The sequence below is a fragment of the Acartia tonsa genome, chromosome 9 (genome assembly GCF_053477335.1).
Source record: "Acartia tonsa isolate MP-2025a chromosome 9, ASM5347733v1, whole genome shotgun sequence".
Classification (NCBI taxonomy): domain Eukaryota; kingdom Metazoa; phylum Arthropoda; class Copepoda; order Calanoida; family Acartiidae; genus Acartia; species Acartia tonsa.
This window is the reverse complement of record NC_137268.1, coordinates 20,888,657-21,017,237: the sequence shown is the minus strand read 5'-3', so window position 1 is coordinate 21,017,237 and position 128,581 is coordinate 20,888,657. Positions and strand designations below refer to the sequence as shown.

General features: G+C 32.9%; 4 protein-coding genes across 6 annotated transcripts; 3 read left to right on the top strand and 1 right to left on the bottom strand.

The window, feature by feature from the left end:
- The first annotated feature begins 5,365 nt into the window (after positions 1–5,365).
- LOC145328479 (parkin coregulated gene protein homolog) lies at positions 5,366–15,895 on the top strand. The gene is made up of 10 exons (XM_080172181.1): positions 5,366–5,445; positions 7,057–7,120; positions 7,678–7,743; positions 8,128–8,236; positions 8,884–8,980; positions 10,817–10,894; positions 12,050–12,158; positions 13,513–13,553; positions 13,836–13,900; positions 14,877–15,895. The coding sequence occupies exons 1-10, from the start codon at positions 5,409–5,411 to the stop codon at positions 14,973–14,975; spliced, it is 765 nt and encodes a 254-aa protein (XP_080028307.1). The 5' UTR covers positions 5,366–5,408; the 3' UTR covers positions 14,976–15,895.
- A 10,498-nt stretch (positions 15,896–26,393) lies between these two features.
- LOC145328473 (uncharacterized) lies at positions 26,394–37,252 on the top strand. Of its 2 annotated transcripts, none has more exons than XM_080172173.1 (4): positions 26,394–26,975; positions 27,295–27,388; positions 35,533–35,637; positions 37,055–37,252. In XM_080172173.1, exons 1-4 carry the CDS (start codon positions 26,931–26,933, stop codon positions 37,198–37,200), a joined length of 390 nt encoding a protein of 129 aa, XP_080028299.1. In that variant the 5' UTR covers positions 26,394–26,930; the 3' UTR covers positions 37,201–37,252. The 2 variants fall into 2 exon arrangements, with proteins under 2 accessions (XP_080028299.1, XP_080028301.1); XM_080172175.1 differs by having other exon boundaries at positions 26,753–26,975; positions 35,554–35,637.
- A 1,265-nt stretch (positions 37,253–38,517) lies between these two features.
- LOC145328478 (uncharacterized) lies at positions 38,518–44,856 on the bottom strand. 2 transcript variants are annotated; one of them, XM_080172180.1, is made up of 7 exons: positions 44,621–44,856; positions 43,153–43,271; positions 42,720–42,876; positions 40,014–40,085; positions 39,251–39,366; positions 38,977–39,081; positions 38,518–38,722 (listed from the first exon to the last, which is right to left on the bottom strand). In XM_080172180.1, the coding sequence occupies exons 1-7, from the start codon at positions 44,640–44,642 to the stop codon at positions 38,621–38,623; spliced, it is 693 nt and encodes a 230-aa protein (XP_080028306.1). In that variant the 5' UTR covers positions 44,643–44,856; the 3' UTR covers positions 38,518–38,620. The 2 variants fall into 2 exon arrangements, with proteins under 2 accessions (XP_080028306.1, XP_080028305.1); XM_080172179.1 differs by having other exon boundaries at positions 40,014–40,091; positions 44,621–44,756.
- A 26,473-nt stretch (positions 44,857–71,329) lies between these two features.
- On the top strand, positions 71,330–124,272 carry LOC145328477 (limbic system-associated membrane protein-like). The gene is made up of 20 exons (XM_080172178.1): positions 71,330–71,435; positions 71,858–71,908; positions 75,423–75,488; positions 76,119–76,166; positions 90,675–90,748; positions 91,068–91,158; positions 91,521–91,557; positions 92,904–92,982; positions 104,619–104,723; positions 105,388–105,442; positions 106,102–106,169; positions 108,368–108,425; positions 112,502–112,577; positions 113,239–113,301; positions 113,887–113,948; positions 115,384–115,463; positions 116,036–116,101; positions 120,993–121,061; positions 122,341–122,401; positions 124,118–124,272. Exons 1-20 carry the CDS (start codon positions 71,357–71,359, stop codon positions 124,225–124,227), a joined length of 1,398 nt encoding a protein of 465 aa, XP_080028304.1. The 5' UTR covers positions 71,330–71,356; the 3' UTR covers positions 124,228–124,272.
- The last annotated feature ends 4,309 nt before the right edge of the window (positions 124,273–128,581 follow it).

Below are 128,581 nucleotides of genomic sequence, written 5' to 3'. Positions count from 1 at the left end.
AATTACTCAACAGAACTTAAAAAGTAAGGTTTCAAATTAAAGATCTTACTATTTTTGTTCATACTGGCAATTTTCTTCTTTTATTTTGTTGCGTTTCAGTACCTTAAAACCAACTTAATTATTTTTAAAAAAAAACTTAAATTACTTCAAAAATAAGAGGTCTACAAAAAAAAAAACGATTGCAAATCTGAATTCTATGGAAAATTTTACATCAACTACGTACTGAAAGCACCGGCTAGCTATTCTAAATAAAAAGAAAAAAAGTTAAGACGCCTTCTTTTTAACTATTGTTTATTTTAATTCTATCACAATTTGCATGCTAATAGAAATTACTGATTTATTTAATATCCATTTTAATTTTACTGTTTTATAGAATGACTCTGTTTTAAATTCCAAAAGGAAAATCTTTGTGAATATCTGTTGCTTAAAAGTTAGGCGTGGCTGGAATTTCATAATGCTTTAAAAACCTATCTTTTTATTAAAAGAGCAGCTTTTCTATAATTAGGGTCGGTCCGTACGTCCGTCTGGAACGGATAGCTTTTTCGTTAAAGGGCGAATATAGGTTTGATATGATATGGGCTTATTTCAAGCGTGCAATTATATAGATTACAAGTAACTTAAAGACATTGACATATTTAACTGTATAAGTCCGTTTCTAGCCTAAAACCGAACTGATTCGTTGATATAATTACGCCATTTGCGTAACTTGTGTGGTTCCCTAAGAAATCCAAACATCCCTGCATCACACAAGGCTGCGTCGGAAGGTTGTATTATAAAGCTTTTGTTCAATCATAGTCATAATGAAGACGAAAGGAATGGGGAAAAAAAGGATGCTGCAACTTTTACTTTTGATCAAATAAATTTTTCATAACATAATTTTGTAAAAGTACATTGAAAAAGGGAGGGCTGAAAACTGATTTTAAAAAAATATTTCAAAATTAAAATATTATGTTTGTTTGCTAAAAGTTGCATCATGTTTGTGTCTTTACCCAGGCTACAAAGGGTAAATATATTTTACATATTATATATTTTTATATAAATAAATTGTATTCATCATGAATAAATCTAAAATCTTAGTAGAGAAAATAAATTTAAAAACTTAATATTTATCTTTATAATGCACTATAAAGCAAAATTTTTGATGCTATTTAAAATTTGAATAAAATACTATATAATTAAATCAAATAAACATTTTAATTATCATTTAAGATGCATGCCAATCAAATAATCAATTAAACTTAAGAAAACTAGTCAAAAAAAGTCTTGTAAAGGGCTAAAATAAACGATTTTGTAGGCCATCTCATTTATTATATGTTGAAGAAAACACGAAAATTGTAAAATCTACTTAAGGATTTTTTTGAATTTTTAAATTTAACATAGATATTCTAAAACTATGCAATGGCACCTTTGATATAAGCTCATATCATATCAAACCTATATTCGCCCTTTAAGTTATGTATGTTAGAATTATTCTATCAAATTTCAAACTTTTCATGGTGATTCCTGAAGTAGTTAGGTACGATTTAGAAAACGTAGCAATTCTATAATCGTTACCAGAATATCCGTAAGTCCATTTTAATCATGTTAATTTTTAACTTTTTTAACAACAAAAATTTGTATGTGATAAAATTATCCGATTGATCTGATTTTTGAAATACTGATTCCTAGGACAACAAAATACAATGTTATAAGTAAAGCATCTCTATAATCAAGTCCTAAAAACTTTAGTATGTCCCTAAACATTAGTCTGTATTTAAACATTTTTTCAACAAATTTACTTACAATTTTGATTAAACATTTATACATTTATGTTCTGATTTTTCCGTTCTGACACTCTAAAAATGTTCGTTTGTCCTACCGTTTCAGAGCTTCACTTTTATGGATTTTGTCATCCTTGTCTTAAGATACAAATACAAACCCAAACTACCTTTCAACTACAAGTTTTGTACTTAGTTCCTAACATCTGCCTTTACGAATTTAGCATTCCTTGTTTGTATAAATATGAAGAATGATCAAGTCATGATATAAAATGATTAAGTTATGATAATTATTTAGTTGTATATATGTTGTATTTACATGTACGTAGTTTTTGAATTAATTCTTAAATATCGAACTTCATAGACCTTTATATACCAGGTTCTTGTTTAAGGAAACGTTATTTTTTAGGTAAATTCTATAAAAAAAAACCTTTTAAGCACATAAATTTTAGTGATGGGAGCGGTTGCACAAAGCAACTGCTCACCATAGCTGCAGCAGCTGACAGTTATAGGCATGAAAACTGCGACAGATCTTTAAAAATTTATGTTATGTATGTATACATATTACATAAGGTAGCTTAAGTTTAAAAGTTAAAGTCTCTGAGAATTCAAAAATTGCAGTTGGAGAAGCAGTTCAATGTTTGCTGCTGGAGACCTGCAGGAACAGGAGTTGGAGACCTGCAGGAATAGGACCTGGAGACCTGCAGGAACACAACCTGGAAAGCATGAAGGAACATGACCTTCAGGAACAAGACCTGGAGACCTGAAGGAACATGACCTTCAGAAACAATACCTGGAGATCTGCAGAAACAGGACAAGCAAGAATAGGACCTGCAGGAATAGGACCATCACGAATAGGACAACAAGGAAAAAGACCTGGAGGAACAGGATTTTTAAATAAAAGTCAGAATCTAAATGATAACAATGAAACGAAAGATCGATTTTTTAACAAAACTGGACTAAAACGTAATATTTCTGTAAAGATTATCATTTATTTAGATATAGTTTATTGTTCTTTTTCCTTTTCATAAGTGGGAAAAAATTATAGAGTACCTTCGTAAGAAATAAGAAATTATTTGGCAATATTCAACAATTTAGCAATACCCCCTATTCTGAAACACAAACGTTGATGTCCATTAATTTTTGAAACGATAAATAAACCATAAGTAGCATACATTGACAGAAAGAAGGAAAAATATTAAGGAAAAAGAAACAATGATTTGTGGAAACAGATATTTTATCTTTATTGAAGACGAAAAGTGAATTTATCGAGTAGCTTTTCTGTTAAAAATATATAGAAAAATAAGGGTAGTTTGTCAAATCGGTTAATTAAAAAGTTAAATTCTGGCTTTAGTTAAATCTAATTTTTATTTTTTGTTGGGAGGGGGTGAAAGGAATGTTCGACCCACCATTAAAGGGATCGAACCAATGCTTTCTTTTTCTTCAAAAAAGATCCCTTTTGTTCTAAAGCAACCATTTTTATTTGTTGGTGATACAATATAACATAAAAGAAAATAAATGAGCTTTTTCTATGAATGTAAGGACATAAACATGGCAATAGAATATATATTAATTATAGCATTTAAAAATTGATTGTAAGTCATAATCTCTTTTTTATGCTAAATAGTGAAAACAATGTCAATATCAACAGTGGATATAGAATATACGAGGATATATTGATATGGGAATATTTGTCGTCAATTTGGGTTGCTAACATCGTTTATCCAGGAGGAGGGAGGAGGGGAGAGGAGGGGGTAAAGCCAGCAGCGAGAAGCACATTATTATAGTAAATGCAAATCTTGTGCAACATCCAAGTAATAATATTTTTATACTTGTTAGTTCGTATCAATCCCTCTGGTAAATGTAAAATCGCTGGTTACTCAGTACTTACAGAGACTAACACAGATTTATTGATTTAACAGCCATAAGACGTTTCCATATTTCAACAAATAATTTTCAAATTAAGATTTGTTCGCTTAAACTGTTATTTATCAACGTAGAAATAAAATAATCATATATCATTAGAAATGCTTCGAGTGTTAATAGGGTTGCTTCAATTTGAACATAATGTCGACAGCAAATTCAGATAAAGTATGTCGTTCATCTGTCAGATACAGCAATAATTATGAATGTTAATTGTTAACATAAACGATGTGCTTCTACCCTTTTTCAGAAGTAGCCTATAGTGCCTAATAATAATAACATCATAAGATACAAATGACCAATAATAAGCCAGTATAACTTGTAATTTACCAATTGTAACTGAATGACTATGACGTCATTTTTTTATTAGTCACTATAAGCTACTTCCTTTCACGAAATGAATTAAAATGGTAGGTGGTATTAGTTTTGTATCATATACCTGAACCAAGCTGGACCTATACCATATAACCTGACCTAACTTGACTTAAAGAAACCATTCTGACTTGTTTTAAAAATAGTGAGGGATGGGGGGGGGGGGGTGGCAGTGCTCAACAAGGCACTTTGAGGGAATGCTTGAAATATACAATATAAAATCTTGTTCAGAAAACATAAACACTCAAAGTAAAACTCGTGTAATAAAGACTTCTATAATCATTAAATTTCCTAACATCACAATATTTATATAGCCTCAAGAGCATTTTTAGTAAACTGTTATCATTATGCTATTTAAAATCATAGAAACGGCAAAGTTGTATGATTGTTGTTATTAGTCTGTAATGTCCTTGCTAAATATTTAACAGTAAACTTTTATAAGCTCTACAAGTTAATTCACTGAAAATAATAATAGGATAGGAGTGAATCGTGAAAATTCTATTTTTTTTATAATATATCAATGTTATATTATTACTTGGATATTACAATAGATTATCAAACTGAATCTCTTGGCTGACTAAATTAGAGATACCCACAATCCATCCCCTTTATCCCATTAACAAACCATTCTACTGGACGAACGAACTAACCAACAATAATGCCCATATTAGCAACCTAAATTGACGACATGTTTCCCCCTGTACAAATATCCACGTATATTCTATATCTATTAATATATACCATTTGTTCTTAGATAAAAACTCTGAAAGAGTAGTTCTGTAATTAATCATTATTATAACTTTTTTAACTTTTGTTTGAAAAAAGTAAATATAATTAAATCTTTTAGCAAAATAAAAAACATCCTGTTACTTCATTGGATATAGAATAATACGCTGATATTATGACAGGAGAAAATTGTTGTCAATTTAGGTTGCTAACATGGACATCATGCATTGGTCATTTCGTTCATCAATTAGGAGGGGAGGGTATGAGAATTCGTTATTTTAGCCAGCTACAAGTTTCACTTTATTAAAATAAATGACAATCTGGTGTAAGATCCAAATAATAATAAATTCATTATTACCTCAGTATGTATTTAGAATAAGTAAAATAGAAGAAAAACTAATCTATTTATCGTTTACAGAGATCTTAAGCTTCAGACGGACATCGTAATATAAATTATTGTATTGATTCATTAAATAAATGAAATTCTTTAAATATTTTTGTCTGTCTGTCTGTTTATAAATATAAAATGTATGTGTGTTTAAAACATCTTATTAACAATTGTACAAACCATTCAAACAAGTTTAGTATTGCTCTGGGACAGGTTTTTAGCTATTTTATTCCAGATAAGTGATGCCCACAGCAGGTACTTGGAAGGTTCCATTTAAAGGTAAATAACTTCTAATCAGGGATAAAGGGATGGGGCAATGTATCTAAAATTCATTCTTTTGGTGGTCTTAGACTATTGGTACTGGAACTAAAGCAACATTAACATGTTTACAAGTAAAAGAAAGATTTAGCGATTAACAAGAAGATTAGTTTTTTTCAATGTTTTGAGATTTCGATGTTTAACTTTACATTCAGTTTCCAATGTTTTCAAAAACATTGAAAAAAATCTTCGAACTTAAAAAACATTGAGAGTAAAAATATTCCGATGAAAAGATTTAATATTGTTTACGATAATCTTTAGAGTGCTCCGTGTAAAAATGAATATGTTTGCTAACTTTGGGTACTAACGCAGTTTGGTAAGATTTGTTATGCTCTAAGCAGAACAAGCTCACTGAAATTAATAACATAAACTGTAACACTATCACAAGAAAGTTCATAATTATTTCAAAATCATTTTGATTGGCTAAAAAAATATCGATATTAAAAAGAAACCTTTTAATTTAGCCTTTTCTTTTAATTTGTAGAAGCTACAAAAAAAATTTATGTTTGTTGAAAAATGAAAAAAAAATTAAAAAGGGAATTTTCTAAATACAAATAAACTACGTTAAAATATCTAAAGACATGTATTTAGAATTTAGATAAACAAAGAAAATTAACATTGCCATTTTAAATAAGATTTACTTTATTGATTTAAACAATGCGATTGTTTAATATGATGCATAAGTAGAAACCAGTCATTTTGTCACAATAATTATTATAATTGACTGGAAGCTAAATTGGATCGGAGGCAAAATATTTATTCTTCAGTTGTCATATTCCTATTTCTGCAATATAAAATCAATACTTTATATATCGGAATTAAAATATTTCTTTATATAAAGCAATACACACGCAACCAAATATTTAAAAAGAAAATATAAATAAATATAAAGCATCGATAGGTACCTATCGAAGCAAAAAAAACGTGGTTGACAACAGAAAAAGTGAAATATAAAGCAAATGTTCATTGGTCTTACCAAAAATTGGAAGAAAAGTAAAATAATAAACATTAAAAAGAACTAAAGAAAATCACGAAACTAAAAATTACAATAGTAGCGCAGCAATATAAAGATTACATTGGCTAGGATACTTTTACACACAGACTGACATATAATTAATATATATAGACATATTATATAAAGTAGTAAGGTTTTTACTGAACTGACTGAGCTATCTATTTCAAATAAGTTTCATATAGGTCCTGTGATGGTTTTAGGCTATTTAAGTTCGTTTTTGGATGGTTTGTATAGCCTCCTTGTATAAAAAGCCTATAGATGCTAGGGGTGTAACCGCTAGAATATATATATTTTGAGTAGCTGTACATATCAAAAGGATAAAGATTAAGGAATAAAACAATGGACGATAAATTGATGCACATCCAAAATGATAAAAATCAAACCCACAATTTTTTTGTAGAATAAAATCAAAGGTTGAAAAGTTTTGACACTGCTAGTTTGAGCAAACCAATCACACCAATGAATGGGAGAACCTGATTATATAACTTTGATTGCTATCAAATTTTTCGCTCTAATGACACATTTTACGTAAATCTAATAAAAAAATGTTAATTTAGGAAACTTTGGACCTTATGATTCCAACTGTCAGCGGATAGTTCCAGCTTTTTCCATTCAGTCCAGGTAAACAACTTTGATATTGTGGATGCATTTTTTCCCCAACCCCCTCCATCTAACAATATACATACATGTGTTTTGTTCAAAGTAGTTAAGACACTATCAAAAGTTTTATGAGTAGCGAAGCTACCATGTTATTCACTTTGTCTGTCTGTAATGCTAAGAGGGGACTTTCTCGGCTGTCAATGAAGATAGACATATAAAATGTTTAGTGAAGATTCCTACAACATATACGTATCTAGTCTATACATAGTTTGTCTGGCTCGGTCATACTACAAGTCATAAACTTTGTTTATTTAAATTACCAAAAAACATATACTTACCTTATTTTTCTAGATAATTTTCTTCTCATATCTCTAAACGCTTTGTTTTAATCTAAAGAAAACTGATATCAAAAGTAATATTTGTGCTATCTAGACTTTAGGAAAGCATGTGACTGACGCTCTACTTTAAAATTTAAAAAAACAAGAAATGTATTGTATTTATAATTCAATTAATTAAATAAGACTTTAAAACTGGAACCTATTACTTTATTACTTTTGCATTATCTTTAATATTTATAGGCAACAAAATACTGTGGTAGAGCCGCCAAAGCCGTGTAAAGCCTTCAAACCCAGACCTCCGGCCAGGTAGAACATAATTTAGGAGTTTCCATGCTTCTATTATTATCCGAACAACTATCACTACAATCCAGAGCTCGGCAGCCGTGCATCAGGGAAATCAACCTTTTATAATGAAAATAATCAGCTGGAAACTTGACCAAAATATGTAAAAAAAAATCTTAAAATGTAATATTGGCTGGGAAAGGATTATAAAATTTTTTTGGATCATTTCTATGTTTTTTCTTGTCTTTTCAATGCAGTACTGGTTTTCATCCAGAGGAAATCATTCGGATTCAAAGCCGCGATGAAAAAAAAAACATTATTTCTAAAATAAAGCCTTTAATAAAACTTTTATTCAGTTTAGCTATTCTAGAGATCTAAGCAGACATACTTTATTTGAAATGATTTCAGAACATCAACAAGTTCAGATTTCCGAACAACCTTCCGCCAGTCATATGACCGTGGAGATTTTCCCTTTTCATTGAAACACGATGGAAGGGGTAACAGAATATCGTGGAAGGTAACTTGCAATTTATATTGAAGATTTTTAGAAAAATGTGCAGAATAATTTTAAAATTAGTTTTTCGTTTTTTTTTCATCAGCTCTCTAGGTCACGTTAGGTTAGGTCAATTTAGATATTGGTTAGCCCCTCAGGGTTATGGCAACTCAAAAAGAAGCCCCACTGGGGTTATGCATAAAAAACTATTCCTTCTTTTTTTTCATTTTATCAAAACAGTACTAGTGTGTTCAGTGCTTTATGTTTGCTTTAAGGTAAAGCACTAATTAATTAATTCCCTCTGTTTCTTTAAGAATGAGTAATAGGTAACCGAAATAATTCAGTATTTTCTGTATAAAAGAAAAAGCAAGAGGAATATTTTAATGCAGACATATTAAGAAGCTGTATTAGTAATTGCAGTGAGGGAGTGAATATTATTGGGCTGTTTATTATACAAGTCCTCAAAGTTTTATAATAACGTTTTCTTTTCAAAGGCTTAACAACATTGGGGATTTTTTAAATTCTTTTTCATCAAGTTGAGTATCCAAACGTTTCAACAACTAATTGTAATCTACACAAAAGTTATATTTGTGTATCATCATTGGGGGTGTACATAAATTTATCGATCATTGTCTTATCCTTTTATATCCCTGATTAATTGTTAAATTTAGGTTCCTCTGGAAACCCTAGACTACCACTACTACCTACCATTATTCTTTGATGGTCTGCGGGAAACCCAACATCCATATGTTTTCTTTTCTGTTCAGGGTAATAATAAAATTAATACCAGTTTTGTTAGCCCAGGCCTTCGGCCCCTAAGGGTTGACAAACCTGGTTTAAATCTTATACTTTTTCCTTTTAATATTCGCTAAAAGTTATTTATAATACGATGCAATAAATAGCAATTCCAGTATGGCTTCGAAACTTATTGATATCCGTTTGTACAACAACATGTCTAGATTTGTTAAAATATGTTGAATAAATAATGACTTATTAACTAATCAATGAATAACTATTTCTTAATTGAAATCAAAGTTTATTTTACATATTTTAATAATTTAGACATTTTGTTGTACAAATATGCAATACGAATAGGATTATTTTTATGCTTAAAATGGAATCTAAATGTTTCATATTTGAAAAAAAATATATTAATTTGAAACTATCTTAATTTATTTCATGTCATTTAAACTGAAGAGGGTGCCATGTTCACCGAAATATATTTCTATAAATAACTGAGAAGTATCAAAGGCAGCTTATTCCAACAATGAAATTAATTCGGAAGAAAATCACGATACCTATACGTGTTTTTCAGCTGTCGTTGGGGGGCAACACATCGTAAAATTGACGACCTCTCCATTTGCCCCCCAAATATTATTTTATATTTATTTCCCTTGTTGGTTATACCTTTTACCTGATCAAATGCTTTTTCACTCAGTGAATTTATCAATTAGCTTGATTTACTATATTATTTCAAACGTTCACATTTAAGTTTGATACTTAGTCAATTATGTTACTAATGGATATAATCATTTTTGTTTCATAAAACAGCTAAAAGTACAAACAAAAAGTAAAAAAGGCAAAAAGGTTAAAACACAAAGTAACTTTTTGCAAAATATTCCCTCCAAACTTTTTATTTGTGTATTACAAAGGTATTGGGCAAGTAATAAAAATTTTTTTTAATGTAAAAGAAAAAAATGTTTATATGCCTAAACATAGATTTGACTATCAATCCTATTCAAATTATTGCTAATATAACCTTCTTTTTAAAATTATTTTTAACCAATTCTAATATAAACAAACCTTGACAAAAGACTATTGGTAATAGATATTTTTTTGAAAGACAAGGAAAAACATAGTTTTTCAAATCTAACCTTGGCAAATAAAATATTAAAGCAGTAACGGATTTAGTATTGGAATAATATTAAAGTAAACAAGGAAGAAAAATCCAAACAACAAGAAGCTGAGATTTAAACTAAAATTTTTTAATCTAGCTCTTGAATTATTGGTGTACTGAATGAGGATGTCAAATTTCAATCCCCCCCACCCTTTACAAGCTTTCCATTTTTTATCCCCTGAAGGTTTGAATGCCCCTGGCAAAACACTGTGCACGCCAATTACAATATAAAGCTATGAAGTGGTAATTCAAAAAATGATATATTTTTTTCTCAAAAATTTACTTTCAACTTGAAAGAATTAGGATAGGTTTACTAACTTTAGATTTAAAAATTAAATTATTTATTTCAGATTTAAATAAAAAAAATAAAAATGGCTTAAAACCTAAATTGAAAAAAAAAACTACATTGAATTCGGTTGCTTTTGATTTTAAGGGCTTTTATAACCTAATACCTATCTTATATCTATTACATAAATATATCTGTATGACACTCTACTGTTTTCATTGCTCTTCTTTCTGCATTGCGAATTTACTCTAAAACTCGAAATGTAAGTGTGTCCGTTTGTATGCAATGTAAGAAGCAGAATATGAGGAGTTTCTCGGCTGTCGTTAGATAGATTTTTGTGTACATTCTCTGTACCAATGTCCAACAATACTTTTTTGTGCTTCGCTAGTGATAATAATGTATGTCGTCTTCCTTGTTTTAGGTATAGATGATCTACTTTCACGCGGGGGAAGTAAGAAAATTCTACCAGTTCTACCACAACTCATTATACCTATCAAATGTAAGTTTTATATTGAAAACAGACAGACAGTTAAATAGTTAATAAAAAAAAAACATTAAATATTTAGCAAGAAAGACACAACTACAATAAGGTGAATGCATAGAAGATAAACATTTAGTGCAGTTCACGGTAAATGTTTCTGTGGTATCGATTAGCTCAAAAAAATCTATGAACTTTAAAGGATATGTTTGCCCAAAATTATAACCAATAAAAGAAGGTCGGCAAATATTTAGAAAAAGCTATTACTCACTAATGCACAATTATCTCGCAGCGGACATAAATGCGCGAAAAAAATTCATATTTTGTGCATGTTTTCTTCAGTCAAGCATTCCCTGTGTATCATTTTATCATGTCTATTCCAGATCATTGATATGCCGCATATATTGCGATGCAAAGGCATAAAATATATGTTAAGCCGTTATGCAGCCAACAGATCTATACAGACAACTACCTCTCTTCATTTTTTAAAGACCTCTTTCGTCTGCTTCTAAATATTTTTCTGCTACTTAGCTGTGTAATATAAGCAATAACATTGGTTGATTTTCAGTGACCCAATAGAAAGGTTGCACAAGACGGTTGCGATGGGGAGATACAGTTATTTGACCCTTTCTCCCTCTAGTGTTTTACTCTAATATGCAGCCTTAAGCCTTTTTCCGTGAACTGCACTAGGCCCGAAGATAATTAGACATTATCTATAATACAAAGTAGAACGATGTCTGTCCGTCTGTCCGTCTGTCTGTCCGTCTGAAGCTTAAGATCTCAGTAACCGCTGAACCGATTGGGCTCTACTTTTCAGGGATTATACCTACTGGTCCTGTGATGGTTTTAAGCTATTTTCTTGGGGGGTGGGACACCCCCAACCCCCCCAAAAACAAACAAAAAATCCCCCCCCCTTTTTTTCTCTCTTTTTTTTCTTTTTTTTTATTGCAGAAGATTTCCTTGGTCCTTTTTTTTTGCAGCAGATTTCCTTCGTCCTTCTACGAATTTCACCTTAATTTTTTTTTTATCACCTCTTGGGGCAAAGCCCCTAGAGGCTAGGAGCGAAGCCGCTAGTATATATATATAGAATTACATGGGTAACTAGGCAGCTAGACAAGAGTCATTTAGATAATAATCAGTCATTAAAAACTTGAACCCTATTTCTCTTGTTTTCAGTGGCTTTAAACACCAGAAAAGAGGCAGTAATGTGCAGAACACTGAAATCCATACAAAAGCTGGTCAAAAGTGCGGACTATGTTGGCCAAGCCCTGGTTCCCTATTACAGGTTTATATACACATACAGGGATCTAAAGGGATAAGACAATGGACCTATAATTGATGTACATCTCCAATGATGCATGATACACAAAATTACCCCTTCTGTAGATAAAATTAGTGATCGAAAAGTTTGAACACTCAACTTAATAAACCAAGTAATCAAAATTAATTTAAGTACCCAACGAATAAGAAAATGTTATTATAAAACTTTGGGAACTAGTGTAATAAATAGCCCATTATCCACTCTCTCTCCGGGTTATATACGTGTTCATATTGATAAGGGTTTAAGTAGCTTTTTCTCCCAGGGTTAGCCCTACCAAATGCAGTATAATATAGAACATTGGAAACAAACAGGAAGGAAGGGAACAATGAGCTGCTTATCACACTAATCCTCAAAGTATCTTCGTTTAACAACTGTGGGGGCTTTTATTGACTGGTTGGTTCATTTAGTTAAGTGTCCAAACGTGCCAACAACTAATTGTAATCTACAGAAGAGGTAATTTTGTGTATCATCATTTAGGATAAATATCAATTTATCAGCCATTATCTTATCCCTTTAGATCCTTGGGAAACAATTCAAAAGACTGCCATTTAAAATAAAGGATTGAGATAAATCTAAGATTTAAAATATCAACAATTATATTGTGGTATGCGGCAACTCTGGGCCATGCAGAAACCAAGACATTATAGTGATGCTACGCACCCAGCTAAATCCTGTTATTCTACAATTGTAAAGCCACCTGAAAATATGTCAGATAACGGTATTGATTTCATCTCTCAGTTGTCCTGCAAATGGAGGGAGGGGTGTTACCCCTCCCTCTCCCTTCTTAAGCACCGGAACCTTCCCCTTCAACCACCAAGTTATCAGCACCACCTCAGCCCTGAGGACAAAGGATCTAAGCCTTCCCTCACCTGATAGAATCACCCCCACACAGACTGTTGTTGTCACAGTAATCATCAAACCTTCCCTTTTTAGTACCCAGACCTACCACTCAACCCCTCTATGCTTATCTACCTATTGTGCTGTTCCATGGGCTATCCTGCCTCCCCCGGACAGGGATAGCCATCTACCTAACCATTGCAACTATCTATGTTTTACTTGTATGATTTACCTTTAACTATCTTTATTCCTAATCCATATGTATTTATATTATGTTGTACAACTTTAGTAATCCTTAGACCTTCAATAAAGGAACAACTGAAAAGCTTCTGTTTATTATTTAGTGATTGTTAGAGAAGCGTAGCTTCTCTATAGTATAGGTGTCCACGTCTGTTCACACTGCCGTAGTCATTTGAACTCTGGTGTCTGCCATTTATCCTAGGCGGATACCACAATATCACTGATTTTTAATTATTTTCAGACAACTTCTTCCAGTTTTCAATCTTTTCAAGCAAAAGAATTGTAAGTATTTAAATTTCTAGCGCAGCTACTCTAAACATAGTCAAAAGCTTTAGTCAACATTAAATTTGCAAGAGCTGAAAATACTTTAGGAGCTCAGCTTCTAGTACTCTAAAAAGAATTAAGGTTACATTAGTTTTATATATATTGAGGAGTTACTGTCGGTAGAAATGTCAGATGTACGGACATGCAATAATTGTAGAATCACTGCGCTGCAATTTTGCCTGATAGAAATGTATCAAACTGCTTAAAATCTTAACAATAATCATTCATGTTTTGTTTTAGTAAACACTGGAGATGGGATAGACTATCACCAAAGATTTTCAGAAAACATTGGTGATCTCATACAGGTGAGAAAATAGTTATTTATCGCACGGCATTATAAACAGCTTTCCGCGGATAACAAAATGAAAAAAATCAAGATTACAACCAGTTTTGTCAGACCCGAGGGGCCGAAGTAACGGTCTAACAAAACTGGAAATCATTGTATAATTTTTATTCAATATTCGTGGAAAATTGTCCATAATATGATGCTATACATGATTTTTAGTATGGCTGAAGGTGGGTTTTAGTCAAGAGGATATGAATCGGTTTCAAAGTCATAATGTACATTTAATTAACTGCAGCAAAACTATGAGACATGAAAATGGTTTAGGTTTTAGGATTTTAATGTACTCCTGTAACCGCCAGGATATATGAATCCAATTTCCCTTAACAAGTTGCATATTTGTGCCATTTTAAAAAGCCAGAAAATTTTTAACAATGCATTTCAATTGGAAGGCAAAAAAAAACTAGGGGGAGGGGGAGTCTATATATCCCCCCAACCTAACAAGCTAACATGTATGATTTGTACGATAACTTTTGTAATTTTTTTTTTTTATTAGTACATGTATTAGGTTGGTATTAAGGTCGTCTTAATTCGGAAATAAATTGAATAAAACATTGTACTTAGAAATGATAAGGCTTTTACTTTTAAATCTAATGTTAATTAGGTCAATATGAAAGCTGTTAAAGACATTAAAAGTGATATTATGATCATTACCGACACGGGTGACTCATACAGTTTCGTTGCAATCAAATGTTTTTGTTTAGGAAAAGATTTATTATTACATGGATCTTACACCATGTTATCTTGTACCATAATAAAGTAAAACTTGTATCTGGCTAAAATAACGATATTACCTATCCACCCCTTCATCCCATCCCCTTTTGTCCTTCTGGATGAACGAACTGCCCAATAAATGAGTTTCATATTAGCAAGCTATAATCACCCTGTCAATATATCCACGTACATCCTATATCCATTATCAAAAGTTTATGTTTTAGGAAACCTTGGAGCTGATGGAACGACGGGGTGGACCTGACGCCTTCATCAATATAAAATATATGATTCCTACTTATGAATCCTGCCTTCTTAGAAAATAAACAAAATGTTAAATCCCCAAAAATGTGCAAGGGATGGGCGGGATACAATTTTCATGAAGGGATAATTACCCACCTTCCCAATGTAAATTTTAAAAATTGAATTACACTTCGTACTTAGTTAGATCCCCCCCTCACAAAAAAAGCTTGGACGTCCTTATTCAATCTATCTGTATAATATTATATTAGCTCAGCACCTAGCAAACTAGGATGGATGTAAAAATCCTTAAAAGCTCAAGATATCAAAATATCAAAATTTCCAAATTAAAGAAGATAGTACCAACATTATAGTAAAACACTAAGGGGGGGGGGGGGGGGTTAAATAACTGCAGTTTCCTATCCTAATTACTTTGTGCTGACTCACAATTGGGTCTTTGAAAATCAACCAATAATGTCGGGAATATTAACACAGCCAAATAGCAGAAAACAATTTGCAAGCAGACGGAAAAGATCATTGAAAAGGGGGGTAGGGAGTTTGTTTTCTGTATATACAATACATCAATAATATAGATCTGTTGAACAAAAGAATATCCAAAATCTTTATTAAATTGTCAAATGCTGTCAGCTAAGTAAACTATAATGATAAAATTAATATGCTCAAAATATTATTCCCATTTGTCCCAGAATCATTATTATAAAAATCAAATTAATGAGACAATTATTTGTTTTTTTATATATTAATACAAAATTTAATACCAATAATTTAACCCCTAAACAAAATGAAATTCAAATTTATTAAAAAATTTTCATAAGTATATTTTTGTCCTAAAAATTATTGTTTTCTAACAAACATTTTACAATTAGAATAATATTTGTTATAGAGGTTCAAATTAAGATTGCATGCATATAAAACCAACTTTGTATTAACATATTGTGAATTTTAAAAAAGGAAAAAGTATGAAAAAATATATAATTTTAGATCATATTGTTTTTTTTTATTTAAAGCATGTTACTTACGTACAGCTGTACGGATGACAATGATTATATATGAATTTAAGAACCTTAAATAGTAATGAACAAAATTACTGTAGATGGTGTGAACAAACCAATCAACCAATCAAATGGAACTTTCCCTTTTCCCTTAAACTTTGGGTACCTTGAAAATTTACAGTCCTATGTTCCATACCTCCCTAGTAAATAAAAACTTTTTATCAAATCGGATCTATCCCTACACAAAAATCTGTTTAAAATTTTAAAAATGTTTTGCTGAAATATCTTAAAGGATTTATCTCGCATTTACCAGACGAAACGCGTAAAAAATCTGCAAATATGGTGAGTTATCAATTCAGCACTGTATCACTGCGCGTGCGAAAAAAGCACTTCCCCCACAAACACCAGAATGAGAGGGAACATTGTGCTGTTTATTACACTAATCCCCAAAGTTATATAATTGCGTTTCCCTACTTGTTGGCCTAACAACTTTAAGGAATTTTATTGAATTTTGGTTGGTTGGTCCATTAAATTATTGTCAAAAGTTTCATCAACTAATTAAAATATATATAAAAGGGGTAATTTTCTGTATCATCATTAGGGATGTACATAAATTTATTGACCATTGTCTTATCCCTTAAGATCTATGATTAAACACACACTCTGGCGGTATTTCTTAATGCCTTATGCCTACATTCTCATACATACTTTTAAAAGGAGGCTGAGACCTAATTTTCGGTCAGGTTTCCCATCCCTTATCCCTGTACATTCTAAAGTGGTACATCTTAATGGATTTGACAATGAACGATAAATTGATTTACACACTCAATGATTATAAACAAAACTACCCCTTCTTTAGATTAAAAATATCAGTTTAAAAGTTTGGAACAAACCAATTAAAATTCAATAAAGGTATCCAAAGTTCTGACGGATATGACAACGTGGTTATAAAACTTTGGGTACCAGTCTAATTTAGAGTCCAATGTCTCCTTTTCCCCTGGGTACATTTGCATTCGGAATTTAAGAATCGCTGCAATTTTTTGGTTGCATATTTTTTTTTAAATACAAGAAAAGTTATGACCAAAACAAATCCTTTAATGTAAGACATGAAGGTTTTTTTTTATTCTTAAGGAAGTAAAAAAAACTTACCACTCAAATTCTTTCTATTTTTACTCACAAAGTTAAAGGTATTAGGTCTATTAAACCCCCTCTCTGAAATTGCCCCTAGATGACTCTTCTGAAGGAGAGAGATGTTTCGATAGTGACAGAGAAAATACAAAAATTTCAAAAAAATAAGTTATTTGTCCTTAATATGAACAGAAAAATCCATTAGAACAATGGGATAGCTAATTTTGATACTATTACCTATTTTAAAATCAGCTTTGTAAATTTCATTTCCCCCATAGAGTAACGGACGGAAGGACTGACGAAACGAAAAAAAATATAGAGTGTCTCCGCTACTCCGCAAGGGAATTTAGAACTTACTTTTAAAAACTACGAAAATCCTAAAAAATGTATTTATCTAATATTAATTCTAATAATTATATTTTCTCTATCCTGAAACAAAGAGAATCAATTATCTCTTACCAAACTTTATATGGAAAATTTATGTTTGGGAAATTGTTATTCCACAAATAAGAAATTGAAAACAAGGATGACAACATCCATAAAAAAAAGGTATGAGAACATGCAAAAACTCTAAGAAAATCACGAAACCTTTAAAGAATAACGTTTACATATTATAGAGCATATTAAACAACAGACATACGGACAAATACATGTTTATATTAGATTCGCATAGGAATCTTCACTAAAAAAATCAGCAATCTTTACTAGCGACCGATAAAATCACATTTCTTCTATTTTAGCGTTGCGAACTGACTGACGGACGGACAGAAAAAGTGAGTAGCTTCGCTTCTAAAAAAAATCACTTGTTTGCTACTATATTATGTTTCATTTAATTGTCCCATAATAATTTAGATTATGTAATGGACACACAGACAGACAAAATAAGTAGAAGAGATCCGATCATTTACCTCGTAATGCATATGGACCAGAAACAAACTTTAAAATAACTTATGTTTAATTTTACTTTAAGTTAGATTAGGTTATAGTTAGTAATAGCTGGGGAAAAGGCCCCGTTGGTCTAAAGTCATCCGCAGAGACTGGAATAGTTATTTTCATCGTATTATTGACAGCTTTTCGCTAATATCAAACTGAAAAATGAAGATCCTGGCTAAAAAAACAAGTTTTCTTCTATGATTCTTATTTAAATATTTAACTTACAAAAAAACTTAATATGAAATATAAAAATAATGAATACAGAAAAAAAGAATAAAAGTGTAAATCCACTAGAAAAGATTTTATTTCCCCACATATTTAAGGATTATAGTCATAGGGGAGAAGGGATAGAAAATGAAAAATAAAAGTGTTCTCTCCTTCTAATTTCCCCAATAATTTGACTCTTTAAATGTTCACATTTTAATCTATTGAATAATTGAAACAAACAAATCTCTCTTTTCTTGGCAGCGAAGCTACTCTATTTGCTACTTTGTATGTCCTTCCATCTGCAAGTTCGTCTGTAAGACCGTTGCGTTTAAGGGGAAATATGATTTACCTGGGTGTTATTTGAGATAGACGACAGAATCTTTGTGTGAAGACTTTCATTGCCCATGCGGATCACAATATATTTGTATGTCTGTCTGTCTGTTAGGCTTTAAAGAACAATTAAATTAAATAGGGTAAATGTACACAGACATATGGCTGATTTTGTAAAGAACTAGCTGATCAACAAGTTATTCCGTGGAAGTAAAATGCATAAGTATAGATGTTTAACCCAGAAAATTACCTGGCCCAAGTGTTGAGGACCTTTTTCTTGTGATAGCAAATTGCTTTCTGCTTCTTTTGTAACGACTGCTGTATTTCCGACGGTTTTGGCTGATATTCAAAGACCCAATAGAAAGCCGGCACAGGGTCCCCCCCCCCCATCTAGTGGGTAGATTTACATATTTACATATAGCTCGTTTCCTCTCTATTCTTTAACTTTAATGATAGAAGTAATTTAGTCAGAATTGACCTATCCCTAAATTCTAGGTATATCTGAGACAAAGTCTTAGTTTTATTGTTAAAATTTTCACAAAGTTAACTTCTTTTTCTATAGAAGCGTAGCTGCTTTTATCTATTATGTCCGTAAATCTAAATAATCGATGTATTATTACTTAGATGTTGCACTAGATTTTCATGTACTCTACAAGTGATTAGTGATTGAAAATATTGGTTGAAAAGTTTGAACACTGCTAGTATAAACAAACCAATTTAACAAAGGCATCCAAGGTCATTCAGTCATTGAATGAGAGTTCATGATTGTAAAACTTCGGGTACCAGGATAGGTAATTTAATGTCTATGTTCCCTCCCTCCCTCAAAAATCTAGAGTATTAAAGAAATTATTTTTAAGAGACTTTTTATAAAATTCTAAACGTTGTTTAACACACAGAAATTTATTAAAGGTTTGCTTTCAAATGTATGAATAATAATGAAAGGGTATATTGTGAAATTTTACGAAAAATAAGTTCTGAATATTATTGCATTTTATTTCTATTTTGCTTTCAATTCATAGTCAGACTTTTGTATAGACATACATATGAAGCAAAGCTCTGAAAGATACAACAATACTTTTTAAAAAGTTTTAGTTAATGCCCGTTAAGATTTCGTTAACCACTGAATCAAATGAGTTCTCATTACTTAATCATTGAGTCATCCCGGGATGGTTTTAGGATATTTCATAAGTAAATTTGAATCTTTGGATAGTTTAAAGCAAATCTAAAGGCTGGAGGCGCAACCAATAGTTTACTCATATTATTACAAATTGGAAGAGCAAAATTTTGCTGCTTTCTCTCTTTTTGTCTAGTGAGCATAAATAAAAGGAAAGAAATTCTAAAACACAATGGCTCCAGAGATAAGGGATAGGAAACCTGGCCATAAATTAGGTCCCGGCCTAGTTTTGAATATTGCAACTTTTATCATTTCCTAAGTAAAAAATTTAGATGAAAAAAAACATCATAACGTGATTTTAACAAAAGCCATTAATATATTGGTTTATAAAAAGTTCAATTTTCACTTTAGACTAGCTACCTGGATTTTATTCTATACTTTATCTACACACACACACACAGCTATTTCATTAGCGTTGATAACGAACTAATGCGCCATCACATAACTGGTTTTTTAGGCCTAGGCTTGAAATAGGCCTAAAATAATATTTTCCTATGTTTCCCATCCCTTATCCCTGAATGGCTCAAACATCTTTAAATTTTTAGTCTTGCGATATTTATTTAAAGGAACTATTTTCCTGTATATTTTTTTCTATATAACTTGGCTTATGGGATGTTTTCCTCCTTGTTTAGTATTAGTTTATTAGTTAGTATAAAGGGTTTGATTTTAGGACAAATATTTCAGAAAATGCTGACAATTATGTTCAATATAATCAAGATATTTCGGCAAGTTTAGGTAAATAAAGTAACTTTACATAGTGTCTCAAAAATCAACCATGTGACGTCATAAAAATTAGGGAGATGAGAGGAGAAGTATGAAAGAAACCTCGTAAAAAGAGATGAGTAGTCATTTTTATGACGTCATAAAGCTTATTTTTGCGACACTTTCAAAAGTTACTAAATTTTCTGGTGGTTCATGTGTATTTTTAGAGAAAATTTTTTTTCTAGTCATAGCAGTCAGGCCGCTCCTTAGCCGCTTTTTAGCGGCCAGCCGCAAAATTTTAAAACAGCTGTAGAGCGGCCAATTTTGCAGATAGGATGACCAAATTTTAGGACGAACTTTTATTTTTCATAACAAAAAATTACTTTTTCTGATCATCGCCAAAAAACGGCAATTAACGGAAACCGCCAGTTACGGCGGTTACGGCGGTAAAACGGCGGTTGGCGGCGCCAATTAATATTTTTATCTGTTTATTATTGCTTAAGGATTTACCAAAAAAATTTATAGGTCTCTAGCTGTAATAGAAGCCACGATATTCATGATATATGTCTGTAGTAAAAGCCGGACAAAAATCGGTCATAAAGTCGGTCAGGGTACGGTCAAACGGTCATAACACCACTTTTCTCATAAGGTCATTGATATCTCAGTATTCAACAAAAAAAATTTAGGTTTCTATCTTATATACAAAGTCATAATGTAGAAATTAAGAATTATTTAGAATTTATTTTTAATTTTGGTGCTACCCAACCGACTTTGACCGGACACCACGACCGACACAGACCAGATATCCTAATAAAATCAACTCTTGCCGACGTATAATTACTAAACTTAAAAAGTAACTCTCTATCTTACCTACAAAAAAAATGACATTGAAAAAATAGAGGGGGGGGGGTCAATATGACCCCCCCCCCCCCAATCTGTAAGGGTTAATTGGAAATATGTGACTGTAAAATGTAAACTTATTCAATTTCAAATTTCAGCCGTCTATCAGGACTAAGAACTGAAAAAGACCTTGAACACTTAAAAAAACTAGCACTCCAACCAATCAGTAAATCTCAATGAAACTCAATAGAAGTAGGCTGAATTCACACTTATTTAATCCCTGAAAATTTTAGACTTCTATCTTGAATATGACTCGAGAAAATCATGAAAACTTAAAAGTATAGGAATCGATCTAGCACCCCAGTTAATTGACATATCTTGATGAAACGTAGTGAAAATATGAAGAATGGGAACTAATTTAATCCCTGAACATTTCAGGCGTCCATCTTGAAAAGGAGCCGACAAAATCACGTTTCCCCCAAAACGTTTCAGACGGACATAAGGACAGGCGGACATTTCAAATTATAGAGTAGCTTCACTACTAATAAAAGTAGAGGCTCAACTTTCTCTATCCCTTTGTTTTGCTATGCCCCCCCCCCCTAGAAGCCTCTAGGGGCACATGAGGGGCAGGATGGGGTTTATTTCGATTACCCATTTTTTTATTTTAGATTTAAAAAGAAAAACAAAAACAAAAATTTTGGAAGGTGGGTTGATTTTTTTCTTGGGGCGATTTCTCTTGGAAGGTTGGTGGTACCCTCTCCCAAAATAGTTATAATCCTTCCTTGGATCTATGAGAAGCCACCCTTACACACAGACATACAGATAGACATTTTGTTACTTTATTATTAGGATACCTCCTTGGAAAGATTTAGCAGAACAAATCATTTTAGTTTTTATTTTCCGAATATATTTCTCTGATATGTTGGATATTTAGAAAGTGTGTGCCCTTCATAAACTTGCTATGGCAATATGGCACAAGTCTCTATTTATAACATTTATAACTTAGGGTGGAAGATATAGATAAATAGTTTAGATGTATGGTTTGATAGAATGTTATATAAATAAATTATTTTAAGGATGGATATTAACAAAGCTAGATAAAGAAAAATAAAAAGATAGATTTATAAAATGATAATCTTATAAGATGATATATATATAAAGATGGATTGATAGATTAGTAGATTATAGATAGATAAATCCTTAGATAGATAGATTAATCCATTAACATATTTTTTTCACAGCTTATACTAATAAAGAAATTAATTCGAATAAAAATCACGAAACCTGTAAGTGATTTTCAGTTGTTGTTGGGAGGCAAGACGTAGTAAAATTGACGACCCTTTTATCTGCCCCCAAAATTATGATTTAGATTTACTTCACATGTTGGCTATACCTTATTCCTATATAATAAGAATTGCAAGAAAATAACCCTTTAATAATATGAACTTTGTTTGGATGTACTAAATCTGAATATCATTGTATTTTGAGGGGGTTGGACGTGTCACTTTTTAAAAGCTATTTCAATTGAAAGTGGAGGTACCCTTCCCGAAATTACGATGACTGACCTATAAAAAGCTTTATTGTACTGAAAAGGAGGGCCATATCGGTATAAACACACATCCTGTTACTTTCATATGAAGATTTGTTCTTAATTTCGTAGTCCTGCGTATAGGAAAACTGATGAATATAATCTAAATGAACTCTAATACCAATGGCCTATCAATTAAGAACGTGTTATAGGTTTATTGAAAATCTATCAAATAAGCCAAAGATAGAAATATAACGCCCACCTATTGATTAGGGTTGTACCGATTTTTAGAAGCAACCTTTTACCTCATATATTGACTGACTTACTAAAGCTAGCAGACTATTTTCTAATTAGACAATTATATTCTGGGATCGTAAGCCGCGCGACAGAGATATCTACCTTTTATAATTTAAAAATAAGTTGGAAGTCTAAAACTGACCCAAATATGATATTCTAGATATATTTCAAGAACTTTTTCAAAGCACCCAAATGGGTAAAGAGGCTTAGTCGTGGTTGACGCACGGCTGCCGAGCCCTGATTATATTTTATATGTAAGTAAAAGATATAAATATTGATTGGGCTTGTTGGGATTTTCAGAAGCAGCAATTTACCTCACTTAAATTTGCATTCACTCCATTCACTTTTGTACTTTTGTATACTAGCAGCTAGGCTATATTCTAAGAGCCCATTAAGTGAACTTTAAACAAGGGGTAGAGTATCCCTATGACCTTAAATTTTAGTTTTGTAAAAAAATATTTATGGGAAAAAAAGTATCTTCCAAGCTTTTCTGAGGGGAGTTTATAAGTAGTTTTATTTAAAAGGTTTCAGGGTGGTAATCAAATGTATTTAACAGGGTAAAATGAGAATACCCAAAGTTTGAGGCTTCTAAACACCAATTTACCCCCCCCCCCTTTCTGCTTAGGTATTCACCATCGCAACCCTAGTTCATCTTATTTTCACTCGGCAAAAGTCGATACAACCGTTTGACTCATTGCAAAATAGCTCACTTACCCTTCAACCATCCTATTTTAGATAGATTCAATAGATTCTTGAATTGACGGACCGATGAATTGATTTTAAACAGATGTATTAATATATGAATGTACCGATTGGATTGACTAAAACGACTAATTCTTAATTCCGTTTTGTTTGGATTGATTATAGATATATGAATTAAAGTAAATCAATAGAGGTGGCATGGGCTATATGTAACTCTGCCCACAATGTCCAGATTTCGTATTGGGTCTTTGAAATCAGCCAATAGCGTCAGAAATATAAACACAGTCGAGTCCCTACATAAGAACAGAAAGCAATTTGTTAGCAGACGAAAAGGGTTTCCGCCAATTGGGCCAGGTAGTTGTATGGCTTATTCGTCTATACTTATTTATTCATCAATCTAATTTTAAACTCTTCTTTATTTTAATTGTATTAGATAGATTTTATACAAAATAAATGGACAGACAAATTAAGAAAGAACAAATAAAAGTAGCCTAACCTCGAATGATAGATATGAGGGTAAGATTGATAAATAGAAAGATATATTAACTAAAATAATGGAACTTTATCCTATAGTAAATATTAAATCTAAAATATTGGTTATGACTGGTTCCGATTGGGTTGGACGATTTGCGAAAGGTTTACAATTCAAAGATAATAAGAGGTTCTAGGCTTTTTCTTGATCACCAACTCGAGCGAAAAGTATTTTCAATTGATTTACCTACAGGGACGTCCAAGCTTTTGTATTTTCAGGGGGTAAAAGGATTGGTTTAAAAGGTTCAGAGGTATTTTCATTATTTTGAGGGGGTGAAACACCACCCTTGGACGTCTATGGTTGCCTAACATAGATATTCTGCATATGGTATTTTCAAATGGCATACATTTCAAAACAGTTTATTTAAAAGTTTATTATTATGCGCTACCTGTAATAAATATTCTATTACCTGGATCTTACACCAGATTTTTATGTTCTCTAATAAAGTGAAACACGCAGCGGGCTTAAATGGCAACTTTCCACCCTCTTTACCCTATCCCCTCCACTACAATGGGATGAACGAAATGACCAAAAAAATGAGTTACATCTTAGCAAGCTAAATTGACAATAATTTTTACCCTGTCATAATATCCCATGAATATTCTACATCCATTGGTACCTTAGTACCTATGAGATGTAGCTGTCCTTATTTTTCCTCTACATTGTGTACCCTTGAAAAATGTCCCAACTAATAAATCCTGTAGTTGCATAGATCCAAAGTTAGAAGACAAGTTAAAACCTTCTAACACTTTTGACTAAGTAAGGTCACTAAATAGTTGTTTTTTCAATACAGCAAGGTTTAAAAAACAATGTACTTTGAACAATAAGTACTCGAAAGCCATTACAAGAAATAGCAGCCAAGAAAATCACCTAACACTACCATAAATCCACATTCCACATAAATCGATTTCCAAAATAAGATATGTGAATATTCCAACAGGACCTTTGATAAGCAACATTGTAGTAAAGGGAATCATATAGATTCAGCGGTTAGAGAGATCCTTTGGTACAAACAGACAGATATACACAGATCATGTTACTATTAAGTTTTGATTAGAGCCAGACAAAAAATACTTCTATTAGAAATAAATCCTATTCCTACTTCGACTGATTAAATCAGTGATGTGCTTGTCTGATTTCTGTCAAACCCTATAGTAATTTGCTGTTTTGTATTTTATTGTGGTATTATTCATTAGAATATGCATCGAGTTAACAACTTCTAACAAGGAAACAAATATTCATAGACTTATTTTAAATAAACCTAGTTGAGATGATTTCTAAATTTATTGTTTATTATTATCTGTCCACCTGTCCAATAAAAGTAACAGGATCTCTGTGCCTGTGTGTGTGTGTCTGTCTGTAATGAAGAATCTTGCTAAACGCTGAACCGATATGGTTCCCCTTTACAATATAGCTTCTGATAGAACTCGGTAAAGATTTAATTATATTAGGGGAGCGGGAGGATATCGCCACCCTCCAAAGAGAGATCGCCTCTAGCAAAAATTCCCCTTAATTTTTTTCATTTTTCTTTAAACTTAAATCAAAATAGGAAGGGGTGGTCGACTCCTCTTAACAGAAGGAGGTTTTTATAACTCAAAGAGTAGCTTTTTTTTGTTGTAGATTAATTAATATAGATTATCATAATTTAGATGCACTCTAATTTTCACTTTTTCATGCAAGCTGCGATATTTGAATATACTAGCGGCTACGCCCCCTAGAGGCCTCTAGGGGCACTTGAGGAGTGGGGAGTTGAATCCCCAACCCTATTTTTTATTTCAGTTATTTTTTTTTGGGGGGGGGGGAGGATTTTTTTTCTAGAGGCGATTTCCAATGGGAGGGTGGTGATACTTTCCCCCAAAATAGTTTTAAATCTTTCCAGGACCTATTAGAAGCTAAGGAGAACTCGGTCGGTTGAGCGGTTAGCGAGATCCTTCGGTTAAGACTAACAAACAGTTATTGATATATGTTGTAGTATGTAGAATTTAGGATACTTTCAGATTTAAGATTTTTTTATGAACCTTTTTCTGTCACAAAATAACCTTGAAATAAACAATAAAATATTCTCTAAAGCGAAGCTTTTTTAAATTTAAAGTAGGTCCGATCACTATTATGAATGTTGTTATTCCTTTTTTTTACGTATTTTAAAATATCACTAGGAGTTGACGTCATTTATAGTTTGTCATTTTTGTCAATAATTATTATTAGTTTTAATTTATATAAAAATATTCTTATAATTAAAAATGACTCGTTTTAATATACCAATAAATTATTAAATCTTTATAAATTAAGAATACATATTGTACAATATAAAGTATTCAAACAATGTAACAAACATACAATTAATAGCAACAATATAAAATAATACTTCATAATTTTTCATCAATTCGTTGTAAAAAAATATTATTTGAAAGTTCATTTTAATATTCATATTAATCTTACACATGTATTGTATAAAAAAAAACTATAAGATACATTGTTAAAACATCTTTAAATTATGATTGGTTTATAAAACTTTATTAATACAAAATAACAATACATTTTCAATTAATGAAGATTTGTTAATAAACTGTTAAAATGAAGTTTCATGTAACCTGCCAATCATATAAAAACAATTTCGTCTTTCTTAATAACTAAGATAGTTTTACTCTGATAACCATGAAAGCTGCATTTATCTTAGCTTTTGTCTGTATCATTCATCAGGTGATTTAATATATATGGTTTAACTTTCATTTAATTATATTTTACCTATTTTTCTTTTATTTTAATGGTTGTCTGACTTTATTTATGTGGCATATTTAACTTTCTTATTAATTTATACATTCATTAGTATATTTTAAAGACCTAAAGTCCAATGCTAAAGCTCGCAGCTTCTCTTTTGCTTCAAATTCTCTATTGTTTTTTTGTTAGTCTTTAAATCATGCTCGGTTTTAATTAAATTAATATTAATTTGTACTCCTTTTTCATTAGTTTAGCTTCTCTTTTATTGATGCATTCTTCCTTTATTTTCAATAATATTCAGGCTTCCTGTAACTATGGTGGCTACGGAAGTCTTGGTGGCTATAGTGGCCTAGGTATGGGTGGCACTAACGCTCCTGTCGGCTGGGGCTATGGAGGTAATATTTTGGGTATTTTAGATTTTATATAAGAAAAATATTTTGCATCGTGTTTCTAAAATTGTTCACGAATATTTTTTAAAAAAATTTAACAATTATTGCTAGCCTTATCTTATGCCTCTCGGGGCCACCAAAACTGGTTAATATCTTACATTTTTATTTTAAATCTGCGGAAATTTTTAAAAATATTTTTTATAACTGTATCTTCAGTAACAATATTTATTATCCCATGTCTTTTATGTTTCATATCTTCTATAGATAAAATTTTTAGAAATAGGTTATAGGATTTATTTAGACTTTTACGCTTATTTTTTAGCGTCTCTAAGCTAATTATGGTGACCCCTAAAATGGTGGGTCCACGTATTACGTGCATGACAAATATCTCGAGTTTTTTCCGTCTTAATTTCTTACGACTTTTATACAGTTTTGTATTGTGGGAGGCGTAGTTAGACAAATTAGTTGGGGGGAAAGTACAAAGTTTATACTGAGTTAACACTTTAAGGACAATAGGGATGAAAAGTAGAAAATGTTATTTATGAAATAAAAAATTATATTTGAATGTTGTATATTAAATAATGTATATCATAAATTAATTTTGAAATGGTTTATAGAAAAGTAAAATCTTTAAAGGTTTAAATATAGATGTAACAAACAATATGATTCAAACGGCAGATTTAATAAACTTTCAAAATTTCAACAATTGGACATGAGGGAAGTTAAAGACTTGAAATCTGATTTCTTTTAAAGCTGAGTAATAATTATTTAACGCATCGTATTATAGACAGCTTTCCTCGGATATTAAAAATGAAAAATTATCAGATTAAAGCCCTGGAGGCCCTCCACAGTGCAGTGGTGAGGTAAAGTTTAGTAGCCCCGCTGAGTTAGGGCCCCCTGCACGGGTAAAGTTAGGTTAAACAAGGTAAGGGCTCTCCTCCACAGGGATTAGTTTAGGTAAAATTAAGTAGCTCCACAGGGTTAGGGCCTCCTTCAGAGATTGAGTTACGTTTAGTTAGGTTAGTTTAGATGAAATTGAGTAGCCCCATAGGGTCAGGGCCTCCCACAGGGTTTAGATTAGGTTAAACAAGGTTAAATTAAATTAGGTTAGGTTATATTGAGTTGTCCCGCTGAAATAGGGCCCTCCACATGGGTTGGGTAAGGTTAGGTTAGGCTATGTTAAGTTAGTTTAGGTAATGTTAAGTACCCTTGAAGGGTTAGCACATCCATAGGGGTTAGGTTATGATAGATTAAGTCAGATTAGGTTAGGCTAAGCTAGGCTAGGTTATGTTAGGTAATATTGAGTAGACCCGTTATGTTAGGGGTTAGGATAGAGTTAGGTAGGGTAGGTTTAGTAAGATAATCTTGGGTAACCCTGCAGGGTTAGAGCTGCCTCCAGGAGTCAGGCTATTTTAGATTCAATTAGGTAAGGTTAGGCTAGTTTAATTAATATTGAGTATCCCAAAAGGGTTAGGGTCCCCTGCATTGGTTAGTTTAGGTTAAGTTAGGTTTATTTAGATAGGAATAGATAATATAGAGTAGCTTCGCAGGATTAGGGCTCCCTGCAGGGTTTAGGTAAGGTTAGGTAAGGTCAGATAATATTGAGTAGCCTAATGGGTTTGAAACCTCCGCAGGGGTTAGATTCACTTTGGCTCAGTAAAATTAGGTTAGGTTAGGTTTAGTTATGTTAGTTATAACAGAAACCCTCCAGGATTTACCCCCCTTCCCAGGGGTTAGGTTAGGTTAGGTTGAGTTAGATTAGTTTAGGAAATATTAAATAATCCTGACAGGGTTAAGGCCCTCCAGAGAGGTTAGGAACGGTTAATATTATTGGATATAAATTTGTGCATATACAGTAAATTATAATAACATCATGATTTTAGGAAAACATTCATAAACAACATCTATAAATGCAAAGATCTGAAGTGGTAGGTCAAACGCACATCAACATTTGTAGAGTGTAAAACTGCTTAAATATAGGATACTGTTTAAGGACATACTTACATTTTTAGGACTTAATTATAGAGAAGCTTCGGCTAAAACACTGTACAATGTTGTCTTAGGAATCATTATTTCAATTATCGCCAACTATCGCAAAAAAAAATTTAAAATCAACATGTTTGAAATGGACATACAGAAATTCTAGTAACATTTACTTAACAGATGCTATGCTTCCTAAATCGTATTTGACTTATATAGGAATCAACATACAAAATTATTTAATTGATAAGAAAAAATGTCTAAATTAACAAAAAGAGCTAACCGTCACGGCCGGACAGACAGACTGACCGATCGACCATAATTATAGAGAAGCTTCACTTTAAAAATTTCCGAATTCATTATTTTCAATTTATTTGTAATTTAGAGTGTTTGCGGTGTTCTTTGCTCAACTAGTCCCTTTGAGGAAACCATAATTTTTCCATAAAAATTTAGCCATCTTTATCATATAGCAGTTAAAATCTTTAGCTTTTTCAAATACCAATTCTTACAGACGAACACATTAAAATTTTGAGTTATAGAGTAGTTCTTCTACTAAAAAAATCATTTGGTACAACTAATTTGTCTTAACTAGAGCATTTGTTTAAAGTCAAAAATATATAACATTCATTTTGTATTTTTACTCACTGAGAACTATCGCCAAAATTTCAAAGAATTTAATTAAACGAAAAAATCTAAAAATTATTATTGATTAATATAATCTCGAACGGTTGTTATTAAATTATCTTTTAAAATTAAATTTCTTTTTTCTTTTAAAAAATCCATACAACAATGTACCTAATAACATTGTGTACTATTATCAATTTGAATGTAGAATAATAGAGGCGTTTCAAGGGGGGCGTACCAAAAAGTGGTTAATTCACCACCATTAATTAAACAGTTTTGAGAATAAAAATATAAAAAATATTGATTTTTTATACATGTATCATATTTTATTTCCAGTGGCGTGCGAAGCACTTTGTCTAGGGGGGGGGCATTTTGAAGATTTTGTAAAATTTTGCCCCCCCCTAAATCAAAGTGCCCCGGGGGGGCACTTTGCTTTAGGGGGGGGCATTTTGATTATATATACTAATTTTAAATAAGGGCGTTTTAAGGGGTGGGATTATTTGGTTATGGGCCTTCTAGTCCTTATCCCTTCTTCCCCATCCCTTCCCCCATCCCTATTTCACATTTATATCCCCCATCTCTTCCCCCCACCATCTCTTCTCCCCTATCCCTTCTCCCCACCCTGCAATGACCGAAGGGAAGGGAGCTAGAAAGCATCTTCGTAAAAAAAATACAGAAGATAATTTAACCTTCCCCCCCCCCCCCCCACCACAATACATTTTTTATGGGTGGAAGGCGATGTTATAAAATCTCAGCAGGAAGAATGAAAAACCCCATTAAAAAAAATTTTAGGGGGGTGGAGATAAAAACACTCATTTTGGAAATAATTTACCAAAAATTAACCTAATATGTAAAACTGATTTTAAATATTTCTTTATTGTATGACAACAAGGATGACAACATCTTTAAGTAGCAAAGCACAAAAAAACATCCGACCTCCATGAATTTTTAATAGTTAATTATGCTCCATAATGATGAGAATGTTAACATTAAGTTTTAGCCTTCTATCTTTAATTGCAGTTAAAAAAATCACATTTCCCCTTTAGCATTACGTACTGACAGCATAGTGGATTATAGAGAAGCTAAAAAGTTATATCAACATATCCTACCCTCTTTAAATGGCACTTTAAAACTCTGTTAATTTTTGATTAAGTGGTGTTTCCAAGGATTTATAAGGGCGGTGTGTGAAGCGCACCTAAAAATATTTACTCCCCCTTTGAACTAAAATCAATTAAAGACAACAAGAGTGGCGTATTTTATCAAGTTAGGAATATAGAGTGTAGTTAGTTTTAAGGGTTTTTAATGAAAATTCAAAATTTACATAAAAAAAACATGTTTTTTGTAAGGGTATGTACACAAAAAAAGATAAACTTAACCTGAAAATAATATGACATCATATATATAGTTATACAGACAGACATACAGTGTTGAGAAAAAGGCTTAGATAAATATCAATGCTATTTCATTTTTATATAAAATAACTTTTTGATTAAATATTTGTTTATAGAAATAAAAACAAAATATACAATATGATAAAAAGCAGAAACCATTTGGAAGGGCGTGAAACGCAAATTTTTTTCTTCAAATAAGCAGGGAGGGAGGGGTTTTTGGGCTATTTATTACACTAGTCCCCAATATTTCATATAAAATTTTCTTATTCGTTGGCTCAACAACTTTGGGGACTTGTGTACATACCTACAAAAAAACATGTTTTTTTATGGAATTTTGATTGGTTGGTTAATTAAGTCGAGTTTCCATACATTTCATCCACTAATTGTAATCTATATAAGGGGTAATTTTGTGTATCATCATTGGGGATGTACAAAATTTCTTTGGTAAAAAGTTTATATTATACAAAATAAAATACTTCCTATTACCTGGTTTGTTATGTTCAGTGAAAAAAGTTATAACCTAATTTCTACACTAATTAGAAAATTTGGTAAGGTTAAATGAATAGTAACTGTCTGATTGGCGCGAAGCGCCAAAAATTTTTTTTTTTGGTATTTCTTGATCTTTTTTTTTGGAAACTGGGATAGTTTTGCTTTTTGTAGGGTAGGGGGCAAAAAGGGGCATTTTTGTTGACCAGGGGGGGGGCAAAATGGGGCATTTTTCAACATTTAGGGGGGGGCAGGGGGGGCGATGGCTAGGGGGGGCAGGGGGGGGCGTTTTGGTCGCTAGGGGGGGGCGATTGCCCCAAACGCCCCCTTCGGTTCGCACGCCACTGTTTATTTCTGATTATCTTTCATTTCAACAGTAACGGGTGACTTTAGCTTAGGCGTCAATTTATTCGCAGAATATAAAATGTGTTCACTTTAAAGTAAAACGAGGATGACAACATCCATAAAATCAAAGCTCTAAAATCAGAAGGAAGAACAGTCAAACAATAAATTACGAACATTAATTTCCAAGTCTAAACAAAATTGTACATACATTTTTTGTAAAATTGCATAAATATAGGAATCAGTAAAAGGACATACTTTCATATTTAGGATTTGATTATAGAGATGCCTTGCTTATAATACTTTAACTTATTTTCCTAGGAATCATTATTCCAAAAACCAGATAAAAAGGATAAACAGCATCTTTTAATGGAGTTACTGACTTTCTGATAGATAATATAGAGTTGCTAAGCTTTCTTATTCGTACAAAACTGTTCTAAATTGTGCCTAACTGTCATAGGAATCATTATGAAAAATTCGAAATTGATATGACAATTCTAAAATGTCTATTTTAATTATTATTTCATACAAAAAATGTTGTCAAAAAAGTTACAAATCAGCATGTTTTAACCCTTAACAGTCGGGCCCCTTGCGGCACCTTAATCAGTCGGGGGGGGGGGGGGGCGTTCAACGCCCCCCCCTTATTATCTCAGTTCCTATTAGAGCTAGAGGGCTAAATTTTTTTGTGCAAGTCCCCAGCGTTATGATGAATTTCCGACCTTAAGAAAGTCAAAGTCAATTTTTGCTTCCTTCACCCTTTTATTTAACAACCTTTGTTTTTAGGTCCTTTTTTACTTAAAAATTTTAAACGGCTGTAATTTTTTTATTTTTGAAGCTAGAAGAAAATTTTTTTGCAGAAAATGTTTATTTTTATGTAAATTTTATATTTGAAATATCAAAATATAAATTTCAGCGACAGCAGCTATATTTGGCAGCTGCCAGCTGCCGCAGTCGGCGGTCGGCGGGAAAACGGCGGCGGATCTTTATGAAATTTTAATACATTATGTAGACATGTAAGAAAAGCTTAAGTTTAAAGTTTGAAGTCTCTAAGTCAAAAATTGCGGTCACAGGAGCCTTTTATAGATTTCTGGAGACCTGGAGGATCAGGACCTGCAGGATCATACCTGGAACCTGAAATTGACTTGAACACCTGTATTTAATATGAGGATGTACTACTAAAGGATATTTTAGTATTTTGGTAAGATAAAATGCTTTGTTTAATTAAAAAAATATTTTTGTTCTTTACCTGGATGACTCTGCCAGGTTTGCTGGCATCCTGTGCCCGCCAGGATGGAGATATTCAAAAAATTCCAACTCTCAGTTATGTGTCATACCCACACTTAAAAAGTCAAGCAGTATGGGCTCTTTATCTTTCACACACAGAAAATGAGATAGAAAAAACCGGATGGGGGGGCGTTCAACGCCCCCCCCCCTCTCCGACCGTTAAGGGTTAAATGAACGTACAGACTTTCTTGGTAGAGTTGCTACACTTTCTAATTCGTATGGACGGACGTACGGGCGGGGGGACCGATCAAAATTATAGAAAGGCTTTTTTTAAAATGTTTGCAGGAACAAATTGAGCTGAAAAATGAATCTTTTATTTGTTTGCAATTTACTCTATAATTTAAAATGTCTTTTAGTCCGTCTAAAAGAGTGTTTGTTTTATAAAGAATTTCTGTATTTCCTACCCTTTTACTTTAGTATCGAAGCTACTCTATAATTCAAAATGTCCGTATTTCGGTTGGAGACAAAGTGGGGGGAACGTGATTTTCTCGGCTCCTATGACAGATAGAAGGCTGAAACTTTTTGTCAACATTCCCAACACTAACGAGCATAATTAACTTTAACACATTCATAGCGGTCGGACTGCTTTTTAGCAGGTTTTAGGCTATATTTGTATTTTTCAAATTTTTCACCATAACTTTGGTGTTTATGGTCCGATTTTCAAATCTTTTTTAGTTATTGATATCTAAATTAAATCCAGCATATAATTTACTTTGGCCGTTGGTATGTCAATCATTATAGAAAATAAAATAAGGTTTTGTGTTTATTTTTTCCAGTGAATCTTTTCTTGATTTTAAAGATTACTCTTTCATTCTATTTGTATGTATTCTCATCCACGATTTTTGTGCCACGCTACTTATGGATGTTGTCATCCTTGTTAGGCCCTTTTTAAAGATTTTAAGCTGCTGTAGTTTTCTTTATTTTTGAGGGTAGAAGAGCAATTTTTCCAAAAAAAAAGTTTATTTTGTATTAGAATTCTCAAAATATAAACTTCAGTGGTGTACTTGGAAGCTGTCTGCCACTGCAGTTAGCGGTTGGTGGGAAAATAGCGGCAGATTTTTATGACATTTTAATATGTCATGTTAACATATTAGTTTAAGCTTGGAGTTTAAAAATAAAATTATCTTAGTCTAAAAGTGCTTTCATAGGAGCCATTTAAAGTTTTATGCAGGTCATACCCAAAACCTGAAAATTACTTTAAACCCTATATTTTAAATTGATATGGATTACTATAGGATCTTTTAATATATTGGTAATGTAAAAAGCTTTGTTTAAGTAAAAAAAAATATTTTTGTTCTTCACCTGCATGATCCTGCCTTGTTTGTTCGCATCCTGTACCCCCAAGGATGGAGATGTGGACTCTCACACATAAAATTAGATAGAAAACATCTGAGGAACTCTAGAACAATGGTTTCCTAATAGTTTATTTGTTTGTTTTATCAAGGTAACGACTTACGGTCGGAAATTTTTTAACAACCAGGGAATATGCACACAACCTTCTTGCTGTAATAGAGGATGATATAAAAGGTTAAAGGAAGCGTTCAATGCCCGTCCCCCTCCTCCCGACTCAAAAACGGAAGGGGTAAAGCTACCTACAACTGCCATTGTTTTCAAAAATGATTATATGAATGGTGTCAAGAAGTTTCAGGTGTCTATCTTGAATAGTAGCTGAGAAAATCACCTTTCCCCTACTCCATTTATGACAAAGTTAAGTATAGATGGACATTTTGGAAATAGAGTAGCTTCGCTACTAAAAAAAAGTGTCATGACATCCTAGAAGTAACTCGAATTTTTACATTAGTTTCATACGAAGTTGTCTGCGATGTCATCGCTAATTTTTAAAATCAAATTGATATTTTTGTTATACAAAATTAAATTTCTTGATAATTTTAATTGCTTTTTAATACAGAATGTATATATTCTAAATATAAATTAATTTTGTTTCTACTAAGGCGTTGCAAAATTTTAAGTTCGCCAAAATTGAGATATGCCAGAGAGCCGGACCCACCATTTTAGGATTCACCCTAATTATCCTGTCTTTAGGCTATGGAGGTGGATGGGGAGGCTATGGAGGTGGATGGGGAGGCTATGGAGGTGGTTATGGAGGCTATGGTTGGGGCCCATGGAGCTGGAATGGAAACTTTCTAGGTTTGTTATTCTTGCATGTAACTCTGTAATTTAGAAAGGTCTGTATTTAGAATTCAGTTTTTGAAATTTGCATAATGGAACTCTTTCTTTTTTTTTACAAATTGCTAATTAACTTCATATTGCAGTAATATATATCTGTAACCATTCTAGAGTATGTACTAGTTCTTACTAAATGCTTAACATATTTCTCCTATAAACGCAAGCCGCGCAATTATAATTTTAAAGGGTCCGCATTTTTGCACGCACACCCTTTATAATCAAAATGTTGATTCATCTGTAACAATGGTGAAATTAAATTTTCGCAAATAATTGGTTAACTTTCTACTTATTAATATGCATCTAGTTTACATTTTTAATTGGTGTAAAAGTTTGTCATGTTGCAAAAAGACCTAAATACTAATTTTTTAGTGATTTTTAATTCTATTTTTATTAAGCATTTTCTCTAACTTTTTGTTTGTCTATCAAAGATTTTTCATTCTTTTTTACTTTTGGCTGTTGTCATCCTTGTCAAAAGGTAGGTTCTATAGTCGAAACTGTGATCACAGTTCTATCACATTGCTGTTCTATCACGGTATTTCACATTGCAGTACCTCGGGCGGCCATTTTTGTGTGTCGGTGCGTTCTATAAACATTACTGTGAGATGTAATACGGTAATCTGGAACCGTGATAGAACGGCAATACTGCAGCTGTCGACAACAACAAAATCAACAACAAGAACTCATAAAAATGGAATATTAACCAAATGTCGTATTCATATTAGGTCATTTTAGCTTATTTTTTAAAGTACAGAAAATGAAAAGGGAGAGGGGGAAAGGAAAGCCCCCCTAACACCCCCCTCCCCTTAAATTTTTTTTTACTCAATTATAGATTATTTTTTTTTCCAATATGAAATATTTTATCTCAAAAAATTTTTTTAAAAATATTTAATTATCAAAATTTAAAAAAAAAATCAAGTTTTAATAAATTAGACATGTAAATTATTTATTTTTTTATTTAATTTTTTTATCCCCTGCAAAAAGATCTTTTATAAATGCCCCGTTTTTTCCTAATAAATCATGCTTTCAATGCATGATTTTTTGTTTTGTTTACATAATTTTCGTCTGTAAAAGTAGGAATTTTGACAGCTTTTGATAGCTTATACTGTGAGATGCTGTTCATCTCCCTGATCCATCTGTGAAATCTACAGCAATGTGAGATGACGTCATAACGGCGATATGTTACAGCGATTGCGTATACCGTGAGATGACTTCTGAACGTCCAGCGTCAGATTTTTGTTGTTGATACCGTATTTGCAGCTGTTGATACCGTAACAGTTTTGTTTATAGAACCCACCTAAAATCTATATCTTTAATTAATCCACATTAAATGGTATATTAAATTAGTTCAGTAATTTCCTAATAATTCTTTATATTTTAGGAGGTGGATGGGGAGGTGGGTATGGGCCCTATGGGGGAGGTCTCTATGGTCCTGGACATTCTTTGAACGGCTACGGACAGTACGGCTTTGACAGCGGGCTCACCACTGGCGGTTATGGTTATGCTAAGAAAGTGCCAATGTTCTAATTTTATTTATTTTATATAACTTTTTATGTTTCAATAAAATTTAAATACAAAACAGATTTTATTTGAAAATAGTAAATTTAGATCTTTGCTCTGTATTTCACCTAAAAGAACTGAAGAACTGATGAAATATCATTGGTTAGAACCTGTACATACTTTGGTACGAAAAAAGCAGTTTTAAATATATTAACCCTTAACGGTGGGGGGGGGGGGGGGTGCTCCCCCTCTCAGTTTTCTATCTCATTTTTTGAGTGTGAAAGATAAAAAGCACAAACTGCGTGACTTTTTAAGCATTTTATCATACAAGAATACTAAAATATCCTCTAGTAGTACATCCTGATATGAAATACAGGTGTTTGAGTCACTTTCAGGTTCCAGGTATAATCCTGCAGGTCTCCAGAAATCTTTAAAAGGCTCCTGTTGCCACAATTTTTGAATCTGAGACTTCAAATTTTAAACTTAAGCTTTTTTCACATGTCTACATAACGTATTAAAATTTCATAAAGATCCGCCGCAGTTTTCCCGCTGACCGCCGCGGCTGGCAGCTGCCAAGTACAGCTGCGGCCGCTGAAATTTATATGTTGATATATCTAATGTAAAATTTACATAAAGATAAACATTTTCTGGAAAAAAATTGTTCTTCTAGCTTCAAAAATAAGAATTAGAGCCATTTGAAATTTTTAAATAAAAAAGACCTAAAAACAAAGGTTGTTGAATAAAAGGGTGAAGGAAGTGAAAATTGACTTAGACTTATAAAAGGTCGGAAATTCATTATCAAACAGGGGACTTCCACAAAAATTTAGCCCTCTAGCTTTGATAGAAACTGAAATAATAGGAGGGGGCATTGAACGTACCCCCCTCCCCCCGACCGATTAAGGTGCGGCAAGGGGCCCGACTGTAAAGGGTTAATAAACTTCATTCAAATACGAGCGACGAAGTTTTCTGGAGATATTATTTTCCATAAGCTAGTTTTGTCCTGCGAAATTCATGGTAATATGGTTATACGTGTTTTACGATATGTTTCGTGATTTTTCCCCCGAATTGATTTAGTTATCTTTTAAGCTGGGTTACGCTTTTTATTTCGCGCACCTAACATAGCATTAAAAAGAATTTTTTGAATGTTCTTGATTGTGACACTGTCTACTCTACTCTACATTATACGCTACAGTCGTGGGTTAGAGTTGGTATGATTGATTTTTAAATGATATTATTTCAACTTGGGTCGAGGTAAATTTATAAATTTTCATTTATTATTCGATCTACTTTAGATTTTACTCTTTTTTTAAAGTTAGTATATAAAGGGAAAGCTAGGTTGCGGGTAAACTTGCTTTAAAACTTTATTTGTTATATTTTTGAAAAATTTTTAGTTCATAAATAAAACATACTAAAATATTAACAGTTTAAATATTATCAATCAGAGAGTCTAAAATAACAAAGGAGCATTGATGTTGGTTTGTCCAATTCCATTGATGCCAACATTTCCACGGCCAATAAATTCAGCTACTCCAGTTCCACTAGCACCAACCTAAAAAAAATAAATACAACAGATCTAGATCTTTAATCAGTAAATTAAACCAAAAAAGAACGGACACATTATTGGTTGGAACGTGTACGCATTTTGGTACAGTTATAAGTGATAAAATCTAAACATAAATTAAAGTTGTATAAAAATTCCTTTTTTAGTTTTATGATAAAAAGTTTCTCTCAATTGGCTACTTAGCTTTTTCCCTTATTGACTAACCCATCAACGACCATAGGAAGCATTGCTTCTATTCATACCTGTCCAGTTCCAAAGGCTCCAACCATACCCTGTCCTTCAAAAGCTCCTGCTCCCTGGAAGTTTTCGAAGGTTCCTACAGCTCCCATTCCTGGAACAGTTGCAACCTAAATGCCAATGGTCAGTAACTTGAATGAAAAGAATTAAGGGGACAAGGGCTATATGGACCTTTCCCTGAAAGGCAAAGACAATGTTCCAATAATCTGGTGGATCTTAAAAATCAGCAGATAGGAAAATAAATTTAAAGTTTCTGGAATCATAACATTGAAGCTATACCTGGATTTGTCCAGCGCCATTGAACTGAGCCTCACCCTGTCCAGCAAAGAATCCAATTGGGAACTGTCCATTAAAGTTGGCCACTCCATCGCCAGCAAAGAATGAGCTTCCAGTACCTGCAGCACAATTATTCACTTTTATAAAAATAGATATAAAAAATGTGGATATTTTAAACTTTTGTTGCTAATTTAGGTTGCTAATATAATTCTAAGATATTGGTCAATAATTTAAGCTATGGTCATGGAGAGGATGGGATAGTTACATTAGCCTGCTGGGAGAAACATTTTATCTGGGTATGCGAGAATCTCACAATAAAGACAAAGGATTACAATATTCATAATTAGCAAAGCACATTTGAATCACAGATGCACAAACGGACAAAGCTAGTTATAATGCATATGTTCACTATTTATAAGAAAAAGAGAGAAAGGAAAAAATTACGGAAGGTGTTAAAAAGAAAATCAGAAAACATATAGTTAAATTAATATTGTAGCATTACAGACAGACTAACAGACCAAATAAGGTATATACTGAATGTTGAAAGGTGAAGAGCACCTTCACAAAAAAAGCATTTCTAAAATTGCAGTTGAGAAATCAACACTCTACGGTTAGCATTACAGACGTACAGACTAACAGACTGGTAAATAGACATCTATATTTTAATATCTGTGGAAATGATGCTATACATGTTTTTTCAATAAGGCTTGGAAGAGGTTCTTATCCTGCAGATATTAATCAGTTTCGAAGACAGGAAAAAAATTACCTTCAGCAGTAAAATCGCCATTGCCAGTAAATCTAACAGCTGCAACAGGTCCAGCAGGAAACAATGGGATCTCTGCAACTCAAATTAGAAAAGCGGTAAAAAGGGGGGAGGCGGTTGTCACACTTTTTGTAACCAAAACTAAAAGTCAAAGGAACTCAACTAATTTATGTAAAATTTTAATTATTATTCTACTTATTAAGTTCTGACACTCTACCCGAATGTAAGTTTGTTCTACCGTTTCAGACCTTTGCTTTACACGGCTGGTTTTTTATTAAATGAATAAGTTAGGGTACAATGTTTGGCACTTTCGATATAAGTAAATGATAATGAAAAACCCATAGAATACGATAATACCTTCAGAAAAATCGATAAAAATAGTTTTCATACTAAATTTTGATTTTTAAATTTTTTTTCTTAAATGTCATAGCAGAAGATGCAAAATGTCGTCTTAGTTTTTGAGGGTTTTCATATTCTCTGAAATCTAAATTATCAAAATATTTTTTTTGGTAAATGATTATATGATATATGTCAAACATTTTATCAGAAAAAAAATATTTAAAATTATAAAGTAGAAACCTGAATAATTTTTCTTGTGGAAATACTTTTCTTTAATTTTGATAAACATATGTCTGCTAGCATGAAGATGTTTGTACTGCCAATACACGTTGGGTTTTATTTAAAGAATTTCTTTAAAATATTGTTTTTTTACCTTGTATACCAATAACGCAAATTGCTATCAGAAAACCCCCGTACCCCCCAATCGACCAAGACTTGCCTACGGCCCGATCTTTTAGGATTGCTTTGTAATTCACATTTTTGAAAGTCTTTCAACAGTATACACAGCAAATGCTCTCTTTTTTAACTAACTTTCCGAATAATATACCTAAAGCATTTGAATTAACAAAGGATATGCTAATATTTTTACCATTCAAGTTTATTTAATATTCTAACAAATAGTGCAACCCTCCAAGTTATGGCTACTTTTCATGAACATATGATCTAAAGAATAAGCTCTGACGCAATGTCATATAAGGATATTATAATATTCATTAAAAAAATTGTTATTTTTGCATATATGTTACATTTTACAGTATTTTGTGGCTCAAAAGAAAGACAATTAAAATTTATTTCATATTATATAGTTTAAATTGCATAAGATAACCTAGAAATAGTAAAAAAGTCCCTTTCTTTTTTTGTCGTAAAACAGAAATTAACAAAGATTTTTATTAAAAAACACCTTAGTGTAAAAATTAAAAATTTTAAATATGGTCACAAAAAGATTCAATTAGTTTATTAAATGTTTCATTTTCAGCAAATTACGATTAATCTCTATTACAAAGAATAAAGTGTAAAAAGATATTCTCGTTATAATTTTAAGCAACTTAAAATGCATTTTAATACCTTTTAATGATTTATTTTTTAAAACATCATTTTATAAAATGTTATTGATTTTTAAAGTTATATATTAGAATGATTTTAAATTTTGTTAACAGTTTGTTTTAAATGTAGAAAATTGGTAATTCTAAACATTCAAAAAATGATTTTATTAAATTTTCATCACTTAAATTGCATGTTTGATGAAATTTTCAACTGATAATTCAAGAAAAATCGTTTAAGTTTTATTATATTTTACTTTGAAATGTTAAAAAATATAATTATTGTCAAAAATGTGGAAGTTATACTTTCCTCAAAAAAAGACCTAAAAAATGCAAACTAACACGTGTAATGAGATTTCTTTTCTTTCAGGTTTAATTTTAAGTAATTATTGATATTTTTTGTAAAAAGGATTTTATATAAAAAGTTTTAAAACTCGAGTTATGTAGTGGTTCTAAAAAAGGTTGCAAATTTATGCAATTTTCTTGCAAAAAAAATTTTCTAGGATTTTAAAAATAGCATAGGGTGTTATTAGACGTACTTACAGATACAATTGCTAAGTCATTTTGGCCAAACACTAAAATAAAGTTTTGACATCTGAGGGACCATACGTGTTTAATGAAGATTGTCCTTTTATTATTAAAAGGGAAGGGCAGTTGTGACACTTTTTGAAACCAAAACTTCAGGAATTCAACTTAAGTTACAGCATTGAAATTTGGTTTAGAAGTTGCTTTAAAGAGGTACAATATGGAACTAAAGAAACGACGGCGGAACCGCCGCTATCGTCGAATTGTTTTTGGCGGGAAACGGCGATAGCACCAACTTTTCTTCATAGTTCCAAATTGTACCTCTTTAAAGAGACTGTCATCCCAAATTTCAGTGCTGTAACTTAAGTTGAATTCCTGAAGTTTTGGTTTCAATAAGTGTCACTACCGCCCCCTCCCTTTTAATAAAAAAAGGAAGACAGCATCCATTTAAGCAAAGGTCTGAAACGTTAGAACAAACTTACATTCTTGTAGAGTGTAAGAACTGTCTCTGGTCAGAACTTAATAAGTAGAATATTAATTTAAAAGTCTAAACAAAATTGTACGTAAATTTGTTGCAAAAGGCGTAAATACAGGAAACAAAAGGAAATATATTCATAGGAAAATATTTTAGGATTTAATCATAGGCATGCTTCGCTTATAATATTGTACCATTTTCGAAGTTTTCTAACAACTATCAAGTAACCGCTATTACACTAATAAGTGGAAGTAGTATACTAAAAGCAAATAAGACATTTTCTACAAGTAATGAAAAGCTTAACTAAAGCTGAACAAACTTAAATTATACCTTGATTAGCAACGGGGGGTAATTGAGCCGTGGCAGATACGGTTTGAGCAGGTACTTGGACATCAGCTAAAGGAGCAACCACAGTGGCTCCAGGATACAGAGCTGGCACCTGCGGCAGGTATCCAGGAAGGTAATGCTTGCCCTGGACAGGTATGAACTAAAAAAAAACAAGAATCCTCAAAAGTTAATCAGTTAATAAATTAGAAATTAATATACATGTTTAATTTATAACACTGTGTTATTTGCAGTTTTCCGCAGATAAAAAATAGAAAAAATAACATTTATTAGCCTCGGGACAATGAAACAGAGATTAATTCAATGGTTTTATTTTTCGTGAAAAATAGTCCGATACGGTACAATACAGCCATTTTCAGACAGCTCAGAACTGGTTCTTAACCAGCGTAAATAAATACGATTAGAGCCTTTCACCTACCTGGTAGTTAGGGTAATAAGAGGGTAGTGGACAGTTCCCATAGCAGCCCTCGGGGGTCTTGTAATGGGTGTATAACAGCCTTGGTTGTCCTGCCTCCACAGCGGCTGTGCAAAGGACTCCTAAATATTCACATTTGTTTTCATGGATATAGAAAACGTGGATAGCGTAACAAGGGAATTAAGGCCATCAATTTATTGTTATTTTTATTAGATTCTTTATTTGTCTTAATTATTTACATAAAAAGTTTCCATCGGATAAAATCATAAGGGGAATGGGGGCATCTTTAAATTAGTCAGCTGAGAGAAACATTTTATCAGGGTAAACAAGAATCTATCACAATATCAAAGTTTCCTATATCCTTTTTTAAACCTTTGTGATTTTGTTTTAACCCATTCGTGACGAGCTGCCAAAGCTCAAAGTTTTGATTCACCGGGCTTCAACAAAGTAGATTTTTTGATTTAATTACATAACAAAGTTAAAAAACTAAGGTGTCAAATTAAATATCTTAATATTTGTATTCATAATGGCAATTTTCTTCATTTTTTATTGCGTTTTAGTACCTCACAATACACAGAATTAAAAAAAAAATTAAATTACTTTGAAAGAGGTCTACAAAAAAAAAACAATTGCATTTCTAAATTATATGGATCATTTTACATCTACTATTTACTAACAGCACCCACTAGCTATTTTTAAAAAATCACAAAAATAGAATAATTAAGAACCTCTCACTTAAAAAAGACAAGGATTACAAAATCCATAAGTAGCAAAGCAACGAAAAAATCGTGAATTGGCAATCCTTCAAAGTGAATTATAGAGAAGATGTACAGTTAATAAGTAATAAAAGAGCGAGGACATACAATTGATCATATAAATCACAAAACCTTTATGAAAATTAATTTCTTTGGATGCATGACCAACAGACCGACAAAATAAATTATCTACCAAATGCTAAATAATAATAAGGCAATATTTCAGCTGTCTATCATAGATAGAAGCTACAATCGCATTCCCAGTCATCGAAACGGACGGACAAGAAAATCGTTTATTTTATATATAAACAAGGATGACAACATCCAAAAAGCGAAGCTCTGGGCTATAGTATTAGAACTGAATAATCAGAATATAAATGTCGAACGCAACAAAATTGTAAGTAAATCTGCTGAAAAGTACAGGATATTGTTTAAGGACATATTTACATTATAGGACTTTATTATAGAGATAACAATGTACTTTGTTGTCCTAGGCATCAGTATTCCAAATTCAAAAGTCGGACCAATCAGATTATTTCATCACATAAATATTTAATGTTAACAAATAAAAAGCAATATGTTTAAAATAGACGTACAGAATTTCTGGTAATGATTATAGAGTTGCGTTACGGACGAACGGACGGGCCGACCCTAATTATAGAAAAACTTTGCTTTAAAAAAATAAAATAATAATATTTTATAAAATAAAAACTTACCAAACAGGACAACAGACTTCATGATTTAAAATAAAATTAAACTGATATTACAAGGATGAAATGAACTCTATTTATACTAAACTAATGGATGTAAGATATACGTGGATATTATGACAGGGGATGAATTCTCTTTTATTATCTTGCTAACATGGAACTCATTTATTAGTCAGTTCGTTCGTCCAGTAGGAGGGGAGGGGATGGAAGGATGAAATCGTTATTGAGTTGTATATTTTATTAAAGAACATGTCAATCTGGTGCAATATCCAAGTAATAATAAATCCATTACTAAACTTGTTCTAAATAATAACACAAACAGTACAATCATTCAGGGAGTCAGGGCCTGGGGATTTTAGACTGTTTATTAAACTAGTCCCCAATGTTTTATAAAAGTTTTTTTTTATTTGTTGGCTTACCAACTTTGGGGACTTTCGAATTTTGATTGATCAATCTATCGCCAATTGTTTAATCCCTTTAGATCTTTGAGAATCAGTACGTTAGTCCTAAGGACCTCAAATTAGGATATATTAACAGTATACAATCAGGCTACCCAATAGCTAAACTAAAAACTTAGCTATTATTGTATAAATAGAGATAGTCTAGAAACATATTCTTAAAATCAGCCAATAGGATAACAGTGGAAGTAAAACCGAGACATGTCATTGGTTGAAATATTGTGCATATTTTTGCACGAAAGGGCCAGCCAGGTCAGTTGAATTTGAATTTCTGAATGTGTACACAGTTTCCTCGGTGTTTCCTCATCATATCTCAATATTTACTACTGGCTTAAAAAGCTTCAAACTTCAACAAAATAAATCTAATATAATATATTTGGGGCAGATGCAAATGTCGTTAATTCTACTATGTGTTGACCCTCAACGAGAGCTCAAAATTATGTATAGGTTTCTTGATTTTTCCCAAATGAATTCCGTTCTAAGGGCATTTTTTTCATTTCATTATGAGTCAAATATAATCTTAGTAATATTGAAAATGTTTAACTTAATATAAAATCTTATTTGTAGCCAATTCAAAAACCGATAAAGTCTTAAAAATTTAATCTATTGAATGGTTAAATTTATTTAAAAATGCAAATCCTCTAGATTAGGTAATGGATAAATAGAAGATAAAAACCCCATTTTAAAACAAGAATATTCAACATTAAAAAAGGGCGAAAAAAAGCTTTTTTCTTTTTTTTCAGGGTTTCTAATATAATGTTTAAACAGTAGGTGTAAGTAGTACATTTCAATTCAAAGATTGATTATAAAGGGAAATGGGTTAGAGTATTTAACCCATTCGCCCCTACGCTCAACGGCTTGTTGGAGCCCCTGCCCGAGATTAATTCTCTGCTCTCTGCCAAATCTCTTGTCTTAAGTGCCTATGAATCAAACGTCCCCAACCATAGTTTATTCAAAGAACTTAAAATTAATATTTCGGAACTTATTCAGATCGCTGACCAGTATGTGTCCAAGCAGGGTCCCATTGAGGAAGGAGGTGCTGACCCTGGGCTAGTCCCACGTGCTGAGGAAGCTGGTAGAGTAGGTGATTTCCCGCCACTTGGCGGCGCGGCAGCTGGAGCCAACGCAGTACCAGCCCCTACATCTTCAGCCCCCACCGAGCCAGCACGTCCCTCGCCTCCTACAGGTACCAGAGCGGCGACAGCGGCAGCAGCCAAGGATTCAGCGGACACATCTTCAGCACCTATATGAGGGACAGTATAGTTTGTCTTGTCTTATTATCAAATATAATCACTATATAGTGATATTGTAGTCAGCCTTCATTTCACACTATGTTTTGAGAGCACTTAAGTTTAAGTATCAGTAATAGTTAGCAGTCGTTTTTCCATCATTTCCAACTTTTTGATAAACTCTACTAACACTACTACTAACCCTTAATGTGAAATTTGAATTAAGATGACTGATTTTATGTTGTGTAAAAAGTGTATAATGTATTATACAATCGAAACGGCTTAATAAGTTTTAAATATTGCTAATATATTGCCAATAAGTATAGCCTAATTTAATCAAAATGTTATTAAAACCTATAATACTCTACGTAGGTTAAACTTACTCATGCTAAATGGGTGAGATGCTAACATTATATTATATTATATGTATTCATATAGTTGTGTTTTAGTAAGAAACCAGCACACGGGACGCCCGGAAAGCCAATGTTGGAGGGAGAACCTTACCGGTTGTGAAGCGGGGCAGATGTATGCTTTTAAACCATGGTTTGTCAGGTAGATAGTTCTATTACTAGACTGAACGAAAATCCCAATTATGATATTACGTCGCACATTTATGGGGACCTCTTTTCGGAGTTTTCAGAGGAGCTTAATATTGAATCCTTTTATGCTAGTGAAAGTCAAGTTATAACTAAAATTAATGAGCTTAATAGACCAACCTTTACCATATTCAACCTAAACTGCAGATCATTGAACTCATGCTTTGTAGAAATTAGTACATCCTTAAGTAATTATAGGAATAATGGCATTGAACCTGCCCTCCTAAGTGTCCAGGAGACCTGGCTCTCCAGTAACAGTAATTTAAACTTAATTCAATTGCAAGGCTACGAGCTTTTTTCTAAGCCAAGGCCAATAGGAAAAGGGGGGGGGGGGTTGCTCTTTACACCCAATCTAAATTTAAAGTTGAAGAAATGTTTCCCAACTTTTTTGAGCAATCTATTTTTGAGAGCCTTATCCTAAAAATTAGTTACAAAAACTTTAAAGCAGTTGTCATTAGCCTGTATAGAACCCCTGGGGAAGAAAATGTTCAGTTATTCTTTGATAAATTATTAGAATTGTTTGATAGGCTTGAGGATCTTACTTGTCCCATATTCTTGCTAGGAGATATGAATATTAACCTTTACCAGTCAGTAGTGTCGGGCAGCTCCGCATCCCAATTCTTAGACAATTTGATTATTTATGGATATGTGAACGTAGTTTTACGTTCAACACGCATCCAAAATTATAGCCACAGCTTATTAGATCTTATTTGTTGCAAAAATTTTATACAAAATTTAGCCTTGTCTATGGTTGTACCCACGGACTATTCAGATCATTTCTTAAACATTGCAGTTTTTTTTGAGGATAATTTTAAGAAAACAAAAAAAGATCAAAATTTTTCTAAACGACTACTTTCTGATGAGAATTATGAAAGTTTGTGCAATGCTCTAAATGATACTGATTGGTCCGTGGTTACTGACCTGGATGATGTGGATTTAGCTTATGAAATATTTTTAAAAAAATTTATAAGTCTTTACGATATGCATTGTCCCAAAGTCATTATTAGAAACAATAAAAATAAGGTTCCTCAAGAACCTTATATTAATCCCCATATTTTGAAATGCAAAGCTTTTAAAAATACTTTATACAGGATTAAAGTGAATGATCCCTCTGAAGATAATAAGGCGAGGTACAATGCATATCGTAACGAATATTTTAGATCTATAAGACGTGCTAAGAAAATCTACTATCAAAATCAAATTAAGGCGGCGGGAAAGGATGGGCGCAAATTATGGGAAGTTTTCAGGGAGGTATTGGGGGTTAAAAAACACACCAAGGAAATGGACTATCTTGAAGTTGACAATAATGTTCGTATTACTGATAAGCAAGAAATTGCTAATCATTTTAATACTTTTTTTAGCAACCTTGGTGTCAATTTAACCCCTAATATCCCCACAACTAATAAAAGTTTTCGTGAATTCCTCCCCCCCCCGCATAGAAGATAGCATTTTCATTGGTCCACTATCTTTACAAAAAACATTTGAACTTATTACAAGTATTAATCCAAAAAGCAGCAAAGATTATTATGATATTAGTATGAAATTACTTTGTAGAACAGCGGGGCCGATTACGGCCCCGCTGCGGCATATTTATAATTTAAGTATTAGCAGGGGCATCTTTCCTGATCTTATGAAGATCAGTAAAGTTGTCCTTGTTTATAAGAATGGCCCTATCTCACTGGCTGAAGCCTATAGAGGCGTCTCCATGATAGCGTCATTCTCTAAACCGTTGGAACGGTATATTTACAGTTCCATTTATGATTTTCTTGATGAAAGAAATTTTTTCAGCAGCCGCCAATTCGGCTTCCGTAGGAAGTTTAATACTAGTCATAATATCTTAAATTTAATGAATCTTGTTGCGAAGGCCTTCATTGATAATCAAGTGTGCAGTATTGTATTACTTGATATCAAGAAGGCCTTCGACTTAGTGGACCGTGACATCTTACTGGCTAAACTTTATCATTATGGAATAAGGGGAAATATATTAGATTGGTTTCGCAGCTACTTTAGTGGGCGTAAGCAGAAAGTTTTTTTTGGAGGGGTGTACTCCTCCAGCCTGGCTGAGATATTGATTGGCATCTTGCAGGGCAGCTGCCTCGGGGTGTTGATGTTCTTAGTGTTCATCAACGACCTCGAGAGCAGCTGCCGCGATGCCATCTTTAATCTCTTCTGCGACGATACCTTATTATTTTTGCAAAGCGATAATTTTACAAATTTAATACACAAAATAAATGAGGTGCTGCCCAAAGCTAATGACTGGTATGCTGCTAATAGATTAATCATTAATTCTTTAAAAACTAAAATTATTTTATTTAAAACTCCAAGGCAAAACATCTCTGAAAATGAGCTTAATTTAATAAATGAGTTTCCAGTATTCATAAATTCTAACAACTATGGTGAGGATGTGGCTGATAAGATCATTAAGCTAGATAGGGTTGATGAGGATAGTGAGAATGATAATGATAGGTGGGCAAAACACTTAGGCATAAGATTGGATCCTAAACTGAAATTTAATCACCACTGGGGGGAATTACACAAAAGATTACAGCGAGCTATCTTTTCTTTACGTGTCATGAAGCATATTTTAGACATGCAACATCTTAAGATGTTGTATTTTGCTTATATACATAGTTTGATAGAGTATAGTATTATAATTTTTACCGGTGTAACTGACAGTCAATGTAATATCATAAAAAGACTCCAAAAAAAGTGTGTTACGATAATCACTAGTAGCTCCAGCACTGCTAGCAGTAGCCCTCTTTTTAAACAACTAAGAATTTTACCTTTTAAGGAGCTTAGGGATTATCATATCATGCTTTTCATGCACAAGTATCTGAATGGTCAACAACCAGATATTTTTGATGATACATGGCAGTACAGACACCAGTTACACCGGTACAATACCCGTAATCGGGATGAACTTAATGTAGACAGTACAACAAAAAATTATATTACCTTTAATTCAATTTCCCTTAATTTTCAACTCTTTACCTGAAAATCTCAAATCGATTCAAGATTTCAAATTATTTAAAAAAAGAATATTTAACTATCTGTTGAATAGAATTGAATAACTTTTTGTTGTATTAATCTATGGTCTATTGATCTATTAGTATTTTTTAATGATTGGCACGTACAGACTGGATTCTTGCTTATATTAATTGTGTTTACTGGCTAAGTTTTTGTTGGGACTTGTTGTTCTGTTGAGACTCATTATGACATTATGATTTTATTAACTATTTTCTATTTTGTAGGATTGCCGGGACTGGATACTTAGCGGGCCGAGGATGAGATGAAGAATTGTTGGTAGGTGGTTCTGCCCCGTCTAGCCCATTGTATATGTTTTCCTTGGAAGGATAAAAAAATAACCTTTTCTGATGAAATTGCATCATTACCTTAATCTTAATCCATCCAGAGAGGATAGTTGCGGGGCACGTCGGGGTGGAGCTGCTGCCAAAATTTTTCAACTCATTTATGTCGATATTTTTCTCTTAATAGTCTCAATATGCTTACTATTCTTAAAGATTTTTACGTACCTAGGTACTTAAGTTATTTTTACTTTTATACTTCTACATGTTTATTTTTACATATTTAGGTACTATTAAACTTAATTTAATTAGTTTGGCAAGCAATATTAATGCACTAATACGCATTTACGAGAAATTTTGAGAACTTTTGTTGGTTATATTAAGTTTTATTAACTATACCTTCTCCTCGCACGCAAGAATTCTCCTCAAAAATCTTTTTTCTCCTCGAAAACTTCTTTATCCTCGAGAATTTCTTCTCCTCGCAATTCTTAATACTCTTAATGTTTTAATATTCTTAATAAGACTTGCGCTAGTTTATTATTCTTATTGGGCTCCTCGGAAAATTGGAAATTGATTGTAAGTTTTCGGAATGAATTATTCTTATGTTGAAGTTTTATTCTTAGAATTTTTTATCCGGAACTACGCTTGTAATATCATAAAAAACGGTTTCGTTCGGCCTGGTGATCGTTCTTTCTCCTGATAACTTTTTTTATTGGTCTTAGGACCAATAAATTGTATTAACCTGTTTTTTTAGTATGCATCTGGTGACGTTTCACGGCGGTAGGGGGATATCCGAAGACGGCGGTTGACTGGGAAAGCTGGGGGTGTAGGGATCTTGCTAAAAGCACAACAGCGGATTTTTTATTGATTGATAACAGCGAACAATCAAATCAAGTAATAGTCGAGATAATTGGCCAGCGATAGCGCCCTAGCACCATCAAGGGCGTGCACCAGCCTTAGGGCTAAGTTTCTGTACCTGGTTATCTTGACAGGGCATTATCCGCAAAATTGATTATTTAACAATGTTTTTAACAATTATAATGATATATGGATGGGTAATAAAAATAAACCATCATGTTTTTTTAAAAATTGTAATTATAAATATATAATATATATGATATTTATTTATTTATGCCCTGATGGCGGAAAATTGTCCAAGATCAGTGGAATGTTGTGGATCTGCGGTTAATAATAAATTTGATTTGATTTGATTTGATTAGATTGATAGATTGATTAATTGATGGATAGATTGATACATAGATTGATAGATAGATTGATAGATAGAGTGATAGATAGAGTGATAGATAGAGTGATAGATAGATAGATAGATAGATAGATAGATAGATTAATAGAGGGATAGATTGATGAATTAATAGAGAGATAAATTGATGGATTAATAGAAAGATAGATTGATGGATTAATAGAGAGATAGATTGATAGATAAATAGATTGATAGATAAATAGATTGATAGATAAATAGATTGATAGATAAATAGATTGATAGATAAATAGATTGATAGATAAATAGATTGATAGATAAATAGATTGATAGATAAATAGATTGATAGATAAATAGATTGATAGATTAATAGATTGATAGATAAATAGATTGATAGATAAATAGATTGGTAGATAGATAGAAAAAAAGATTTAACCGCCAGATTTGTTTATAAAATGTAAATCCCGGGGTTAGATTAAGAAAGTTTCAAATTAGAATTAATTTTGTATTGATTGTAAAAACCCAGGGTTCGTTCTAAACAACAACAAAACAGTTATAATGTGGATTGCGACGCACAACAAACAAAGTATGTCAGTCTGTTTGTCTGTATGTACCGAAGGATCTCGCTAACCGCTGAACCGACAAGGTTTACCTTTACAGGACAGGTTCTCATAGGTCCTGGTAAGGTTTATAACTATTTCTGGAGAGAGTACCACAACCCTCCCATTTTTTTTATTTTCAAATTAAAATTGTAGGTGGAGGTGGAAGAGGTTCCCCTCCAAATATTTTAAATCTGAAATAAAAAATTGTATTATTGAATTCAACATTGAGGCCACTAGTGGTTAAAAAATGTATTACAATGATTTTAAGATCTTACTGTACATGACAGGTTGGTAGGTATTCTTTTGTTGCATCCTATAAACGCATTGCCCAACTTTTTCTCCACCCTCCCCCCAGAAGAAAAGTTTTGAGAAAGAATTGGAAAAAGAATGCACAACTCTGTTTAAATTAAAATTAAACAAGAGTGGTAACATCCATATCTAGCAAATCGGGGATCTATAGGGATAAGACAATCGCCAATAAAATGATATACATCTCCATTGATAATACACAAAATTACACAGATATAATGGATGGACAAACGGACAAGGTACGTTTGTTATAGAGCAGATGTCAAAAAAGAAGGGGGGAAAGCATATGTGAACAAGGATGACAACATCCATAAAGGCGAAGCACTGAAACTGTAGGGCAAACGGACATTGACACTTGTATAGTGTCTGAACTGAATAATCAGAATATAAAAGTATCGAAAGAGTCGAATCAAAATTGTAAGTAAATTTGTTGTAAAACTGCTTGATACAGGATAATGTTTATGGACATACTTACATTTTTCGGACTTGATTATAGAGTTGCTTCGCTTGTACTATTGTTCTTTGTTGTCCCAGGAATTAATAGACCACAAATCAGATCAAACGGATAATTAGATCACATCAAAATTTGTTGTTAAAAAAGTAGAAAAATCAACATGTTTAAAATGGACGTACGGACATTCTGGTAATGATTATAGAGTTGCTACGCTTTCTAAATCGTACCTTACTACTACAGGAATTATCATGCAAAGTTTGAAATCGATAGGACAATTCTAACATGCTTAAATTAACGAATAAAAGCTATCTATCTCGGACGGACGGACGGACGTACGGACCGACCCTAATTATAGAAAAGCTTCGCTTTTAAAAATTAGGCTGGGAGGAGGGTATTTTTTTCCAGAAGGGCTCGCCCCATTGAATGGTGGGGGTTCTCTCATACTTCTTATCTGTTTTTGTTTACAAAAGAAAATAAAGATTTTGGAAAGGTTGGGGTGTCCCACACCCAAAGAATAGCTGAAAACCACCACAAGACCATGAAGTATCTATTTTCCCTGGTAATGTTCAGCGGTTACCGAGATCTTAAGCTTGAGAGGGAAAGACAGACATATTTTTTTGTATTATAGATAAGTATTTATCTTTTTTGAAGCCTGACCGACAGATCGGGGAACCAAGTATATCATTTACTAAATACTTATTAAGGTACAAAAATCTTCACCAACATTTTCAGCCGTCTATCTTTCAACACGGGGAGGTGAACGAACGACATACAATACAAATTGTAGAGAAGCTTCGCTACTAACAAAAATGATTTTGTAATAAATTTAAAATAAAGGCGGGTAGATGTTCATTTGTTTGTTTTTATTTATAAAAAAAAACATGTTATTGATGCATTTTTTTATTACTGATTTAGGGGGGTTACCTTGCACACATCTAGGGGCGAAGTCACAAGTGTTTTAAAACAGTTGGAATTAAGTGTGTTTTATTACATCCAAAAAATGTCTGAACTGATCGTCCCACAATTTCAGTAAGGTTAAGCAAGGCAGGTTTTAAGCTGTTTTTTTTAGAGTGTGGGGAATGGCTTAAAACTACGAGAAAAAGGTTTCTTGATATTATATAAATGTCTGACGACATGTAGATAATATGTTGGTAATTGTACATTGTACAACTTTTATCATCTCCAAACACATATTTGATTTCAAGGTTAACTTTTTCATCGAAAATGATTGTCCTTGTTATATAAAATGTTTTCCATTAACTGAGAGCATTGGTTTAATTATCAGTTTCCATTTACAATTACATTTATATTGTAGGATTCGATATAATAATTACCTGGATGTTACACCTGATTTTAATAAAGTGAAACTCAGAGCTGGCCAAATAATGATATCGCCATCCATCCCCTTCCCTCCTGCTGGATTAACGAACTAACCAATAAATTAGGTCCTTGTTAGCAACCTGCATTGACGACAAATATTCCCCTCTTATCTTAAGTTATCTACGTGTACCTTATCTATTATTGTAGATGTAGGTAGGGACCTTTCTTCTCAAGTTAAAACAGGTATTGGCAGCCGCCCATGATTAGAGCCACTTTACTGTGAATTTTGCTGAATTACAATACTATGAAGGGCGGCGAGGCTGCGGCTGACCGACAAAAATAATTGTTTTACAAAAACCAAGTTATCTTGAACAAAGAAACATTTGACTTCTTTTTTCCGATAATTATTCCATTCATTGCAGTACAGTTTATATAACAAACCAATAAAAAGATTTTACAAACGTAAAAGAGATTATTTATAATGCAAATAACTGGTGGTCTTTCTGGCGGTCTAGAACATCTAAAAATATCTAGCTTTTATTTCAACTAGCTTAATAGACTTAATAGATTAACATATGGTCTCATTAAAATACTAAATATCTACTTATTTTACAGGACTATATAGGCTGCTTAAATAGATTTGTATCGAAAATACAGTAATTTTTGTTAAATGCAGAGTCAGAGCTCCTTCCCCTAAATTGTTTTTAAACCAAAAATATAAATAATAAGGGGCTTGTGGTTTATAAATTGATTTTAAGGAGAGTGCAGATTTTTAGTCACACTGTAAGCAAAGTAATTGAAACACCCTGTATATTAAAACGTTCCTTTTTCCATTCTAGGACTATGTAGGATGTAATCACATTTCCACTATGGTTTCGAAACCGATTAATATACGCTGGATTAGGATCGGTTCTTAGTTATACTAAAATATATTTACATATATCATCATATTAAAGGCAATTTTCAACGAATATGAAAATGAAAATCATAAAATTAATACCAATTTAATACCCTGGGTCTTCTGCCCCTCGGGGCTACCAAAATTGGAAATAATCTTATAAATATTCTTTTATAATCCGCGGAAACCTGTCTATAATACGATGGTATAAATAACTATTCTAGACACAGCATTTCTTTCAACAAACTTTTTCAAAACAATATCCAAGTAACTTTGGTTAGATACATACATACATCCTTTTATAAAAGTAATAGGATGTCTTCTGTGTACGGCTCTTTGTTGCGAGGGATCTCGCCAACAGATATGCTTCTTTTTAAAAAAACATTTAAACAAAAGTTGTGAAATAAAAGGATTTGTTGTCGGTTGAGGTTAAAAGGTTTCAAGAACTATTTGGGGCTAATACCAAATTGATAAGTAAAAACTTTTACCTTTTTTTCAAACCAGTGGCTAATCCACTAGAGGAGCAAATAAGGGAAAGGGGTGAAAGTAAGGCGAAAATTATTTTATTTCATTTTAGGGGCGATTCTTATTGGGAGGGATGATATGAACTCTCCCAAAATTGTTCTAAATCTTCCTATCAACAAAAATTAAGCTATAAATGACAGACGAACACTTTTATATTAATGGAATGTGTAAGAGAAAAAGCACGAGTAAAATCACATAAATTGGATAATGCTAAATTTTCTATTTACTTTACCAAATCTGTTTCAAATTGTTTGAAATGCATTTTAAAGCTTCAAAGACTATTTTCTGCACGCCCAAAGAAAAAGGGAAAATATTAGGAATGGGAAAAATTAGATTAGGAAAGAAACAAAGAATATTTCGTCCCATGGTGACAAAGCTTGTAAACAGAAAATTGATTTGATCATAGGAAACCATCAATTAATAGTTATTTAGAATTAATTGTTAAGGAAACGTGTATTTTTTTGGAAGGGGGAAAGACTTTTTTAAGTTGCCATTTCTTTTGTAAGGGTTGATATATCCCTCCTATAAGTTTTAAGCCCTCTAGCTCTCTTAGAGGCTGAGATAATTGGGGGTTAGGGGGAGGTCGTTCAGCGCCTCCCCCCTCCCCTAGACTGATAAATATCCAACATATGATTAATTGCAAAAGTTGTAGTAAATTTGCAATTACTTTCCAAAATTTTCTTCTTATTGCTGCGCTACTTATAGACACAGTTGTCCTTGTTGGCACACATCAATTACACGTAAACCTGTAAAAAATGAAATAATCTATAGGGATAAGACAATGGCATATAAGTTGTCGTACATCCCCAATGATAATAAACAAAATTAACCCTTCTGTAGATTACAATTATTGGTTAATTAAATTTAATGAACCAAGCAAACAAAATTTATTTAAAGTTCCCAAAATTGTTGAGCCAACGAATAAGAAAACGATATATAAAAATTTGGGGACTAGTGTATATAATACCAGCCCAATTTCCCCCTCCTCCGTGAAAAAAATAAACAAATAAATTTTCTATAGAGATTCTCAAAAACAACATTTTAATTAAAAAATAAATTTTATTAAGAATTAAGTGTTTTAAAATAAATGCTTTTGGGAAGGAAAAGGATTTGGATTAAATTACACCTTTTTCCTTTGCAAAAGAATAAAAGTTATTAGAAAATAAAAAATAGAGGCTTGGTCAGGATTTTTTAAATTTAAAGATGTGAAGTAGATAAATTGAAGTTACTAAATAACATCGTTTTATCCATTCTTATAGTTTCTACGTTGTAGTATGTATTTTCATTATTAGAATAGTGTCATGCAGTAGTAGTGAAACTGAATATTTGTTACCGTATCACAACCTTTGCCTGTAACTCCTAACTGAGCTTTGAATGATAATGCGTTGCGCCTCTTTATGGCTCAAGCCCCCCCCCCCCCCTCACCATTATATTATTGATGTTATGCAACTTCCATACCAGATGTTTTACCATATTTAACGTTTATAGTATGATGCGTTGGGGTCCAGACACGAACCCGACACCCTACAGCCACCAAGAACGCTGATGCCGCTGGCAAATACTGTTCCTGATCTATCTATCTATATCTGTTACCTCCCTATGCATCATTGTGGGGTTGAAATTGATGGGAAACATTAGAATTAAACACTTTACAAAAGGAAAAGATTATTCTACCAATTTTGTGTAATGAAATCTTTCATTTTCTGAAAATTAATTTTTTTCCTTGGAAAATAATATTATTCATATGTTTAAAAGCGAAGGTCTTACAGTTAAAACGTAATTATGTAATGTTGTAGTGGAAAAAAGTGACTCAAAAATCAGCCATGTGACGTCATAAAAAATGAGGGAAATGAGAGGAGAATTGGGAAAGCAAACCCCTAAAAAAGAGATGGATAATCACTCATTTTTATAACGTCACATGGCTGATTTTTGAGTCACTTTGTCAAACTACGTAATGTATTAAAGCTGGAATTTTCTTTGGAAACAAACAGAAAAAAAGTTCTATGGCTATCTTATGAAATAAAACTGTAGTGTATATACCACCTTAACGTGTATAATAAAGTGCTTTATGGTTTTAGGCTATTTTATTGGATAAAACGACCCAGCTGGAACCACTCCTAAGAGAAAGGCCCCCTACGGCTAGAGGCGAAGCATCCAGGAGGGTGTTGGCTACTGTGCAATGCAACTTTAGATTTTAATCAAGATTCTCAGATCCCCGAAAAAAGTTTGGTAAAAACTTGATAAATATGCACAGCAATATTTTACTGAAAGATAGATAGATGAATGGTTATAAAGATGGATTGTTAGTTATGCAAATATATACATGTATTATTTAAGATATCTGTAATTTAAATTTTGTATTAAAAATCCTCTAAGGTTTTAATTTTTATAAAAATCTTTAAAACTTTTGATTTTATTGGCAGTATCAAAATTTCTATTTTTTTTGCTATATATGTATATGAAAAACAAGGATGACAACATCCATAAAAGTGAAGCTCCATATGAGATGGAAGGACAAACAATTTGATTACAGAGATGCCTCGCTTATAATTATATAGATATTATTTAAAAAAATATATGAACAAGGATGACAACATCCATAACAGCAAAGCTCTGAAATGGAAGGACAACGAACATTAACACTTGTAGATTGTTAGAACTAAATTAGCAGAATATTAATGCATCAGTACAAACATTGAAACAACATTGAAAGTAAATTTGTTGCAAACTGCATAATTAGATGATACTGTTTAAGGACGTACTTACAGTTTTGGGACTTGTTTATAGAGATGCTTCGGTTATAACATTGTCCCTTATGGTAATAGGAATCACTTTTTTAAAAATCAGAAGAATCGGATAATTCTAACATACAAAATTTGGTTGTCAAAAAAGTTAAAAATCGACATGTTTAAAATGGACGTAGGGACATTCTGGTATGGATTATAGAGTTGTACCTAACTACTACAGTAATCATCATGCAAAATTTGGAATCGAAAGGACAATTCTAACCTGTTTAAATTAACGAAAAGAGCTAACTGTGACGTACGGATGGACGGACTGACCCTAATTATAGAAAAGCTTCGCTTTTAAAAAATAAAAATTAGCATATTTTAAGTTAATGCATGGACTTTCTGTTAACTATTAAATTATATAGATGCTTTTTTTCTAAATCGTACTTAAACGTTATGTGAATCATCATGCACAGTTTAAAATCAATTCTACCTTACCTAAATTAATGAAATGAGCTATTCGTTATGGATTGACGGAAGTACATACGGACCAAATCTAATCATAGAAAAGCTTTGCTTTTAAAACCAAGGATGAGAAAATAAATAAAGTAGAAGCAGATCCAACTATAACACTGAATAATAAAATGTTTTTTAGAATAACCACTTTTAACTTGTTTCATCTCCATGATTATCCGTCTAAAACGTATAAAAAACACTTAGATGTAAATATTTGAAAGTTATTATTTATGCTGTTATTTTAACAACATAAAACTAATGTTATATTGGCACTATTCCATGGTAGAAACGGGTTTCTAGTGGTCACTTTTGTTGATGGACATAATGTAAATGTGAATATCAGGATAACTATAAGATTTTATAATACATCATGTCAGTTATAGATGTTTTCAGGGTTCTTAATATAAATTTGAATATTTGAAAAAGATTATGAATATATGTTTAAGAAAAAAAATATATTGAATAAAAACTAGATAGAAAGAACCTTTGAAAGGTAAATAAAGTTGTTTAAGATGTAAGATCTCAATGAAAAGAAGTTGCATTCACAAATTTACTAGCTGTATGTTTATGTAAAATAACAAATAAATTTAAACATTTCAAATTTCTAATATTTCTAAGAATTTAAATTGCTAAAATAAATATTCTTTATGGATGCTGTGAGTATTGGTGCAAAAAAATATGACGTAACCAAAAAAATTAGCCAATGAGAGGCCGTTATTGATCAATGGTAAAATATATAGTGGCCTCTCATTGGCTAATTTTTTTTGTTACGTCATATTTTTTGCACCAATACTCACAGCATCTTCTTTATGATTTTTGAGATAAATTGAAAATAGTTAGGGCACTGCAGTTAAATTCTGACTGTTGAGTCAGAAACCCAGCAGAAGTTAGGAACAAAGAAAAAAATACTTTAATTTATGGTTACAAGATTATAATAAAGTAGTTAATAAAATATAAGGTAACGTATAAACACCCTACTTTACACTGTATGTGTTTAATATACTCACACTTCTTCAAAAAGAACTGAAATTAGATTCAAATACAACTAAAAACTTGCTTTTAAAGTATGGTTTAGTCATATGCGTTTCAAGCCAATACCTTGGGTTAAAAGAGCGTACATAAAAAGTACCTCAGAATCGAACATTGAAAATTATAATAATCTTGTCAATGAAAATCAGCATTTTTACATTTTTTCTTTAGGGTACCCTCCCCCAAAATAGTTATAAACCTTTCTCGTATTCATTCGAATCCGGTGGATAGGAACCGGTTCTCATCCATACGAAAAAACTATGTCTAGCATCGTATTATATCCAGCTTTCTACGAATATAGAAATGTACAATCATAAGATTAAAACTAGTTTTTTTAGCCGGTGACTTCGTCACCTCGGGGCTAAAAAAACTAGTTTTAATCTCATAATTGTACATTCTATATCCGCGGAAAGCCGTTTATAATACGATGCGAGAAATAACTATTCCAGGACCTCTTAGAAGCTACCCTGTAAAGAAGAACCTGATCGGTTCAGCAGTTAGCAAGATCGTTCGGTACAAACATACAAACACACAGACAAACTGATATCCTGTTACTTTATTATATGGATAATAATTAAAATAATTTGAGACACTTAGACTTAAGTAAAGCATTTGATAGATACATATACATACATTTTTTCAAAAGCTTGAAATATTTATAAAAGATACAAGCGAGTGCGCGTCTAGCATCGAGAGAATGGAGGACACCATCCCAATTAAAAATCAACCGAATCAGTTATCAGGGAGATCGTAAAAGACAAACCAAAAACCTTAAGATCTCGGTAACCGCTGAACCGATTGGGTTCTTCTCTTCATGGAATATACCTACTTGTTCTATGGTGGTTTAAGACCATTTTCTTGGAGGGTTGGACCAGCCATTCCCCCCTCCAAACAAAAAAACCCAACTTTATAGGTATCTATTTTTTTCCTTTTTTATGTACCTTAAGTTATTTCTTCAATTACCTCTTGAGGAAAAGCCCCTAGAGGCCAGGGGCAAAGTGTTAATATATTACTTTTTCATTGAAATTAACTTTCTTCAACTTGTTATTGCTGTGCTTAATATAGACTTGTGATATTTTTTTAGTAATCAATTATATAGTTGCACCTTTTTGTATAGTAAATGCAAAGGCAAACTCTATCTAAATCAACGAGAAATGCCAAAATTGTGCGCGAAAATGACTTTTATTACACATTTTTGCTTGTGATTATTTGGGGGGTGAAAAGTTAGCTGCATTTTATTGAAAAATTTACGGGAACTTTTGAAGTTTTTATGCTATCTTTGTCAATAAAGGAAAATAAATAAAAATACTTTAATATAAATGTTGCGAATTATACCCTACACATTTGCTTGTATGTCGGACAAAAAAATGTATTGCAAGATTCACAGGTAATCATGTGGAACATTTAATAAATTAATAGCAGGTAATTTCTGGGCTCGGCAGCTGCGCCTCGGCCGCCCAAAAGCCTTAAATTTAAACCCACTCGTGTGCAAAAAAATAAAATTCTCAAAAGATGGATTGTCTGTATAGAATGTTTTAGACATCCGGTTGAATTTAAAATTTTCAATATGACGATTTTATTGTGGCTCACACACGGCTGACGCGCGGCTGCCGAGTCCTGGATGATATCATATTCATAATATGATAATGTCGTTATTGCACTGGTAGATATAAGATTCATTTGATTCTATCTTTTATAATTGTAGCTATGGAAGCAGCTTATAGTACCTATAAAAAATTTCGCTATGCAATACAAATGACCAATGATAGGCCAATATATTTTTATATTGAATAATGGTGAAACTGAAATGTATACTTGCCTATCCATGGTCATTTTTTTGTATGATGTCAATTTACTATATGAGCTATAAGCTGCTTTGCAGCTTTGACTAAAATCGTCATATTTTCAAAATCTCAAGTTTGAAATCGATAGGATAATTCTAACATGCCAAAGTGATCAATAAAAGCCATCAGCTATGGACATACAGACGGAACGACCCTAATGATATTAAAGCTTCGCCTAAAAAGATTTAATATTTTATCATATATTAGGAAGAAAACTTTTTTATGAATTGCATTCTTTATGATTGTGTTGTAAAAGTATGTTTCAATTAATAGTAAAACAATTTATGAAAATTGAAGTTCATGAAATGCAAATAGGAAAAAAATATGCATAGCTTTTAAGCGTAAATTGTATGACATATAAAAAGCACTAAAAATGAATATAAAAGCATTTAAATAATTTAAAGTTTTCTATGCAGTAATCGATTGGCTAACTGTCAAAATAATTGTTTTGTAAGTTTGTCTGTCTATTCGAAATTTTGTTTTTTATGGTAATTTTTTTTATTGGATCTTCATTTCTTGTAGTAAAAGTATTATAAAATAGTTTTCATTAATTCTATGGAGGATTTTGATGTCTTTTTTCCAAAGTAGTAGGATGTATGTGCGTTTTCTCAAATTAAATTTTAAATTTTCACTTATGTTTCAAGGAATGATACATTTTTAAGAGAGGAGTATTTTACCTTTATATCCTCTAATTTTGTTGTCCTTGGTGTTATAAGCAGAACCATATAAGTTTTAGTGATAAATAACATATTTTTGCGGATGGTGACTGTCCCAGAGGGGGTTACACACCTCCCTCTCCCCTGTTTTCGGGGGAGGTTTCACTATCCCCGGGGGTTACACTCCTCCCCAAGGAGTATTCAAGGGTGATTGGTGGCTTTGTGAGAAATAAAGTATTGTACAAGATGGAGAGGGGTTGAACGTGGGGGAATGGAAACTTTGTTATTCATATAAAGCAAAAAAATAGATACGTCAAAAATCTTCATGTAATTAAAAAAAACATACAAGAATTTCAGATATATTTATTAAAACATTTAGATTTAAAATACGAGTACTGTAGCATTTTTTACTTGTTTAATCAAATCATTAAAATTACATAAAAAATGCATTATTACATGTGAATTCAAAATTTTCAAACTTATAAAATAGGCATTATTGTATAAACTCCGTCACAAATGCTATGAGCAACATTGGTCGGGCTTCTAAGAGGGAAAAGTCTAACCAATGGAGTCGATAAAAGACCGGGAAAATTGGATTAAACACAGGGTTGCCATGTGGGTATGTATGAACCCAATTATTTGGTAAAAATTTTCGCGTAAGTTTTAACTTTGTTAGATGTATTAGATTTTTTCTTCCCTGTCATATTATCAACATAATAATATAAATGATAATGAAAGAAGAAACAAAAGTAGATCAAATAAATTCATCGAATATGCAATAAATTCTAATAAAGTACATATAATCCATTGAAACATGTTCTTATTTTAACATTTTTTTTATAAAACTATTATAGTCAAATATTTTAAAAGTAAGTAAATGTTTTTCATCTCATGGTTGTATTTCCTTACACTACATTGATAACTAATGAGTATGTTTTCAATTATACTTAGAGCACTTAGACCTAACCAGAGGCCCAGTGCACTTCCAAGATCCACAACAAGATTAAACAAATCATAAGAGTATACATCAGTGCTTACCAGTATTTGATCCAGAAATTTAATCTGGACTGTGGTTCTATCGGTTACTGTTCTAAGATGATACTTTTTATTTAGTGTCAGACTCATTTCCAAGCATGGGGGCAAACATGTCTGGTTCAGCGTTGATAACCCCATGATTAAATTTGCTCATCTTGTTTTTCATATCTGCAATTGTTTTCATGTCTTGGAGTTGTATTTCCTTGTCTTCTTCACATGTTTCACCTTCACTATCTGAAATCCAGGGAGGCAAGCAGTTGTAACTATTGTGATAAGTTTCTTTAAGATCATTCTCTACACAGTTCCCAAAAGACACACCCACTTGATCATAATCCTTACATGTTGAGCCATCATTAATACGAGAGTCATGAATACGTATTTCAATTTCAAAGGTAATTTTTTCAAATAGATGATGGCTAGTCCAGCCTGCCTCTATTTCTCCATTTTTCATTCTAGGTAAGTACACAGAGGATTCCTTTCTAGGGTCAACAAAGAGAATCAATGATTTAGTTGTCAGCCTGATTTGTGTATATTGTTCTATGTTTTCTAATTTCGTACAAAATCCAAAAGGAAATAGGTTAACATTTTTGGGCACTTGATTAATATAATCCTCCTTGTCTCCAGTAGTTGAATACTTAACTTCAAGATTATTATAGTCAAAGTCAAAAATTTCTTCCTGTAACTTCTTAAAAGTCAGGTTTTTAAAGTTTCCCATCCAGGTGAGATTTTTCTTTTTCTCCATGAGCATTCCCATTGCAAACTTTGTTGGTCCACCATAGTCAAACTTTCTAGCTGTAGTATAATTAAACTGGGCTTCTTCATACACATAAATGACAGGTGTTCTGATTGTGTAGAATGATTCAGTTGATGATTGACTTACAACAGGCTTATTGTAATATTTCTAGATAGAATGTTGCATTTGGAATAGAAAGATTGCAGAAACTAACAATTTTGTTAATGTTCTACAAAGATCAAGGTCTAATATTTTCATTTAGCTTCTCCTGTGCCACTTCTAACTTTCAGTAGTAATAGATTGACTGATGTAAATAACCATAAAATATTACAGAAAATTATTTAGAACTTTAGAGAAAAATATTTTTTTAAAACCAAATTTAAATATAACTAAAATTTATGTGCATATCAAAACATTTTCTGTAAAAGATGTAAGTAATATTTATCCCTTTTCAAAATTTACCTCATTAGACTTGAATATTTCCAATGTTCAATATCAAATTATTTCCTTTCATTAAATATTCTATAATAAATTCTATAAATATTTTATAATTATCACCTATTGATAAACACCTCATTAAATAATGTGGAAAGTCTTATTAGTATTTTCATTGGCATTATTAAAAATATATAATAATTAAGAGGATTCATATGAAAGTTAAGAGTAATTGTTATGTCATGGTTCAGTACACTTATTTAGATATAATAGATCCATTAGATTAATGAAAACAGTAAGGATAGTTAAATTACTTAGCCTTGTTCTTATTAATTTTGGAGAAGAGGGAAGCTTTGAAGGAATCCAAAAATAATGAGAAACCAAAAAATATTTTTCTCTGTCACTTTTTTAAAACTTTGGCTCTAAAAATTTCCAGTGTTAATGGAGGTAAAATAAAATATTTTATATATGCTTGTGTGGAAATGTACAGAGAACAAGGACTTATGGTACTTTTGATGATACATCAAGAAATAAGAGCTCTACACCCTAAAAGATACTTTTTCGTGGAACTTACTGTATTTAAAATGATCAAAATATTTAAATGCCCACAAAATATAAATGCCATAGTCATTTCCAGGTTCAGAAATAATCCTGTAGGTAGTGATAATTTTGGTCCGTAGTAACTTATAATATATTTACAATGTTTTACTTCAAATTTTGATCACAAACTTTTCTTACATGTATATATTTAACATATTTAAATTTTGTGAGAATCTGCTTCTGTTTTCACATAACAGCATCTGCAAATACTTACTTTTAACCACCACTACCACAAAGATAAGATAAAAAGATTTATATTCGAATCTTGTTGGTTATCTATGAAAGTAATTGAGAATTGGGTTCTTGATATCTATTGATAATTACTTACTTTATAAAATTTGAATTCATTATGTTGACATTAAATTTTAATAGTTTATGTTAATCATATTTCATTAATGAAAATGTAATAAAATTCATAACTGAAATAATATTTAAATAAAAATTTAATTACTGACATTATAAATGTTAATATGGTATCAGTGAAAGTGTTTTTTTCTAGGACTGTAAGATTTAAAAAAACTAGCATTTAAATTCCCCTACAGGATTATATTTTATATCATAACCTAGTACAAAAAAAGTATTTGGGTTGGAAACCATGATTCTTCTGAATCGACGGAGAATTTCATCCAGTTTTGTTAAGAACCTCTGGTGTGAGAGGAACAGAGCACTTCGCATTTTACCTTTCTGAAAGAATATTGTGTATATTTGAACAAGAGAAATGTTCAATAAATATTATTGAACACTATATCAAAATTTTATTGATAAGAGTTATTGGTTAAATATAGGTCAATTTACTTGTATATTTTATAGCACTTTTTTATCCTAATATGTTTACTTCTAAAAAATAATAAAGTTGTTAATAAGAACTAAATACTGTTATTAGATCAGATCCTTTTTGTCGACATTGTTAGCAACATCAATACTGATATAAAACTATACAATAATAACTTTTTAATGATAATTTGACCACAGTCTTTTCTTTTTTTTAGAATGAGCACGTTTTTTGTCTAAAGCTTAGAATTTCAATAATTACTAAACTGACTGAGTTGTTATTTCCATGGAAGCTTAAGTATCGATGTATAATCCAAACTACTACCTGCCCCAAGTGGCAGAACCTTTTCGTCGGCTAGTAAATAGTTTTTTTTTTTGTTCTTTTATAGAGACTCGGCTGTGTTTAATTTCCGACGCTATTAGTTGATTTCAATATACCCACGATAAAATAAAGGGGAGAGTTACAAAGAGCCCATGACCCCTCTATTCTTTTACTTTAATATTTTTGAAACCCTTTCTACCCTCCCCCTCACTAAAAGGTGCAGCCACTTGTATGTTTATATAATAACAGCAAAATTTGACAGTGTGTTAAAAAGTAATGAGCTTGAATTTTTATGTTGCTTTGATCCAAAATTGATTATCAAATAATTAACATTTTTTTTATTCTATCTTGTTTTTAAATTTGAAACATATTTCTAAGTTTGTGTGTGTTTACAATTTCCTTAAATTTTTATCATCAAAAGAAAGAAGGAGATATGTTGATACTTTTCAGCAATATTTGGATATTTATGGATTTAGTTTTATTCTTTTCTTGTAGTAATAGCTGTTAGGTTGATTAAAATCCTAGTTTAAAAATTACAAATTAGAATTTACACAAAAAAATGAAATTAATCATAATTGAGGTATTATGGTGCTTTTTCTTACAGAGCGTTTTAAGCTCTGACCCCTCACCCTATTTTTTGTAATAAGAAGGGATATGTAATTCCTATTCCAACCCTGCGAGGCCTATACCAGCTGCACCCTTAACCAGCGGGGCTACCCAGTACCAAATAAACCCAACCCAACATGACCTATAGCAATAAACAAACAATACAAAAGTAATCAGTACTCTGCACTCATTTAAAATCTATTTCAAAAGAAGGATGGGGGGGGGGGGGAGTGTCAAAGAAACATTGATATGTTCTCCATGAAAATTAAAAAGATTAAAAGAGACCAAAACAGGAAATGAGAGGGATAGATAGATTTAAAATTATATATTTATGTATTTATAGAAATTGTAACAGAAGGAGAAAGATAGATGGATATTTAAAGAAAAGAAGGAAAGAAATAAAGATAGAGAGAAATTAGAGAGAAAAAGGAAATAATCATAAAAAGATAAAGATGAGATAGAATGATAAAATCATTAATATATGGTAATAGAAAGAGTAAGATAGATAAATAGGAAGTGAGTGAGAGTGTGTGTATGTCATTTTCAAGAGAAATGCGCAAAATCCTTTTATTTTTTGTTGAGCCCTAAGAACCCACGTTCAAATTTGAAAAAAATATAACATGCCTGCTTTTGGTTAGGTTAAATAAGCACCTGGCAGGGCTTGAACTTTGTGAATGGGATAAAAAAAATAAGAAAAAAATAATAGGGTGGGAATGGAAAATGTATGTTCTTTTAAGCTACTAGAGGAAAATACCTAGAAATGCAATGCATCAGAAAAATAACCAACCATATCAAAACAAATGCAGCAAAAAAAAACCTTTAGATCTTTATGTGTTTGTAATACCTTCTGGTTTTAGAAAATTTGTCATGCTTTTTTTAGGGTTTGTATCCTTTCCGCCAATTCAAATAATTTTTTCCATCTGTTTTCTTATTATTTGTATTTCCATACGGACCTCCAAAATAGTAATCTCCGAGACCTTTCCAATTTCAAAGAACAGTAAAGTGTACTTCAGTATGTCTTCGAAACCGATTAATATTCTCAGAATTATAACAGGTTCCCCGATATATTGAAATAATGTTGAGCATTGCATTTGTTTTCCACGAATATTAAAATAAAAATAAAAATAAATAATTAAAACTAGTTTTGCTCGGCCGTGCCTTTGGTTTTAATATTTTAATTTCTCATTCTGATATCCGCGGAAAGCTGTCTATAATAAGATGTGATAATAAAGGTACTAAGAAAGAGAGGGAATGTCTGATTGAGCCAATAGGAGAATCGCATCGGAATTTACATTGGATCTCATTGGTTGAAATTATGTACACATTTTCCTACGAAGGCATGTTTTTTTTCATTTCATACATACATAAAAGTCAGCTGTTAACAGTATATTTTCTTAGTAGAAAGCTTTGCGGAATCAGAATTAATTGCCCAAAAATTTCGTTTACAATTTGAAAGCTTGAAACAAAGTTGGATTCTTAAAAAAAAAGTTAGGCTGGCAACTCGCTGGTGAGGCAAAATTATTTTTGTGAAAAATCCTCCAAAATCGAATAAAAAATTTACAAAAATGAAATAAAATCTTAAGAGGGTTATTAACATATGATTTTGTTTAATTTTTGTAGATTTTTAATGTGCTTTTGGATGATTTTTCACAAAAATAATTTTGCCTCACTATCGAATAGCGAGTCTATCATTTTTTAAGAATCCACATCAGCTTGAGTCGAAAGTAAACAATACTTTTGTCTGCTAGGAATGTTCTCTCTTAGATTTGACGAAAAAAGGGTTCAGAATATTCTTCTACTCTTCTATTTCTATTGATGTGATCAATAACTATTACAGCTGTCTTTATTTTCTTTTCAATCATCCTTATCTAACTTTACTGAACTTAGAAATTGGTAATTTTCAGGAAGGAAGGGGACATTGGGCTGTTTATTACACTAGTCCCCAAAGTTATATAATAACGTTTCTCGTATTCATTCGAATCCGGTGGATAGGAACCGGTTCTCATCCATACGAAAAAACTATGTCTAGCATCGTATTATATTCAGTTTTCGGCATCTCGGGCCTTGGTCTTAATATTATAATTGTTCATTTTACATCCGCGGAAAGCTTGTGTATAAAACGATACGAAAAATAACTATTCCTTCTTCGAAGCATTAAAAACTTTGGAGACTTTTATTGAATTTTAATGTATCGACAATTGTCTTATCCCTTTAGATTCCTGGTAAATTTGTTTAGTGTTTCCTTTTTTCATAATTTAAACCCAAATATATTATTCATGTAAATAAAGCTTGTGTAAACAAACACAAAGTATTGTCACAAAATTGCAGATTTTTCAATTTAAATTTCAAACAGAAGCTTAATATAGTGCGAATAAAATTGACGTCACACCGGCCTACCATTGGTCAATTAAGATGTATACTGGCCTGGACTGTGTATTGGTCTATCATTGGTTATTTGTATTGCATGGCGTCAAGGCACTAACAAGAGCTTCCTTAAAACAGAGTTGCCTTTAAAATAATTGAACTTTGTTCAGAGCTGGATCTTTAATGTGTAGCCGTTGCCGTAGCCGTGGCCAGAGGTACAGCCACTAACCTAATAGCGATCTTTAAATCAAATTGGCAACGCGTAGCCGTGGCCACGCTTAGCCAATGCTATCTTTAATATTTAAAATATAAATAATATAAAATATATTTTATTTTAATTTAATAGCTGGCATTGCACTGCTGTAAAATCTTTTAAAATCCATGTTTTATTGGCAGCACTGGCAATGGCGACAGCTACGACTACGGCCACGGCTACGTCAATGGCTATACATTAAAAGATCCAGCTCTGGAGAACCTTCTCCAGAATATGACTTCTACATAATATAGTCTTATTGTGGATTGACCTATTACTGTCGGACAGACATACTTATTTGTCACCGAACTATATAGGTGTTTTTGGTCAATAATCAAAAAAACAATTAAACCTTTATTGGATTATTTCATTCATTTCACCTAGCACGTTTGATATGGAACAAACCATAATGGCTTAGAAACCGATTATTATCCCCAGGATCAAAACCGGTTCTCAGGCGTACTGAATATTATGAGTACATTTATAGCTGATATAAAATATAAAATTTGCACAAAGTTTAGCAATATGAATACTGCAAACATTATAATTAAATTTGTTTGCCTGTTTTCAAAATGAAAAAGGTGTCCTTTACCTCAAAGTGCCTGTAGAGCAATGTAAGCCATCCTACTTATTTTTTACATAAAGTGTAACTTTATTCATGTGAGTAACCCCTCTGGGCAATGGGGGGGGGGGGATGGGGGGTACGATACCCAAACTCTACGGTACTGCCCAGTACCCAATATAACCTAAAGTAATAAAAAAACAAACGAAAAACTACTCCACTCCTAATTTTAAATTTATTTTGAAAATAAGTGATGGGGGTGTGCTTATTAAGGCAATTTGATGGAAAACGCCCTAAAAACTAAAGTCAATTTAAACTTTTAATATTTATAAAATCATGAAACTGTAACTGTTTTAGCATTTTTTTAAAAATAAATGACTCATAAGCGTTGCGGAGGGGAGGGGGTATTATTGAAATTAAGAGGGGCCTGCCTTTTCCTCTTCAAAACTCTAAACATGCCACTGAAAAGACCTAAACCATGTAAATGTGTATGTTTGTTTGTCTGTTAACCAATAGAAAATAAGCTAATTATTTAAGAGCATATTTTCTCATGAACTTGTATAATTAGGTAAATTATTTAGTTATCGATTTTTATTATAAGTAACGTATTTTTAACTCCCAATTACTAAGTTAATAACAACAAAAAATGAAGAAAAAAAATAGATTGTTAAAATACTCTTAATAAAAATCATGATCTTTTTAAAATCAAAATGCTTTAACTTATTAAAGGGACAAGACATTTAATTATTGTACATTCCCAATATTCATGCACAAATTTACTTCTACTTTAAATTAGAATTAGTAGTTGAAACATTTGAAGACAAAACCTAATGAACTAATTAACCAAAATTCAGGTATTAAGCCAACAAATAAAAATTTTATTATAAAACTTTGTAAACTAGAATAAAAAACAGCCTAATGACCCCTCCCTTTCATGATTTAGCAGTAAGTCCATTTTAATTCCGATCATTTGCATAACTTATGGACGATTTGGCATGGTGGTATAATAGGCCTAGAATCTTTTTAATCGCGTATTTAAAACCTGTTGGATTTAAGAAAAAGAAAAACTTAGTAGAATGTTTTAATAGTTATTTCTCGCATCGTATTATAAACGGCTTTCCGCGGATATAGAAAGTACAATTATGAGATTAAAACTGGTTTTAATCTTATGATTGTACATTTTTATATTCGTAGAAAGCTGGATATAATACGATGCTAGACATAGTTTTGTCGTATGGATGAGAATCGGTTCCTATCCACCAGATTCGAATGAATACGAGAATAGTTATTACTTTCTGATTTTAAACTTCGATTGTATTGTTGTTATCATCATTATAATTTCTAAAGTTTCAGAATAATTAAAACTTGAATAATGAGCTGCTATCTACAGAAGCTTGTGTTTTTACTTGTCTACATGGAGAGACATACTGCAAATCCTGCACTTTCCATAGGTAATATATTTTAATGCTAAAATATCACTCGATTTTCGGTGACTATAGAGCCTATAGAGGGTTTTTACACCTGTGAACTCCTACCTACATCTACGATGCCCTAACCCTGTGGGGCTCTCCAGTATCTGTTATAACCTAACTTTACTTGACAAGAAGTAACAAAGAATCCAAAAATACCCCTACCCAACTCCCATCCCACCCACACACATTTTGATTTTTAGTAATTTCAGAATAAATCAATGAAAGGAAAGGAGGCCTCTAGGCGCTTCAAGTTAAGAAAAATTGCAAGATTACCTCCCTGTTTAAATTTAGTCCTAGAAAGGATACCAAATTCTTACCCTAAAGACACAACTTTTCTTTTTTTCACTGAAAATTATTAAATTATTAGAAATATAGTTTTTATGAAATAATTTTTAATTAAGGTGAAGTTGGACAGACTGTGCATCCATATCAAAATGTTCAGTTCGTTTCAGGAAAATTATACAACATTTTTTTTTTAAAAAGCATAAACATATAATAAACCGGAGACTGCCGGGTTTCAGATGCACAATTAGGACTTCCAGACAAAGTTCGTGCAATCAAAGAGTTGGTTGTCTGCTGGGTATTACCTTACTTAATACCCTGTGTAATTTTGTTCATTACACTGCAATTGAGGACTTGTACCCGAAGCGTCATCTAGCCCCTAAGAGCTCATGTCCAATGATATCTAATATAACACATAAATTCTTTGATTTATGCGCTAAACGTCTTGGGTGTTATGTAAGTGTAATGTGTAACAGGTCAAAGTGTCTCAAAAATCAGCCATGTGACGTTATGAAAATGACTGATTATCCATCTCTTTTTTACGATTTTCTTTTCCACTTCTCATCTCCCTCATTTTAATGACGTTACATGGTTAATTTCTTATACACTTTGTCCTGTTACGTGTAATGTCCTTTACACAATTAATTCTTTGATGCACGACCTTTGTTTGGATGTCCTAACTGTATGTATTGGATGAACTGATATGCGTCTCATTATGACATTCCCACTACTTAGATCGCATTTATAAAAAGTATTTTTTTATTGCATCGATAATTAGAGCTTGTTTAATGACAATGAAAGAAATTAAGTCAATAAAAAAAGTAATAAAAGTATCATTTATAACACAATAACAATGTTATAATTACTTAACTAATTTTCATAACTTTATGGAAAGCAATTCTATTGTAGAATTAAATCTTAATGTAAGTCATTCTCTTAGAAAGTTGATTGTGTTTCTTTCATCATTAATGGGTATCTACTCTATAAATCAATTTGTCCACCCGGCGTAAATTATGCAAGGAAATTGGAACGATTTATTTAAATGGAGAAAGTCGCTCAATGTGACGTCATAGAAATGAGGGAGATGAGAGGAGAAGTGGAAAATAAACCTCCTAAAAAAGAGATTGATAATTACCCTTTTTTATGACGTCACATGTCTTTTTTTAGCAACTTTCTCCATTTACGATTTATTCGACTGCTTTTATTGATATTGAGTATTGAGGAGTCGTTCGTTAATACCTAAGTTTGATTAAAATTTTCCAAAACTTGGGTTGTCTGCTATGATTTTTATCATCCTTGTTATTGTCATAACAATCAGAAATGTTAATATATCTGAACGCACTTTGGTAAATGGCTAGATAATGAAATAAATGTTAACTACAGACATTTTGACTTTAGAAAAACGTTTGATAATAATCTTTTAATAAAGTTTTAAATTTATGAACTCTTTAAGGTTATTAGGTGCTTTCCTCAATCAACTCCACCCCGCCCTTGTTTTTTTTAAATAAATTTGAAGTAATTTAGGTTAGTTTAGCCTATACCTGCGGTGTCCTAACCCTGCAGGGCTACCCAGTACCAAATATAACCTAGCCTAACGTAAACAAAAAAAATACCAATCCCTTCCTTATTTCAATTTATGTCAAAATATGCAGAGTCTCTATGCTCGATTTGGCTTTTTGAGGGAAGTCGGCAGTCAAGGACGTCAAAGCTTTTTTATTTGCCAGCGGCAGTATAAGCTGTGATAAAAAGACCAAATCTTTAGTAAATTAAGAACGTTTGTTTAATTAATTAATTTACAAGCAAATTTCTGTCTTAACTTGATGACATACAATCAAAGTAAATTATCTTACACAGAGGATCTAATTTATCTATGGATACTTCAATAGTGACAAAAATTATTGAAATAAAGACAACTATGTTCAATAATGAAGTAGTAAATGATACCGAAACGTCCTAGTATAGAAATTAATATTTTCAAAAACTTTCTGGTAAAGAATTTAGAGTTAAAATGGTTTCTAAATAGTACAGAAATCATCATGTGCAGTTAGCCTGCCTAAATTAATGATAAAAGGTATCATTTGGCATTACGTATTGCTGGATCCTCCAAAAATCAAGAATGTGTCTAACTTGCGACATCTAGCTTTAATAGAAACAGAGATAGCGGTATCCTTCCAACCGTTTATCATTATTGTATATTTTAGAACCCTTGTTTTAAGAATTGTTTTTAGAATAAATACACGTCTGGTAAACTGAGAGCATCTCATTTATATATTAGACAGATAATTAATTTTACTTATTACACAACTACTTGCAAAAAAAAACTTTTATTTTGTACTAGAACAAGAGGGTTTATTGTAAACGACATAGTCCTGTGCATGTCTTTGCAGAACTTCACTGGCTACAAATTTTGTTTATTTAAGCAATAAATGGAAGAAAACCAACCCCCCATAATTATTGCATTATTTTGACTTTCTTTTATGATATATTATATACATATTTAAAATTGATGATTTGCCTAACTTATTTATGAACTATTCTATTAATTTTCTCTATTAATTATAACAAGCTTTTTTAAATGAAACAATACATTTTTCATATTCTTTTTTTAAGAATAAAGCAATTGATAGAATATAAATATTTTTTTTTATTTTCTTTAAATTTCTTTTTGTATACAAGAAGGTTAATTACAAAAACAATAAAAAAAATAAATGAAAGAATAGTTACCTCTCTATCGCATCGTATTCTAGACATTTTACGTGGATATTCAAATGAAAAAATATAAGATTAAACCACTTTGATAGCCTAGAGGGGCCGAAGTCCCAGAATAATAAACTGGTATTAATTTTATGATTTTTATTTTGATATTCGTGGAAAATTTCTGCTATTCGATGTCATACATGATTTTTCAGTATGGCTGGAAAACGGTTCACATCCACCGGATATTGATCGGTTTCGAAGCCATACTGGTAAATAGTATACTGCATTTTTAGACGCGCAGTTGTTCTATAAATAGTGTATTTCGACACCCTGGCTGATCTTGAACTTGAATAACTTTCAACTTTTTTATTAAGTTTATTGTTCTTTTTATTCGAAACATTCTAAAGCTGCGCTACCTATGTTTATATTTATTATTATTTTTATTTTAAATTGAAAGACTACTTCTCTTTTGTTCTAGAGAGCAACATAATTATTTCTAGTTTATTCTAATATCCGTTCAATCTTCAATGTAAACAAGAACAGTTATTTTCATAAGTAATACAGCAAGTTATTGAATGGCAAAATTACAATAAAACAAGTGTAAAAACACTTATAAAATGGAAATGTTTTTTTAACTTCAAAAAATTTTGCTTATAGTATTAGTTGATACTTAATTAACCTAGGATTCACTGTTTCAAAAATGCATGGTTAAGTTCATAGTTAAAATAAGGACTGCAATAAGGACCAACATTCCCTAGTTATAGAAAATCTGCAATACTTGCAAAGGCATAATTTTCATAAGTTATGAAGCAAAAATAAAATTATAAAAACAGCAAAATTTCAGCAAATTTAAAAAAAGGCATTTCTAATTCATTAACTAACAAGGAAGTTTTACACAATTTACGCTGAGGTCGGTCACACTGACTGACGAACCATATGGGTAGCTTTGCTGCTAAAAAAAATAAAATTGTTGTTTTTGAATGTTAGTCGGAATGAATATATCAGTAGAACAGGGAGAAGATGCTATATTTGCCTGTCATACAAAAAATCTAGGTAACATTTTATATACATTTCAACATAACGTCTACAAGTCTCATGGCAGTAACAATGGGGTATTTATCGCTCCATCATTTATTCCCTCGGGCAAAAAATATTCATTCCTAAACAAAAAACTGGATAGGAATATCATTCTCATTTAAACAAAAACTCATTTTTATGCTAAAATGTGGTTTAATTTTGGTTTTTAATTTTCATTTTTTCCCCAAGGTAGTCATTTTTTTCCCCGAGGTAAACTTTAAATTTAAAACAAAAAAATCTTCCAAATTTAATAGAAAAAATCTTTGAATTATTGGTCAATTTAAGTTCAAAGATTTTTTTCATTGTAAAAATTTAATTTTTATATTTTGGTTCTAATCATTTAAAAACTAAAGTAAAAGAGGGGGCACGAGTTAATTGTAACTCTACCAACGGGGATGGGACTCTGTGCTGACTTTAAATTGTATCTTTGTATATCAGCCAATAGCGTTGGAAATATAAACACAGCCAAGCCACTACAAATGAGCAGAAAGCAATTTACTAGTAGACGAAAAAGACCCTATGTACTAAGGCCAAATAGTTGTCTGGGTTACACGTCTATTCTTAAACATGTATTCTTTAAATAATGACAAGAAATGTTTATTTCAGATGGTCTGCAAATTGTGTGGAGAAAAGGATATGCAGTACTTGCCGCTGGTAAGCCTTATTTGCCAAGGAAGTCCACTAGGGTGGGAGGGGAGCTAAATAATTACCCCCCCCCCCCCCCTAAAATGCTCGGATACACATAATTGCAGTATTATTAACTTTACAAGGAGAGATATCTAATTATTTAAATTCAATTAGATTATTACTTTGTTCATTACAACTTAAATTTTATCTATATATTGATAATTATTCTAACTTTATAATGATTCCAATTTGGATTATTTAAAATTACTTATCACCCATTATTTTTTTTTTTTTTAAATATACTCTATGTTACATGGAAACCGAATGATTTTTAACAACCTTATGACATTGGTTATCCCAAAAACTTCCAAGCAAGTACTGTCCAAACTTTTCAACCAATAATTATAATTTACAGAAGGGATAATCATTGGGGTTGTACATGAGTTTATCATCAATTGTCTTGTTTCTTAAGATCCCTGAAAAAAATGAATGAATCCAAAGGAAATAAAACTCCTAGTGCAGTTTTTTTCTGCAGTGCTTTTTAAAAGCGAAGCTTTTCTATAATTAGGGTCGGTCCGTCCGTCCGTCCGTCCGTCCGTCCGTCCGTACGTCCGTCCGTCCGTCACGGATAGCTTTTTTCGTTAATTTAGACATGTTAGAATTGTCCTATCGATTTCAAATTTTGCATGGTGATTCCTTTAGTAGTTAGGTACGAGTTAGAAAGCGTAGCAACTCTATAATCATTACCAGAATGTCCGTACGTCCATTTTAAACATGTTGATTTTTTTACTTTTTTAAATAGCTTTTTTCGTTAATTTAGGCATGTTAGAATTGTCCTATTGATTTCAAATTTTGCATGGTGATTCCTGTAATAGTTAGGTACGAGTTAGAAAGCGTAGCAACTCTATAATCATTACCAGAATGTCCGTACGTCCATTTTAAACATGTTGATTTTTTTACTTTTTTAAATAGCTTTTTTCGTTAATTTAGGCATGTTAGAATTGTCCTATTGATTTCAAATTTTGCATGGTGATTCCAGTAATAGTTAGGTACGAGTTAGAAAGCGTAGCAATTCTATAATCATTACCAGAATGTCCGTACGTCCATTTTAAACATGTTGATTTTTTTTTACATTTTTAACAACAAATTTGTATGTGACCTAATTATCCGATTTGTCTGATTTTTGGTATACTGATTCCTGGGACAACAAAGTACAATATTATAAGCGAAGCAACTCTATAATCAAGTCCTAAAAATATAAGTATGTCCATAATCATTATCCTGTATCAAGCAGTTTTTCAACAACTTTACTTACAATTTTGCTTTGACTCTTATACATTCGCATTCTGATTATTCAGTTCTGACATTATACAAGTGTTAATGTCCGTTTGTCCTACCGTTTCAGAGCTTCGCTTTTATGGATGTTGTCATCCTTGTTTTCTACTGGTTTATGTGTAATGTAAAGAGAAAAATGACCTCATAAAATAAGATTGATATTTTTTTGTTAGCTTTTATTTAAAAATCAATTATACAAAATCATCTAGCTTTGTTTAATATTCTATATAAGTTTCTAATAATCAAAATAAAATTAGAAGCTTTTAACGGCTAAATTAATAATATTTAAACATTTTACTATATACATTTACTAGGGGGATAATTTTTTTCTAGGGGTGATTTCTCTTGAGGGGGTGGTGATACCCTCCACAAAAATAGTTGTGAATTTTTCCAGGATCTATGAGAAGCTACCCTGTAAAGAACTCAATTAAAAGCGCACCTAAGTGATAGTAGTTGTGCTAATAAAAATAGATTCTATAGAAATTGAATTCAGCAGAACAAAACACGGTGCAAAATAAAAACGATATCTGATTTTATTTTGAGAGTTTTTTTATCTCCCAAATTTGTATATTCAGCAAAACTCAAGGCTCGGCATCCTACGAATTTAAGTGTGCCTTTGCTGGGAGTTAAGCAAATCTTAAAATAGGATGAATCTACAGTAAATGGTTGACTCGCAGACGATGGCTGTGACTGTATATTGTCATGAATACATCTACTCTACTTCAGCTGTCGATCTTCTATAGTTGCTACAGTTTTTTCTTCTGCTTACCGAAATAAATGTGGCTAACCGCAGTTACGGCTGTCGAGCCTTGGTAAAATTACATTGTTGTAAATTTTTGTTCAAATATCCATTCAAGTTTTCTTCTGTTTGTCTGTCACCTAATTTTTCACTCTTCCTTTTTAATTAGTTTCCTCTTAAGAGACAATTTTAGTTTAATTAAAACAAAATTGTTTACAATTAAAAAATTTTTAATTTAAATATATCAATTTAAAACATGTATACATCAAATTAAAGTATTTTGATATAAAATAAATACTATAATTTTGGTATCTTCACTCTCAGATCACCTCTTACTTAATATCCGCTGGATTTAAACCGGTTCTATTAAAATAAAAATAATAAAATTAATAGTAGTTTTGTTAGCGCGATTCATTTTAAATGCGCGGATTTCTGTATATAATGCAATGCGATAAATAACTAATAAATCTTTAGCTAAAAAGTAGTACTGATGCTTTACAATCGGTCGGGTACAAATTCTAATCATAGAGAAGCTGCGCTATTAGAAAAATTTACTAAATGGTGTTCAGAAAAGTTTAGTAGGATTTTACCATTTAGAGACAAAGGGACAAAGAAAAATTCTGGGGCTAGGCTTTGTTCTCTTGGCGTCCTTTTAAAGCAACACATTTTTTTTATTAAATTAAAATATTTCAACCGTTATTTTGCATATCTATACATAAAAGTAACATGATGTCTGTATGTTGCTTAAGATCTCGCTAAATGCCCGACCTATATGATATATAGAATGTTTACAACTATTTTTTGGGAGGCTTCGCCCAACCTTCCGAGAGAAATTGCCCTTGGAAAACGTTCATTCCCTTTTTAAAACTAAAATGGAAGTTAATGATCAACTTAGCACATCAACTTCCCATCCAGGGGCGTCCAAGCTTTTTTGCTTAGGAGGGGTAATTACCCCCCCTGAAATCTGTTGGGGGGGGGGGGTAATCCCCACTTTAACCCCCCCCCCCCCTTGAACGTCTTTGTTCCCATCCCTTAAGTGTCCCTAGAGGTCTCTAGGGGCGTATCTGCTGGTTATCAATATAGTAATTATCTTTATAGAAAGGGAGTAAAATTACAATGGATTTAAATGTATTCTGTTATATTTGAAAAACTTAAACATATTCTAAACTATTTTCTACAGGTAGATTCTGGACAATTATATATTTATACATGTATTTTAATTTTATGTTGAACATATTTTCATTTTAAATTGTCTAACATGATTATGATGGTATGTATGTCTTTTCTAAAATCTGAATTATCGTTTGTCTGTCTATCCGTATCTCCCCTAACACTTTGCTAACTAGTGGACTTGCATATCAAACCTATATATTAAGTGCTGGTTTATATACATTTGGTATGGTAGCTTAACCAACCAAGAGAAAAAAATGGACGAAGACCAAACTGCATTACTTTTGTGTCACTTTTGATTCCTGTGACGTCATACAATGAGGAAGATGAGAGGAGAAGTGGGAAAGAAAGCCCCTAAAAAGGAGATGGAGAATATGACGTCAAAAGTGGTGCAAAAGTAATGCAGTTTGGTCTTCGTCAAAAAATGTATATCAGTTCGTCTATCATGGGTGAAATATTCTATTCTATTCTCTTCAGTTTCTAAAATGTTTATGTTATATTAAAGACTAGCGGCTACGCCCCTAGAGGCCTCTAGTGGCACTTTGAATGTTTTTTTTATTTAAAATATCTAATTACAGAAATAATTGGTTTATGTTTCGTTGGAGTCTCTTTTTTGGGAGAGGTAATTTTTTTCTAGGGGCGATTTCTCCTGATAGGGTGGTGGTACCCTCCCCCAAAATAGTTATAAACCTTCCCAGGACTTATGAGAAGCTACCCTGTTAAGGAGAACCCGATCGGTTCAGCGGTAAGCGAGATCCTTCGCTACAAACAAACAGACAAACAGACAGACAAACAGACAGACAGACATCGTTCTACTTTGTATTATAGATGGTTTTCTGAGTTGATGTCGTTTAATTGAGAACAGTGATGGAAAAGCTTTGCTACTAATGCTATACAATATAAGCCTAGCAAACTATATTATGTAAAATAAAGAGAAGATTGAATTAATCCCACGGGGGGTAGAACAAGGCATTCAAAATATAGCACAGATTTTATAAAGATAGACATATGTAGGGGTTGGCAGCGGCAGCAGCTAAATTCAAGATTGCGGCTGCTGAATGCAAGGTTGCGGCAATGGGTGGCTTTAGCTGAGGGTGACTAAGGCTTGCTGGGGCTAAGGGGGCTTATTATTTATTTTATTAATGCTTAATTTGTAGCTGCTGAGAAAGCCACGTTGCTTATTGTGGTTGTGACTGCCTTTATAGTGTTTAGAAAAAATGACGTCATACTGGCCTACCATTAGTTATTTAAAATATATACTGGCCTGCTATTGGTTATTAAGTCATTGAATTGGCCTATCATAGTATGAGGTCATTTTTTCATAGGCACTATTAAGAGCCCAAACCTAGGCGAATTTTTTCAGGGAAATCAAGATTATTACAATTTTAGGTGCAGTGTATGACATATGCTCGCTTTAGCACGCCCTTACATCATGTGGAAGCTCTAACCCGGCGTGAACTATACCAGCCGTGGTTTAACCTTGCGAGTCAATGTAACTTAACCTAATCCAAAGTAATCAAGGAACAAACGAAAAACTACCCATCCTCTTACTTTAAATTTTCAAATAATGAGATGGGTTTTCTGTGCTCAACTAGGCATTTTGAGGGAATATACCGTTTTTTCTCTTGTCAGTCTATACACCAGTGTATTTCATAATATATATTTATATATGTTATACCAAATTATGTGAAAAGCGGAATATTTCAAATACACTATGACATATTTTTCAGGGATTAAGGATACATTTTTCTCATATTTTTGGGTAAGGTTCAAATAAAGTTTCTAAAGCTACTAGGCACCTACATGCCTTTTCCTCAAACTTAAGACCTCCTTAATAGTTAAATTAATTTGTGTCTGCTTTTTCAGAAAATATACTTCATTTTATATAAAATTTTTGGATGTTGCATTGAAATAGGATTCTTCTTGGTTTGGCAATGGTTGTTGCAACAATGTTATGAAATTTCACCTATTTTATTCTTCAAACTCAGATAAAATCTTATCGAGACAATGGAAAATTTCAAAATATGTTTTATTTTAAAGCTTATGATATGGGCAATTTATAAAATTAGTCTCATTCTCCATTTGAATACTAAACTAGAATCATATCAAGTTCTAAATCTTTGTCTAAAGAATTAAATCTGAAACTGTAGGACAATTTTAAGAAATAATCTTAATATGCATGATTTGAATTTTAAATAGGAAAATGTTGAAGTAAGATTTTTGGGGTTTAAAGAAACCTCTAAAAAGAATACACAAACAAAACTTTTATGCACATTACAGAAGATTTGATGATCATATAATCATTATATTTGTTTCCCCACTTACCTTTGATTCCATAGGGTCATAATTGATTTAATCTCCTCCTGGCAAATCCCAGTTTTCAATAAAAGTGGTAATCTTCTTGATCACAAATGAAGCAATCCTTAAAGCTACCATAGACTTTGATAAACCTTTTAATTTTATAAAACTTAATCATTAAATCTCTTTTTCTGTTCTGGCTGCATAAATTAATGATAATAAAAATTTATAACTAGATTGATTTAGCCAGCATAGTTGTAAACTAATCCATTAACCTAGTACTAAATTTTCAATATTTAGCTAATAAGATAGATATATTCTAATTAATAAGTATTTTATCAAATTGTAGTTACATGGCATTAAATATATTTAGATTGTCAGTTAAAAAGTAGGAAGAGTAGACTAAGTAAGAGTAATTATCCTGAGTACTAAAAATCATAAACCAGATTGACTGGCAGAGTGAGTTATAGAGTAGAAGAACATCAATTATAAATTTACACATCTATCCTTTAAAGCACCAAAAATGTCATGTTTCTGAAAATGAACTTATCACAACCACTGCATGGAAGACAGATATTTGGACAAAAGAGTAGAGGCTTTCCATAAAAAATCTATCTCTAATAGTAACAAAGAAAATTACATCTAACACTATGTCATAGCTGGACAAAATGAGTTATTCCATAAAAGTTTATTCTTAAGTAGTTGTAGGAATCTTTAAAAAAAGAAATATGAAAAAGCATAGCTTTCCAGAATTTAGTTACCTCTTAGTTGAGAGAAGCAACTGAAAAGTTGAATATTGAAAAATAATGAAGTGTGGAAGGTTTACATACACACAAAATATAAATTGAGTGGAAATATTCAGGAATTAAGACATTCATTATACAACTTTGAAAGAATTTTAAAAACTGGTCACTAATTTGTATGTATAGGGTCAAAAGTCGAAAGGTCTATTCTTTATTCAAGACCAAGCTTTTCAATTTTAAGGAAACGGGAGCTGCTACAAGATTAACTTAACTTAACTGCATATAAGCTTAGCCAGATGGTCTTGAGAAGTTCTCAGCTATTAACCCTTAACGGTCGGGGGGGGGGGGGCGTTGAACGCCCCCCCATCCAGTTTTTTCTATCTCATTTTCTGTGTGTGAAAGATAAAGAGCCCAAACTGCTTGACTTTTTAAGTATGGGTATGACACATAACTGAGAGTTGAAATTTTTTGAATATCTCCATCCTGGCGGGCACAGGATGCCAGCAAACCTGGCAGGGTCATCCAGGTAAAGAGCAAAAATATTTTTTTGACTAAAACAAAGCATTTTATCATAGCAAAATTCTAAAAAATCCTCTAGTAGTACATCCTTGTATGAAATACAGGTGTTCAAGTCACTTTTAGGTTCCAGGTATGATCCTGCAGGTCCTGATCCTCCAGGTCTCCAGAAATCTTTAAAAGGCTCCTGTGGCCGCAATTTTTGACTTAGAGACTTCAAATTTTAAACTTAAGCTTTTCTTACATGTCTACATAACGTATTAAAATTTCATGAAGATCCGCCGCCGTTTTCCCGCCGACCACCGACTGCGGCGGCTGGCAGCTGCCAAGTACAGCTGCGGCCGCTGAAATTGATATTTTGATATTTCTAATGTAAAATTTACACAAATTTAAACATTTTCTGGAAAAAAAATTTTCTTCTAGCTTCAAAAATAAGAAAATTACAGCCGTTTGAAATTTTTAAGTAAAAAAAGACCTAAAAACAAAGGTTGTTAAATAAAAGGGTGAAGGAAGCGAAAATTGACTTAGACTTATAAAAGGTCGGAAATTTATTATCAAACAGGAAACTTGCACAAAAAAAATTAGCCCTCTAGCTCTAATAGGAACTGAGATAATTAGGGGGGGCGTTGAACGCCCCCCCCCCCCCCCCCCCGACCGATTAAGGTGCGGCAAGGGGCCCGACTGTAAAGGGTTAAACGTAGATATAAAGGCAAATCTTTCAATCATAAAGTTTGTTGATGCTTGTAGATGCTCAAAAAATCAAACCTTAGATGCACCAGCTTTGATAGTTAAGTTAAAGTTAAGTTAAGTTTTGTTAATGTTGAAATCAGAAAAAAAGTTTTTTTTTAAGGCTTAGTCCTTACTAGGGTTTTAATCTTATAATTTTTAATTTTAATAACAGTGGGAAACTGTCCATAATACCAATACGATAAATAACAATTATCAGCTTTAAAAACATTTGAATAAAAGTCTGTAATTGACCCAATTGTTTATAATGAACAAATGAGATACAATTGTGAAATATATTTTGTCATTTGCTTTAACTTTTCCCTGAATATTTGAAAAGTTAAGTGTTATGAGAAACAGAGATCATTATTCAGTAATTATTTCATGTTTTTATTGATTTATATTATATTCTTCTCAAAGTAATACTTGTTTCATAGGTAGGGTATTAACATAAAAACAGACAATAATCATAGTTTTATGTAATACTGGCAGATGCGCTCCTAGCATCTAGGAGCTCTGTATTCAAAGGATTAACTAAAGTAGAAAAATAGCCTAATATCAAATTTATATATAAAAATTAAATAGCCAAAAACAATCCAGGGGCCTTTAAGGAGCTTTCATAAAATGAAGAACTCAATCGGTTTGGTAATAAACGAAATCTCTAGCCACAGACTAAATAACCTTACTTCTTTATATAATAGGATTTATTAGTAAATGTTTTTTTTAAAACTTCAATAAGAATTAACTTTTGATGTATGGAAAATTATTATAGAGTAGCTACGCACGGTTTTAATAAGAAGAAAAAATAATCAATAGTTTATTTCAAAGAAATAATAAATAAGTATTAGACTATATGTCTCTATGAATTGTTGTGCTTTTCTATGAGCTCAAGTATACAAACTACATATTTTAAAATTCCAAGGTCTCCCTTAAATTTATATCAAACAATAGCTGAAAATTAACCCATATCTAAAGTGAAGAACATCTTTATAGTAAAACATTAATGTGTTTATTTGTTGTATTGCTTTAGATGTAAGATCATTTACAATGTACTATAGACAGCCAACGTTTGATTGCACGACTTTTTTCTTGAAGTTCTGACTGTAATGAGTTGTATTTTCTCCAATTAGAATGGAAACATTGGACTGTAATCACACTAGTACCATAAGTTTTATAAAAATGTTCTCTCAGCGCAGGTTTTAAAAAAATTGGGTATATTTAGTGAATCTTAACTGGTTGGTTTATTCTAACAGTTTCAAAATTAATTGCTTTCATTAAAGCTCAATTATATGAGACGTACGATTATTTTCTAGTTTTAAAGTACCGATGCCGCTAGATAAAAGTTATTTTTATCCTTCACACGATAGAATCCATCCCCTACTTTCAAAAAATGTTATATTCCATACATGATGTAGACTTAAAAGTTAAAGAATAGGGTAAAACTTGAAAGACATACCTATTGTCAAGTTTAAATAAATTCTATTTAAAATTCCTAACTTAACATTGATACACGTAATATTTTCTTCTCAATAGCGCAGCTTGTGTATAATTAACAAGTATGACAACATCCATAAAACGAAGCTCTACAATCAGAAAGAAGGATAACTTTTATAGAGGGTCCGAACTCAATAAGCAGAATATTAATTTGTAAGTCTAAATAAAATTGTTCAAAAAATTTATATTGGATATAGTAAAGTAACATACTTTTATTTTTAGGATTTGGTTATGGATGCCTCGCTTATAATATTACACCATGTTATTCAAAAAATAAAAAATAGGATAATTATGTAAAGCAAAGAGTTGACAAAAAAAAGTAAAAGAAATGAGCATGTTTAAAATGAAACTTCTTACTTTCTGGTAACGAGTACAGAGTTGTTACGCTTCCTAAATCCTAACTGGTACAGATTTGAAATTGATAGGAAAATTCTAAAATGTCAAAATTAACGAAAATAGCTAACCTATTAATAACTAAAAGTATAACTATGCCTTTTTTTAAAGAAATTTTTACATTTAAAATTATGGTTGATTCTATTATTTGCTTACTTTTAGCATTGATTAAAACAAAATACAAACAAACAAGTAATTTCAATTTCAAAAGTAAACAATAAGTTTACCATTTATTTATACACTTGTACTGAAATGTTTTTTGTTCATAGTTTTTCTTAGGAATGATTTGAAAATAAAAGATAAATAATTATTAATAGATATATGGTCGAACAAAATTGATGCTCTATGTAATGTACTAGTTTCTGCTCCCCTGGTATCTAGGAGCACTGTATTCCTAGATAAGAAAATAGCCTAAAACATTCTCAATATTTTTAACTAAAAAAAAACTAAACCCATCGTTTATCATAGGGTGTACCTCATATGAACTCTGATCTTCTTGTTTGATAAGATTGTAACGCTGCATTTTGAAATTCTTTTTTTCAGAGGAGGGTTAGATTTTGTTCCTAAGGTGTAATTCACAGGTCAATGTTAATAATACGCCCTACTCTTCCCACCCCCAGCTGCAAAAAAAACTTGATAAACTCTACTGCCATTTTTAGGGTATATTATGATCAGGATTGGATTGTACATGTACAAAGTCACAATTTCCAAATATTTCCAAAAATAATTTTAGTCTTTGAAAGGAGCAATTACTTGTAGAAAAGTTATTTATATTCTTAAATCCAATCTCTATAACCCTGGTACAGTTGTAGAGAACAAATAAGTTTACAATTAATTGATTCAACTTTCTAATATCAATAAATTTTACTTTTGCCCTACAATAATACAACAACAAAAAATATAATTTTGATAGGGACAATTTTGTCCACTGTTCCAGCAGGAAGTTATAACAAATATATAATTCTGATATTAAAGTAATAGGGTGTTTGTTTATCTTTCTAATGCAGAAGATCTGAACAATAACAGAAAAAGTTTGGTGTTAGACCATCTTGTTTCCTCCAATCGTAAAAAAATTGCCCTCTCTCCCCCACAATAAAAGAGGGATAGAAGACATGGTTGATAATAGAGGGGCTAAAACCCTATAATGTATAGGAAGACCACAAAAAACCTACAGACTAGACAGACTGACACACCGACATAAGAGCTAAAGAAAAGCTTCACTTTTTAAAAAGACTGAATTCTAGCTAGTACCAAATTTTAAGTTATCTCAATTTTTTCAGTTGTTTTGTAGTAAATTTAAATTTTAGCATCCAACATTTGAAATGAAAGAAAACTTTGTAACTTCTGATCAAATATTTGAAAGTCAAAACTTTAGAAAATATTTATTAATGATTTTGCCAATCAAATTAAAGATAAACTGTGTACATTCACTTTTTGATGTTTTAGAACTAATAATGATTAAGATTTACGTACTTTTTAAGATTTTTTTAGTTAGGGCATAAAACAATCGATTTATTATCAATTATTATGTAATCCAATAAAGTGAAACATGTAGCTGGCTAAAGGAACGATCCCCACATTCACCCCTTTTACCTTCTCACCTCCCTTTCTACTGTATAAACAAACTGACCAATAAAAGATGTCAATGTTTTCAAACCTGTCATAATATCCAAGTATATATTTTACATAAATCATTATCTATAATACAAAGTAGAACGATGTCTGTCCGTCTGTCTGTCCGTCTGAAGCTTAAGATCTCAGTAACCACTGAACCGATTGGGCTCTACTCTTCAGGGAATATACCTACTGGTCCTGTGATGGTTTTAAGCTATTTTCTTGGGGAGTGGGACACCCCCAACCCCCCCAAAAAAATGAAAATACCCCCTCCCCCCAAATTTTTTTTTTTACTTTTTCTTTTTAAATCTAAAATACGAAAAATTAAGTTGATCAAACCTAGCAAAGCCCCTAGAGGCTAGGGGCGAAGCCGCTAGTCCTATTATATAAAGTAGTAAGAGTTTTTTGTCTGTCTCGAAGGATCTCGCTAACCGCTGAACCGATATTGTTCTCCTTTACAGTGAAGCTTCTTATAGGTCCTGGGAAGGTTTTTTTGGGGAGGGTGTCTTCACCCCCTCCCCCCAAAAAAATATTTTTTTACTCTTTTGAAACTCAAATTTAAAATGGGATGATGTCGACTTTTACCCCTACAACCTTAAGTGCCCCTAGAGGCTTCTAGGGGGCGTACCCGCTAGTCCATTCATAAAGTATTTATTTAATTTTTTTATGTAAAAATGAAACATTTGCTTCCTGTTGAAAAATTTTTGATTGATTTAACTGCATTGCTTCAGAGACATGGATGATTATGACCATAATTGTAAGAAAAGCACTTACAAATACAGAGAGGGAGGGGATAATGGACTGCTAGTTATAGTGGTACCCAAAGTTTTATAAACACATTCTCTATTTCTCACTTAATTTACTAAAAATTGGATACATTGGGTGGTTGCTTCAAACTACTTGCGTTCGAACTTTTCAATCTATAATAGAAATCTCCAAAAGGGGTTATTTTTTTTATCATAATTGGGGATGCACATAAATTATTCATCAATTGCCCTATTCCTTAAGATCCCCTGGTTAAAAAGCAATAAAATAGAAAACATAATATAAATCATAGTTTGATAAAAAATATTGATTGTAAATTTGTTCCTTTAAATTTGAAACATCAAAATTCGAGGTGGTTTATCTCACATTGCATCTGGACCAGAACTTATTGCGATGCAAATTTTATGGTTAGGTTAGGTTAAGTAAAGGTTTTTTATCCCAACAAGGATGGTACCACATAAGACAGCCGCAGGGGTCAGAACGTTTTTTTGAAACCGATTAATATCCGATGGATTAGAACCGGTTCTCAACCATACTGAAAAATAATGTATAGCATCGAATTACAGAATTTTGCGAAAATATTAGAATAAAATTATAAAATTTATACTAGTTTTGTGGAAAAACTTATAAATTTTTATATACCAAAGTACAAATATTACATGATCAAAAATGATTTAAAATTCTGAATATCTTTCCTTTCACGGTGTATAGCAGTTGGAAAAGAAAAAAAGTAATATTTCTTGAATATTGATTTATAACTGGAGAAGGAAAGAATTTGGAAAAATTTGCCCTTTTCTTTTACCTGGTTTAAACTTTGCTCCAGTTTAAGTTGAGAACTTGATTTTTTTATTGTGCAAATACTCTATAACTTAAGAATGTCCGTCTGTTTTGCTTATAATTTAAAAGATAGTATTCCTAATCCTATTATGCCTTTTATCAATGAGGATTTTAAAGTAGTTACACAAATAACAATTATTATATTATTACTTGGACTTATTATTACTTGGATGTTGCACCAGATTTTCATGTACTCGTAGATGGCTAAAATAACGCTACCCCCCTTCCACTTCTTGTGCCACATCCCCTACCCTCCTACTGGATAAAAGAAATGACCAATATAATTGAGGTCCATATTAGCATCCAAAATTGACGACAAATCCACATAATTTATATACATTGGCCTAACATAATAGATAAAAATAAAAAAGCTAAGAAAATATTCCCCTAATCTCTAAACGCATTAATAGTCTAAATAATATGATATTAATTAGATAGGAAAACCTTGTTAGTAGATTCAAAGCTACTCTATAACTTTTTATTCCATTAAACTTCAGGTACTTTGATTGGTTGGTTCATTAAGCGTCCTAACGTTGCAACAAACAGAAGGAATAATTTTGTTTATCATCGTTGCGGATGTACATAAATGCATCGTACATTGTGTTATCCCTTAAAATCCTTGATGAAAAGTCCATTAAGTCATGATTTCAAGCGCTTCAATGAATAGTCTACATAGTACAGAAGTGATAAAATTGTTTGTCATTTTTGGAGGTGGACATTTATTGTCTTATCCCTTAAGATCCCTGATAAACAGTAATTGATATATGGATTTGAAGATTTTTCAAAATAAAATTACTACACATTGTATTTTATCTACTGCCAAAAATATACTTTAATTAAGCATCAGTTATTTGTTTTCTGCTGCACAGATATGAACATAATGATTCTTGTTTTATTCTTATATTCATTTGTAGGATAAATAAGTATGTACATCTTTTATATAGGGAGCTATGAAATACAATAATATATGTAGGTGACTATGTCTGTCTGACTGTTTGTCCGTATCTCCTAATGTAATACAAAACGTCCTTTGCACTCCCTCTTGATTTTCTTCATTCATTCTTCACTCTCTCTCTCTCGTTTTATTTATGTATCTGTCTATCTAACTTTTTTCCTTTCTCTCTCTCTTTAAATATCGACTTTTGATCTATTGTTCCCTTTATCTATCTATTGTATTTATCTGTATTCATTTTTTGTAGCTAAAAATGTGAAGCACCCTAGTCAAGTCCCATTTGGAAAATATATTGATAAGGGGATTAATTAAGATGAGGCAAAGCAAATAGTTATAAGAACTATGGATAAAGCTTTTTCAAAATGAAAAATTTACATACTAGTTATAACACCCAAGCTAATAAAAGTTTTATTCTAAGGATGATAATATTAACATAAACATAATTCCATTTAAACATTTTCCGAAATATTCCCAGAAAAATAATGTGTCCATTAATTGTTACATCCAATGTCAAAGTCTGGCTTATAAAGTCCAAATTATAGTTTTCTTATCGTTTTTCCATTTCACACATCAAATAAGTATATTTTCTAATATAATAATTCTAGTGTCATAGTTTTGAAGTTGTAGCTTACTGCCATTTGTATAGCAAAAGCCGCCATCCATCTGACTATTAATATACATTCTGAAGCTAGTTAAATCATATGCTATATGCTCTATTCAAAATGAAAAGCAAACCGAATAGAAATTTTTGGGGGGAAGCAAATATTTGTCGATCCAGGGGTCATTTCTATTGGTATGGTGAAGATACCCTAGTTATAAACCTTGCCAGGACCTATAACAGCTTCACTGTAAAGAAGAACCGTTTCGGTTCAGCGGTTAACGAGATCATTCGCTACAGACAAAAAAAGCTTAATGCTTTAAAGTTTAAATAAGAGGATTCCCATTTTGTTTAGGTCGTAGTATGATATCTCAAGATACAAGACTGTCACTGGCAACTTCTAATAACAAAAACTCGTTAAGGTTACAGGTAAATCAGTTTACCCAGAATTATATAAAATCGAAATATATCTTTGACAGTAGGTTGCAGGCATTTGAAATTATCTTATAAATATAAAACAAAAAAGGTGCCATTTCACACCACTGCACTGGCAAAATTAGGTGGATTGGATAAACCCCTAGGTTTACCTCACCCTGCAACGCCCTAGACAAGGCTCTATTCTCTCTATCTATCTATCTATCTATCTATCTATCTATCTATCTATCTATCTATCTATCTATCTATCTATCTATCTATCTATCCATCTATCTTTCTATATATTTATCTATCTATCTATCTATCTATCTAGAAAGTAACGCCAGAAGACAGAGGTAACTATACCTGTGAGGTGACAACAAAGCATAAAATCCTCCAACTTCACCACACATTAACTGTCCTAGGTAAACATAATTTTATCAGAATAATGACATTTTTATGCCATAAATGAAATTGGTTTTATATAGCATGAATTACTCGGTGATTTAAGCACAAATAATCACCATTCCTTATTTTTTGAAATTTGAGAAAGTAGTATTTTCCCATGTTTGCACTGCGGGGCTGCACAATATTGCCTAACCTAACCTTACATGCAAATAAATGAAAAACTAAAACTCCCAATTATTATAAATCATTTCAAAGATAATTTGGAATGGTTTATAAATAAACAAAATACAAAACCAAGTTTATGTGATATTAAGCTAAATTCTTAATGTTTAGCAAAAAAACAAATGAATGAAAACTGTATAAAATATTGTTATTTCAGTTCATCCAACAATTTCTGCTGTTTCAAGATTAGTAAGGTAATTATATAAATTAAAGAGTAGCTATTCTAGAAATCAAAATGTTTGGCGCTAGATATTTTTTTATAATTTAAAGTTTTTTGGAACTTGTCTATGAATTATAGTTACAATACCCAGGAACAATGAAAATTACTTCATAAAAAGAGGCCCAATGAATTACTATGAATGATTTAATGCCATCCTATACTCGAAATCAGCGAGGTAATAACGAAGAGCTCTCATGAGACAGCGTGTCAAGTCATACTTGAACGTGGAGCTTAAGCTGTCCCTGGTGGCTATACAAAAGTGTCTCAACATACTCCGAAAGTCTTAGGCCCGAACCCTAAGAATTTAAGGCTAATCAAACAAAAATAATGTTATGGTAAATAACAAAACAAAAAATAACAAAAAAAACTGTAAGTAATGAATGTGAAGCTTACCTAAAGTTTGAAAAAGAAAAAAACCGGAACGGAAAGAAAAACAAAACTTACCGTATTATTCTAAAAATGTAATGCATTTACAGTAGCCAAAGTGTAAAGGCAAAAGAAAGACAAAATTTGTCTTTAACTTTTAAATTCCTTTCATCATATTTTCTGATTCCAACATATAACAATCCATTACCCCAACCCTTCAACCCCCCCCCCCCCCACCCCCACCATCCCATCTTTCTTCAAACTTATATCCATCCCAGTCATCAAAATTACGTATTTATGAAGCTTCTTTTGGTTAGGTTTGGCTATATAAGCTTAAATAAAGCCCTAGAGGGCCTGTGCCTTTAAGGGCTAATACCTCACTTTATAAGAAACTATGACAGAGGATAGAAGCAAGAGTCGGCTATGCCAATACGTCCAAGAGGGGGTAGGTAATGGGGTTGTATACATTTTTTCTTTTCCATAACAAACTGAACATCCTTAAGCAAAGCAAAACTAAAATTTTAAGGTAATATACCAATGAAATATTTTTGGGGATAAAAAACAATTTTACATTCTTTGCAAAACACCCACGCCACATACCCCAAAAAAATACTTATTGCCCCTCCCACTATTTTTATTTTTAACCCACACATACTTTTAAGGTCTGCTTGTTGATAAAAGAAACGAGCTTTTTTTAACAATCTTTACAATTGTATTTATTTATATTTAGAGAATGAATGTAGAATATACGTGGATATTATGACAGGGGAAAAATTGTCGTTGATTTAGCTTGCTAACATGGAACTCATTTTTAGTTAGTTCAGTATGAGGGGAGAGGATTATGTAAAGAGGTATTAAGAAAGGAATCGTTAATTTAGCTGTGTGTTTCACTTTATTAGAGAACATGAAAATCTGGTGTAAGATCCAAGTAATGATATATCATCCATTATTTAGAGTGACTGAGTATGAGGAAGCCATATTGAAATGTGAGTTCTCAGGTCTACCCAACCCCACTGTCAACTGGTACTCGGAGGTAATTAGCATTTCAATCAAAATTAAATTTGTAAACAACCTTTTACTGCAAGACTTTTGTTTGGGAGTCCCATGTACCCCCCCCCCTCCCTCCCCCTTATTTGATTACTCATTTCTTAGTTCTTTTGTTGTTTTCGATTGACCAAAATTCAATTAGTACTGTCCAAACTTTTCCACCAATAATTTGAATCTACAAAAGCCAGAGCGGAAGATTTTGTTTATCATAATTATGGATGTATTTCATATTTATTCAAACATTTTATTCATATTTTGTCCTAAACTTGATTGTCAGGAGGTATTTCTATATTTTTAGATTACTTAAATGTTTTAATCATAAAATAAAGAATCAAATATTTTTTCTCGTTTATGTAGAATCATTTGAATAACAAAATTAAATGTTGTTGAATTTTCGTTTTAATTTAAATAAAATACCTAGCGAATAGAATTATAAATTTAGTTAATTACATTCAAACGAATTTTTCTCATTTTAATGTAAATTTTTGGATGATAAATAGAAGGGCTCGGCAGCCGCGTGTAATTTTTTTTATACACAAGCGGGTTTAAATTTGAGACATATGCGTGGCTGAGCTGCGGCTGGTGAGCCCTGTTAAATACGTACATTAGTTAAATAGTATTTTAAGCCTCTCTATCATAGAATATTAACATTTTAGTAGCCAATAAAGGCTAGAATAAAAAAAACTTTAAAGACAATAAAAGAGCAAAAGTCATTAGACTAGCGTCTGCGCATTTAACCTTTAGACGCTTTGCATTTGAAGTCAAAGACAAAGAGCAGAAAAATAGCATAAAACCAATACTGGACCTTTGTAAATTATAGGAGTTTATAGGTTAAACGAGATCCAACTAACAAAATAAAAAAAACTTACTACTTTATATGAGAAAATAACGTTACTTTAGTAATGAAATAAACTTAAAAGTCTTGATCTATAATTGTACACCCCTATATACCAGATTTCAAATTATATTTACATCAAAAACATTATGTAACTGTTTTTCAACCAAATTAAAAATTTAATGTACTTTTATTTCATTTAGACTTTCAAGAGAAAAATAACTAAAAATCAGTTTTCAACAAGTAATAAATAACAGAATTACAATTGAAATATTTAAGTTATTACATTATGAGATCACTAGCGGCTTCGCCCTTAGCCTCTAGGGGCTTCGCCCTATAAAGTAATGGGAAGTCAACCCTCCTAAATAGAAATATTCAAAAAATTATTCTTTGTTTAATTACTCTGTGGTAAAATTAAACCCAGGTTGTGCGTTTTATGCACAAAAATTTTTATTTGTACAAATTAAACCCAGGTTGTTTGCCGTATACACAAAAATTTCAATTCGTAAAAATTAAACCTAGGTTGTTCGCATACACAAAAATTAAAATTAAATAAAATATTTAAATTTTTTTTTTGGGGGGGGGGATTCATGGGGGCCTCTCCCCATGTTGCAGTGGGGTTTCCCCACCCCAATTACTGGTTTGTTTACAAAAATTTAAAATTTTGGAAGTGGGGATTTTTTTATTTTTGGGGGGTTGGGGTGTCCCACCTCCCAAGAAAATAGCTTAAAACCACCAGAGGACCAGTAGGTATATTCCCAGAAGGGTTGAGCCCAATTTGATCAACAGTTACTGAGATTTTACAAAAAATCTTTGGGGGGTGGTTTTTTTTATTTTTGGGGGGTTTGGGTGTCCCACCCCCCCAAGAAAATAGCCTAAAACCACCACAGGACCAGTAGGTATATTCCCTGAAGAGTAGAATCCGATCGATTCAGTGGTTACCGAGATCTTAAGGGACGGACGGACAGACAGACGGACAGACGGTCAGACTGACAGACATCAAGCTACTTTGTATTATAGATATAAGTGAATCGCTAAAGCCTGTAATATTTTAATCGACATAATAATACTAGGATGTTGCACCAGACTTTCATGTACTCTGATAAAGTGATACTCGCAGCTGTCCAAATTAACGAACCCTCCTTACACCCCCTTTACCCAATCCCTCCCGATGAACGAACTGACAGCTAAATGTGGTCCATATTAGCATATTTTCCTACATTTTCCCCTGTCTATATATCCACGAATTCTATATCTTTTAATATTTCCCAAACTAATTTATTAAAATATTCTAATTATGATAAATATGTAGACTTTAAGTTTGGGAAAAAAAGAGTGTCAAGCAAAAAATAAGCTTTTAGTAGTGTATGATTTTCTTGGCCGCTGTTAAAGTTACTAGTGGCTTCGCCAACTGGTACATGGAGCTAACGAGAGTAAGGGGAAGAAAAATAGCTTAAAACCATCCCAAGACTTTGAATGATAAATAAGATAGACTAATATCAGTTGGATCAGTAGTTAGCAAGATCTTGACAGACAACAAAACCCTAAACATCATATTGTTATTCTGTGGTATTCGGCAACCGTGAGCCATGCCTATGGCACCCCTGATCTTGGGTTCGGTGGAGGGTCAATGGCCCTCCCCCGAGTCCTGGGGAAGGGGTCTAGTGACCCCCTCCCTACGCTTAGAATTAATGATTGAATCTGTCATGTTTATTATGGTTAACTGTATTCTTAATTCTCCCCCACCCTTTTCAGGGATGGGGGATCATTATTGCCCAAACTGACCATTGTATATGTATTATTTATGCTTTTATGTTATGATTATTTATTCCTATCCATGTAATTATTGTTTGTTGTATATAGCTTCAGTATCTTTTAAACCTTCAATAAAGTGACAACTGAAATAGATGTTGATCATTATCTAGTGAAAGCTAGAGAAGCGTAGCTTCTCTATAGTAAGGTGTCCACGTCTGTCACACTGCCGTAATCTAATTGAACTCCGGTGTCTGCCATTTATCCTCGGCGGATACCACAACTTTGGTGACAGCTGTGTGAGATTACGGCGAACCACAAGTGTAGAGCAGACGCGCATCTGAGGCTAAGGTACTCCCAGCAGTGAATCTGGCAAAACTGAAGCAAGCAACCTGAATTACCCACCCTGGACAGCAAAGTTTAACTCTGCATCCGGCAGTTGTGGAAGCGAGACAGCGAAATTTGACGAATAACCGTGAGCAGCGCTGATATCTAACGGAGAATTGAGCGCCAAAAGGGCTGAAACAGGCCTGCGGACCGGCTGAAACAAGCCAAATAAGTGTAAACGGCTGGAAATAGGCCAACTTTACTGCAAGAGATAGCAGGATCCGAACCAGTGGCGCAAGCAGGACGGGACATTCCCTGCCGCCATCAGCTGGATTTGGATCAGCGGCGCCAGCAGGACGGGACATTCCCTGCCGCCGATAGGCTGAAACATGCCACATAGCTGCAAGCTGCGAGCTAACATACGAGTGTAATGCACCAGAACAGAGAAAAACTACGTCAACTCCGAGTATCCTGAGAAGCTACAACGCAGCCACCCATCTAGAAAAACAGATATTATGTTACATTGCAGGGATTACCACCCTGGTGTTATGGCCAAACAATAGATTTATGAGCAAAGCTTGGCAAACAAATTGTTGTGTTGTGATAAATCTAAGAATAGAACAGGCTTGGATTATTGTGTATTGTGATAACAGCTAAAAATAGAACAGAGTTGGTAAACAAATCTGTTATGCAATTGTGATAAGGACAAAAATAGAAGCTAGATGTAATATAATAAAGACCCTGATATACAATCAAAATATCTCAAGCCCACAGCACAACAACAATACACCCCTTATTCCAAGGGAAAGGGAGGAGCCCCTCTCCAGGCAAATACAATCAGGGTGATATAATAGATAAGCCTAGGATTAAGAAGAAAAGGCACTATTACACCAGCACACAGTTACCCCCCTCCCTCACAGGGGGAACGGACGGAGTTACCCCCGTCCCCTCACGCGCTTCCCCCTTCCTACCCACACTAGACTAAGTCCGTCTGTAGTGTGGGGCTAGCGATCGGACACACAGAGCGCCATTCACGGGTAGCGCAACAGAGTGCGGAAAATATCATAAATCCAACGGACGAAGCGGACCAATGAGAGAGCGAGTTGAGGGGTGAGAGCGCGTTTTCCCCGTGTGCGCGGATTTGACGGCGCGGACGCGCGTTACAAGGACAGGAGATTCCACGCACACACACACACACACACACTCACACCGGAGCGGAGCTACTCCATAGCATTTAACAGGGGTATTTTTAGCAAATAAAGAATTACAAGCTTCTTTCCTTCTAGCTCTAGTGTGATAAAGGAAAACCCAATCAGTTCCTGACAGCAGTTCAGACCCTCAACATCTATCTACCTCTACCAGCCTACCCTACAACCTCAACACCTAACTAGTGATAAGTACAGCTAAGTTATATCTTTGCAACTAAGCTCCCAACCTAGTGATACACACAGTGTTGGCTGTTAGGCTAGGAAGCCTCAAGTGACAAACCATTCATTTTAGTACTGTATAACTTTGTGCCCGCCGTTGCACCGTTGACCCAATGGACCAGCATCAAGCCCCAGGAGGTGACCAAGCCCCAGGATGGCTCCAGGATGACCCTCAGCCGGCCCCAGCCGAGTACCGCAAGCTGATGCTGAGCAATCTGCCGGAGTTTAGAGGGCCGCCCAAGCAATCCTGGTCGGCACATATCCGCAGACTCGAGATGTCATGGGCGGCTTACCGCGTGCCACCTCATGATTCCCTCAACCGCCGCAACGCCCTCCTACTGTCACTGGTAGGGCAAGCGGCGGAAATGGCGTCCCATCTGTTTGGCGAGGCAGGCCAAGCCTTGACCTACGAACAGGTCAAGACCGAGTGTGAATTGCTATTTCGCCCTGCTTTTGAATCCCAAACGCTTAAACAAGCGTTTAGGGATTACAAGCAACACTCGACAGAACCTATACAAGCGTACATATCAACTAAGTGCGCCTTGTATAGGGACGCCTACAACCATGAGGATCTTGAGTTGTTGGTGGACGAATTAAATCGTGGAATTCGTAACGCCAATGTAAAACGCCTCATGATGAACCATGAAATTACGAGTGTACCTGAGTACACTCGTAAGGCCATGTTCACCGTGACCATGGTTACTAAGCAACTGAAGGAAGGTGTGTGCTTAGTGGACTCGACCGACGGGCTGACTGGATCTGCCTGCATCCAGTTGCCCCAATATGACGAGTCGGAGCCAATGGAGATTGGCTCCTTGGCTCCGGGTCTCCACCAGATGGGGAAGGTCGCTCCAGATGACAAGGTTCCAGGCCGCTGCTACCGCTGCCAGGGGAGAGGCCACCGAGCTCGAGACTGCCCAACGCCTGTGGAAGTTAACCTAGAGGAGAGACGCACCCAGCCACGCCGTGACCGTTCTGCCAAGTGTGAGCGTTGCCACTATGACGGTCACACGGCGGTCGATTGTAGAGCTGACTGGGCCCAGGTAGCCAGCCGCAGGCGCACCGCCGACAAGGGTGCCCCTCCAGGGAAGCCCAGCAGAGTGGCCCATATGGAAGGGAGCGCGCCCCCAGCACCACCACAGCAAGCAGCCGCCCCCAGAGCTGCGGACCGAGCCGATGGGATGCCGCAGTTTGGGACTGTCCCAGCTAGGATCAACGTACTGGGCGGCGCGGCTGAACCCAACCGGGTTGGCCTAGGCTTCAGTCTTAACCATCTGGGGCCAGAGCTGATACAGCCCAACAACATAGCCGAGCCAGAGGTGCTGAGGCCCCAGCCTTTTAGCCTCAACATGATGGAACCTGCCCGACTGAGCCTACCCAGCAAGAGTGGAGGGGCGCTGCCCAGCGTCCCTGAGACGGTGTATGGGGAGGTCCTGGCAGCCGCCGAACGAGAGAGGCAGGAGGTGCTAGCCAGCACCTCTGCATCGATGTATGGGACGCCACCCGGCGTCGCCACCTGGGATGATGGGGGGGTGCTATCCAGCGCCTCCCACCTGTTGCCTGGGGCGACAACCGTCGCCGCCACCGAGATACCTGGATCCTGGAACGAGCCAGCCTCCAACCTGATGTCTGGGGCGACAACCGTCGCCGCCACCGAGAGACCTGAGTCCTGGAACGAGCCAGCGGTCCCAGAGGAAGGGGTGACACCCGTCACCCCCAGTCAGCCAGCGCCACCAGCCTGCAGGGAGAGCCCAGCTACACGCCATCCAGAGCCCCCTGCCAGCCAAGGGAACCCAGCTGCTCAACATCAGGATAAGTTGAATTTGTTAAATGTGTTGTATCCAAGATATTGTAAACACCCAGCCTTGCCTGTGCCCCCTGCACCAGAGGCTGGGGAGACTGAAATTTGGGAAAATAAGGACTTGCCTGTGCCACATGCACCTGAGTTCCTAGGGCAGGGGAGGGAAGTGAGTAAGGGCGAGCCTGTGCCACATGCACTTCAGCCCCATGCCACTGGGCATGCTTTGGACAAGGGAAGGGAGCACTTAGGGCTAGGGGAGCCGACACCCAGGCAAGTGCCAGTCGCTTGCCAGTCTGTCATTGGGGAGGGTATCGGGGTGCCTCGGCCGCATACAGATAACGCTCAATGGAAACTTGTATCTAGCCAGGAGCAGCCCAGCCGTGTCCAGTCCCAAGAAGCAGCCGTGACCAGAGCTGCAGATCCCCAGCCGCGTGTACGAGGAAGATGGTTGCCTGGAAGCCTCTCCCATTGGTGGATGGTCCTGTGGGGCCTCCTGCTGGCAGCCGTGTGGCCTACAACCAGCTACGTCCTGGTGGGGTGGGACTGTGCCAACCCCACCCATGTCACGTCTTACAATAAAGAAAAGATGTGTAACACGGAGCCCCTACACCAGGAGGTGCCCCTGGGCCATGAAGTGCACGTCCTGCAGCAAGTCAAGGTGAGGGAAACCACTGGGTACAGTTGTCAGCTCACTGTGTCCCAGTGGACATTCAGGTGTGGGGTATGGGGTCACCTCAAGGTGACCTCGGTCCCCACCCTCATGAGGCCAACCAAGATAGACCCAGAAGCGTGCCGAGACCTGGCCAGGAACCGAGTCTACACGTTGCCAGGCAAGACCCAGCCACTGACGTTCCAGCTGAACCACCCCCTGTTCTTCACCATCGACATGGTGGGCGCCCTCGTCAACAGCCCCGAGGGGGTGGGTTGCGAGGGGGAGGACGTCCACTTTGAGGGCCAGCTATACCGCAACGAATTAGTGCTCCAGGAGCGACGGCTGCTGGTCAAGGAGGAGACCTATGTGGTGGAGGATGGACGGGTGGAGTCCCAGTCTGACCACCTGACCCTAGAGTGTCCCCATTCTGAGCTGTCCTGCATCACTGGGGAAGCAACCTACGTGTGGGACCACCTGGGAAGAGATTGCCCCTTGAGGCTGATCCGCAGCCTCCAGCCCAGCCTGGTGATGGATGCATATCTGGTTGACCATCAGGCCCAGTTTTTCATCAACATGACCAACCCCACCTCGATTGTGAACTGCGACTTCGAGGCCCATGCCACAAACCATCCAGCGTTGTTCGTGGCAGCTGACCCAGCCGCGGCTGCGCTGCCCAGAGTGTCGGCCAGGGATGTTGACGTTCCCCTTCAAGCACAGATACATGCAGGTTATATTGGGTTTACCCTGGAAACGCGCATGAAAAGCACCGCAGCAGAAGAAGTAGCGGCCAACTGCTGGAAGCTCCAGCAACTAGACCCGGCCCACCCGGTGCGTGTCCAGGGGAGCACGTTCTCGGTACTGAGGGGAGACATCCTGCTGCAGCTGACCTGCCAACGTCACAAGTACGTTGTCCGCGAACACAAGGAGTGTTGGGACAAAGTGCCAGTAGAGCCCACAGGTTTTGTAGACGCTGTGACACGGGTATACAGTGAACACGCCACCAAGATTCCCTGCTCCTCCACCTACCCCCTGACTGTGCACGCGGAGGAAGGCTGGATAGAGTTAACCCCCGCTCCCAAGAAGAGGCCACCCCCGCTGGATACGCCTAAGCAGTTGTTGACAGAACCCTTAGATGACTTCAGTTCAGGTGGCTTGTATTCGCAGGCTGAGTTGAACGACTGGCAACAACTGCTGGCGTTCCCAGCATACAAGAGTGCCATGCTGACCGGCCTATCCTATGGCTCCTGCGTTCAGCAAGGCAGCTGTTCGGCCACAGGAGACCATGGGATAGTGTCCTACAACATTGACCGACTGGCGGAGGAAGGAGAGGCAGCCCTGGATGTCTGGGCAGGATTTAGACAAGCCATCCACGAGTGGGGAGATGGCGCAGCCATACTGTGTTTGCTGTTGTTGATCCTCAAACTGCTGGGGGACCTAACCATCATTTCCCTGGCAGCAGCACAGGGAGGAGTCCGGGCAGCCCTGAATGCGATATCACAAGTGTTCCTGTACCATCCAGCTTTATATAGGAAAGCGCTGGCTAGAGCCAGGCTCAACCATGCCAAGTCCCGGGACTTTTCAGTGGACTGGGATGCCATTCCCATCGGCAGGGAAGCAGCCGAGGAAATGGTGTCTATGAAATCAACTGACAGCGGGCATGACCGCCCAGGTAGGCCAGGACCGCCCTCTGGCAGACCCCGCGGCCCCTCAGGAGGACAGGCCGCTGCTCAGACGATCAACCTGGCAGCCAGTGCCCCAGCCGCTGCCAACAACAACCAGCAGGCCCCACTGCTGACTGTTCCAGCAACAACTGTGCCACCAGCAAACCTGATACCTGCCGGCGCTGACCAACGTGTCCAACCCAAGTCAGCCTCTGCCTTCTACCCCACATTGGGAGCCCATCAACCCTAAGAAGATACTCACCACTAGGATTCCATTGAATCATTATCGTTTGTATATATTTTAGCCCTAAGGAGCGGACCGAAGGCCTCAACCACTGTCGGAAGTCTGGTAGGGAAACCACCTCCCAGCCTTCCGAGGGGAGAGTTGTGGTATTCGGCAACCGTGAGCCATGCCTATGGCACCCCTGATCTGGGGTTCGGTGGAGGGTCAATGGCCCTCCCCCGAGTCCTGGGGAAGGGGTCTAGTGACCCCCTCCCTACGCTTAGAATTAATGATTGAATCTGTCATGTTTATTATGGTTAACTGTATTCTTAATTCTCCCCCACCCTTTTCAGGGATGGGGGATCATTATTGCCCAAACTGACCATTGTATATGTATTATTTATGCTTTTATGTTATGATTATTTATTCCTATCCATGTAATTATTGTTTGTTGTATATAGCTTCAGTATCTTTTAAACCTTCAATAAAGTGACAACTGAAATAGATGTTGATCATTATCTAGTGAAAGCTAGAGAAGCGTAGCTTCTCTATAGTAAGGTGTCCACGTCTGTCACACTGCCGTAATCTAATTGAACTCCGGTGTCTGCCATTTATCCTCGGCGGATACCACAATTCCATGAATTTGAACACTCTTGAAGTCTTAATCAATAGAAATCTAATATTTAACTAACTATTTCAATTCAACCATCCAAAAATGGAGTAGCTATGTAAGTTTAAAATCCCCTATCAGTTTAAAACAAATTTAAAATAAGGGGTAGTAGTTTTCATTTGTTTGTATATTACTTTAGGTCAGATTAGGTTAGGTTTTTTACAGGGTAGCCCAAAAAGGGTTACGGAACCGCAAGTATAGGCCTCCAAGAGTTTGGGCAACCGGCAGGGGTTTAGACATCAGCTTATAACAATAACGAAAATAATTCGGATAAAAAACACGAAACCTATGCGTGTTTTTCAGCTGTCGTTGGAGGCAATATATATTGACGACCTCTTCATTTCCCCCCCAAATACTATTTTAGATATATTTCGCTTATTGGTTATACCTTATTCCTGGAAAAGCTAATTCCATTCCAGTTATTTTTAACTTATTTTAAAAAAGGAAGGGGATTGCCAGTGCTCAACTGGTACTTTGTGTGAAAATTGCAGAACACCCTGCGTTTATAAATACAAAATGAAAGTAATTAATTTACTTTAAATTAGAAGCCATACATTAAATTAATTTCAAAATATGATTAACATTATTAAAGAAGATTAAAAAGCAGAATATTTTGAATTATTAGACATGCATATAAAAAAAAGATAAAATTTTATTTATTTCAAAATAAAATTAAATGTATGTTTGATGTAGTTTTGGCGAAAATTTTATTTTTATAGATGACGCAAGATTAAATTAAAGCAATTGTGTTTGAAGTTTTTTTGTTTATGTCTACATAATCCTTTTTTTATACTTTTGTTATATTTAATTTTCGTTATACACAAGATTAAAGTAAACGAATAGAGGAGGCATAAGTTATATGGAACTCTCCCCTCAGGGCAGATACCGTGTCCCGAATTTGTATTGGGTCTTTGAAATCAGCTAAGATTGTCGTAACTACAAACATAACCGATTCCTTAAAAAGAACAAAAATAAATTTACTAGCAGACGAAAAGATACTATGCCATTGTTAATTCAGTTGTCTGGATTATACATCTAAATATACGTAATTTATTTACTTAAGAGACAAAGAGCTATAAAATCCTATAATATTAAGTAGTAAAGGTTTTTGTCTCAAGCATAAGATGTCAATAACCGCTGAACCGATATGGTTCTCCATTACAGTGAAGAATCTTATAATTCTAGGGAAGGTTTTTAACTACAATCAAAAATGAACCCCCCCCCCCAAATGAATAATTTATTTTCCTTTCCCACCTTATGAGCCCCTTGAATTCCTTAGGGACGTAACCGCTAGTTCTACATCAATTAACTAAGGGAAGCATTATGTAATAGTTATTTATGGAAGGCATAAATTAAGAATCGGACATTTGGTGGTAAATACATTTTTTAGAAAGATATAATTTTTTTTGCATCTAGGCGTTTTTTTTTTGGGGGGGGGGGAACAAGAAATTTACTAAACCATCATTGAAATGGTTAATTTATGTAAGTTTGACTTTAAAGGGTGAGCAAAAAAATGCGTACCTTTCTAAAATTGAAATTGTGCGGCTTGTGTTAATAGTAGAAAAATGTTATGCATAACGTTAGAACCGCTATGAAGTCTATTTTTAGGAAATATAAAAACGATTCCTGTGCTACGCATAGTTTAGGAGCTACGTGTTAAAATGTCCCAACTGACTTAAAACTTGACTTGCGAGTAAATTTTGGGACATTTTACAATCTGGCTCCTAAAATATGCGTAGCACAGGAACCGTTCTTATATTTCCAAAAAATACAGTTCATAGCGGTTCTAAGGGTATGCGTAACATTTTCCACTATTAGCACAAGCTTGAATTTTAAAAATGTAGGCATCTCTTTTTGCAAAATATCTTCTCTAATTTTTAGTTATAATTTAAAATTTACTCACAAGTCAAGTTTGACATCAGTTGGGACATTTTAACACGTAGCTTCCTAACTATACGTAGCAGAGGAATCGTTTTTATATTTCCTAAAAATAGACTTTATAGCGGTTCTAACGATATGCATAACATTTTTCTACTATTAACACAAGCCACTCAATTTCAATTTTAAAAAGGTACGCATTTTTTTTTGCTCACCCTTTAGAAAGGCAGTTAATAGTTCTCACAAATTTTAGTTTTAATTATTTTCTTATATATTGTATTTATTTTACAATCATGTACATTTTAAAATCAAAAAATAATAAAGTTTCCTATTAAACAATAAAAAATAAAATTATGATGACGTTTCTGAGATTTTAACCGGCATTGTATACTTTAGAGTGGTCAAAAGTTATCGGCTGACAAAACCTGTTCTGTAAACTCAACCTCCTGCCTGCGGATTCTCCAGGTTACCAGGCAATCTGCTGGACCATTCACCTGTGAGGTAAGTGTTGCAATTTCACATAATTTTATCACCAAACCTATCTCCTCTGAATATATCAAATTATTCCAATGAACCATAATTTTTCTAATTTTTACCACTAAAGGCTGTTTATTACACTATCCCCTTAGTTTTATAATAACGTTTCCTTATTTGTTGGGTCAAAAACTTTGGAGACTTTTATTGAATTTTAATTGGTTTGTTCATTAAGTTGAGTGTCAAAACATTTCAACCATTAATCATTATCTATATAGTGGGTAAATTTGTGTATCATCAATTGAGATTAATTTATCAGCGATTATCTTATCCCTTTAAACGCCTGACAATATACAAAAAAATGTATGCAAAATTTAAGTTTTGTATTTTCGTTTCCCTGGGCTACGGGGCAGCCAATGTTTATGTAAAATCTTTATTAATTAAAAAAAGAAAAAAATCAATAGCATATGGAAAGAACACCTAGTATTCACTTTTTTAAAGATAACAGCCTAAGACATCCAAGTGTGTAGGTAAAGGGTTGTTTTCCCTTCAAATATTAAAAACCCGAGATTTTATTACTTCAAGATTTTAAAAATACATTAGATTACCCCCCTCAAACCTTTGAAACCTCTGATTTTACCCCCATCTCAAAAAAAGATTAAACTTTCCTGATGAATGCAATTACTTTTAGGCTACTAATGGTGTTGGCAAACCAGCTAATGATAAAATTCTACTTTCTGTTTCATGTAAGTATAGTTATTTCGCGTATCGTATTATAAACAGCTTTCCGCGGATATAGAATGTACAATTATAAGATTAAAACCAGTTTTTTTTAGCCACGAGGTGCCGACGGCACGGGCTAATAACTGGTTTTAATCTTATGATTGTACATTTTTATATTCGTAGAAAGCTGGATACAATACGATGCTAGAGATAGTTTTTTCGTATGTATAAGAACCGGTTCCTATCCACCGGATTCGAATGAAACATCTTAAAATATTCTTAGATTTATGATTAGGTACCACTCTTATCGAGAAAAGTTTTACCTTTTCCAAAAATTTTATTTTTGTAAGCTCCGAACATTTCTGCCTGTGTTTCTGTCTGTGTGTCTGTATGACAGTCCAACATTTTGAAATTTTAACGGATTTTCATAGGGTTTTCAATATTTTTGGTTGCAAAAGCATTTGAAACGTATTTCCTGTCCTTTTACGTAGTAATTGGAATGAAATCTTAGCTAAATATATTTCATTAAACTTTAAATTTTCTTTTAATGCATTAGACTTTAATTTTTGACGTTTTTTATATTTGTATTTTGATCTGTATGATCTGTACACGAAATGATTTTTAAAAAAAATTTTATTGCTAATTTTATAGCCTGTTGCATTTACATGACATTACTTTTTAGACAAACCTGTGATTGATTTGGAACTTTTTGATGATAGAACTATTCAAAATCTCACTCTAAGCTGTAAGGTAAGTTGTTAATTTTAATTTCAAGAATGTAATATGGACAAGGGCAATTACTGGGGATGGATATACCTTCTTCTACACCCCACTTGACAGGGATCTACATACACCCCCCTAAAATAGCCAATCAATTTTAAATTACAGAAAATACAGTTTTTGGTGCTTCCACACAATGTGACTGGTTATCCTTCATATCCCCCCCTTTATTTAGAAGTAGATTGGAAATAAGATGAGGTTTTTTCCTTTGCTTAACTCCCTTAACCTGTGGTTACCTAGCCCCGCGGGGATACTCAATATAACCTAACCTAACCTGATCTCAAAAATTAAATAAAAACACGAAAAACCATCCTCCTCTTCTTATTTTTGATTTATTTTGAAATGAGAATGGGTATCATTGCTCATCAGGTTACTTTGTAATCTTTTCTGCAGGTGCATTATCCCTGTCCCTCCCCTTATTTAATCTGAAATAGGTCACCAAAAACTTATTTTCTCACGCCGCGTACCGAAAATTTCTAAACTGTATTTGCACTCTAATAGATTTGATAAAATAGATTACTTTTTAAAACAAACAAAGATGACACATCCATAAAAGCGAAGCTCTGAAATCAAACTGTAGAACAAACAAACATAAACTTTTGTAGAGTGTCAAAACTTCTAAAAGCAGATAATCAATCTAAAGTATTTAAATAAACTTGCTGCAAAATTGCGTAAATACAATATACTGTTTCAGGTCATACTTATATTTTTATAACTTGATTATAGACATGCTTCACTTAAAATATTGTATCTTGTTCTCCTACGAATCATTAGTCCAAAAATCGGATGAATAGGATAATTAAAAGAAATGTTGTCAAAAATATTAAAAATCAGCATGTTTCAAATGTACTTACTGTTTTTCTGGTAATGATAATAAATCTACCAAATTGTACCTTACTTTAAAGTTTAAAATTTATAAGACATTTCTAACCACCTAGATTAACGTTAAGAGCTATCCGTTAAGTACGAACGTAGCTACAGAACCCAATAGGGACTCGCTTTAAAATTTTTAACTAAATCAATATCTAGTTGTTTTTATATCTATTATGTTAAATAAGATTGCAAATAAAGTTGAAGAAACATATTGAAAAGAACTTTACAGGAAAAATGGTACCAAGGCAAATTGTGGAATGTAGCTTTTCTTAAAATTACTCTTCCTAAATATTTTGTATAAGGTAGAAAAACGATTACTTAATTAAATTTTTTTTAATGTTATTGATTATTAATGCGTTGTTAATGTTAATGGCCGTCTGCTTTGCTTTCATATATGTTGTCATCCTTATTTAATGTTAATTTGATAGTTTTATGCCATTATTCTTGTAAAAGTACACTGACCTTTTGGCTCTTGCTCCAAAACTTACAAGCGGTTGTGCCCCAAGTACCTTTTAATCCTAAATTTAATGGGTAAGAGGGAAACAGAAAAAAGCCTAAATCCATCCAAATTCCTAAGAATAAAGTAAACCTAGGTGGAGTTTCCCTAAAAGGGATTATTCAATAAGTTCTGTAGTTTTATTGAAATCTTAAGTGTCAAAAAAACATTACTATTTTATTCATTTGGTTTGGATACTGTATGTTTATGATTTTAAGAAATGTGTCGTTTTATTTGATGCCGAACTATTTCTATAAAGTTTCTATAAGATGCATTGTTGTTTCTCACAAAGTATTGCTTCGAATAGTGTCCCTTAAAATAGCTAAAAACCATTGTTTAACCCATAAAAATAAAATCTTTGGAAAGCAATTACAATTGGATCAAACTACTTTAAATATATATTTGTTTCTATTATGTCTTTTAATAAGAATAGCTGTTATTCAACTAAGTTTGTTGTACGTTGTCTACATTTTACATGATACTAGCAGCTATGCCCCTAGAGGCCTCTTGGGGCACATGAGGGAAGGGAAATCAATCTTCCCCCCCCCCCACCCCCTTCAATTTCAATTTTGGTTTTTAAAAGAATCATTAAAAAATTGGGGGGAGGGATTTTTAAAGGGGCTATTTCTCTTGGAAGGGTGGTGCTTTTGTGATAAACCTTCTCAGGCCCTATGAGAAGCTACATTGTAAAGGAAAACCATATTGGTTCAGCAATTAGCCGAGATCCTTCTATACAGACAGACAGAAAAACACTCAGACAGCCTGTTACTTAAATATAGGATTTTTTATTTTATTTTAGGTTGAAGGTGATCCACAACCAATGGTTAGCTGGTACAAAGATGGTAGAGATTTGGCAGGTAAAACAGAATATATTTTTTTGTAGTAGCTTCTTGTTTTACTATTATAAATATATCTGTTATATACAACTAAATATATAAAGTAACACAATGTCTGTCTCTTCATTTTTGATAATACTGTCTTTATTTTAATTTAAGTTTGTTTAAAATTACAGATTTAAAAAAAAGGGGAAATTGTAAACAAAATTTCTTGAATTTGTATAAATTTTCATGTTTCATGAAAATGAAACCTAAACATTTTTTAGACATTTATGTAAAAGGTTTAGAAATTGAGAGTGGAAAAAGGATATTTTTAGAGTAACAATTTTTAACTAACTATTGTGAAATAAAGATCGTTTGCATCCATAGGTTTTGTCATCTAATTTTTATACTTCTAAACTTCACATACAAACAAAATAACTAAGAATTTTTTTATCATTTCCAGTATGGCTTCAAAACCGATTGACATCCTGTGGATTAGAACCGGTGCTTCGCCATACTGAAAAATCATGTATAGCCTCGTATTACATACAATTTTCCACGTACATTAGAATAAAAATCATAAATCAATACCAGTTTGCTCTTAGCCAATTCCTTCGGCTCCTTGGTGTTAAAAAAACTAGTTTTAATTTTATTTTAATAACCGCGGAAAGCTGTCTATAATACTATTCGATAATACTATTTGAATAATACTATTATAAAAGTGTGAACTAATATTCAATTCAAAACTGTCGCAAAATTTCTTAAATTCAGGGTACTAAATATGGACGAACTTACATTTTTGACTTGATTATAGAATTGCTACACTTAAACATACTTAAATACCACAAGAATCCCTATGCCAAGTTTGAAATTAATAGGACAATTCTGACTTGCCTAAACAAATTATAATAGCCATACAATACGGACAAATGGACGGACCGACCCTTACAACACTTTTTAATTGTACCAAATTATAATTGTTATAGAAACTATCATGCAAAGTTTAATGAGTTTACCAATGTCCTATAATTAGTTTAGAGCTATCCGTTACGGATGGGTGGGTGGACGTACGGACTGACCCTATATGTTTGAATTACTAGCGGCTGCGCAGAAAAATAGCACAAAACCCTCCCAAGGCTTAAATCTAAAACTAAAATAGCTTAAAACCATCCCTGGATCTGTGTAAAACTTCCCTGTAAGTACCAATTGAAATGTTTAGCTTCTGGTATAAAAACCTTACTACTTTAGTACATATTCTCAGTTTTGTAAAACAGAGAAAAACAGTATTTTATCTAAATGTGAAAACATATTTTGAAAATAAAATCCGTGAACAGTGATATAGAACATGAAAATATGTTTGCCTTCAACATTTCCAGTAGTTAAAACTGACAATTACAAAACACACACTGTATTATAACAACAAAGTTGTGGCCCTTATGTCATTAGAATAGTGTTACATAATCCATACATTAATCACATTTCTAGTATAGTTTCGAAAATCCAATGGATGAGAACTAGTTCTCAACCATACTGAAGAAAATAGCAACGAATTGCAGAAAATTTTCTACAAATATTAAAAACAAAATCAGTTTTGTTAATTCAGTCCTTTTGCCACCCGGGTTTAACAAAACTGGTTTAATCATATACATTTCCTATAATTGGTTTTATCTTTCATTATCACATTCTATTTGACTTCAGATTTTTATCTAGATTACATATTGTTGTCCGTGAAAAAAAATCTACCAATTGTAGAACTGGGAATATTTATTTGGTGTCCATTTGATACATATAAATTTAGTAGATTAGAGTGCCTGTTACTAGGCCAAGGCATTTCCAGACTTTCTATAAAATTGTAGACGCGTCGCATGTTGTCGGGAAATAGTGTACTTGAGTCTTAGTCTAAGCTGCGTCTAAACTAAAGACTTTTAAATCGTTCCTACTGCTGCTTTATTGTGTTTTATGATAGGTGTTTGGACTATAAACAGGTGCAACTTGATCTTTTGAAGTTAAGTCTTTCATATAAAGGCCGTGCAATGAAAGGGTTGGTTGCTATTTTAGGTTAAATGTGTAACAAAACAGGACCAAATGTTGTACCAGGTTTCTGGGGGTTATTGTGCCATTCATGCTAAATTTTGTGCTTTATTATTTTACATGTTTTTGTAGACTTATATTTGTTGAAAAAAAATGTGTTATCAATGGATTTGTTCTCAGCAATGCGGGCCCGGATAATAAAGAAAGGGTTTATGCTAGAGAGTTAAATTTTTTTGCATTTTTTTAGAAGCGAAGCTACTCTATAATTCACTCTGTACCCCTCAGTCAGTCTGGAACTCTATGGGTGTAATGTGATTTTTTCGGCTGGTATTGCAGATAGAAAGCTAAAATTTGTAATGAAGATTCCCATGACATATGCGCATCAATATATGCATTGCGTTATTCGTCTGTTTGTCTGTCATGCTTAAAAATACATTAATCTTAACTTTTAAAGGTTTTGTGAGTTTTTGCATATAAAATTAAAATTGTTAGGGAGAAAATTTTATATTGAACCAATCTACCACCAATTTAATTTTGTTTATAATTTTTCTATCAAAATAAAAAGTAAATTAATCTTCACCCAATTTGATAGGTTTTAGGCTATTTCATATGAAGAACTAACCCTCTATATCTCCAACACAATTTTCATATATTTGTTCAGAAAAATTTGGAGGGTTAAAATATTGAGATTTAAAAAAAAGAGTTTCACATAAATCTTTCAACCCTTCTATAGTAGAAAGGGTAATTATCTGTTTGAAGTAGGAAATATTAGAAAATACAAAGGTTTTACGTTTTATTTGTGTGTTTTTATTTTCTTTTTTCACTTCCTCAAGAAATGATTCAGTAAGAACGCCCAAGCTTTTTTCTTTTAAGTGGGGTAAAATGAAGGGTTTCAAAAGTTTGAGTGGGGGGGGGGACAATTTAAGATATGTTAAAAAAATTGAAGGGGGTAAAATACGTTGTTTAATAGTTTTGGGGGATAAACAAATTTTACCCCCACCCTTGGACGTAAATGGCTGATTGTGACTAAAATACCAACCGAATTCTTCATTTGTTGGCTTTAAAACCGCAATTTCTTTCATTGCATTTCATCAATTTTCCGCCCGCCAATGATCCTTTGAGCGCAGCCGATAGCTTTAAAGTCAGAAGATTTCTTTACGAGCCTCAGACCATGTAGGGAGGGGACATTAGATAGTTTATTTTACTAGTCGCTAAAGTTTTATAATAATGTTTTTTTTATTCCTTGGCTTAACAACTTTGAGGACTTTAATTGAATTTCAATTGATTGGTTCATTAAGTTGTGTGTCCAAACGTTAGCTACTAATAATAATCTACAGAAGGCGTGGTTTTGTGTATCATCATTGGAGATGTACATCAATTTACTGGCTATTGCCTTGTCCCTTTCGATTCCTGGGCTCAGACAGACAAATTTCAGATATTATTGAAGGAATCTTTTCTTTTTCTCAAAATTTAATATTTTATTTGTAGAAAAATAAGATTTTCTCTCAATTTCAATGTTTGGTGGTAAAAAGAGATCAAATGTATTTAAATTATATTATCTAACAAATCTTTCACGTTTTTATTCTTTATGAGTGATCACTCATGTTTTTCTTTTGGAATAGGCTAGAACCATATTCATAAACCAGAAATGTAAAGTTTGATTTTGGTACTTTCACTCATACCTATAAAAGGACCGCTTAGCCCCCTGCTGAGCCCCGTTTCCTTTTTTGTTAAACATATTAGCTCCTCAGTCATTTACTTAACTTATTCTAAAATACATAATATAAGCATTAAAATGATGTTTTTACAAATAAAATTTGACAGTTGTCTATATACGGTATGAAGGAATCTTTTTTTTTTAATCTACGGATGTCGTTATAATTCCATATAAATTTGCTTATATTCAACATTTAATATATGCTACTCTTTGATTATACTTCAAAATCTGGGAAATTGCTAGATAAAATCAATGGATGTCGTTATAATTCCATGTAAATTTATTATGTTTTACATTTAAGATATGCTACTTTTCATTGTACTTCAAAACTACATATATTATATAATATATATGTTGTTTATTTTAGATATTGGTTATCCAACAAGTATCTATAGGACAAGAAATATTCCTCAGACAAACACTTTTCTACTCACAGTTGTTAGGTACGAGTATTCTGTGTCAAGTTTGGGAGGTTAATGTGTTCGAATCTCGGCTCAACATCGCGTAATAAATGAAGGCATTATAAAAAGGTTTCTGTTGCTATGTCAGATGGGCGAAATTAAAAGACAGCGTAGGGGTGATGACCTGGCCCAGAAACAGGTGCAACTGATGCTGTGAGTATTGGTGCAAAAAATATGACGCAACAAAAAAAATTAGCTAATGAGAGGCCGTTATTGACCAATGGTAAAATTTATAGTGGACTCTCATTGGCTAATTTTTTTTGTTACGTCATATTTTTTGCACCAATACTCACAGCATCGGTGCAACTCATTCTAAAACACAAAGTTCGTGCAATCAAAGGGTTGGTTGTCTTTAGGGCGTTACTTAACCTAATACCCAAGATGTTTGGATAGAAAAGAAAAAAAATTAGCTCACCTTAGTTATCATAGGTTGTTGGACCTGATGTCAAAGTGTCAAGGGCATTAGCGCGCTCGTATGAGGTGTATGTCAGGTGCAGATTCTATAAAATCTGGACGTATGTAGTATTGAGCAAGTTTGGCAGATTAAATATCTGTCCTTGTAAAATGACAGATTTAAAAATTTAGATATCACTGAAAATAAATTTATTTTAGATATTGATGTTGATTGCTATATTATTTACAGGTCTGAGGCAGCGGTGTTTGGTAATTATACTTGCGAGGCATCGAACCCTGTTGGAACAACAAGGTAACTTTATCATAAGTTGTATATTTGATTGTTTTCGTATGTGTCAAAATCTAAAATTACTTGAGAAACTATAGCTCTTTATTAGTATTAAACATGGTTTCATGTTAGATTATTCTCTTGTTTTACAAATGATAATTGTCGAGGTTCTGTTTATGTTACTTACTACAAGATCCTCACTTGAGGCTAAGGGCCAAGCTGAAAAAAAACACAAAATTAACTTCTGGAAATAGACCACAAATGAATTTTTTGAAGATTAAAACCTAGTGTTGATGCTTTTTCTATGTAAGCCCAGCAGGGATATAAGAATCCATAGGGATAGAGCTCACAGTAATGAGGGGGCGGGTCCTTAACTTAACTTACTTTAATAAACACTAGCTGCTTCGCTCTTAGCCTCTAGGGGAGGCCAGGAAAAAGCGTAAGACCACCCTTGGCCATTTATAAAGCTTCAAAGTAAAATACAAGCAATCCTGTTGAACTAAGATATTAAGCTTAAAAAATGAAATGACACTCTTTTATGCACATTTAAACTGTTTTTTTTTTTCAAATGGTGTATTGAATGATGTTCTTTAATAATTATTTACTTAGGAGTCATGTAGAGGTGCATGGGCGTCCAACTACACCCACCCTAGTTGGTACTCAACCTGGAGGTGAATTATTTAATCAAAAACAGGGCTCGGCAGCCGCATGCAGTCGCCTGTAAGCCTCAGAGAAATCAACCTTTTACAATTTTAAAAACCAGATGGAAGTCTAAACCTAAACTAAACATGGCAATCCCTCTTATAAAAAAAAATCAAAGCATCCAAACAGATTTATATTTGAGGCTTAGTCGAAGCTGACGTGCGACTGCCGAGCCCTGATTAAAACAATAACTATCTATCTATTCATCTCTCTTTTATAGGCCTAACTATGTTTACATTTATCAATCTAGGCATCTACTTATCCTATATTCAATTATTATGAGTATCTACCAAATCATCTATCTATTTATGAATCTATCCAAATATCTATCGTCTAAATGTCTGTTTATTTATAAATATAGTATCTATCTAATTATACGTTTATGTATCTATTTGAGATAATAGTTATTTCTCGTATCGTATTATAAACGGCTTTCCGCGGATATAGAATGTACAATTATAAGATTAAAACTAGTTTTTTTAGCCCCGTGGTGCCGAAGGCACCAGCTAAAAAAACTAGTTTTAATCTTATGATTGTACATTTCTATATTCGTAGAAAACTGGATATAATACGATGCTAGACATAGTTTTTTCGTATTCATGAGAACCGGTTCCTATCCACCGGATTCAAATGAATACGAGAAATCACATTATCTACTATCTTTCTATACTTATGTATATATTGTATTCCTATACCTATCTATCTAATGAATATGTCTATTTCAGATGAATAACATTATCTACTATTATATAGGGAAGTCCAAACTTTGTTAATCTGAGTAAAATTAAGGGGTTTCAAACGTTTTAGGGGGGTAAAATGAGTAGTTTCAAATTTTGAGAGGGAAAACATAACTTTACCCCCCACCCTCGAACGACTATGTCACTTTACTTGTCTATCTATTTTTATAATTAGCTATATACTTACGTAACTATTAAGATATATAAGTTTGAAAGAATTTTAATGTTAGAGGGAGATTTGAAATCTGCATCAAATTTTAAGGATTTTTTATAAAATTTGTTTTTTTGTATAATTCTTTATCTAAAAGCTTAAATACAATTTAAGTTAATTAATTTTGACCAATAGGAGAGGTGGATTGGAAACTACCTGCGCTCTAATTGGTTGAATTATGTTCGACACTTAAGCTTCTCCAATCAGAGCACAGATAGTTTTAAATCCACCAATCACAGATGTCAAATTAATTAACTTAAATTGTATTTCTGCTTTTAGATAAAGAATTATACAAAAACCGAATTTATAAAAATCCTTAAAATTTTATGCAAATTTCAAATCTCCCTCTAACATTAAAATTCCTTCCAACTTATATATCCTAGTAACAATATATCTATAACCCTATCTATCTATTCTGATAATTATCTATCTACTAACTGCTCTTAAAATTTCTAGTTGGTGGAAGTAGTAGAATATTGATCTGGAAAACCATGTCCTTGTTCCCGTTGCTTGAATATACAATTCTGTACAAACAGGTTAGAAATCTTGAGGTTTTTATTATCATTAAGATGGTGTAAATACAAAAGACTTAAAAAATAGAAACGTTCATAGAAGCAAAGCTCAAAAAAGATAAACATATGACAAAGACCAAAGTGTCTTAAAAATCAGCTCTGTGACGTTATAAAAATGAGGGAGGTGAGAGGAGAAGTAGGATAGAAAACCCCTAAAAAAAGATGGATATCCCTTATTTTTATGACGTCACATAGTTGATTTTTAAGACCCTTTAGCCTTTGTCAAACATATGTATATTAAATATTTTTGTAAGTGAAGCTTTCCTGTAGTTATTACCTCTCTCGTCCAATTGATTCCAAATTGTCTTTAAAAACTCTATAATCATTACTTGCATGTATGTTATTCTATTTACAAGATAATGTTTTTAAAAATCTTTTTAAAAGTACTAAATGTCGATTTCTATGACAATGAGGTATATACATTCTTAAGCCTCTGTTTTTAAATCTAAAGTAAAATATTCTATTGATGTTTAATTGTTCTGATATCTTAAATGTTCTGTTCTGATATCTTAATGAACAAATATATTTATTTTAAGATGAACGGAGCACAGTGGATAACAGTTACTGTACCTGACCATAATAACTTCAATAATAATCCTATGGTAAGCTAGATAGATAGATAGATAGATAGATAGATAGATAGATAGATAGATAGATAGATAGATAGATAGATAGATAGATAGATAGATAGATAGATAGATAGATAGATAGATAGATAGATAGATAGATAGATAGATAGATAGATAGATAGATAGATAGATAGATAGATAGATAGATAGATAGATAGATAGATAGATAGATAGATAGATAGATAGATAGATAGATAGATAGATAGATAGATAGATAGATAGATAGATAGATAGATAGATAGATAGATAGATAGATAGATAGATAGATAGATAGATAGATAGATAGATAGATAGATAGATAGATAGATAGATAGATAGATAGATAGATAGATAGATAGATAGATAGATAGATAGATAGATAGATAGATAGATAGATAGATAGATAGATAGATAGATAGATAGATAGATAGATAGATAGATAGATAGATAGATAGATAGATAGATAGATAGATAGATAGATAGATAGATAGATAGATAGATAGATAGATAGATAGATAGATAGATAGATAGATAGATAGATAGATAGATAGATAGATAGATAGATAGATAGATAGATAGATAGATAGATAGATAGATAGATAGATAGATAGATAGATAGATAGATAGATAGATAGATAGATAGATAGATAGATAGATAGATAGATAGATAGATAGATAGATAGATAGATAGATAGATAGATAGATAGATAGATAGATAGATAGATAGATAGATAGATAGATAGATAGATAGATAGATAGATAGATAGATAGATAGATAGATAGATAGATAGATAGATAGATAGATAGATAGATAGATAGATAGATAGATAGATAGATAGATAGATAGATAGATAAATAGATAGGTAGGTAGGTAGGTAGATTAAGGGTCATTATAAAATTGAACTAAAAAACTAGTATTTTTTATGCGGGCATTTCTCTTGAGGTGGGGGGGGGGGGATTTAGTTACCAACCCTCGAAATTGTAAAACCCTTCCTAGGCAGGGAGTAAGGGAGGGGACAATGGATCGAATATTCAATTTTTAGGAGTCTCAGACTTTGGGGACTGGCTTAAAGGGAATGTGCAAGAATTTAGCAGTTTCTGACTGAGTTTGGGGACTTGCGCATAGAATGCCGCTACTCGTTATGTATGTTTTTAATATTGCAGACGGGGAGAAGGGATAAGGGAAGTGGGGGGAAGGGAAATAAACACTCGTTGTGTTCGTTTGGAAAGTAGCAGACGGGGAGAAAGGAGAAGGGTGCAAGGGGCAAGGGAAATAAACAGAATAAAAAGGGGCAGTCATATTCTTGCTAGCAGCTGGCCGGGTCCAATAATCTTTTAATATAAAAATCACACCAAAAAACCTCAATATATTTCATCAAAAACAAGTTTTGATTTCACTTTACATGACGCTATAGAAATCTATTATTCAATTAACAATCCCTTTATAATTTCCTACAAATTTATTGGATTAAATTGGATTTCATGCCCTTTCTTTGATAACTCTTATATTGAATTAATTGCCCATTGTCCCCTCCCTTACTCCCTGCTTCCTAGGACAAATAAGAAGTCTAACTTTGAAGGAAACGATTTATTTCATAACAGAAACACACACACAGAGTGACAGACTAGCATACTCTTACTTTTACATTTTAAGTATACAATGTCCATAGATAGATAGATAATTGTAAAATAAATATTTGAATTTATTTTCCAACACCAAGTTTGATAGAATGACACTCAATATTGAAGTTTCTAGTTGTTTCTACATTCAGGCTAAAAAAATCTTTCTCTATGACACAAAACTTATATTAAAATTGTATTTTCATTCTTCTCAAATGTCATATAAATAAACTTTAAAATAAGAATAATTGGGTACATGATATAAACATAGTGTATTTATGTTGTAAGGGGTAGGAAAATAAATCCTCCTTTAATATATTGCTTTGGAATAGCATACTTGATTTAATCATATACTACTTGGTTGTCTTTTACATATAGTAATTCAAAAATAAAAAATAAATATATTACATTAGTTTAGGTTGGGTTATATTAGGAACTGGGTACTCCCACCAGTAAGGACTTTCGTTTGGAATTTCCACAGCAGTCACATAAATTATTTTATCCTTATACTAAAGTAACAGGATGTCTGTGTGTCTGTGTATCTGTGTGTCTGTACCAAAGGATCTCGCTAACCGCTGAACCAATTGGGTTCTCCTTAACAGGGTAGATTGCCATATGTCCCGGGAAGGTTTTTAACTATTTTGGGGGAGGGTACCACCACCATCCCAAGAGAAATCACAATAAAATCGAAAAAAAATTGAAATATTTCCGCCGCATAGTGTCGCTAGCGTAGTCTCGCTAACTTAGTCGCGCTGCGTAGACTCATGAATTTAACAATTGATAACATAGACAAGTTACTTCTCAAATTAGGTATTTAAAATAAAAAAAAAACATTTAAAGGCCACTAAGGCCTCTAGGGGCGTAGCCGCTAGTTTTAAATAAGGGGAGATTTTATGTGCCCTATGGAGCCTTTGAGAGAAAGCACCAAAATATCTATTCTACCATATATAAACAAGATGCTCGCAGCTGGCTAAAATAAAAATATCCCCCATAAAACTCCTTTACCCCCTTTCCTCCCCTCCTCTTCCACTGGATGAATGAACTGACCAATAAATAAGATCCATATTACTAGCTAAATTTACGACAAATTTTCCCCTGACAATACACCCACGTATATCCTATATCCATTTTGCGAGCACACCATATTTCTGCCAACGTAGCTTGCAATAAAAAAATGAACAAACAAATTATTTCAAAATATTGAATTTTGTAATATGTTTTTTTATTTATAAACTAAATACAATGTACAAAATTGTAGGTTTTATTTTTTAGAAAGTTTTTAAGAATTAGAAATTTTTCCATATAGGTACTTTATTTAAAGGGTTAGCTGGAAAAACTAGTTTTAATATTCACTATGATTTTAAGTTTTAATTTTAGAGATGCTTCGCTTTTAATATTGGATCTTGGTGTCCTAGAAATTATTATTCAAAAAATCAGATGAACGATAATTATGTCATACAAAAACTTGTTGTCAAAAATGTTTAAAATCTATAGTAAAATTCTAACAAGTCCAAGTTAACGAGCTTTTCATTACGGACAGATGGACGGACCGAACCTAATTTTAGAAAAGCTTCACTTTTTAAGATTATGTCCTAATAGCACCAATATTATTATGCTGTGACGTACACAACTATTCATTTGCAAAGCTTTGCTTTTAAATTGAAAATGTTATACTTACTCGAATATAAACATGTTTCTTTTTATGCAAACAGTATTCATTATATTTTCAGAACTTATTCAATAGTTGGCAAAAAGGGTTTTAACAATATTATTATTTGTATACTTTATTAAATTGAAAACCTTTCAGAATTATGAAATTTTAATTGTTATTTTTAACTATACCATAAAAATACTAAGTAATTCTTAATAAAATAAGTTGAACAAATTATGATATTATATTTTTCCACCTATTGAACATTTTTTCAGTATTTGGTTGAATTTAAGACATTTTACGTTAGTTATGAAAGTTTATATTTTTACGATTTATAGTATCTTTTTTAGCATTCTTACACTTGGTTATTTGGTTTTTATTTTTCAACCACACCCCATATTTTATAAAAGTGGAGACTTAAACATGGTATGTAAGACGTCTGATTATATGGTTTAAGAAAAATATCCAGCTTTAAATCCAAAAGTGTTTGAGCTTAAGGTAGTTTTAAAGCATGCGTGCGGAAGGTGGGTGGAGGCAACACTCCCCTTGAAATTTCAATTGAAAAGGCTAGACTTTTCCTTTTACACAAGAAATACAATCAACCTTGAAAAACTCTGCCCACGCCTCTGATTTAAAGAAAATTAGAATTACTGCGAGACTCTCACAACCCTTGATAATTACATAACTATTGTCACTTTGAATTTATAATAGCGTTTGATAACATAGTACAGAAAACCTTGAGACATACGCTCGTTGTTTGGAAGGCGATTGGTTTGATTCTCGGCGCGAAACATCTCCATAATTGAAGAAGTTAAAAATGGCTCCTACTGTTGCTATTTCATGTGTAGACCTAGTTAGAGTAGGGAGTGATGTCTTAGCCAGTAAGAGGCGCAACTCATTACCAAGCAAAGTAAAGACTTCTATACAATGGTATTACAATCATGAATCAAAGCGTTGGTTTTCTGAAGGATATTTGACCATAAAAACATGCACTTCATTGGCTATATTTGGTTTAGATATGCACCAAAATAAGATCTCGTCGTGTATTCTGTCCTTTATAGGTTATCTAGGTAACTTTTTAAAGCAAAACAAAGCTTTAATGAAAAATTGAAAATGACTACAAACATTCTATCTTTATCTATAATACAATGTAGCTTGATGTCTGTCTGTCCGTCCGTCCGTCTGTCCGTCCGTCTGAAGCTTAAGATCTCGGTAACCACTGGACCGATCGGATTCTACTCTTCAGGGTATTTAATTATACCTATTGGTCCTGTGGTGGTTTTAAGCTATTTTCTTGGGGGGTGGGACACCCCCAACCCCTAAAAAAACCAAAAAATCCCCCCCCCCATTTTTTTTTTTTTGCTGAAGATTTCCTTTGTCCTTTATGTTTTGTAGAAGATTTCCTTTGTCCTGTATGTTTTGTAGAAGATTTCCTTGGTCCTTTATGTTTTGTAGAAGATTTCCTTGGTCCTTTATGTTTTGTAGAAGATTTCCTTGGCCCTTTAACGAATTTCGCCTTAATTTTTTTATCACCTCTTGGGGCAAAGCCTCTAGAGGCTAGGGGCGAAGCCGCTAGTATCTAATATACATATCTTCTCAAATATATATTTTTAGAGTATCTATGAGGTATCCAGTCTAGTATCAAATCTAATCGAAGACCAAGAATATGAAACAATCATTCAGGTTAGAATACTTATCTGTCGCATCGTATTATAGACAGCTTTCCGCGGATATTGAAATGAAAAATCATAAGATAATCCCCTCGGGTCTTACAAAACTGGTATAAATTGTATTATATTTGTTGAAGATTATCTGTAATATGATGCTACACATGACTTTTTAGTATGGCTAAGAACCGGTTCTAATCCAGCGGATAATAATCGGTTTTAAAGCCATTTATTAATAGCTTATTGATGTTTCCAAATTGTAATACCTTATATAAAGAAAATTCTTATAGTTGAAGTTTTTTGGAGTTTCAACTATACTTGATAAGATCCTGTCATGACGTAATAATTAATGTAATTCATAACTATGCCTTTTTTTCTAAATAAAATATGCTTTGGGTTTTATACTGCAAATAAATCTTTCAAATATTTGTATATACATATATATATTATATACATTTATTTTATAATATTAGGGTTCATGCAAGTACCGAAAACTACTCGAGTAAAAGGTGTCTTTTCCTTATTTTTTTCTTTTTTAAAATTTGATTTAATAATATATCTTATTTTCTTTACCTACTACGGCAAAAAAAATCCATTGGCCTGAAACCGATTAAATTATAACTGGTCAAGAGTCATTTTGAAAATTCATGTATAATATTATTCCGTCTGTAAGCTGTCTGTAATACTATGCGATAATTAACATTTCTGGATGAAGGTTTTAAAATAAATCATCAATTGCTTAGATTAAGCAGTACTTATATTTACAAAATATAAAAACACCCTGTAAAACTAATATAAATTTCTATCACAAGCATAAAAAGTATATTGGCTGGCTATACATGGCTGAATTTTAAATTTAAAATATATCAGATTTGTAAATAACGTATATATGTACACTCATGTTACATAATTTATAATATTTACAAATTTATAACTGAATCGCTTTTACTACCTTTGTCTGAAAGTCCTTAATGTGCAACGCAGAGTAAATTATGAGTTAAAGTATTTCCTAACTCTTTAGTTAAAGCAACGCATTAAGGGAAATATTATTTTCTCGGCTGCTTACTGTGATAGATTGCTAACTTTGGCTGGTGCTTGATAGCATCTAGAAAACAACTTACTTGGTTGGATGAGAATGCAACAACATAAAAATTGGATAGTTGCTTTATAATTCACTTTGTCCGTTTGTCTAGCCATTTAAAGTACTTTAGATTACCCACCAAAATAATAAATATAAAGCTTAGACGTCTTTGGCCATCATCCTTGTTAATAATGAGGAAAAAATATTTTTTTAGGCAAGAAATGCTTATGGGTGGAGTGATCCTTCCAGAATATTTTCTTTCAAGACTAATCAAGGTATATACATTAATAGATTGATAAATAGAGATATAGATATAAATAAATAAAGCATGTGTTGAATTCTTTCGTCCTTGTTGGGGAAGATTTAGTAAGGACGCGTTCTTTTTTTGAATATACAAATATGTAGATAAATTGATAGAAAGGTAGAAATGGAGAATGATAATGATAATTGCATTTATCTATTATTTAATATCTATACATATTTTTTCACATATTTTTCTATCCAGATGCTTGCCGAAGGGGTATATCCACCTACTGGCAAAATTTTCATCCCTTTTCGAATTTTATATATATTTGTTAGCCTCATAAATTAAAGATTGGAATTAATAGTGTCGTGCGCTTGGCTCTGCCATTGGGGAGCTTTTCTTGAGTAGATAAAAAAGTGGATAGCCGGCCTTTCTAATTTTAATTTGATTGGGGGCAGTTGACACACAACTTCGCCCACCTTACGCACGCTTATGTTTGAAAATCAAATAAATAGATATATTCATTTATTTTGTGTTTACTTTTCTTTGAAATATGCATATGTAAATAAATAAAAATCCGCATGTAAAATTTAAATTTGTTAGGCCAAGATATAAATCAAAATTGAGACATGCTTACCTAGATTTTATATTTGTATTTCATATATACAGGGTCATTCAAGAAAAATGATTTTTAAAAAACTTAATTATGTACATTTTACATAATTGTTTTTTTTTATGCATAATAAGGGTTTTAAAAATTCTTTTCTCTTGAATGACCCTGTATATATATATATATATATAATAATCTGTATGTATGTCCAATAAGATCTTTAAAAACACAGGGCAGATGATTTCAAAAACTTAGTAATGGACTAGGATAGGTTATATTCGGTAGGTAGGTTAATTAACCCCCCCCCCCCTCCCCTGGAAATTTACAGCCCCTGGTAGTTGAAGATGGAGGGGGAAGTTACCAACACCCCCTTTTTAATTTTATTTTTAAAAATAAAAAGTAAACAAAAAAATTAGTGGGAAGGGTCAATTTTTTTCTAGAAGTAGTTTATATTGGGAGGGTTTTGATACTCTTCTTCAAAACAGTTACAAACTATCCCAGGTTCATTGTATAGGAGAACCATATCAGTTCAGCGGTTAGAGAGATCCTTCGGTACACACAGACAGACAACCAAATATTCTCTTACTTTTATATGAGGATTTTATCTCATAAAAGTCAACTTTCTATTATCATCCTTATAATTAAGTAACAGGATGTCTGTTTGTACCGAAGGACCTCGCAAACCGCTAAACCGATCGGGTTCTCCTTAACAGGGTAGCTTCTCATATGTTCCGGGGAGGTTTTTAACTATTTCTGGGGAGGGTATCACTACTCTCCCAAGAGAAATCACCCCTAGAAAAAAATTCGACCTCTTTAAAAAAAAATATTTTTTAACTAAAATTAAAAATTAGGGGGGCTTCACTAGAGGCCTCTAGGGGCATAGCCGCTAGTATTTTATAAATTAGTAAGCTTTTTTTGTCTGTAGCGAAGGATCTCACTAACAGCTCAACTGATATGGTTCTCCTTTACAGTGAAGCTTCTTATAGGCCAAGGGAACGTTTTAAACTATTTAGAGAAGGCCTTTCCCTAAAAATTTCTACTTTTTCTTTTTAAAACTAAATTAACCTTAGGTTTCTCTAGAGGCTTCTAGGGGCAAAGCCGCTATTATTAACATAAGCTAATTATATAATATTTCAGAATCTGCGTGGGGCCAACCATTATACTCATCAAGTTCATGTTCAAGTTTACTTCATTCTTCTAGTTGTTGTATCATCCTTGTTTACTTCATATCTTTCATCTACCTGTAAACTAAATATCATTGTTAGTGCATCATAGTTTCTCTATAACTAAGATTTCCGCTCTTAAAAACAAAAGCCGCTTGTAAATATTACTTATATTTACAATTCTTGTTTTTAACTTTCTTATTATAAAGATGTTTTAGATTTAACACAGATTTTTAAAATGACATTTTAAAAAAAAAATAATTTTAAAAATACGCAATGTAATTAAATTTTATATAAAACTGAATGCTATTATAATCCCAAAATGTAGTTTTCATTTTGACTTATTGATATGATTTATAGATGAATCGGGAATAGTCCCTTTCGTAAGATCGCCCCATATGGGGCGATCCGTCGTATTTTTAAAATGGCTTATTATAGGTTAGGTTAGGTTATATTGAGTTAGGTGATTGCCCCATAGGGTTAGGTAATTGTCCCCGCAGGGTTAGAGCCCCCCGCAGGGGCTAGAAATAGGAGAAAAGCTACTGTGAAAAATACGAAGAATCGCCCCATAAGGTGCGATGTTACGAAAGGGACTATACCCGATGATTCTAGTTTAACTTTTTTGCAATTAATTAATGTAACAATCTTTTATCGTTAAAATTGTAAAATTTTAAAAATCAATGTCATACAGATTAGATTGTCAGTCAACCACTGTTATATAAAATGACTTTTTCATCCTTATCCTGGGTTGTCCTATCCTTGTATTCCCTGAATCTGAATACTTTTATCCAGGCAAAATATAAATTTATATTGGACCTTCTCACATTTCAACTATATTTTGATAGCAAAAAAAAGTTTTCAGTTAGAAAATAAATCAATCTATCTTAAATAGCGGAAGAGTAAATACCATTTTTTTATGCTGACCAACAATCAGACAAAAAGAAGAAGGCTTCGAACCCATGCTCAAAAATCATGTATAGCAGCGTATTACAGACAATTTTCCACAAATGTTAAAATAAACATCATAAAATTAATGCTAGTTATGTTAGCCGGTGACTTAGACCCCTAGGTGCAAACAAAACTGCTTTTAATCAAATTATTTTTCGTTTTAATATCCGAGGAAAACTGTCTCTAAATTAAAAAATATTCCTAATTGCCTTCACGTGTCCATTTTTTTTATAAAATCTTAATCTGCTTTGAAAGAACACTTTAGCCTAAATTTACTTGCATGAAAAGAAAATATTGTGAAATCTTTAAATTCCCTTCTTTTAGCAAAATTCACACATGGCAATTACTAATCTATGCAGCATGATCAGTGGCGTACACAGGATTTTAGTGGGTACAGGGGAGAGGGAGTGGGGAGTGTATTAGCCAATATATTACCCATCATGGAATGGCAAGTGTGAAATGGCTCTCTTAGTCATACTTAGGTTTGGGTTAGCTATAAATCAAAAATAAAAAATCTACGATTTTGATTAATCTTATTCTTCTGTCCCTTTCTTTTTCCAAAAATATAGTTGAAATGGTGGTCATTTATCAATCTTCCAATGTATTATCAAAGTATCTATAAATTATTAATCTTACTAATGTAATACAAATTAGTAAATACAGTATATGACAATAATCCTTCTTTTATAAAACCCAGGCAAGAAAAAAGCCATCCATCATTTTAAAATATTTTTATTTACATATTCCATACATACTTTACATATTGTTGCGCTACACAAGGATACAGAGATAAGATAATTGAGGGTAAAATAATCTTTTTCAAAATTCCTCCTTAAAAACTTCCACCAAAGCGATTTATGATGATATTTCTGAGGATTTAACCAATGACTTCTCAGGGATATAAAGGGATAAGACAATGTTCAAAAAATTTATGTACATCCCAACATTAAAAGACAAAATTAACCCCTTCTGTAGATTACAATTAATGGTTTAAACGTTTTGACATTCAATTTAATGAACAAACCAATCAATTCAATTCAATAAAAGTCCCCAAAGTTGTTAAGCCAATGCATAAGAAAACGTAATCATAAAACTTTGAGGACTAGTGTAATTAACAGCCCAATGTACCCTTCCTCCCTGATGACTTCTACTCTACTTTATCTTTTTGTTTTACATATGAATGTTTTCATCCTTGTTTTACTTTTTTATAAAAAACAAAATGATTAATGAATAATTTATAATTGTAACGCTAATTAATTATTATGATTAACTTGTAATAAAAGGTTCATTAAGTCACATTTTTATTATAACATATTTTCATTTTTTATGAGTAGGGTAGACAAGAGCAAAATTAGTTTAAAATATGAAAAAATATCATTTTCTAAACGAATTCTAATAATAATGAATTAATTATAAGTTTTAAATATATTGCACCTTATTGTTACGGAAATCATCATAAACAGTTTTACATCCGTTACGGACTGACGGACGAATGACAACGCCATAATAGTCATTTATCGCATCGTATTATAGACAGCTTTCCGCAAACATGATTTATGGTTTTATTTTAATATTCGAGGAAAATTATCTGTGATGCGATGAAACACATAATTTTTCAGTATAGCTGAGAACCGGTTCTAATCCTGCGGATATTAATCTGTTACGAGTCGATGCTGGAATATAATTGCCCCATGTGAACCTGTCCATTACCTGACTATTAAAACTCGCAGGACCTCATTATCCTTAATTGCTCTTCCAATGGATATAGGATATGCGTGGATATATTGACAGGGGAAAATTGTCGTCCATTTAGCTTGCTCATTTATTGGTAAGTTAGTTAATCTAGTATGAGAAGGGTGGCCAGGGTAAGGGGGTGGATAGGTGTTATCGTTATTTTAACCAACAACGATTTTCTCTTTAATAATTTACATTATAATCTTGTGTAATATCCAAGTAATAATAAATCCATTGCTCTGCCTTGTTACAATTCTAGTTAATACAAAAACAAGGATTACATCAACCATATCAGGTAAATAAAATTTGGTTTTAATATAGAAAAAATCATTATGTAGAAATAGTAACTAAATTATAATGTAAATATAATTTGTTAAAAAATACTTACAGTAAAAACAATGTTAATATTATTACTTGGATGTTACACCAGATTTTGATGTTCTCTAATAAAGTTAAACTCGCAGTGGGCTAAAATAATGATATCCCCCCACCCTCCCCATCCCCATCCAACCAATTAGCGTTCACTTTTACACGCAATTCTAGCGAAAATATATTTTTATGTTTTGGTATTTTTAGAGCTATCTATCTCTTTTGGGACCAAATAAATCATCTTCTAATGTAAATCTTTCCTTAAAGCATCAATATTTTTTTAAAAATATTATGAAAAGAAAATTTATTTGAACTGTATTTTAAAGTTTCTGTGTTTATTAGATGAAAAAGTAAGTAAAAAACATTTATTGTGAGATGATTATTAAAATTTTTGTTTAATTTTTAGAATTTTTGTATGATTTTGTGAAAAGTTATATTTGATTGATTTATACTGAATGAAAAAAAGTATTTTATCTCTAATATTTGAATATATTATCCATAATTTATCATGATAAGACGGGCTAAGTATTTTACTTTTAAGTTGAAGGGATGGGGCTACTTAAGAAAAATCTATAGTTTTACTAATTTTCAGGGAAGATATCTAACATTTTCTCAGCTTGGTATATTAGAAAATTACTGGTCGAAATGTTTGTGCACTGCTAGTGGAAAATAAAAATCAAAATAAACTTCCATCCCTCTCTGGCTATTTTGGAGAGTTTGTCTAAGTAGAATTAGCGACTTTTATATCTGCAATCAAAATTAAATTTTCGATTTATTTTTTACTTCTTGATTTTACATTTTTCCTTATAAACTTAATGAAACTGTTCAATTAAGATGAATTTTAGCTTAATTTATGCCTCCAATCCTTCTGTAAAATTTTGTATTCAATTTAGGAGAGGAGTTATAAGTTTGTGGAGAAGAGCTCCTCTTTCCCATTACTTTAAGGTACCTCTAGAACACTCTTGTCAAACAAAAATTATGGAAATTGTAATAATATTTTTTTGAAACAATTATTTTCTATCATTTACTGTTTTTAAGTTAGATTTATGCATACCAAACTGTTAAATTAAATATGTGGTTATAAAATTGAATCTACAAAAACAAGCACAATTATTTTTTAAAGTAGCGCAGCAATTAAAAACTCTGAAAATATATTATTACTTTTTAATTTGAAGTACTTTGTATATTTTAATTTTAATTGACAATAAACATGATTTTAGATAACCAGACGGATATACCCTAGTTAAAGATAAGCTACGCTACTGATTTAGAATTTTCCAGTATAGCTTCGAAACCGATTAACATCCGCTATATCAAAACCGGTTCTCAGCCGTACTGAAAAATCATGCATAGCATCGAATTGCAGACAATTTTACAAGAAAATTAA

Bases quoted from the DNA above. Each gene is read 5' to 3' on its own strand.
- LOC145328479 (XM_080172181.1), top strand. From the start codon at position 5,409: ATGCCCACAGCAGGTACTTGGAAGGTTCCATTTAAAG. The intron at 5,446-7,056 runs GTAAATAACTTC...ATGTTAATTTAG, and splicing joins TTGGAAGGTTCCATTTAAAG to GAAACTTTGGACCTTATGAT. The intron at 7,121-7,677 runs GTAAACAACTTT...TAATATTTATAG, and splicing joins GCTTTTTCCATTCAGTCCAG to GCAACAAAATACTGTGGTAG.
- LOC145328473 (XM_080172173.1), top strand. From the start codon at position 26,931: ATGAAAGCTGCATTTATCTTAGCTTTTGTCTGTATCATTCATCAG. The intron at 26,976-27,294 runs GTGATTTAATAT...AATAATATTCAG, and splicing joins TTGTCTGTATCATTCATCAG to GCTTCCTGTAACTATGGTGG. The intron at 35,638-37,054 runs GTTTGTTATTCT...TTTATATTTTAG, and splicing joins CTGGAATGGAAACTTTCTAG to GAGGTGGATGGGGAGGTGGG.
- LOC145328478 (XM_080172179.1), bottom strand. From the start codon at position 44,642: ATGAAGTCTGTTGTCCTGTTTG. The intron at 42,877-43,152 runs GTAGGTGAAAGG...GTTTTTTTTTAG, and splicing joins CTTATTACCCTAACTACCAG to TTCATACCTGTCCAGGGCAA. The intron at 39,367-40,013 runs GTAATTTTTTTC...ATTGTGCTGCAG, and splicing joins TGGCGATTTTACTGCTGAAG to GTACTGGAAGCTCATTCTTT.
- LOC145328477 (XM_080172178.1), top strand. From the start codon at position 71,357: ATGAGCTGCTATCTACAGAAGCTTGTGTTTTTACTTGTCTACATGGAG. The intron at 92,983-104,618 runs GTAATTAGCATT...TGTATACTTTAG, and splicing joins CTGTCAACTGGTACTCGGAG to AGTGGTCAAAAGTTATCGGC. The intron at 104,724-105,387 runs GTAAGTGTTGCA...AATTACTTTTAG, and splicing joins CTGGACCATTCACCTGTGAG to GCTACTAATGGTGTTGGCAA.